A 116716-nucleotide genomic window follows, 5' to 3' on the forward strand; every position below is an offset into this window, starting at 1 on the left:
CCATTCTTCCTTTATCTGGGTAGGACTAGCGAGATCGTAGGATGCTTTGGCAACAACTGTTGCTAATATATGTTAACGTATCATATGAGTGATTAACTGAGACGCTTTTCTGTAATGGTAAGTAGGCGAATAAAAGCAGTTTTGATCGTAATGAAATCCACTAAAAAATAAACTGCACCAGAAAGGCCACGAACGCCCAACCGTACCGACAGGCCGCCCTGTCATCCTCAGCCCACAAGAGTCGCTGGATGCGAGTACGGAGGGGCATATGATCAGCATATGGCTCTATTGGTCGCGTGTCTGTTTATGAAGCCAATGAAGACCAGTGGGACATATAAATTATTTTGTTTGTCTTCGAGTTTGATATTAGTGGTATAGTAATTGAGTCACTTCCATAAATTCGGTTTGCAAGAGCAACACTATGAAATCAATAGCAGAGGAACCAAATGAACAATTATGATACATTAGGAAAATTCAGGGAACGAGTGATCCTCTGGGAAAGCAACTGTTTACAGTATTTGTGCGCGACCGGCTCCTGAGTGCTGTTCGTTTCTGCCACATAGAGTTTACGGACTACCGGTAGCTTCAGTCAGTAGCAGAATATTTTCTAGGTAGTGAGGGGTTTTGCACAGGGACAGTTGGAAGAGGGAAACGCTTCGTTCGCAAACTACAGTTGAGTACTGTAGGAGCAGTACTTTGAAGACGCTGTAAAACAATCCTGTACTTCAATCACATACCAGTATCTGTCATTTGCAGACTAGGTGAAAGAGATTAGTGCAAAGTCATGGATATAAGTCGATTTTTTCTGCACTGTAAAGGGTTATTGAATACAAATATGCAAATGTAACTGATAATGTACGTACATATTCAATACAGGAGCTTCAGTCTCAGTTCGTCAGCATGTAATCCTTGACGAAACTTGGGTCATCAGCAAAGCAAGAGACAGGAAAAAAGAACTTGCGGTAATATGACGACGTGTGCCCTTGTTGCGTAGGTACTTGCAGATATTCGGAATATTGACCTCTTTTGAAATTGCAGAGGGTTTCTGTACTGAGGCTCACCAGCATCCCCACATGGCACTTACTTTTGCGCAAGGAGTTTGGAGGAGCAGTTCCCTTAGCGTTCGTGTGAATTCTGAGAAAGAACGTTACGTCCGACATGAAATGCACTCCTTCACCGCCATTTAATTCAGCGAAAATTCTTAGCACATATATCAGAATTACGTAGTTCTCTAATTAGCACAAATTGTAAGGAGCAGACAGCTTCGTAAAATTCTGGACAGTGTGCAGGGACATCAGAAATGAAGAGATTCAGAGCCGTTGCATTAACACATAAAATCTGCGCCCTAGAAACGTATTATGAAAATTATAATATTTTACTTCGTGACTGCATGATATAACTCATATAATCGTTTTCGCTTTATCATTTCACATGGGAAAAAAATTCAATTTTATATTGTATAGTAACAAGTTTTGGCAGATTTCAAACAGTCAATAGCACTGTGAAAATCATGTAGCCCCCAAACCTGACATTACTGTTTAGTGGCTAATCTGAGCACTATACTTACTGTAGGGTGCTATGCAGTCCACCCACACGACTTTTGGTGCCGTTATTCTCGTTACGTCTAACTGTATTTTTCAAGAAAATGGGCAACAAATGCCTCTTCACAGCCAGTCATACGAAACATCGAGCACTCATTTGTCAAGCGGTGATGACACGTAATGTGCCTTCTACAGAGAAAGAGTATGTTATTACGGAAGACGTCCTTCGCAGCATAAGAACAGTGAATAACAGTTCTGTGGGTGTACTTATAGGAGCCAGTATTTATAATAAATGTGTATCAGTATTTTCCGCTGTGTGAGCCTAAGCCGACGTAGGAAAACCGGGAGGTGTATTTTAGCTGATGAGATGACGTCCTCAGATGAGTACCAACAGCTTAGGCTTTTCTTCAAATTTCCATTGACCCAACAGTAGCTCTTCAAGTTACCGAAAGAGACCCTCAGTGTGTGCTCTCACGCCGCGTGGCCCGCACAGCCGAAGAGGTGGGACAGGTGGAAGAGGTACGTCGGAGGCGTCAATGTCTCCGGTAAACGGGAATGCAGAGGCAGCTGTTCTTCGCATCTGCCTCTCGAATACAAAGGCTGCATACACTAGGCTACTCTAGAGCCAATGTACATTTTTAACATATGCTGGGTGTTAGAAGGACATGAATGTAATCAGTCGTTTCGCGATACCGTAAGTTCGCGTATGACGATTATTGGTGTAACACTTTGTCCTTCGGGTACTGGTATCGCATAAACAGCGGGAATTAGATTTGAAGTTGAATCTGACGCATATTTTACGCCAGTTTTATAAAGCGCGCCCGCTCAGTAACTTGTTCGAAGAATAAACACACATGTGTCTTAATTTATGAAAACTGCAGTTATTTATTTGAACATTTCAGTTGTTTTACAGGAATTAATTCGGTAGTTATGTAACTTAGACACTAAGCGTGAACTGCTGTGCATACGTGCGAAATTGCGTGTTTACGGCTTGCGCGACCATTTGTAGGCGTCAACTTGCAAAGGGTAACTATTAATGAGAAACGATAACCATTTTTGCTTACAGGGGGTTAACTGTTGTTGCAGACAAATAATACAAAATAGGTGTAGTGATGAAGGTTTAGGACGATTTTAATACTTTTTTTTACATTCCGTCCTGTCCAAAATGTAATTTAAAACGCCAGATACTGAGATTTCAGCAGTTCATCATAACACACTCACAAAACGAAATGAGATTAGAATTTCACATAAAATTGTATGTAACTCCAACAACATTTGTACGTGTTAATTTTGAACTCGTTTAGGGGAATCGTCGTTCCACCTGCACTCACTTTGGTACCATTGCAGCAATCATTCTCACCACGAACTGCGTAAAGGCAAGCATGCGGGGGACGCACAGAAACACGTCCTTTACTGACGCAATTACACACCAAACACACGGAAAATCTTGATGAAGACATAACGAATAGCATGGCCATCACGCAATACCACTGTCGGAAGAATAGTGTTTGTTTATTTATCACTTTGATTCTTATATTTTAGATGTCAGGAGATGCCTCATTGGGAAAGAAAGAAACAAGATTGGTGTCTATAAAGTCCCGTCGACGACAGATTGACAAAGAACTGAACAGGAACCTACCATCTCATTTTCAAAGGAACCACACTGAAGTTTGGCTTAGTCGATTCGGGGAAGCTACAGTGAATCCATCTCTGGATGGCCGGACGAGGATGTTGAACTCATGTCCTCTACGAATCATCCACAGCACCATCTGACTCGGTGCGAAATTGGAAAGCACCAACACCGTGGCGGCTGTGAACGACATTTCAGACGCAGCGCAGGCCGTGTGACAATAAATACACAATTTGTAAATACTTATGGTATGAGAAGTTTGTGAGCGAGCGTTCATGTGGTGCTGCAGAAATCCCACGCCACTTTTTGCAAATTTTCTCGGTATGGCTATTTTCGGGATATATCTAAGTAACTGTAGATACATAATTTTTTGGTATTTGTTTGGATTTAGCCACTCAGATTCTTTACAAATATCTATTATTAATACTTCTGAAATCTACGTAAATTTATAGATCTAGAGACAGATTTTTACAATACTGTCTTCTCCTTAAGGCAGAGGGAAAGCTTATCTGCTACTAATATAGACTCCAGACTGCTCCGACAAGCAGATGAAGAGCTTGATAAAAGAAATAGCTGTGTAGGGAGCGGGTCAGGTTTATGACATAACCCCAATATTATTCAAACTGCACACAGGGCACACAGTAAAAGAAACCAAAGAGAATTAGAGAGCAGGGAGAAGAAATAAAATTTCTTAGGCATGTCGATAATTCGATCAGAAACGGCAAAGGGCCTGGAGGATCAGCTGAACGGAATAGGTAGCATCTTTAAAACGCGCTATTCGTTGAATATCGACAAAAGTAAAACAACGACAAGGGAATGTTCCCAAATTAAATCAAATATTTAGCTGAGGAAACGTAACACTAAATCTAGTACATCAATTTTGCTATTTAGATACCAAAATAAAACTGGCCGGGGCAGAGAAGGTTTAAAATGTTAGATAATAGTATAAAGTAGTTTCTGAAGAAACGTTTTCAGAAGCAGTAGTGGAGATTGTACATTACGGAACCGAAAGAAACAACTACAATCACTTAGCTGTGGAAGGCATCAGAACACAACGAAGGGTTCATAGCGACTGAAGAAAAGAGCAAATCGTTTCTGTTTTCGTGAAGGGTCCTACGGCAGATTCACATAATTGTAGGCTTATATCGTTGACGTCAATCTGTTGTAGAATTATGGAAAGTGTTTTATGCTAATGAATAATGAGGTTTTTGGAGAACGAAAATCTTTTCTAGAAAAATCAACATTGATTCCACAAACGGTCAACTTCCGAAACTCAGCTTGCTGTGTTCCTCTATGAGGACCATAGCGCTGAAGCACCGGCGCTGCGGTGGATGCTGTTTTTGTTAACTTCAGGGAGGCATTTGACAGTGTCCCGCAATACATTTTAGTGAAAGAAAAGAGCTTACAGAGTGTGAGACTAGATTTGCGACTGGATTCGAGACTTCCTTGCAAATAGAACTCAACAAGGCGCTCGTAATTGAAGATAGTCGACAACGTCTACCTGATTTCGGGGATACCCCAAGAAAGTGTGGTACGACCGTTACTGTTTACACCGTATGAAAATAATGCAGTAGAATGCGTCGGAAGCTCTTTAAGACTGTTCGCAGGTAATTCGGCTGTCTATAAGGAGGTAACTACCCCTGAAGACAGCAAAGATTTGCCTACCGACCAACAATTGATTAAAGAATGGTGCACGAACTGACAGTTAAATCTGAATGAAAATAATTGTAATACACTGCGAAAACACAAGAAAAGAAATCTGTTACTTTACAACTGCACTCTTTTGACAAGCCGTTTGAAATACTAACCACCACAAAATAACTAGGAGTAGCCTATCCAATGAGACCTAGGTGGAATGACCACATAAAAGAAACAGCAGGAAAATCAGTTGCCACACTGAGATCCATATAAATTACCTTAAAGAAATGTACTTCTTCCATTAAAGAAGTAGCTTTGAAAGCGTTGGTTCGACAGTTTCTTGAGTACTGTTCATCAACTTCGGACAGTGATATCAAGTAGTACTGATAGAAGAGACACAGAATATCCAACGAAGAGCGGAGCGTTTCGTTACGGGATCGTTTAGTCAGCGCGAGAGCGTTACAGAGATATTAGTTTGTTCATCAAACTCGAGTGGTAGACGCTGCAAGGAAGGCTGTGTGGATCGCACAGAGATTTACCGTTGATATTTGGAGAGACAACTTCCTGGATAGATTTGGACAACGTTTTACTTCGCCCCACATACGTCTCGTGAAGTGACAACAACGAGAAAATTCGAGAAATTAGAGAAAATACAGAGCCTTACCGACAGTCTTCCGCCCACACGTCATTCATCGATGTAACAGCAAAGGCTGGGAACAGGTAGTGGTACCAGAAGTACCCTCCACCACACAACGTCAAGTTGATTGCGGAGCGTTGAAGTTGATGTAGAAATGTGGACCATGGGTAGTACATATCAGAAAAGAATAAAGGATTCTGAATTGCGGTGCTACAGAATAATGCTGAAGATTAGATGAGTGGATCGTGTAATTAACGAAAGGGTACTGAACTGAACAGGCAAGAAAAGAAGTATTGGCTCAACTAGACTAACACAACGGGTTGGTAGACAGGACACAAGCAGAGACAACGAAGCATCGTTCAGTTAGTAATGAAGGGCAGTTTGGGAAGGAAAACCGTTGAAGGAGACCAAAGGCTGACTACAGAACGCACCTTCAAGTGGCTGTATATTCCAGTAAATATGTAGAGATGAAGAATCTTGAACAGCATAGACCACCGTGGGGAGCTGTGAAAAATCAGTCCTCGGGCCTTAAATCACAACAACAACAGCAGCAAACCACAAAAAAAGCCACACAAAAAGCAAACACAGACACAAACACACACACGGCAGCTGATTTTCCGTCTCATATTACATTTTACATCACACCGCTCAAAATTCCGTAACGGAATCCTCACATAAGAGAGATTAATTGCTTAATGATACGTCAGAAGTATTATCGTAAGTTAATTACATCCTCATTTAGACATGTAGTGAGTAAAATAAACACCGATGATGGACGGTCGCCATCCGCCTCCTTCGCCAGAAAGCTTTCGAGGCCCTAAGAAAATTGACTGTACCAGCCACGCGATGTCTGTTGCATATGGGGTACGGCCCATAAAGCATCAAAGATGGTGTTTAGTTTCAATTTTGACTGATTTATACAGTATCAGATCGTTATAATCGTGATAAATTATAATTTTTATTTCTATAGTAATTGAAATGTCATAGAAGTGTTAAGTATTAAAATATTTAAGAATTGTCAAAGCCAATAACCTTACAATGAAGCGAAACATTTCAGGAGATGTACTATCTATAACGATAGTGTCCTTAGGCCGAAAAATACACTTATAACAGCTAGTGAGCTGGTGACCATTTCAAAGAATTTTATAGTTCATAGTAGTCTTGCTCTGATATAAAATGTGTTGACTGTGTACCATTTTTGTGATGTGTTGTGAGGATAGCATATCATTAATATCCAAAAATGATAAAAATAGTTTGCCATTAACATCCAAAAGCCTCCAGAGAGCAGCAATAACATTTGTAAAACGTCAGAACAAGACTGAGAGTGTAAAATTGAAAAAAAGTTTTTTAAACACAATTGGGCAATGACTGACTATCGCACAGTTATGACAAGATGACGTCACGTCAGTAGGTGGAGAGTTTAAGAAATATTGTCCGGTAACCGGAACGCTTTGAACTTTCTCACCAATGCGGCTCTGAGAAATTGAATTGCTGTTGTGATGTGCTGTAGTAGCTGCGTTTTGTAACACTTATTGTGATGTGGCGCATAGCGCTAAAGTGCCCATGTGTATGTATACAAAGAACGACGTAGATGGCACTGAGGTTACTGATAAAGCTGTGAGATGCCGTGCTACGGATACGAGAGAATTTAGTGCCCAACGTGCACCAAATAACGACTATCAATAGTAAGTGGATCTTTCTGATACAGGTACTGTAAAAAAACGGAAGAAATGGCTTACAGCTTCACAAAGTGAACCTGAACACTTCAGCTTTCCGTTTACCTGGGAGAGAGCAAAACGGCAACATTTTGAGGACACGTTTAGCGCACGGTGACCCACAATGGACTAGGATGGAAGGGAAATAACAATTGGGAGTGGGGGGGGGGGGGGGGGATGGGTGGCGTTGGTTGCACTACAGCGCCCCCTTTCCTTTTATTCTACATGACACGCTGCAGGGGCCCAACAGGCTCATAGGAAATAATGTTCAAAATTGATATGTAATATTTAAAATTTCGGCTTCTCATGAACAGACTTCATTCACAAAGCGTTACAATCGATCCCATTTTTTTGGGAGCGACGTCTAGTTTTTTGCTTTTACCGTGCCTGGCTACATAAAGTATTATATGCATTTTGCATTTTTTTCTTCATGGATGTAGTAGTTTTTGTTAACTGCTTGCTACTGGTCTTTTATAGCCTCTTTTGCACCGAGAGTTTTCCCATTATTTAACGGTCATCGTTAAAACCTCAAGCCTTGTATTTTCATTACTTTATTACTAGCTTGGCACGAATATGTTCAGAGCGTTATGGATGACAGAATGAAACTAGATCACGATTGTTCTATAGGAATCGAATTCGAGACAAGTTTACTCATTTTGTTTTGGAAATAATATGTCAGTAAATGTGATGACCACATTAAAAACCTCGTAGTCCTCTTGATAGATTGGCAATTAATATCGCAACATTGGTAGCTTGGACAACAAATCATGTAAGTCATGTCTCTTTCTCAACAGTTACTATACGATCTGTTGCCAGGAGACGTGCAATATTTCCATTCTGCGTGGGCTACCGGACTTGCTGTAACAGGTATTGAAGAGTAAGTTCACCACTACCTCGCAAGACTGTTGATACGGCCGGCTGTTAATGCCAAGTTCTCCGTCGAATATCCGGTAACTTATATTTATATCCTGCTATTATTACTTGAGCCCCATAACTTACTTCTGACGATATTAATATGTCTTTGATAGATTTTGTGCCAGTTGCAGATAAATCTTGAGTCTAATAAAAGTACCCACTTACTTATTTTCATCTACATTTCTCTGTTTCAAAACAGCTTACAAATTCGATTCTGCTTTCTAACAAGTATCCGTGTCTAGTTTAATTTCAATGCAACAAATTTCTGAAAGAGACCAAATGTGAAACTTGGATGGGAGCGGTTAGTCAGACAAACTCTTTAATCTCTATACATTCTTTTACTGTATATACTTTTCCTATGAGCCGTTCTGTATTTTGTTGGGGAACTCTTAAGCAGTTGCTTGAACGTCGATTAACCTACTAAAGAGCCAGCAAGGGTAATTCTGGCTATATAACAAGGAAAGACGCATCGTGAAAGGGACCAAGAGATGTCGGGTATAAGTTAGCACACTGGACTACAATTCGGGAGATTTCTGATGATATTGTACCTGGCTGCTACTTTCTGCTTCGTATTTAGGCAGTGCCTCTTATATGTTAATCCACGATCAAGGGCGACCCCTAAGTATTTGGGATACGTACAGTGTTCTAGTAGTGTTCCTTCCTAGGTGATATTGAGGCCTCTAATTGCCTATCGGTTTTTAAGTTGGGAAGTGCATGTCTGTGTTTTACCAGGATTTGGTTTCAACTGGTTTTCCTTGCAGTAAACTGAAAGTTCTCTCAATGATTTGGACAACTGTTTCTCTTCAACTGTTTCAAAGCAGCGGGCTTAGGCGGTGATAGCACAATCATCTGCATAGATGAAGCTCTGTGTTCATTCAGGTAGTGGTTGATCATATGTGTAAATGTTAAACAAATCTGGAGCAGGCACACTTCCCTGGGGTAACCCGTTTTTCTGTAATCTCAATGCTTTGGACAGATTTTCTTCAACTGTTTCAAAGCAGCGGGCTTAGGCGGTGATAGCACAATCATCTGCATAGATGAAGCTCTGTGTTCATTCAGGTAGTGGTTGAGCATATGTGTAAATGTTAAACAAATCTGGAGCAAGCACACTTCCCTGGGGTAATCCGTTTTTCTGTAATCTCCATCTGCTTCCCTTTACCTGCAATTCAACAAAAAATATTCTATTTTCAAGGAGATTCCTTATGAAATCGGTTAGTTGGTAGTCTCCACTGGCATTGTACAGGTTCATAAGAAGTCTTCTGTGATTAACTGTGTCATAAGCTGCTGTTAGATCTATAAATTCAGCTCCTGTGATCTCTTCCCTTTCAAAACCATCTTCGATGTTCTGTGTTAGTTTTAACACTTGAAATGTGTAGCTCTTTCCCTGTCTCAATCCAGCCTGTTGTCGAATGTATATTGTCTCTAGCTTCTCCGTTAGTTGGTGCAGGATGAGTCTTTCAAGAAGTTTACACATATGACATTGGAGACATATAGGGAGGCAGCTTTTAGGTTCATTTGGTCCTTGCCTGGTTTGCAGATAGCTATAACTTTGGTTTTCCTCCAGAGTTTAGGAATCTTGCAGGAGTGGACACAGTTGTTCATTAGGTCTCTCAGCCATGCTTTTGTTATCGGCCCGAAGTTCTTTATCTGCTCAACTCTTATATCATCATGGCCTGCCGCTTTCCCATTTTTGCACGTACTCAGAGCAAGATCCTCCTCAGTCTGGGTAAATGGTTGAATCAGAGTATTGGTTTCTCGGTCAGGTTGTCACTGACATGACTTCTTACCAGGCCTGGATCAATAAGGTGGTTTCCCATTTTGTAAGAGCTGGTATGTAATTTGATCAGCTCGGACATTCACATACACATTCGCCTGTGAAGGGTCACAGTCTTCCATCAGTTTCTCCTAGTGTGTTCTCTTTGTCTTGGAGTTTGAGGAGAGGACAGATCTAGATATTTGGGAGGTTTCTCACTGAATGGGTTTTCATTGTATTGGGTATAATACTCATCGAGCAATGTAGCTGTTTCTGAAGGTACGCCCTGTAAGTAGTTTGTCTTGCAGCCTCTCGGGATACATGCTAGCGAGCAGAATTTAACAAGTTCAACAAATTGTTCATACTATTCACGCACAGGTTTAATTGTATGAACTTTATCGTCCAGCATTTTAGAAAGTTTCGGCCAATCTGCCTTCCTGAAATTATACCTTCGTCTAAAACCAATTTCTCGGGGTCTTATGATGGGAAAACGTCGGTACATTATTATTCTATGCTGTGTGTTAGGTATGGGATGACACACTCAACTCAACACGACTGCAATTTTTACTTCACGCCTTGTAATACCCGGGACGACGTGTTTGCAGACATACTTGAAATCATGTGTGTGTTCTCAATAAGCCATATTTTCTTTGAGACGGACTGCCTAGTTGTTTCTTTGATGATGTCAACTTCTCGTCAATGTTAGGAACAGAAATTTGAATCCGACTTATAAAAATTTGAAATGAAGAACAGAAGTGTATTAAAATCTGTTTCCTTTTTCTTCTCATAACCGTCTTAATTTACAATTATTTATCTGATCGTTACAGCCATAACCCTTTTCTTATAATCTATACATTTCTAAGCGTTCAAACACATTGACATTGTGTTCACTACGCCTTACGATTTCCCATGTTAACTGCCTTAGTGGAGCATTGTTTCTCCAGCACAACTTATTACCTAACAAACTGATGAAACTCAATTCTATATGTTTTAAACATTTTCCGAGTAAGAATTACAGAAACATTTCGTCTAAACAAGCCTCTACTGAAAGTGGTTTAAATTTGGCCTCTCCTTAACTACACTGCATGCAACATTTGTTTGAGTTATTTAATCAGTATGTAGTTGATTGTTTAACGATGTGTTAGCTGTACTTCTCTGGTTGGTACAGACTGGTCGCTTCCACCGTGACTGACATTAATATCACACATCTTCTCTCTGTGTGCTTCTACTAAATAGTGTCTGGCATGTAGAAACATACACAATTATTTTACTCGGAAACTGTTCACGGTATTGTGCTATCTAATAGATCAGTGAGTTCACGGGCAAAACCTCATTCACACCCGTAAAAGTGGCACAGGACTAAACCCTCCAGTAACGTTTCCTGTTTCAATAAAATTTCCTCTGTTGAAGACATCGGCCTACTCTCCAGTCAAGACGACCAGAACCATGCTGGAACGCCTGTTTATAAATATTCAGGGTCAGAGTTTAGTCTGTGATCAGAAGAGGAACGTTACAGAAGATATAGGTGAGAGACCACCGAAACACATATAATCAACGAAAAGGAGATAAGATGGAAGAGAGAACTATTAAAGGCATTTAGTATTTCGGCTCTTAGTCTGTTATCCTCTGTTTCAGTACCATTTTGGTCACAGCCTGGGTGGCTGGCTAGAGGGATAAGAATATCTTGTAGAACAAAGTGGCAATTATATCAAAATGTTAGAAACAGTCAAAAACTAAATGCAGCAGCCCATTACAAACAGTATTGTAAGGTGCTTAAAATGTTATTAAGAAGGCAAAAAATGTGTGGTATGCAGATAGAATAGCTAAGTCTCAGGATAAAATTAAAACCATCTGGTCAGTCGTAAAGGAAGTGGCTGGTCTACAGAGACAGGTCGAGGATATAGAATCAGTACGTAGTGGGAATGTCTGTGTTACTGGTAAGTTTCATATATGTACAGTATTTAAGAATCACTTTCTGAATATAGCAGGTGAACTAAATAGAAACCTAGTCCCAACAAGGAATCATATAGCGCTCTTAGAAAAAAGTGTTCCGAGACTGTTACCTGAAATGCTCCTCCATGATACTGACAAGAGGGAGATTTAGCTAATAATTAAATCACTAAAGACCAACAACTCTCATGGATATGACGGGGTATCTAGCAGAACACTGAAGTATTGTTCTATGTATGTTAGCCCAGTACTTAGCCATATCTGTAACTTTTCTTTTAGGAGTGGTCGGTTTCCTGACCAGTTAAAGTACTCGGTAGTGAAGCCTCTTTATAAAAAGGGAGACATTGATAATGTTGACAATTTTAGACCTATTTCTACTCCATTGGTGTTTGCTAAAGTTATCGAGAAGGTTGCATATACAAGGTTACTGGAGCATTTAAATTCACATAATTTGCTGTCAAATGTTCATTTGGTTTTAGAAATGGTTTAATAACTGAAAAGGCTATAGTCTCTTTTCTCTGTGAGGTTTTGACGGATTAAATAAAAGGTTGCGAACGCTAGGTGTTTCCTTTGATTTAACGGAGGCTTCTGACTGTGTTGACCACAAAATATTACTGCCCAAGTTGAACCATTATGGAGTAAGGGGACTAGCTTACAATTGGTTCGCCTCTTACTTTAAAAACAGAAAGCAGAAGGTACTTCTCCGCAATATAGAGAGTGGTAGTTATGTTTAGTCCCAATGGGGTACTGTTAAGTGGGGTGTTCCCCAAGGGTCGGTGCTGGGGCCACTGCTGTTTCTTATTTATGTAAATGATATGCCTTCTAGTATTACAGGTGATTCAAAAATATTTCTGTTTGCTGATGACACCAGCTTGATAGTGAAGGATCTTGTGTATAATATTGAAACAATATCAAATAATGTAGTTCATGAAATAAGTTCGTGGCTTGCGGAAAATAATTTGATGCTAAATCACAGTAAGACTCGGTTTTTACAGTTTCTATCTCACAATTCCACAAGAACCGATATTTTGATCAGACAGAATGGGCGTATTATAAGCGAGATGGAACAGTTCAAGTTCCTAGGCGTTCGAATAGATAGTAAGCTGTTGTGGAAAGCCCATGTCCAGGAACTTGTTCAGAAACTAAATACTGCTTTATTTACCATTAGAACAGTATCTAAAGTAAGTGGCACTTCAACACGAAAAGTGGTCTACTTCACATATTTTCAATCGCTTATGTCTTATGGTATTATTTTTTGGGGTAATTCTTCTGATTCAAAAAGGGTATTTTTGGCTCAAAAACGGGCTGTTCGAGCTATATGTGGTGTAAGTTCGAGAACCTCTTGTCGACCCCTATTCAATAGTCTGGGAATTCTGACATTGCCATCACAGTATATATTTTCTATAATGCCATTTGGTGTTAGCAATCTTAGCCTATTCTCAACAGTTAGCAGCTTTCACTCAGTTCATACTAGGCAGAAATCCAATCTGCATGTGGAATGCACTTCCTTGACTCTTGTGCAGAAAGGAGTGCAGTATTCTGCTGCATCCATTTTCAATAAGTTAGCACAAGAACTCAAAAATCTTAGCAGTAGCCCAAACTCTGTTAAGTCTAAACTAAAGAGTTTCCTCGTGGCTCACTCCTTCTATTCTGTCGAGGAGCTCCTGGAAGAGCTAAAAAATTAAGCAAATTCCAGTGTTACATTATTGATTTTCTTTATTTAAACTTACGACTTGTTACCTGAATATGTTTTTTTGTATTTCATTTTATCGGTTTCTAATATCGTGTTATAATTTCATGTATTGACTCGTTCCATGGCCATGGAGACTTCTCCTTAATTTAGTGCGACGGAACAATAAATAAATAAAATAAATAGGACTGTCTTCACTGGAAAAGGTAACAGAGAAGCTCTATAGTAGCTGGCTCCTACAGGCCGCGTTTCTGACTCTTTTCAAACGATACAAGACGTCGGTTGCGCCGGCCGCCCAATAAAGCGTTTAATCGGCAGGGTGTGGAGTTTGTAGTCCTGGATGGAGGAGTTCTGTGACGTTTCGGTGATGTGTTCTTAACCTGAGATGGACTCACTCATTCAGGTTTCCATGGCCATAAACCATTCGCTACGTTCTCAGTGACCATGTGTTGCCCCACCATCTGCAACGTCGTTATAGGTATGCGGTTGACATTCCTGTTGCTCTAAACGGCAACAGCAGTGTTCACAGGGCTGGAAGCGTAAGTTCATGGTTTGGCGAACACTCACACACTCTATCGTATCTTGACTGGCTCGATGAATCAACCCATTGCATACAAAACGTCTCAGATATTTGGAAAAACGGGTGAAAAGTAGCAAGCAACATCGGCGGAAAGAATCGCAGAATCTGATAATCACTGACTGGTTTCAGCTAGATAGGGCATACCTGCAGAAATTCGTATGCATTCTTCCTCTCCGATATGAGATCACTATCAAAAATAGAGAAGTTGTTACTCTGCATTAGTGATATGTGTCCTGCGGTAACTAATTTTGTATGTGATGTGCTTCTCTTTAGATACTTCTAATATTTAACTACCAAGAATACTGTTGTGAAATCTATTTCCTATGATAGTACGAAACCGGCGCGGGATTATCAGAGGGGTCTGAGGCGCTGCAGTCATGGGTTGTGTGGCTAGTCCCGGCGGAGGTTCGAGTCCTCCCTTGGGCATGTGTGTGTGTGTTTGTCCTTAGGATAATTTAGGTTAAGTAGTGTGTAAGCTTAACGACTGATGATCGTAGCAGTTAAGTCCCATAAGATTTCACTCACATTTGAACATTATTGACAGTACGAAACGTTGTCGTAGATGTCTCGCAGGATCAACCGCTGCTGTACATTACCTGCGATAACGCAGTTTGAGGTATCTGCGTCTGAGGAGGGACTACGGCTGTCAGACAGTGCTGTTTCGCTACTGGGCCCTGGTGCGACACTGAGGCGGCTAATGGGTCTCTGGCAACCTCAAGATGGGGCCGTACTGAGCGTTTCCAGGGTGCTCGCCTCTATCACTTTGGGCTCCATCGCCTTCCCAGTGGTCTGCAGCATCCTCAAACTGTGCGTGGATCCTCCTCAGCCTCTGGAGGAAGTCACGCTTTGCGGCTTCGTTGCTTGCATGGATTTCGGATTTCTAATCAAGGTAAACATAAACCGATTTCTGATGTGAACCGCAATGGGGATAACATTCTATATCAGAACTTAAAGTTCAATGAATAATTTATTTAAGTTTGTTAACATCTTTGTGTTCTCCAGGAATCAGTACCGATTTAGAACAAAACCAGTTGAGTCAAACTACTTGATAGCAAAAGATACATGTGTGCAGGTAGATTCCGACTTCCCAGATTTCCGGAAGGTGTTCGACACCACATCACATTGTCAGATACTACTCAAGACACAAGTTCACGAAGTGCATTCTCAAGTAAGTTACCATCTGGAGGAATATCAGACCAGTAGAGCCTAGTAGGTTATACTAGTTGGTGAATGTTCCAAGCCAAGGAAGTCGAAATCGTACCACGGCTGCGTAATAGGAATTTTAATGTTATCAATATCCATACTGATCACAAAAGAACGTTAAACTTCAAAAACGTTCTTGCAAACGAAACCGTACAACTTATTTGCTTCAAATCCTAACCTCTTAACTGAGTATCAGTATAAGTTTTTTCTGTATATACGACGCTGTTTTGTTGTAGGTTGCCACCCACAGAAAACCCTAGCAGCCGTAGAGCTAAAGGCACATCAATCTGTCATTCAGTTATCAAAACGGGAGCTACTGAGCATTGTTCAACAGGCACTTTGCACACGCTTTCACCAGGAGACCTATTAGGGTCTCCAGTTATGCTTGATAAAAAAACAGTTTGCTGAGAAGGACTATGCTTACAACAGTAAAAGTCGTGGTCGGCCTTTTTTGTCGGAGCAAAATGTTGATCGCGTTCTACCAGCATTACAGGAAGGCCACAGGACTCAAATGATGAGTCTCAGATCCCCAAACAAACGTTTCCAAAGTTTCACATAGGTGATTGCGCATGAAATCCTAAAGACTGCAGTTAGTCAACGTACTTACGCCAGGAGATAAGGTTCCATCAAGATAATAACGAAAAGTCAGAAACATTAATTTTTAGTGATGACGGAATGCATCACACTATTGTGAATTAACGGGCAAAAATGTTCATTTCTCCATCGAATATGAGAGAGATTCAAAAAAGAATAATGCATTCTGCACATTGTCGATGAAGAACATTTGCGGCTCAATCTTTTTCACGTAGAAAGCAGTGACACAATTGCTACATTTCTTATTTGTAGCTTCTGCCTCAAATGACGAGTAGTGTAGATGGCTACCATGATCGCCAGACACAACCTCTTTTCGTCTCGACACTTGACGTGTGACACGAGGAGGACACATCGTGTCATTGTAGCTTGAAAATGAAAGTACTCCCAGAGACACCTTATTAACAGAATGAAATTTAGGACGAGTAAGTTGTACCATCTGCCGTATGAATTACTGGAAATGTAAAGTCATTTTGTGCACTGATGATATTGTTACGCACAACAACGTTCCGCCGTTGTGAAGTCTTAAGTAGCTACAATAAGTCTTGGCTAAAATTTCGAACTTCTGTAATGAATGACAGCATTTACTAAAGATAAAGGTTCCAATGGAACCTGAATACAAGATTAGTGGTGAACATCTTGAGCTCATGATGCCGCGTTAGTATTTAGGGATGATAATAAAAAGCAATATGAAATAGAGGAGAGAACACCTAAGAAAATTCCTTATTGAAGTAGACAGGGCAACAGAATAGTTTAGATTAGACTACATTAATATTTGTGACCACGGCAATTACTAATGATATGAAACGTGTCAGGTTAACAGAAGTTCCTGTTGTTGTTGTGATCTTCAGCCCAGAGACTGGTTTGACACAGCTCTCCATGCTACTCTATCATGTGCAAGCTTCTTTATCTCCCGGTACCTAGTGCAACCTACATCATTCTGATTCTGTTAAGCGTGCTCATCTCTTGGTCTGCTACTACGATTTATACCCTCCACACTGCCCTCAAATATTAAATTGGTCATCCCTTGATGCCTCAGAATATGTCCTACCAAGCGATCCCTTCTTCTAGTCAAGTTGTGCCACAAATTTCTCTTCACCCCAATTCTGTTCAATACCTCCTCATTAGTTACATGATCTACCCATCTAATTTTCAGCATTTCGAAAGCTTCTATTCTCTTCCTGTCTAAACTGTTTATCGTCCATGTTTCACTTCCATACATGACTACATTCCATACAAATACTTTCAGAAATGACTTCCTGACACTTAAATCTATACTCGATGCTAACAAATTTCTCTTCTTCAGAAACGCTTTCCGTGACATTGCCAGTCTACATTTTATATCCTCTCTACTTCGACCATCATCAGTTAATTTGCTCCCCAAATAGAGGAACTCATTTACTACTTTAAGAGTCACATTTCCTAATCGAATTCCCTCTGCATCACCCGATTTAATTCGACTACATTCCATTATCCTTGTTTTGTTTTTTGTTGATGTTCATCTTATATCCTCCTTTCAGGACACTGTCCATTCCGTTCAACTGCTCTTCCAAGTACTTTGCTGTCTCTGACTGAATTACAATGTCATTGCCAAACCTCAAAGTTTTTATATCCTCTCCAGGGATTTTAATCCCTACTCCGAATTTTTCTTTTGTTTCCTTTACTGCTTGCTCGATATACAGATTGAATAACATCGGGGATGGGCTACAACCTTCTCTCACTCCCTTAGTAACCACTGCTTCCCTTTCATGCCCCTCGACTCTTATAACTGCTATCGTTTCTATACATATTGTAATTCTACTATTTAATTAATTGTAGGATTCATGATTTATTTCTGAAAATTCATCGTTTGAGCAGAAGTAGTTGTCAATCAGAAATACTTTTAATTCGTTTTTAAATGCTGGTTGGCGATCTGTCAGTCTCTGATGCTATTTGGTAAATGGCCAGATACTTATGTTGTTGTTGTGGTCTTCAGTCCTGAGACTGGTTTGATGCAGCTCTCGATGCTACTCTATCCTGTGCAAGGTTCTTCATCTCCCAGTGCCTACCGCAACCTACATCCTTCTGAATCTGCTTAGTGTATTCATCTCTTGGTCTCCCTCTACGATTTTTACCCTCCACGCTGCCCTCCAGTACTAAATTGGTTATCCCTTGATGCCTCAGAACATGTCCTACCAACCGATCACTTCTTCTGGTCAAGTTGTACCACAAACTTCTCTTCTCCCCACCTAACGCACATTACCATACTGATAGATATCGTTCTGCGTGATTCGTCCCGACACCGCTAGTTGTGAATCGTTCAGTTTCGAACTGCACTGTTTCCCTAATAGTAACTAACGTGATGTTTCCACAATCCCATCCATAAAATAATAATAATAATAATAATAATAATAATAATGCTTTGAGATATGCACCAAACAGCATGTGGTTACCAGACTCATTGTTGAAAGGCATAATTAGTGTGACCATGGTGATAAGACATACAAACAGTAACCGAGTTTGGACATTATTCGCAAAGCATGTTGCTAGTCCTACTAGTAACATAAGGCCTTAACGAAATGTAATGAACCTGAACGAGGCCACAATAATATTTGGCCCTAATCTATGGGGGCCATTGGAAGTAGGTACAAAGAAAACAGGTTTTGCATCTAGTAGATGAATTGATGCGAATAAATTCACGACGACGACGTGGGAAGGGCTTCTTTCAAAGCTGACCATCTTCCATTTCTACGATTGTGGTATTATGTGCAAATGTTTCCTAGAGGACCCGCTGCAATCGGTGTTGACGATGAAGATGACTGATAATGTACCACCCGGACTACATTTACCAAATAAAAAACATATGCCTCAACCCAGAATCGAAACATCGACCTCCTGGCTGCTACCCCAAATCTCTATACACTGCACAGACTGTAGAGCACAACTAATATGCCCTGACAGAAATAGTTACAATAGATGTGGTTACAGTGTTGGCAGATTCCCACTCTTTAACGTCCCTCTCCTGCCGGATGTACTCGCCGGACAACGTTCTGTGACAGACAGTTTTTTAATCGCTGGCATGTGAGAAGTCGTGATGTGAAGCTCGAGTGCGAGAATTTTGCTACTCCCTGTATAGGCGTTGCCGACTTCAGCACCGTATTCCGCCTTTTTACATGCCTCCGTATTTGAATTCGCTTGCACTCCGTCTTCAGGCCACAAGTGGCCCATCGGGACCATCCGATCGCCGTGTCACCCTCAGAGAGGATGCGGATAGGAGGAGCGTGTGGTCAGCACACCGCTCTTCCAGTCGTTATGATGGTTTTCTTTAACCGGAGCCGCTACTATTCGGTCGAATAGCTCCTCAATTGTCATCACGAGGCTGAGTGCACCCCTAAAAATGGCAAGAGAGCACGATGGCGCAGATGGTCACCCATCCAAGTGCTGGCCACGCCCGACAGCGCTTAACTTTGGTGATCTGACGGGAATCGGTGTATCCACTGCGGCAAGGCCGTGAATTCGCATGCCTATACCAGTTTCTTTGGCGCTTCAGTGTCGTCTAGGTAATATATCCAAGTGATTATTATTGCAAGACAACAGGTTAATATAACAGCGAGGTAACCCATTGCGAATGAGAAACAGTTGTACGTTAATAACAGATGTAACCGCTAGACCATTGAAAGTAGGCATGCAAACGTGCATGCAATGTGTTATACGGCTGGCGGATATTAGTTTGTAGGATGGAGTTAACTGATTGTTGCACTTGTAAGTCAATACAGGGAGTTGTCATTCGGTGTTGTTCCACATGTCCTTGATTGGAGAAATGTCTGGTGATCGAAGTGGCCAAGGGAACATGTGTACAGTCTTCCGAGGATGTCAGGTTAAAACACTGGTATGTGGCGCGAGAGTTATCCTGTTGGTAAAAGCCGCCTGGTATGCTTTTCATGAATGACAGCACAACAAGACGAATCACCAGACTGACGTATAAATTTCCATTCAGATTTCGGCTGATAACCAGCAGAATGGGAATGCACTCATACGAAACCGCACCTCAGGCCATAGCTCCAGCTGTAGGACCAGTGCTGTCTAGCTTACAGACAGGTTGGGTTGCAGGCCCTCAACTGACCTCCCACTAGGCAACACACGGCCAGCATTGGCACGGAAGTAGAAACAACTTTCATCAGAAAACAGACTTCAACCCTTCCCTCTCGTTTGACACCACTGATGTCGCCAATGGCGGTTATTTGGGGTCTGTGCAATGGACGCAACAGCGCTACAGGACGTCTGCGCCGGAACAGTACTTGAAGTAATAAATATGTAACGCCATAACCCAGTTCCGGACACGATAGTCTCCTCTAGTCTTCTTGCAACCGCACATTCTGTTGACGGCCGCTGCCAGCAATTACGTACAGTGGCTACATTCCTAGCAAGCCTTTCCTTAACGTAGCGGAAGGCACATCCATCTTCTCACAGCTCGCTTACACGCCCTCGTACAACTTCAGTGAGATGTTCATAATGGTGCCTTGGTCTCCTTAAAGGCATCTTAACTAATATCAACCCATCATCTCCAGTCCTAAAGGTAACAAACGATCACAACCGTTTGAGCGTGTACTGAAAGCAAACCTGATTTGCATCCTCAGAGTTGCATTACTAGCACCAGTCTTAACTGGCATCACGCCAGACATCATCCTTCACATGGACAAACACGACTCCCAAGATTTTTTTCTGTCGCATAAATTCATCTTGGTGCTTCGATTTATTTCGTCAATTTCTATTAAGAACAATAAGGGACCCAATACTGAACCCTGTGTGATCCATTCTTGATACCTCCTCCACTTGAAGAATTTACTGATATCCACATTGAGTGAACCATTTCAACCTTCTGCACCACTTCCAGCTCAATGTGAATTAAAACATCTAAGCGCTCCCATTCATACCACAATACTTCAGGATATGTAGAATTCTGTGATATACACAATCAAAAGCATTTGACATTGCAAAAGATCCCAATAGGTGACGTCCAGTTATTCAGAACAATTAGTAGTTGATCAGTGAAAGCAAATGTAGCACTTTTCTGTTGAAAATCCGTTCTGAAAACCAAACTGACATTTTGTTAGTGTTTTAGTTTTATAGATATGTGAAGCTACTCTTGAATACATTACTTTTTCAAGAATTTTGGATAAAGCTGTGAAACGTGGGGTTGGACGTTAACTGCTGGCATCAAACAGATTTCCTTTCTTTTGCAATGGTTTAAAAATAACGTATTTCAGTCTACCAGAAAAAAATATCCTGTTTCAGTGAGGTATTATGCATGTGGCAGAGAATCCCATTGATCTGTTGGGAACTTAGCTTTTAGTGCTCTACTGGAAAATCCATCAATTTCTCTAACTAATTCTGGTATGTGCTGAATAGATCGTAAGCCGATCGATGTATATATCAGTAATCTTGGAGGAACTAAAATTGGAAATCTTGGAAGAAAACCATTGCAGTTTTCGTGAAACACCGTTGAGTATATTTAGAGACGCTGCGTTCAAGGAAGACTGTGTGACCATTATGGAGTCACGACCTCATATGTTGTGTGGTGATCTGAGACTAACATTCGAGAAATTAGGGTTCATGCACTAGCAAAAAACTACTAAATATGAAAAAATGTGTAATATTAGCATAATGTACCCTCAATTGCTCACAGTACAATTACCTGTGGAGTAAATCAATATAATCCATGCACAGTATATCTGTATAGATGTATTTCCATGATGTATCAACAGAAAGCAGCAAAAGAAACTAGAACTGAGTATGTAAACTACCAGCACATTATAGTTTTATTAGGCCTGCTAATTTCGAGTATCTTAAAGGAGGGGGTAACCTAGTAAAGATTCTAGGACTGAGCTAAAGAGCTGTTGGTACATTGAAGGAGCACATAATTGTGGTTTCTGGGTCAATGCGACTGCAGAATACAGATTCATATCTGTACTGCCCTAACAAACGGACGAACTTACTATCAGTTCTTTCTCCAGGGTATCAGTTACCACCATTACGAAATGGTTGCTGTGCATTGAGCTAAGAGTTAATTTGACACTAGCCAAACTTCCTCTCTCACCTGGCCACTACGGATATCCTTTCAGACGTTCCAGTTGAAGTTGGTAGCGGATGGTAAATGGCGTGAAGTAAAGACTGGAGATGGGTGTAGCATCTACTGTGGTAGTAATAGTATTTTAAGGGTACGACATCGGCCAAGAGTGTGGTAAATACCAAAGGTTTCCAGGGAACACCGAGTGACGGGAGATTTACACATATGATCATCCAAACCATTGCACTGTATTCCTGCAGCGGAGAAAATGTGCTCTCCTGTCGAGACAATGCCGTACTTAACACTTTGCACTATCCAATTTCCAAGTTCTTTATCTAGTAGCCACGTTGCCTTGCGTATTCTTCTCCCTACACCCCAATCCACTCCACACACGCACAATACCCTCACCACACACACACACACACACACACACACACACACACACACACACACACACATACGTACATAAACATACAATAAACATTTGTGGGGACGACACTTGATCTGGCCTGCGTAGCAGGCAACATACCTAGCAAATATGGGACAAAAGTGGAAACAGCATGAGACATCTTCTCCCAACGCTCTTTCTGGAGCGTTTATGGTCGTCTCTGCACACGACATTGGGACAGCATTTAACTACAGCAGGATGCAGAAGATATCAGTCACATAAAATCTGTTACTTTCGAATGGTGCGGCAATCACTTTAAAGAGTTAGTCGCTTTTATAATGTGTATGGAAAGCGTCTAGATTCAACTTTTCTGTGTACTACGTATTTCATTACAGGGGATAGTTGAATGTTGGCCTTTTCATAGTCTGTAGTGAATATCACTTTCAGCAGAACAGATGGAATAGATGGATGTCAAAACTTTACTAGCATCCCTACAATGTGGGAGATGGTTAAAGTAATAATCGGAAGTTCGTGTTTTCTCACTCCTGTACATATTCGCTACAGCTGTTTTAACTGCTTTTCGGTTTCGTTTCTTTTATTTATTGTTCAACAGTTTGAGTGGAGTGAAAATAAAGACCACGGATAAATTAAACAGTGGATTCTCGTCCGAATTTCATAGCCAAACTATAAGTGTGATATGCCCAATTTGGGTATCAAATTGCCCAGAGTGAGGTAGAGTTTTGTATATTTGTTTCACCGTAATGAGGGGAAGTAAGAAAAACTTTATTAGTGATTCAGACAAAACATTTGTTGAATTTTCGTGGCCAAACGTAGAATGGAAATAGACAAAATGGTTACCGAATTGACAAGCGTGAGATCTAGTTTTGCAGAGACCTACTTATTAAACCTTCCTGGCAGATTAAAACTCTGTACCAGATTAGGACTTGGACCTGGGAACCTGGCCTTTCATGTGGACAAGTGCTCCAGCGAATTCGCTATCAAAGCAAGACTTATGACCCATTCTTGCAACTTCAGCAGGCCGCTGTGACCGAGCGCTTCAGTCCGGAACGACGCGGCTGCTACGGTCGCAGGCTCAAATCCTTCCTCGGGCATGGATGTATGTGATATCCTTAGGTTATTTAAGTTCATGTAGTTCCAAGTCTTTGGGACTGATGACCTCAGATGTTAAGTCCCATAGTGCTTAGAGCCGTTTTTTGCAACTTTACTTCCAGTCAGAAATCAATATAATTGTGACACTGGATTCCTGCCTCATGTGCCTCTTTTCAGGGGTGCACTCAGTCGTGAATTCAGTATTATGAATGACCATGTTTTGCGATCACATCGAACTACACAGTTGGTGGAGGCGCTGCGGAGGCGAACATGCACTAACGATCACCCAGTGGTTGTCACCTGCTCTGCCGGGTGAAGAGACCGCTCTACCACGACAACTCGTTACATAACTTGCGGCCAGCACGGGAGCACGTTGCAGAGCTCACTCACCCCGTTAAGAAACATGTCTCGTCTTTTAGAATGTCCAGTAGACCATCGAAAATCAGAGTGACTTCAGTGTAAATATTGTCCTTGATCAAAGTATTTTATCCGTACGTACTTCTTTCAGTTACCTTCCGTGTTGTACTGTAGGTGTCCTTTCCATGTATGGTCTAAGTTTCATCGTGCAGCATTACTTGGCATTGAGCCAACATCCGCTACCTACTTCAGTTCTTAATTTTTGCTCAGCAGTGTATGTTACATTTTACGTTTTATGAAGAAGACCTGAAAAAAGACTAACACATACATTTTGTGAAATAATTTGTCTGAAGTAGATTAAAGAAACATTTCATTCTCCATCGAAAGATGCTTCAAATCCTGTTCAGCATATGGGATGTCGATTGAGAATTTAGAATCAAAGAATGTTAAAGTGTGCTGTGGGACATTTGTCTGTCGAGTCATGTAGACGACGCAGTCTGGTATTGTGCGGCCTTGACATATTTCTATTATCTATGCCAGAAAAGGTAAGAAAAGCTCCAGCAGTGTTACAGTCGGAAAAATGTTTCAGCACAAAACTTTCAAACATCAGGAGAGAGAATGCGAGTGGCGCAAGACGTAATGTGTAAATTACAAATGCTGTCGACGTCACTGATCTTGTTTTTCTGATAAAATAAGAACATATAATACAGAATGCATTGGAACCCTAGTTCAGAAAGCAGTTGCAGTTGAACTGCGAATTATATATAGTGCTCTTTCCACGTGGCAAATATATGAGTGTTCCAGCTGCTAAAGTTAATGAGTTCAGATTTAAATACTTGATTTTGCAAATCAATTTCAACCAAATGTTTCCTTCTGTGATCGAAAGTTAAATAATATTTCGATCATCAGGGGCGTCAGATGTTTCTGTAATATGTTTTATATTCCACCAGACAAAGAATTCCACCTAACATTTGACCTTTTTTCTGAGTTTCCTTTTTCCTTTCTTCGTACTCTTTGATCTAATTTTCGAGCGTTAGAGAAACAAGATTCCCAAGAAATGCCACAACCGATTTTCGATTTTTCTTCGAATTTTCATAGAAAAACTAATAGCGGGAAGTGGACAAATTGGGTCTCAAATGTGACAATGTGAGGTCTAACTTTTAAAAAAAGGATATAGTTATTTGAAAGTGATCACGGGATCACGGTAATTAATGAAAAATAATAAGTAACTTGTATGACATAATTGACATACTTCACGAAGAACTGCAGATACCCACGTAAATTGAGTGCAAAGAAGTTTATTTCTTCAAATCCTAACTGTTTTGCATATAAGAAGCTACATTTGTGTGACATACAACTACCAGTAAAATGTACTTGATTAAAAGAGACCTGAAAAACAACTAGCAATTGTTTTGTGAAATGATTTGCCTACATGCGAGAAACAAAATAGGTTAGAGAAATAATTGACGTACTTTTGAATACTGCTGAAAATCATCTACAGAAAATAACGTTCTTTCTATGTATGGTTCAATTTCCGTCGCGTTAGTTTGCAGTTACACATTATACGAATGTTGCTTTAGTCCCTAATGTTTGCACACCTACGTATAACACACTAAAGCGACAAATATTTGTGCACCTATTTTGGTGATGTTCAAAGGATTTTTTTTTCAGTAGAACGATGCTCACGAACATTATCCTGCATATGTTTTATAGGCAAGCCACAAGTAGCATTCACTTGTTTTATTGGCCAGTTTCGCTCTTAATTTTTATAAGAGAATCATCAGATTTTCTGGAATTTACAGTCCAAAATACAGTAATTCGCTTGTTACATTACTGTCTTGCGTTGGCTATGCTGCGACTTATGTCTGTGGCAAAAAATCTGATCTCAGCAGTCACTCTTTCCCTTGCATGCAATGCCTGCTCTCGATAAAATTGCCCTTTGTGTCAGTACTGATTCGGAAGTAAGAGAGAACATGAACTCATCCCACCAAACGGATTTGTAACTGCGTATCTATCTTAGTGGGAGTGAGTATTATTAAAGAAACATTAGAAGTTTTGGGATTGACCTGCTAGGTTAGCCGAGAGCGTTAATACGCTGCTCCTGGCCTCGGGTAGGCGCGCCGGCCCCGAATCGAATCTGCCCGGTGAATTAATGACGTGGGTCGGTATGCTGGTCAGCCTGGATGTGGTCTTTAGGTGGCTTTCCATATCCCCCTAGCATCTTCATAGCATATTATTGATAGAGTTACACTTACAAACCATCGACACTTCAACATAACGAAATATATTTTATGACGACTTTATGGTGGACTTTTACAGTGATCTGCCATAAGAAATAATGAAGGTTTATTGGATCTATTGAATTCAAGGCATCACTTATTGATAAGGTGCTTTATATGTAAATTATAATTTAACACTTGTAATTCGTTTGTGTCACTATTATTACTAGTGTTACCTGAGTTACTATCTGAGCTCTTGGGCCTCATATTTCGTGTACCTTTATATGATTTAGACAGTAAACATTACACAGTAAACATCATGGCCATTTCCGTGTATTTATTACCCTCGTAATCTGGTTCTACACGCTACATTTGCATTAAAAATCGATGGAACTTGAAAAATAAATACTTAGATCAACTAAAATGACAAAAACAGCTCTATCTCTGTACGTCCATACCCAATAAATTAGATAACTGTGGTAAACTTAGTTTCTGTTGAAATGGTCAAAGAAATGAACTGGTGTAAAAGTATGATTGATTTGCTAAAAGCTAGAAATATGCTACGATAACCGGAGAAAATATGGCTCCCTACTGTCAGTGGATGAGAAAACTATACTTTGAGACTATACCTTTGACTTCCAGTAACCAGTTAGCTGTAGAACGTGTACCTGAAGAGTTCCTCCTTGGTATACCAGACAGATCACTGTGTTTTTCTTTTTACAGTATATGCCCTGTCGTAATAAAATTTGCAGTATCATTATACTTTAATTTTTTTCTCTACTTCCGGACAGTTGCGATTATGAACTAAGTAGTCCGTATTCGAAAGAAACGTTTTGACTATGGGCAGTCATTCATTCTCATGTGGTGTAAAGATACTCCTATCAGCTCTATACATCGTGCCTGGAGTCACTATTTTGAATTGTCTGATTCCCTGAATAGCTCACCCAGAGCCGTGGACTAGAAACAATAGAATCGCCGTCCAACCTACATTTGCAATGTAGCTCATGCAACTCACGCTATTCTAGAGACGTCACTCCTAGCGTTACTTCGTCACCGCTAAACACGTTACGTGTTATCCTCTACCTCACATGTCTTCAATCGCGAACATTATCCCTAAGCATGTGATTTTGAAGTCCACAGACAGCTTTGAGCATGAACGCTGTAGGCTCGTTCCATGTCCTGCCTATTCATCCCGAAAGGCTCTCGAATACAACAAATTGCCCCAACAAGAGTGTCCGACGCCGAATATTGCTTTAATACTGCCACACTAATAAGACCAGCTTCTTTTATAGATATTTTTTCGGTCCTACAGGCTGCTCTCTTCATTAAACAAGGAGCCACGATGCATCAACTCGTCCGATTGTTATGGGAAACCAGAGGAAGATACAGTAATGGATTAAACAACGAGAAGAGTCGAGCCCGGTATGAGAAACTGGTGGGCCGTTTGTACGTTTACATGCAGGTACACGTCGCATGTTTACTATTTGTTGCGAGAAATGTTCTATGTCTGTGTTGCCTCTAAATTTGTAACACTGCAAATACGCAGTTTTTGTCAAAAGTTTAGGTGCTGCGAGAAATTTTCGTCTCATAAATAAAAAGGTTTTTGCTGTTTTCGATCAATTATTTGCTACTTGATAGGATTCAAGAAACAAATATAAAATAATACCTCTACAGAGATAGTTCTTAGCTGATCGAATCGAAATTAATGATTTATTTGTTACGAATGTCACTACATAAGTAGTTATTGCATCTAAATCTATATTACAATTGAGCAGTTGATATGTAAATACTACATGATCTGATCACCTTATTTTCAGGTACAGGTAATCTACGTTACGTTGATTTTAACGTGTCTTCTATCTGACAAAGGCTTTTGGTTTAAGATTGTACACAAAGGTAAAAAACAAAAATTTCAAATGCCCTAACTTACACAAATGTGTTTCTGGATGGACAGCTGTTTGTTTTAGAGTCATTTGAGGCAGTACACAGCAATGGCAAATTTCTCGATTACGCTTTTGTACACACTTTATGGAGATGAAAATAATAAACATTATACAGAATAAGATTTTCACTCTGCAGCGGAGTGTGAGCTGATATGAAACTTCCTGGGATATTAAAACTATGTGCCCAACCGAGACTCGACCTCGCGACCTTTGCCTTTCGCGGAGAAGTGCTCTACCATCTGAGCTACCGAAGCACGACTCACGGCCGGTACTCACAGCTTTACTTCAGCCAGTATCTCGTCTCCTACCTTCCAAACTTTACAGAAGCTCTCCTGCGAACCTTGCAGAACTAGCACTCCTGAAAGAAAGGATACTGCGGAGACATGGCTTAGCCACAGCCTGGGGGATGTTTCCAGAATGAGATTTACACTCTGCAATCGGAGTGTGCGCTGGTATGACAATTCCTGGCAGATTAAAACTGCGTGCCCGACCGCGACTCGAACTCGGGACCTTTGCCTTTCGCGGGCAAGTGCTCTACCATCTTTTTTTAAAATTAATCGAGCCTCCTTCCTCCCCTACAGCCCGTCCTTCCGCTCGCCATTTGTGCCTTCTTCGGCTTGCTTCTGTGCTATGTTGCTACTTTTGGTCCATAGGAGATAGTTGACTGACGAAGTAAATGTATACAAGTAAACAAAATCCCTTCGTTTGGGGAAAGCAAATAGGTCCGCTACATTCTTCCACCATTGTGCGGGAGCGATTTTTATAGGAGAGCCAGGCGAACTTCAGCCTGCTGGCGTCTCATGTGTGCGTCAGCAACCTATTAGTGCTGCTACACGAGGGCAAAGGGTAAACGAAATAGCCACCTCGTTGGCGTAAAATGAAAGAGAAACTTAATAAAGAATTTAAAAAAAAGGAATCCTGAGATTGAAAAAAATGTCTCTTGATCGTTCTTCAGCTCTGTCGGTATGACAATGTTAGGTTCAAGAAATTTGCGTAATTTTCTTGGTATTTCTTATTGTCGCTCGAGCTTTTGATGTTCTGTCATCAGGTACATCCCATAATCTGCTTCACTCTTCGTCATAGCCGTTGAGATGTAAAGGACTGGCACGTCATCAGGCAGAAGGACGTGTGTCGGTGTAATGGTGTTAGGTGCCGTGCGGAAAACATGTGCTAGTGTTTGCCGGAAGAGATTCCACGCGTCTTTCACAGCGTCACAGACGAAGCGATGTTCTTCAGTGTCGACGATATTGCAGTTGGAACAGTTTGGTGTGTGTGCCAGACGTATCGCGTGCAATTTTTATATCGACTGCGAGGTACCACGTCGATCGCACATTGGATGGTAGATGGGGGTCGGATATGTTGTCCCATATGTTTTTCCAGTTATAATGTCGAAACTTGTTTTATATTCGATTGCGCAATTTTCCTTCCAGCAAGGTGCTGTAAACCTCCTTAACCCGAAATATGTCCTTCTCCGGTATTCTATGGCGTTTATAGCTGTATTGCTCAAGAAAATGTTTATAGTGGTACAGCTCGTGGGAGATGTGATGCACATCGATTGGTGGATCTCTGCTGACTGGGGTGATTTCACGTAAGACATGAGCCACTAAGGTCCGCGGGGATCGTTGCCACTGTTAATAAGTTTTGCTAACGTATAGCGCTTGCGCGTGTCGGTAGCGTCAGGGTATCATATGAAACCTTAAATATCTGACCTATGCTGACAAAATAACAAAGCGCTGCTTGCATTTGGTGTGTTATGGTTCGTGGCAGAGGCAGTACTTGAGCAACGTAGTTGACATTGGAAGAGATGTATGTATTGGCCAGTTGCACTTTTTGTATTACGTTTAAATTACGCAAGCTGTGTTGTTTTATGCTTGCCCGTAATTTGGCAAGTAATTTTCTATAATTGAGAGCGGCCGTGCGGTGGATGTTACTCATATATTCTATTCGAAGGCATTTTATTTTTTCCACATTGTTGATACGCCCAGCGGCTCTGATCTCTATACCCCGACCAAGATTCATAATACCAGATTTATTGCGGTAGAGTTTAGCTCCTGACGCCAGTTCGTAGGTCGCACAACTTCATGTACTGTTTCCACCCCGCTTTCGTCTGTCACAAGTACCATTACATCGTCCGCGTAGGCTTGACATATGATCTTCTGTCCGTGTACATGTAGTCCACGGAGTTGCTGAGTCAGGGATACTAAGAGAGGTTCAAGCGCAATCGCGAAAAGCGTCGTGGAAATGGGGCAACCTAGTCTTACCGAACTCTGAATATTTATCGGGTGACTGAGTTGTCCGTTGACACTGATTCTGGACGTGCTATTCGTCAGTATGTTTTCCACTGAGGCTATAATTTTCTGGGGGTAGTGCATGGATGTCATACACCGGAGCAGGTACGAATGATTAACTTTATCAAAAACTTTTTCAAAGTTAAGCGACATTAGAGCACAGCGAATTTTGCAGGCTTCTGATACCGCTATAATGTCTCTGCAGTCACGTAAGGTCTGAAATATCGTTCTATCCTTTCCCACACTTGTCTGGTAAGCTCCTGTCACTGTACGAATAACTGAATTGAACCTTTGCATCATGATACGGGCGAAGATTTTATAATCACTATTGAGAAGTGTTATGGATAGAAGATTCTCCACGGTGTTTTGGGGACGAAGACCACTGTGCCTTCACAGAATTCCTTCGGAAGGTCAGTATCGGCATTTAGTATTTCATTGCAGACGAGTGTCAATTTAGCAATTATCTCTTCGCGAAAAGTATGATAAATTTCAGTGGGTAGCCCATCTGGTCCAGGTAATTTATTCTTTGGGCTCCTTGAGATGGCATCTCCGACGTCTTCATCCAGTTATTCTCGCTGTGAGCAGATCAGCTTCCTCTGGAGTGAGTCGCTCTGTCGTCCTAGTAGTGAGAGCTTGCTGCGCTGTTTCATCTGTCTGTGTGTTGGCCAGCAATTCACTAAAGTGTCGATGGATCTCGACTCGTATTGCAGCGTGATCTGTGAAGAGTCTCCCGTCTGAAGTTTTGAGTTCCGTTAGAACTTTCCGTTATTGTCTTTTGTTCTCTTGGAGGATGTGGTACATCGACGTTGTTTTTTCTCGTGTACCGTTCTGCAAACGCGTTCGTATTTTACAGCCTTCTAGATGGTGTCTCTGCAAGGTGAGCAATTTTGCTTTTATTCTGTTGATTTGCCCATAATGTCTTATGAAGAAAAAGTCAGATGTCGGCTTCCGCCAGGCGACTTTTTCACGGTAGTAAGTTCAAATGGTTCAAACGGCTCTGAGCACTATGGGACTTAACATCTATGGTCATCAGTCCCCTAGAACTTATAACTACTTAAACCTAACTAGCCTAAGGACATCACACAACATCACGAGGCAGAGAAAATCCCTGACCCCGCAATCGAATCCGGGAAGGGAGTAAGTTTTCATTGCCTTTATTATTGCGGGCTTCGCGCAGTTTAGCCACCAATTCAGCGCCATAGCGTACAAGTGGAACTTCCTTTCACATTCTGCCCAAGTGGTGTGGAAGGCGGCATGACATTCAGGATCCGAAAGGTGAGCAACGTTTAGCTTCCACTGACGTCTCCCCCTGTAAGTTCCTTGTTTCTCTAAATTTACCGTACATTTGTACGCGATGTGATCAGAGAAAATAGTGGGACATAGCTCGGACTGTAAAACGTATCTCATTAAATTGGAGTTCCGTAAATCCTGTCTATACGACTGGCAGAGTGGCTGGTGATATAGGTGATACCTAGCCTATCACCGTGTTTTAGTTCCCAAGTATCAAACAGATGGAAGTCTCTGACGATGTTCTCCAGCTCCAGAGATTTGTTAAAATTTGGCATCTGATCTTTGGGGCCGGCCGCGGTGGTCTCGCGGTTCTAAGCGCGCAGTCCGGAACCGTGGGACTGCTACGGTCGCAGGTTCGAATCCTGCCTCGGGCATGGATGTGTGTGATGTCCTTAGGTTAGTTAGGTTTAAGTAGTTCTAAGTTCTAGGGGACTGATGACCACAGCAGTTTAGTCCCATAGTGCTCAGAGCCATTTGAACCATTTTTGATCTTTGGGACTCAGCACGCAATTAAAGTCAGCCGCAAATATTATTTGTTCAAATCGCTCCGCGAAAAGGGGGGCGATGTCCTCCTTGAAAAATTCGGCCCTGCGGCGCTTGTTTCCGGTTCCTGACGGGGCATTTACAGGGTGGTACAAAAAGGTACGGCCAAACTTGAAGGAAACATTCCTCACACACAAAGAAAGAAACTATGTTATGTGGACATGTGTCCGGGAACGCTTACTTTCCATGTTAGAGCTCATTTTATTATTTATCTTCAAATCACATTAATCATGGAATAGAAACACACAGCAACAGAACATACCAGCGTGACTTCTAACACTTTGTTACAGGAGATGTTCAAAACGTCCTCCGTTAGCGAGGATACATGCATCCACCCTCCGTCACATGGAATGCCTGATGCGCTGATGCAGACCTGGATAATGGCGTATTGTATCACAGCCGTCCACAATACGAGCACGAAGAGTCTCTACATTTGGTACCGGCGTTGCGTAGACAAGAACTTTCAAATGCCACCATAACTGAAAGTCCATAGGGTTGAGGTCAGGAGAGCGTGGAGGCCATGGAATTGGTCCACCTCTACCAATCCATCGGTCACCGAACCTGTTGTTGAGAAACGTACGAACACGTCGACTGAAATGTGCAGTAGCTCCATCGTGCATGAACCACATGTTGTGTCGTACTTGTAAAGGCACATGTTCTAGCACCAGAGGTAGAGTATCCTGTATGAAATCATGATAACATGCTCCATTAACGTGCTCCATTGAGCATAGGTGGAAGAACAAACTAAAATGAGCTCTAACATGGAAATTAAGCGTTTCCGGACACAGGTCCACATAACATCTTTTCTTTATTTGTGTGTGAGGAATGTTTCCTGAAAGTTTGGCCGTACCTTTTTGTAACACCCTGTATGTTGATAACCCTAGTGTTGTTTATGGTGACATCGAGACCTCTACTGTTCGGCAGTTTCGTCACGTCTGTAAGTAGGAATCCCCTCTTTAGTCATAATCGCTGTGCCGAGACTATTGTCATTGCCAGGATTGATGACGGCGTTGTAGCCAGTGATGTCGTCCATACGGATAACCGTTACTTCTTGCAGCATTAAGATGTCAACATCAGCGGCGTGCAGAAAATCTTGGACATTTTTCAGATTGAGGGTGCTGCTAATTTTATTTATATTCAAGGTCGTAATTCTGATCGCCTGCAAGGACGTCATGTCGACTATACCGTGTCAGGTGGGATACTGTTTGCTCCACTTAGAAGAAGTCGGCATCATCATCTGCTGCAGGAGCGTCTTTGATGGTGGTTTGTTGCCGGGTGGACACATTTTGTCGACGGTCGGGTGCCGTCCGTCCTGAATGTTGTGGTATGTCAACCATCTCTGCATCATGGCTTTGCTCCTCCATGTCATCCGCCCAATCTCGCGTGCACGTAACTGCCCGCGTGTCCGTTTTTGGTACAGATGGAGGGTCCTCCAGACTAGCTGTACCGTCTGGAATGTGGATTCCACGGTCGGGACAGTGTCCTCATTTCGGGTCTTCTTTTTTGTTGTTCGATCTTCCAGAGGAGTTGCCTGTGTCGTCTCCGCCAGTTCTTGGCCTATCTGTTTCACCTTTTCACGCAGGATTGGCGCGATTTCTCCTGCTCCCTGACGGGCTATTCGACGTTTCTTCCGTTTCTTTGGTGAAACAGCTGTAGGCTGCTGGTCATTATCCTCCGACGTGGCAACAGTGTCCTCTTCGTGTTGTCCGACTTCTTCGAGTGATTTGCACATGCCTTCTTCTGCCGTCTTAGCCTGGTCTTGTTCTTCACGCCTGTCAGTTTCCTCGTCTTGAGAGAGTGCTGGACCTGTAGCTTCTGTGCTGCTAGTATCCTTGGCTACGTTACCATCGTGTCGGCCGCTGGTGGCCGAGCGGTTCTGGCGCTGCAGTCTGGAACCGCGCGACCGCTACGGTCGCAGGTTCGAATCCTGCCTCGGGCATGGATGTGTGTGATGTCCTTAGGTTGGTTAGGTTTAACTAGTTCTAAGTTCTAGGGGACTGATGACCTCAGCAGTTGAGTCCCATAGTGCTCAGAGCCATTTGAACCATTTTTTTGTTACAATCGCGAACGTCGGCATAAGCAACTACCGCCGTGTCGAAACACATGTCTGGGGCGACGTCACTGCAAATTGCGGCGGCGTACGTCACTGGAACCGTGACCATCTGACTAGGCGGGTCTCGCTCCCCAGTCGGCAGTTGCGTCACACGCCGTTGAACACACTGCGCGCAGACGTGTTGGGTCGAACCACAACCTGAGCAGGTTCTCTACTGCCCATCGTAAGTGATGATCGCTCGATATCCACCAATCCAGAGATACGATGGGATATCTTTCAGCATGTCAATCTCAACTTGTATGACTCCGTTTAATACTGGATACTTGTGCAAGGTAGACCATTTTTCGGCGACATTGCTGATAATGGCGCCATAGTCTCTCAGTTTGTTGTTAATCTCCTCGGGCGTTATTTCAAAGGGGAGCTCAAAGATTCGAACCCTTCTTATTCCCATTCCGGCACGCAAAACCGTGACCTGCTCTATGTGTCCGTCTGAATGTTTGAATTTTGCCACCCCACCACATACTTCTACAATTTGGTCGCACTTGTCAGAACTGGATAACTTAAGGAACACAGTCGGACTGGCAATGGACAGGTGAATTCCAATCATTTCAGCCACTTTGATCTGAAAAGTTTCTTCGATAAATGCCTCAACTTCGTAAGATTTCGGTCGGGCGTAGTTCCGATCGAAAAGCAGCTTCAAAGCATCGCGTCGCGTTGTCTGTTCCATTATGTCATTCTAGAAATGTGATCGTGGACTATGACTAACGCAGAAAGTGCGCACTCACCACACAGCGCCGGCCGCTGGCAGCAATGATGTAAACACCGTAACAGCCGCTCCGCACGTCCGCACAGCACGGCCGGCGGTGGCGGAATCGCCCATCTGAGCTACCGAAGCACGACTCACGCCCAGTACTCACAGCTTTACTTCTGCCAGTATCTCGTCTCCTACCTTCCAAACTTTACAGAAGCTCTCCTGCGAACCTTGCAGAACTAGTACTCCTGAAAGAAAGGATACTGCGGAGACACAGCTTTAATCTGCCTGGAAGTTTCAATATACATTCTGCTCAGGGATTAGGTTTCCATATACCCTCTATTCAAGAGTACCTCTACCTATTTGCAGATGAAGCAGAAGAAGACACAATACTGTTGTCATAATGAGACTAATAGCAGTACGGGGACCAGTGGGCACTCTTATCTAGGTTGTACTTATGCTGAAAACTGTATACAACTCGTGCCAAGATATTCTGGCGATATGCTCTGCGAGGTCACCTCATTGTCTCAAGATGAAAGGGACATCATTCCATCCACAATGATGGACCCAAGACACATACAAGTATGTATGAAAAATATGCTGCAGCCTCGGCATTGGCAGCGTTTATTAGAAACCTGGGTATTCTCACGAAAATATGTTATAGTAATGCTGTGACATATGTAGATGTAGAATACAATAAAAATCGATTGAAGCATTCAGTACTACATGTTAGTACAGTCACAAAAATAATGAACATGTAAGAACACTTCATTCATAATAGGGCTTGTCTGCCAAATACATTTTACGGCACAAAATTATTGTCTAACAGATGTTTCTCTCAAATTACTGAAGTGGTTGCATCCTAATTAGCTGGTCTTACAGGTGTGACCGATGTTGTGAGCACCCTTATCGTTCAGCTATTTCTTGTGGATAACTGTTATATTTATATTGTAGAGATCGAGTGCTCATTTTTAATGCTGAATATCGATAACGCTCCTGCCAAGTCTGCCTTCTAACGTCGATTTAATAATACTTTTCTATTTCACACTTCTTTCTCCAAGCGGCTTTGTTATATACATCAGTCATACGCAACAACTTCCAATTTATCTTTCAGTAAACACACGATGAGGTTTAACGTTTTACGAATATGATGGTCTGTAAACGCTGATTTTCTTTCAAATTTTCTATCCTGCCATTTAAAACATGTTTGGTTAAATTCATAGGCGGCATAGTCAACATAGACATACACATACACATACTTAACTATCTAGCAGTCTATCACCGTGATGTTTAATGAAACCACAATCAATAATACTTTTTGCTCTGACTTTCGCCTTTGAAAGTCGTTCAAGAGATTCAGTAACAGATTTGAATGCTTCTCTGATAGATTCTCCTATTTCTAAACACGCTATTCTTAACGGTCGCCATCTCTCCAAAATAGCCTTGCTTCTTCTAATCTAGTATCTCCACATTCTGCTTACTTAAAAACATTCTTTTCATTGGCTTTAACATCATATTCTCCGTCTTGATCTCTATTCTTGTTCTTCATCCCTTTTCTGAACAGCTATCCAAGTACCAAACTCTGTAGACGTTGAGGAATAGGCTGAGATGCTTTTTCCAGTACCGATTTGGACTGAGCTTGCCTTTCTTGAAGCAATGGCGGTTTATAGTGAACATTTAGTCGAGATCTCAACCAGGCGACATTTTTTGCATCCAATGTTAGACGCAGCGGATTAAGATCACCTCAGAATCAATACTCATTTTTAATAGAAGTACTGTAGTAACACGAATTTTCTACTTGCACATTACTGGTCTTCCTGAATGAAGATCAAACTATTACTGCTTTCCCAATTCTGCTATATGTTTTGCAATTTCTAATGTCGCCTCCACAAGGAAAATAGGCAGTAACGAACAGCATCTGATGGTGGCAGATGGTCACGCTATGCTCACTTGGCACAAAATGTAGTAAAATATGTCTATATTCGGTTACAGATACACTTCAAACGAAGTTGTAACAAAGTTTGTAAGTGTATAATACAATTGCAAAAACTCATTCTTGCTACAGCAAAGTTGTAGCAAAGTGACCCATGTTAAGGCATAACTGTAAGAAACTGCCCTATGCAAAACTTAAATTCTATCAAACTGAGGCATGTAGGGAAAAAATATAGGAAATTACCTCATGTTTTAGTGAAATTAAAACAAATTCACTAGTGTGAAAGCAACATTGAGCTCTATCAAAATTACAACAAACTGCTCATGTTACAGCTACATTGCAACAAACTGGTTACTGCTGTAGCAGAAAATATTTATTCTTCACAAGAATTTATTCTGGGAAAGTGTCTGCAAAAATACAACTGACATCGAATTGAACCTCCATTGTAAAATTGCGCGTCAAGTGTTGATCTCTGATCTCCGGTGGCTCATTACAGAGTAGTTATGTCATTCTAATGCTCATTTGACATCGCTATGGAGACTAGAACTTGCCAACAGGTGAAAATTTGTCCCAGACAACGACTCGAACCTGGATGTCACACTTAACACGAGTGGTACCCTTAACCGCAATGGCCATCAGCACATACCTCCCATCTAACCCAAATTCTGTTGCACACTAATAGTGTAGCATCAGCTAACCATGAATCCCTCGCTTTTCATTTTGGCTACCTGGAAGAGATCGGGCTTGATGTGCACCCTCACTGAAATAATGGATTCTTCCTCATTGCACCATTTACACCATCGACGGAGTGATGACATTCTGACATATGGCCTTAGGACGTTTATAGTGACGACACTGGTTAGTTGATACACTTGAAAATATAGGGAAAGTGATTAATTCAACACTGTCAATGCCCGACCACCCGTCGTATCGTTCCTTTATTTGGCGACTCTCTCGACCGTCAATACGGGTTGTATGTCTCTGCCCTGCTACCCCCTGGAGTTCGCTTTCGTCGCCTCCTTCAACACCTTGATTTTTCACTCCCTGCAACCTTTAGAGTGGGCGAGAGCCACACGCCACCTTGGCTCCAGGCTCAGGTTCGCGTTCTCATTGACCTCAGCTCGCTCCCAAAGGAGGTTACCCCGGTTCGGTATACCACTCCCGTTTTGTCGAACTTCGTTCGAAGTACATTAATATGACCTTCATTTATACAGATGGCTCTAAAACCAATGACGGGGTCGGGTGTTCTTTTATTGTCGGGGAACAAAGTTTCAAATACCGGCTACATGGCCATTGTTCGGTCTTCACAGCTGAGCTCTTTGCCCTCTACCAGGCTGTTCTTTACATCTGCCGCCACCGACATTCTGCTTATGGCATCTGCTCCGATTCTCTGAGCGCCATCCAGAGCCTCATTTATCCGTATCCGGTTCACCCTTTCGTGCACCGGATCCAGCGCTCTCTTCAGCAGCTGGTGGACGACGGTTCTCTGGTTAGCTTTATGTGGGTTCCTGGCCATGTCGGTATCCCCGAGAACGAAGCTGAAGATGCCGCGGCCAAGGCTGCGGTCCTCCAGCCTCGGACAGCTTCTTGTTGTGTCCCTTCATCAGATTGTAGCAGGGTCATTTGTCGGCTCATTTTATCGCTGTGGCATGCCGATTGGGCTGCACTTAGGGACAACAAGCTTCGGGCCTTGAAACCTCTTCCCGTAGCTTGGACGTCCTCCTCACGCCCTTCTCGGCGGGAGGAGTTCGTTTTGGCCCTGCTACGAATTGGACACTGCCGGTTCAGCCATCGCCATCTGCTGACGCCTGCGCCGGTGCCGTTCTGTCCATGTGGGCAATTGCTGACGGTCCGCCACATTTTAATGTCCTGTCCGGATTTTACTACACTGCGTCTTGATCATGGCCTGCCATGTACTCTGGATGCCATTTTAGCGGATGACCCAGGAGCTGCTGCTCGCGTTCTTCGTTTTATCAACTTGACAAACCTGTCTAAGGACGTTTGATTCTGCTGTTGTTTTTTTTTTTTTTTAATCCTATGCCTGTTAATACGTCTTTTATAGTGTTGTCCCTTTTAGTTGCTGTTTTAACCTTGTGTCTCGCCGTGCATTCCTAACTTAGTCCGGGCGCTAATGACTATTGTAGTTGTGCGCCCTAAAACCACAAAAAAACATAGAAGTGATAATGAATTTTTTTACTCCGTACAAGGTATGCAATTCTGCTACCAGTATATCCTATTACTAAGCATTTCATCAGCCATGTAATTTACTGTGTGTTTACTGGTTGAGAAAATTGTATGCAGAATTCAAGGCCACCAGTTACGGCTTATAAAACCATGTGGGAAAGATATCCCATTCTGGTTTCCAGTCTGGAGAGCAGCTTACAAATATCCTAGAAACATCTAGAAATTATATCTTCATCTTGGGGCGGGTGCTGCTCCATTGCCTATTGAAGGGGAGGTGGACAGCATTGTAAATTATGTCTGTGGGCCTATTGGCGCTGATAACCTAGCCATTGGGTACCCGTACACCATAAAAGCAACAGCAACTTCCAGCTTTCCACAGAGCAGAGCTGTGATCAGAGCAGCATGGCAGGAGAGCATTCGTGAGGTGAGAGAAGGATGCCACATAAGTGCATGCAGCCGGCCGTATGAACGAGCGGTTCTAGGCGCTTCAGCCCGGAACCGTGCTGCTGCTACGGCCGTAGGTTCGAATCCTGCCTCGGGAATGGATGTGCCTGATGTCCTTAGGTTAATTAGGTTTAACTGGTTCTATGTTCTAGGGGACTGATGACCTCAGACGATAAGTCCCATAGTGCTCAGAGCCATTTGAACCATTTGATAAATTCATGCAACCAGCAAGTGGCATCTCACACTAGCTTAGCCATGCTCCTAACTGCGAGACGTGTATAGTTAGCCATAAAGGCAAGTGGTGTGCACCAACATTGTCCGTCACATAGCGATTCATGTTTTTTTCGGATTCTATAACTGCCTTTGTAACTGTTAAAATGGTAAAACAAAGCAGTTCTGGAGCGACTTGACCGCTTGGCTGACTGAGCTATGTGCACTCGGCTGCGGGCCACTTCTTGTAGTGAACGGTGGTGGTGTGGACACTGACATGATTGTTTCAACGTTAAAACGTTGAAATAAGTATGTCAAAATGTTTAAATGTTTAAATGAATGCCGAAAACTTCTTTAATGCAGTAAATACACACAACCCTTTAAAAATAATAACAAGTGACCCGCCTTTGCTCTAAACTTAACATATTTCGGACTAGAGGATTTCCCGCTCCTTTTTAAGAACTTTCCCACCCTTTATAGGTAGGACTTGAAACCTATCATGGGATCTTACAACAGAGGGGTGGGGAAACCCTGTAGACCGAGAGAGGTGGCGCAGTGGTTAGCACACTGGACTCGCATTCGGGAGGACGACGGTTCAATCCGCGTCCAGCCATCCTGATCTAGGTTTTCCGTGATTTCCCTAAATCGCTCCAGGCAAATGCCGGCATGGTTCCCTTGAAAGGGCACGGCCGACTTCCTTGCCCATCCTTCCCTAATCCGATGAGACCGATGACCTCGCTGTTTGGTCTCTTCTCCGAAAGAATCCAATTCAAAACGCTGTAGAACACGTGGGCTAGGTCCTCTATCTTGGCTTGTGGTGCCATAGGGGCCACTATCTCAGATTTTGATTTTCCTCCCATTTTGATCCTAGCACGCCTGGAGGTGACATTGAGATTTCACTTGGGCTAGTTCCACCATAATGGATTGTCTGATGCCCCTTTGACCTTGACAGCTTGGGATGACCTTGTAGTGCATGTTGCCTTTGTGTCTAGCATCTGGTGTGGCTGAGCACAAATTGCTCTATATGTATAGAAGCACCAGAGGTTAGTAAATCTTGTGAAATTCATTATCTGTGGGGAGAGGAGGTGGAGGATGTGATCAATTTTGGGTCTGATCTAGGGGCAAGGGAAAGATGGAGTACAGTTTGCAATGTCAGTATAGGCTGAAGTAGAATGCACACTCATCCCTTACTTATGACATCACAGGCTGGTGATATGATGAGAGGAAAGGTGAAACCACATTTCGTTCCAATAAAATGTAACAAGTAAATAATTATATTTATTATTTGGAGCATAGGTCGTTTGTAACAGGACTTTCAGTACACAGTAATTGTAGAAAAATTCCAAACAAAACAGAACCAAAATCGTTCATACTAAGGTGACAAAAGTCATGAGATACCTCCTAGTATCGTGCGGGCCTTCGTTTTCCTGGTGTAGTGCAGCAACTCGACGTGGGATGGATTCAACGAGTCGCCGGAAGTCCCCTGCAGAAATATTGAGCCGTTGATAATTACCAAAGTGTATCCGGTGCAGGATTTTTGTGCGCTAACTAACCTTCCGACTACGTTTCATAAATGTTCGATTTTATTCATGTCGGGCGAAATGGGTGACCAAATCAATCGATGGAATTGTGTTGAATGTCCTTCAAGCCAATCGCGAACAAATGTGGTCCAGTGAAATGGGGCATTTTGTTCATAAAAGTTCCTTGTTTATTTTGGAAATGAAGTCCATGAAATGCTGCAGGTGGTCTTCAGGTAGCCGAATATAGGCATTTCCAATCAGTGATCGGTTAAGGTTGGCCAGTGAACCCGGACCACTGCAAGCCAACCTAGCCCACACCATTATGGAACCAGCACCAGCTTGCGAGTGCCTTCTTGACAACTTCGATCTACGGCTTCATCGGGTCTGCACCATACTCGATCCCTGCCATCAGCACTTACCTACAGACATTGGGTCTCACTTGATCAGGCTATGGTTTTCCAGTCGTCTAGGGTCCATCCGATATGATCATGAGTCCAAGAGATGCGCCGCAGGCGACGTCGTGCTGTTTGCAAAGGCACTAGCGTCGGTCGTCTGCTGCCATGGCCCATTAATGCCAAATTTTGAAGCACTTTCCCAACGGATACGTTCGTCGTACGACCAACTTTCATTTCTGCGATTATTTCATGCAGTTTTGTTTCTCTGTTACCAATGAAAACTCTACGCAAACCCCACATCCGTTGGTAGTTTAGGTCATTAGCCACTGCGTTGTGCGTGGTGAGAGAAAATGCCTGGAATTAGGTATTGTTGACATACTCTTTACTCCGTGGATACAGGATTACTGAATTCCTTAACGATTTCCGAAATTTAATGTCCAATGTGTCTAGCTCCAACTGTCATTCCGCGTTCAGAGTCTCTTATTTCCCGTTGTGCGGCCATAATCACACTGGAGATCTATTGACATTTATCACCTGAGTACACATGACAATTCCGCCAATGCACTGCCTTTTTATACCTTGTGTACGCGACACTACTATGGCTGTCTCACGACTTTTGACGTCTCAGTGCACACTAAAAAATTTAAACCATATCACTTTTGGGCTTAACTTCATACACCGATTTTAGTCATATAAATCTCCAATCACCTCTGATATTTCACTGCAGTAACTTACTAGTACGTAAAATTCCTAAGAATTTTGTTTCTGAGTGAATTAAATTATAATATCAAGGACTGTTGCGATATTGTCTGTTGTAAGAAGAGTTACTTGCTGTGGAAAGGAAAGCCCAGCCTGAAGGACGTTCTCACTCTTGAAATGATTTCATCTTATCCAAAACAGGAAATGTCTTTGCTACAGAATCTGCATAACTTAATATGGGTGTGGTTAACACAATCAAGTTGTAAGGTTCATGACAATGACTGCTCATTAATTGACACACTAGCATATGAATGTATTTGTTAATGAATTCTCTAAATGAATTTTCTAGTTGGAGGGTATTAGTGTTTAACGTCCCTTGGACAACGAGGTCATTAGAGATGGAGCACAAGCTCGGATTAGAGAATGATGGAGAAGGAAATCGGCCATGACCTTTCACAAGAACCATCTCGTCATTCGCCTGAAGAAATTTGGGGAAATCACGGAAAACCTAAATCAGGATGGCCGGACGCGGGTTTGAACCGTCGTCATCCCGAATGCAAGTCTAGAGTGCTAACCACTGCGCCACCTCACTCAGTTTCTAGTTGGACTAAACATACGGAGGGATCTTGTAATACTAACGCCGTTTTAATTAGATACAGATGAAACAAGGATCTGAGGAACGAGTTGATATTATCTCCATGTCGATTCAGGTTCTCCTTCAGCATCATCGTTTCATTACAGAGACAGAAGGGATATACTTGGAAGATGTTACCAGAAAACAGTTCTTTATTTATTATTGATAGCCGGTTTAAATGGGAACTGGGTAAATCGGTGACTTATAGTAGTCCACTGGCTAGCGATCGGTCGACTGGTACGTATCATCATGGATATCCACTACGCTTGTTTAAGCCTTTACAGGTTTCCATAAGTTGTAGTGGACAGTGGTAGTATACCCGCTGCCCAAGTCGCTTCGTTCACACGGCTTCTCATTTTACACGTCTTACTGTTAACGGTCTGATGTCACAAACACTATGCAGTTCGTGGGAACTGAAGTATTGGGGACGGCCCCAAAAAAATTTCGATAAAATATAGAGAAGGAAAGTAACTAAGGTATTTTCTTGGCGACTTCTTGTGGATCGTGGACGATTCTAAAGCATACCGTGTGTAATCTCCCTCCCACCAGATTTTTTATTCTTAACTGGAACAGTTTTCCTCGCAGCACTTGAACTTGGGTTAGGGATCATAAACAGATTGAACATGTTTCGTAGAAACCTGGCCGTATTGTCTGAAACGAAAACATGTTCATTTTCTGCACGAATGTTTAAGTCACCAGGTCCTGAATATAAGTAAAATAGGTAGCTTTGAAAGAGTAATATTTCGTTCCATTTTCTTCGTTATTGAATCATAAGTAAACCACTTACTAACAATTGTTACATCCAGTCATCCAGATACAAGCAATTAAATTTAGCTCCAGTTTCAAACTGAAGTTTGCCATTGCTGTATAGTTTTCTCAACTAACGTGTCACCCTACAGTAGTTCGCTATAGCTGCAATAACAGCTCTAAAATAATATAGCCCTTTAGCCCATCAATGATCCAGTGCAATTATGCGCAGTCTCCGCAAAGCTTCAAACTCATATTTTATAAATATCTGCCAACAGTTCGCTTTCGTTTTAGCGCGACTCCACTGCACGTGCCCGTTCCTCGCCAAATCTGATGAACGACTGCTGCTGCTTATCGTTAAAGTTTGTGCACCGTAGTGCTTGGAAGCTGTTGAGCGAAAAATGGAGAGTATCTCCCGCCGATAACGCGTACTAATTTCCGGATACTCCAGTAAATCAGCTTTGTGTTAGAGGTGTGATCGACTAAGTCCTACCACTAGCAGTATTATGATTTACGCGCGACTAGACGCCAATGGGGAAGGGGTACAATATGCTCCGCCAGGTTACTGCACTCTTCATTTTTTTATAGTTTTCTGGCGGAATAAGACACAATGTCCCCTACTTTCCAGTGTCCTCTAAAATATTAGAGCAGCTAGTTCTTTCGTTTGCTGTACTATACCGAGTTATTGCGCTCTGGTAGCACAGCCATACCTATAGAGACTGCTACTGAACTGGCGGTCCTCGTGTTGTCCAGGTGGTGGTGGTGCCGGCGCTGCTCTGCTGGGTCTCGTCGCCACTGCTGTCTCAGGTTTTCCTCACCTCCAGAGAGGACGCTCCAGACGGTTCCAGACAGCTTCCCGTGCACGTCTGGCTGCCGGCCGATGTGAATCGCTCGCCCACATATGAGATTCTGTACGTAGCGCAGTCGTTCAGCCTGATGGTGTTGTCTCAGGCCACTGTATGCATGGACGTTTTCTTTGTGCACCTCATGCTCATGGTTGCAGCTGAGCTGGAAGTCTTAAATGACAACATTTCAGCTATGGAACAAGGACAGCTGCAGCGTGGTAGATCCAGATATGATGGTACTATCATCACCGACGATCGAAACATTGATGAACCTGAATGTATCATGAGTGATCATCTCCAAGATGTTGCTCTAACGTCATCACTAGGTGCCGAGGATAAACATATGTACGCAGAACTCGTGAAGAACGTTCAACATCATCAGCAAGTTCTGAGGTTAGTGCTGCTGGCATCTCGTACACTATATACACAGTGATTCTAAAGTAACTGTACACACATCGTAGGTGTAATGTATGTATCAAAATAAGTGTAAAATATCAAGTAAGGTTTTGTCCGAAATTCCTTTGTTTCCGAGATATGCAGTAGAGTAGGGATCTGAACACGAAATTAAGTCTTCTGTGAAAGCCGTACCGCGCAGGATTAGCCGAGCGGTCTTGGGCGCTGCAGTTATGGAATGGGCGGCTGTTCCCGGCGGAGGTCCGAGTCCTCCCTCGGGCATGGGTATGTGTGTGTTTGTCCTTAGGATAATTTAGGTTAAGTAGTGTGTAAGTTTAGGGACTGATGACCTTAGCAGTTAAGTCCCATAAGATTTCACACACATTAAAAAATTTTTTGAACAGAAAGCCGTGACACGCAGGGATCCGAAATTCAATTCAGCTATGTACTGTTTATTTACCGCAAAACATGTTCAGAATAATGTCCATGTAAATGAAGACAGTGACATTCTCAATTTTATACGGCACTCGAAATGTTACCAGCCCTGTCATTTCATTCTGCATAGTTGCAGTATCATTTTCAGTTCGCTGCTATAGTTGAGCTACATTCTCACTTCAACACCATACTCGAGCTCACTGAGAGGGCCCCAGTGGTCAAAGCCGAGGTAGGTTAACAACCGAAGATCTTGTGGGCTATGAAACTGGTCCTGGACAACTGTCCACTTTCGGGATAGGCGAAATTGAGGTGCTCTCGTCCCTCCTGGCTGAAACATACGGGGACATTGTCGTGCCTAAAGCATAAGTAGTTTCGTCTAGCGAATGGGACATCAGGAAGTAAAACACCCAATTCATGTTCCAAAAAAACCATCGATACATGCCACCAATCAGGCGCTGTGGAGTAACATACGGTCCAGTTTACTGGTTGTCCACGATACCACGGCAAATATTCATTTCAAAACGATGCTAATATCCGCTTACTGTAGTTGTGCGAGGTTTCTCGTACAATCACCATGCATGTTGTGACCATTCAAGATACGTACACCGGCAAAGAGGCTCTCATCCATAAACAGCACCCGAAAATCAAACCATGTATGAGCAACATGGGCCTTGAGTAGTCACTTACAAAAATTTTCACTTCTAGGATAGTCTGCAGGTGTCAGCTCGCGTACCTTCTGCAGGTGAAAGGATGGAATTGCTCTCTCCATAGCAGGTGTCATACAGTTAAATAAGAAGCTTCCACAGCTGCACGTATATGGCTGATACTTATGATTCAATCTCCATCTACCAATTTCTGCGTGTTCTCAACACCTATGACGTAATGCCTACCAAAAATGAATACTGTGCATCATAACTCGGAAATAAAGCAATTTCAGACTAAACTTTATTTAACATTTTAGTTTCATTTGGAGGAATACATTAAACAAATAAAGTGTGCACGATTACTTTTGAATCATGCTGTGTGTGTGTATATGTATACATACAACTTAAGCATTTGGTAATTTGTGATGAGTTAAAATGCAGCTGTTAGAGTATGAAGACTTAATTCTTCACTGGAAATTTCGAAGGACAGACTGACGCAAGGCGCAATCGGACATCGAAATAATGCGATGATGAAAGTTAAAAACTTGCGGGAGACTCAGACCCAAACCCGGATCTCCTGCTTAATGCGAACAGTTGCCTTAAGGGCTTCGACTATTTGGTCCCACTGTGAGCAAGTAGGTGAATGGACGGTGAAGGCTAATAATATGTGACAAGTGGACAACTTGGGTGGGATGAGAACCACGTCCTGATGGCCGAGACCCTTGAGGCAACTGCTGGCATTAAGCAGGAGGTCCAAGTTTGGGTCTGAGTCTCCCGCAAGATGTGTTCTTCGAAATTTACAGTGAATGCTTACGTCCTCACCCTCTAACAGCAATATTTCAATGCATCAAAGACTACCAAATGCTTATATACGTACAACATATATACAGTGTGATTCATAAGTAACTGTGCACACTTCGGGTGTGTAATACATTCCTCAATATACATAAAAAACATTAAGTGAAATATCTCTCCAATTTATATTTATTACAGATATATAGCTGTTAAAATGTAACCCAACGAGGTAAACACAAAAGATGTTGAGTAAAGGAAAATGATTAAAATCATAACTTGTTTTCACAAATTCCACCTACGACAAGAATGAACTTTCAAATTCTGTCCATAACATCACTTGTAACTATTATGAGGGTCGTCTTGACGTTCTATATTGAGAGCATGAATATTCATAATGTGAACGATCAATCTCTAGCGTTTGCTTTTACTTTGCGGGCCTCAGCTTTAACCAGTTACACGCCCACAAATATAGAAAGGTAAGGTCCAGTCATTAAACTTTACCATTTCTGCCGATCCAGCTTACAGGGCGTGTTAGGCTTAGATGGTGTGTTACCTGATGGCTGGATTGTGGAGGGACTGCGTGATGCTGGAAGAACATAAGCATCCTTCTGCCCAAGAGAACTTCTTCCAATAAAACTGGAATCTCGTTTTCAACAAAGCCCTATAAGATGATGCTTAAACAATATCGTATACCTAGACGACAAATAACAAATGTAACAAAAAATTCTATTTTATGAGCTGAAGCACAACTTAAAAACTTTAACTTCTGAATAAAAATGACAATCTATAAATAAGCTCGTAACAAACAGAACACCAACATGCGAAATGAAAAGTTATCTTTGTAACCAGCTGTGTGTCTGCAACCAAGAAAAGTTTCACAGTTATGGTTGCTATGTGCTGCCTGCCTCTGAGGTAGCGGCGGAGCTAACTGCTACTGCGATTTCCACTGGGCTGGGACTGGTGACACTGGAGCTTACTTGGTGTGACAGACTGCAGCAGACACGATATAACTGGCCATCCGGTCCGAGGCAGCTATCTAAATAATGGCAGCCGCGAGGGCGTGGACGACTCGTTTCCTGTGAGTCTGTTTTTGTGTTTTTGGCCTTTGTCGATCTTTGTGCAACCTCTATGCAGCATGGTATGCCGGTGCAAGGTTATGTCAGCACACATGTTATGTGGAATGGAATGTTTTATTCTACTATCACTTCCTCCTGGGGCACTTGGCATAATGTGTCCCATTGGGTCTGGTGATGCCAACTTTCGTTTTAGAGTATTTTCACTTAGACGAATACTGTAAATAAATTTTCGCATTTTTATAGCAAAACTGACCGAGACAGACGGTATTTCCATTACACTGCATTCAAATGCCTCAGAAAGCAATAAACAACAAATCACGTACTGATCTTTTATCTCAAAGACGAATATTTTCTTTGAAGAATGCTTATAGGCTTCGTTGCGCCATTCAAACTTCTGCAAGAACCAAGCAAAAATTTAAATTATACATGTTTGTTATTCCCTAGTTTGTTGCCAGGTATACAAGACACTTACATCATTGCATCTGTTGTATTGGGAAATGCTCTCAGAAGCCTCATAGACTGTTATTAAAAAGGGCTGAGTCCCTCATCTCGGTGCTTTATAAAGTAACCCAGTGAAATTTTTTTCTCGCTCTATTAGGTAACCAAATTTTCCTTAGAGCTTGCTTCTTTACTGTTCATTAATGAGTGTACAAAGGAGGAATGAGATAGTGCCGTACTCATAGACTTCTTGCATTTTTGTCTAGGACTGTTTCCTTAGTGTGCATCTAGGACATGTTACAACTCCATAAATATGTTAGCAAAGGATAGATGTAGCGGGGCCAGTCTGCGATCGCGCTAGGAGCAGGTCTGTAACTTGATATGTTTCCTAAGTATTTTGAGACACAGTGGTCTTTAGCAACGATGTACTTGAAGGTATGTGACCGAGTTTCGTACTACAGATGAACCTGAGTTCCATCTGATGGATGATAATGCCCGACCACAAAGCCTGCCTCTTCGATGAAAAGAGTTAATTACAGTTGGCATTCATGGGACGTTCCGTAAAGTCTACATTGATGGATCCCAGCTTTTTTTTTTTTTTTTTTTTTTTTTTTTTTTTTTTTTTTTTTTTTACAGCCTCTAAGACACAGCGGTGGGTCTACAAAACACATGACCAGCATTGGGAATGTTAGCGTACGTCACAATGGAAGGGTCGTAATTCAGAGAGGGGAGCAATTTTGCATGTCTGTATTTGTTTCACACGCCGCGTTGGTATTCTGTAGGCCACTGGAGAAGCCACAGTATATACATTTATGGTGCAGCCACAGACTGTGCCCGTCCTTCTGACAGGTTTCGCATCTGTAAAAATGTGTAAAGTTCCTTATTATTACTTGGTCAGTTTATTTCAAATACCTTATATAATTACGTGGATATCTACGATTTGCTACAACGTAGTCATGAATGTAGCCTGATAGGCCTTAACGCATTGTGAAAACAATTACTAGATACACTATGTGATTAAAAGTATCTGGACACCCCCAAAGAAAATGTTTTTCATATTAGGTGCATTGTGCTGCCACTTACTGCCAGGTACTCCGTGTCAGCGGCTTCAGTAATCATTAGACATCATAGAGAGCAGAATGGGGCGCTCCGTGGAAATCACGGACTTCGAACGTGGTCAGGTGATTGGGTGTCCCTTGTGTCATACGTCTGTACGCGAGATATCCACACTCCTAAACATGCCTAGGTCCACTGTTTCCGGTGTGATAGTGAAGTGGAAACGTCAACAGACGTGTACAGCACAAAAGCACCTGGCCGACCTCTTCCGTTGACTGGTAGAGATAGCCGACAGTTGAAGAGGGTCGCAATGTGTAATAGGCAGATATCTATCCAGACCATCACACAGGAATTCCAAGCTGCATCAGGATCCACTGCAAGTACTATGACTTGGATTTCATGGTCGATCGGCTAGTCATAAGCCACAAATCACGCCGATAAATGCCAAACGACGACTCGCTTGGTGAAAGGAGCGTAAACATTGGACGACTGAACAGTAAAAAAACGTTGTGTGAAGTGGCGAATCAAGGTACGGAATTTGGTGATCCGATGGCAGGGTGTGGGTATGACGAATGCCCGGTGAACGTCATCTGCCAACGTGTGTAGTGACAACAGTAAAATTCGGAGGCGGTGGTGTTATGGTGAGGTCGTGTTTTTCGTGGAGGGGGCTTGCACCCCTTGTTGTTTTGCGTGGCACTGTCACAGCGCAGGCCTTCACTGATGTTTTAAGTTCTTGCTTCTCACTGTTGAAGTGCAATTCGGGGATGGCGACTGCATCTTGTAACACGATCGAGCACCTGTTCGTAATGCACGGCCTGTGGCGGAGTGGTTACACAGCAGTAAAATCCCTGTAATTAGTGTAAGATGCAGAGTCCTGACCTGAATCTTATAGAACACCTTTGAGATGTTTTGGAACGCTGAATTCGTGCCATGCCTCACCGACCGACATCGATACATGTCCTCAGTGCGACACTACGTGAAGAATGGTCTGCCATTCCCCAAAAAACCTTCCAGCACCTGACTGAACGTAGGCCTGCGAGTTTGGAGGCTGTCATCAAGGTTAAGGGTGGGCCAGTCCGCCCTCGGTAGTTGAGGGGTCAGGACGACAGAATGTCAATACTAAGAACCCAGGTTCGATTCGCGGGCCGGTGTGGCCGTGCGGTACTAGGCGCTTCAGTCTGGAACCGCGTGACCACTACGGTCGCAGGTTCGAATCCTGCCTCGGGCATGGATGCGTGTGATGTCCTTAGGTTAGTTCGATTTAAGTAGTTCTAAGTTCTAAGGGACTGATGACCTCAGAAGTTAAGTCCCATAGTGCTCAGAGCCATTTGAACCATTTTAGCCAGGTTCGATTCCTGGCTGGGTCGGAGAACCTCTCCGCTCAGGGACTGGGTGTTGTGTTGTCCTAATCATCATCATTTCATCCCCATGACGCGCAAGTCACCGAAGTGGCGTCAGATAAAAATACTTAAACCCGGCGAACGGTCTACCCGACAAGAGGCCCTAGTCACAAGACGTTTTTTTAGGGTGGGCCAACAGCATATTGAATTCCAGTGTTACCGATGGAGGACGCCACGAATTTTTAGTCATTTTCAGCAGGTGACCGGATACTTTTGATCACACAGTGTAGTGCGCTCGGATGCCTCATTGGATTGTCACTGCCTAAGACGCTGTCGTGTGGGCCCGAAGGTACGTCTAGGGCTAACAGCTAAGGGCCCGCGGCAGCAAACCACATAGGAACAGCAGGAAAATGTAGAATATAATCGAACTGTGGGAAAGATCCCACCTCTGACACCAGTTTGTACATGTCAGGATGGTCTCACGGGCTCAGGTGCGAATCCGGGATGTCTTTACTACACGTAAACTGAGAAATACAAGGATGCAAGCAAAAAACTGGTTTTATGCCCAAGAACTACCACTAAGGGAAACAATGTTCTTGAATACTGGCTACTGCAGCGAAATGAACCGTACTTGGTATGGGAAGAGAATTTTGCCCTCAGTATTAAGGACTGGTGGACACGTGCAGAGGGTAAGGAACGTGGCAGACAAGAACGTGACACGGTGTTGCGGCCGCTACCTCTCCGACCTTCTTGCGTGTGTCACGTGACGGCACTCGGGCCTCCCAGTGGCGGGTTTGCGGCAGAGGGTTGACGTCTGTCACTCAGCAGTACCATGGTGGCGTCCCTAGCTCACCATAATAGCGTGGGAGCCAGCCGTAAGTAATGCGGAGTCGTTTACGTAACTGCTCACGCCACTGCCTGAATGGAAGTAGAATACAATGAGATATTTTACCATTTTTACCAGTTACCATGTACAAACCATAGTAAGATAGGTATTTTCTATCACTTCGGTAGAAATGCTAAAGTTTTATGTTGATACAGAAAAATATTTGCTCTCCTATAAGATGGTAAGGAAAACAGTTCATGGTAGACTACATTTTTTCCTGTTTGGTGTTTATTTTCAGATCTGTCAGCCTCTTGCAGAAAGCAATGGATGCATCGATTTTCATTCTTCTTTTCATCAACATGGCTAACCTTTGTGGCACGGTGTTTGTGGCTGCTGTGGTGAGTACGTTTAGATCTTCTCTAATAGCTCAAAAAAAAAAATAGCCTACATGAAATAAATCCCGGCCCCTGGATGTTCTATTCTTATTTATGTTCCCCGGTAACACTTTATCCCCTCTCATGATGCCATGTCTAATTGGCAAAGAAACAATGATCCATCAAAATAGTGTGCCAATGTTACCGAAAAAAGCATACTGAGAAAAGTCTTTTCTTTTCTCTTGCTTTTCATTATATTTCTTGGAAACAAACTTAAAAGTATCTCTTGTGGCAGGTTCCTTGACTTCCACATTTATGAGTGTTGTATTCGCCAAATACACTTGGAGTCAAATGTAACACTGTGGCAGGAAGAGAGCCCCATACCACCGAAAGTAGTTGCTGTTATTTACGTCACTTTGGTTGCACGCAGCAACTACACAGACATCGCCGGGCGGTAATAGGCGCCGTGCCTCGGATTGCGTGGGCTCTCCCTCATGAAGCTCGAGTCCTCCCTTGGGCATGGGTGTGTGTGTTGTTCTTAGCATAAGTTAGTTTAAGTAGTATGCAAGTCTAGGAACCGATGACCTCAGGACTTTGGTCCCTTAGGAATTCACAGATAATTGAACATTTTTTACACAGCCCTGGCACTGGGCCAAATAGTTGTAGACAATCTACGGCAGAAATTATGTCAACACAGATTAAAAATAATTTACAGTAACTTAATAAATGAATATACACAATAGGGAACTTGAATGTGAAGATGATGCTTTGCAATATTGTTCAAAGTGCTCTTGAAGTCATCCATCTCTGGACACAGTCTATTCCTGAATCCTAGCATTGATTACATATAACTAGAGTAATTTCCTGTTGGACACTTATGGACCACAATGGTAGACATGTCCTGATCTGATCATGAGTTACAGTATGGAAGTAACTGTTGATACGCTTCATCGCCCCCTCTTTGGCCAAGCGGTTCTAGGCGCTTCAGTCCGGAACCGCGTGACTGCTACGGCCGCAGGTTCGAATTCTGCCTCGTAAATGGAAGTGTGTGATGTCCTTGGGTTAGTTAGGTTTAAGTAGTTGTAAGGGACTGATGACCTCAGATGTTAAGTCCCATAGTGCTCAGAGCCGTTTGAACCATTTGATACGCCTCGTACAAGTTGATCTTTGCTTCCGCTTGTAATCCCGCTTGGCGGATGAATATTCTTCGTGAACTATTTGTGTAATAGAAGGTGCAAATGTAAAGTAGTTCGCGTTGTGTGCACCCTCTGTGAAATCTAATCATACAGTAACTACATGAAATGCATTCGCAGTGGAGAATACGGACAATCTTCAGATGTATACTGGAATGACGACACAGCAAATTTGTGTCGGACCGGGACTCGAACCCGGGCTTCTCACTTATCGGCAGGGGTCGCCTTACGACTTGCACTATCTGAGCACGCTTAATGCCCAGACCAAAACGTCTATATGTCGTCATCCAAGTGTCTAAAACCTGCACTCGTACACTCATTATGTACATCCCGTACGCGATAGACATTTTAATTGAAAGTCGGACACCCGGTATCAATATGTAATTACAATATTGCAGCGCATGCATGTCTAAAGGGACTAGCAACGTTACGACTACAGCTCTCATAAAATACAAGAAATGTACTCGAAAATACGAACACGAACAATCAGCAGCTCGCATCGTTGTCGACTTTCTATTATAATATGGACTGGTAGGAGGACCACATCCGGTGGTGGCCGTCAGTCCAAAAGAACTGCCACAGGATGGGATACTGAAGGTAACGCCTCTTCTGTAGATCGCAAATCATTTGGCATCGAGAATGAAATGTCCTGGGACGTCTCCAGTTGACGTTTGAAACATAGAAAAAGTTCGCTGCATCATATTTCACGTCAGTACACACCAATGAGAGGGTATGAGCACATCGAAAACCACTGAGGTGATGCGTCTCGACTGCGAACACGACGCAGTTTAGGCTGTTTTTCTAAGTATTCTCTGTCCCTTGAAAGATGATTCCATTGGATATAGCTGGGCTCCTGCTGGGCATACCGACCTTTATTACTAGTGAAAGAGACATAAATCTATTTCTCGCTCATGTGAACACGTTTTCTCATCTTCACACACCGTCTGTTGACCTGTGCGTTCAGAGAGACGATTCACTGCCTCAGGGCGCTGAAGCTGTGCCAAAATTGTTCGCGGCACTTCACATACCTATCTGACCTCGCTCAGTTATCCATCTTAGCAAAAATAGGATGCCAGTGAGCGGCATTCGTGCACCTTGGAATCATATGTCAGCAGTCTCCTTGAATCGGATGAGCTGACCTAACCGTCTTGGCTCCTCGCCAGCGCTTCGGTGTCTCGTGAATTTCTTGGCACGTAGTTCATCAGTGTATATATTGCACTATCGTAGGTGCTCTATGTTTAAATTCATCTCCTTAGTTCATTTTAATTGCATTAAGTTTCTATTTCAGTTAAGATGTTGTTATCTGGACGAACGCATTTCTGTCATCAGAGACGTTGATGAGGATAACCTTGTTGTGTGAAGCGTCTGTGTTTCATAAAAGACAGCAAAAGTCAGACTCGTAATTTAAACACTTCTCTCGACTCCATAGCACTTGCCAATGGACTAAAAAGTACTGATAATGTGGCAAACGGGTCAATGACCTTAATCTGGAAGAGCACTTTTTTAATTATTAGACATGAAAAGTATCTTGTGGTGTTTCTCATTCTGAACCGTTATTTTCATTTCTACACTGGGACTCATTCGCTACTAAAATCAAAATGGGCCACTAGAACATCCATAGAACTTTGCTCACTAAAAAAGTGGTGAAAAGAGATGCTGTTAATACAAAGTCTCGCGAAGATATTACTTTTTAAAAATATGATAATGGCTACTCGGTAACTAAAACAAATCGTGAAGATAAATCAAACTGTAAATCTGAGGTGCTGTTTGTTTTCAAAATAGTACTGGATTATGAGCACTAAAAAGCGAATGTTTGTGTACCTATGTCATTGTTTGACGTGTGGCCGACTTCTTCACTTTAATGCGTTTTTCCACCACCTTCGAAACATGACAGAGTAGCTCTTCTCTATGTGAATTCTTCTCAAGGCCCTCCTTTTGTTCACTGTCACTCCGTGCAGTAAGAACTTTCAAATGTCCCAATTCGCACGAACTACCTCCGTAACATCTCTTACTATCAGTGCAAATAGCTGCTCCCATCGCCTACATCCAGATATCTCTAAATTACACTCAGTATACACAGAGCAGTCTCTAGAGCACAAACACTATTGTTCACTTCTTCATTAGCACACACGACTTTTTCTGCAAACAGATTTTTCGCGACCTTTGTGGCGCCCTCAGTTCCACGAACTCTTTCTCTTAGTGTATCACTACCTTTAATAAAATCCATAATTCATTGATCACAAGCGCTTTTCTTTTAATACCGCTCTCTCCCTCGCTAACTCAAATGCGCCTCTGCTTAATTATTTACTTAATTCTGTTTAATGTTTGCTGTACATCAATTTCAAAGAATAATTCTACTACTCCCTGTATCGTCATTACCTTTACTTTATGCCTGTTTAACACAAAATTCTGTCATTTTAGTTGTAGTAGATACACAACAATTACTTAAGCAGTTCTGACGAGTTCATCAACGTCTGAATTAATTTCATCGTTCACCAAGGAATGGCATTATTCCTCTTTCCAGCCAAATAGCATTTATGCGCATCTTCGTTCGTTCTTCACAACGTTCTACGTTTCTGTCCTAGGAAAGTTTTGCACGGATTTATCTCCTAACCTTACGCCGTTCTTCTCCTTGTCACTTGCATTGCTAACACTTTACTTCACATGTATTATAATTACTCAAGAAAAGTATTGTTTCTAGGATCATGATTTTCTCCACCCCGTGTAAATTCATTGTACGAATTTGGGTCATCTGTTCACTTGTGGCCTTCTGTAGTTTTATACGTCATCCTACAACTTTGACTGCTATATACAACTGCATCAGCCATGTGTGTATATCTTAGACCTTAAATTATGACAAGTCTACGAACAGTCTCAATGAACATTTCCTCCGTTTTCCTTCCAAAGAGAAACCATTCTTCTGGGAAGGGGAAATGTTCCCTAACTCGCAACAGAATTCAGACTCATTTATATTTTCATCAAAGCATGACGCCCGAACCATTCTTCGGCATTAACTGTGGAGTACGTAACTAACACTGTTCCCGGAATATCTGAAATGTTTCTTAATCCTGAACGGTGATATCTTGGTAAGGGGCTTAGTAATTGGCCTTAAATTCGGCGTATAATAATTCTTCCACACAAAATGCAGCAAGCCAGGGTCGTCGAGGTCTATAGCTTGCCACACGAAAACGACTTTGTGATTGTTGGTGATTTTCGCAGTGGAATATTGACGTCTGTTACGCTAGCGCGATCAGTTGCTGAGGCTGCAAATTTTGCGTACTTATTTGTACTTCATCAACTGATTAGACAATTTCGACTCTAGTTCTACACTCAGTTCCTGGTTATGTTATTCTAAATTAGCTTGGCAGCTTGCTTCCCTTTAGTGGAGAGTTAGGTATGCTTCATTACCCCTCATCTGCATCCCTTCACTCCACGAATGTTTTATTTTGTACATTCATCTTATCCTCAAAATCCTGCAGTTAGCAAAACAAACACTAGCTAAATCGGACAACTAACAACTAATACCAAAAAACACTCTACTTCATCTGGACCGCTCAACGAAAGAAAAACGACACACGTAACAACGTCAGTGCATGCCAAATGTGGGAGTCACACACATTTGAAATAAACTTAAAATTAAGTGTCGATTTTTCATGAAAATCAATGAATGTTAAAGAATAAATCAACGAAACTAAGTCAATTTTATGCTCTAATTTAGGCAGTGCTTAAATTTAAATGGGTGGAAAATAGTGCCAAATTAATAGTGCCCATCCTGTCTCCTCAGACATTAAAGATTCTTGGGTTCCTGACATTTGTAGGTAAACAAACAACGATCCCGTTTATAGAGTTGGAAACAGATTACATGTATATTGTTGGGCTAACAGTGAACCACAACAGTTAAAACAGTCAGACGCATTATTAATAATTTCAGTGCCTCAACAAAATAAAATACCTACGTATGGGAATTATAGGCTACTTACGTGTCATTAGAATTGAGCACAGAGATATGTTTGAAAATATATTTCTTTTAAGCGTTACAGATAATGGCAGAAGTGATAAGCCAAATTTGGAAGTCAGTCTAACTCAAATAAGAATCTATTTGCAGAATTAGTTAAAGTTGTTTTGTAACATTAAGTTAGCTTGGTCAAAAGAGGTGAAGAACATTAATAAATACTTAATAATAATACACATGTCATCATGTGAACAGCTGTTACAGAGAGACGGAAACATAACGAAAGCATTGAAGGAACTTATGCTGATACCCTGTGTCCTGTACGAAACTGGGATGTACTGCCTTTGCGGCCACATGATAATCAATCAGGTGAGTGTGAAGAAATGCAGCTAGTGTCTATTACTTGTGTTTTCTACTTCAGGATTCCATCCCCTACTATAAATCATCACTCTCTCTCTTCCTCTTCTACTGTGCTATTTTTCTCCCATCTTTCTTATCTTGTTGCCTCCTCTTCCCGCCATTGGCAAACTCAGTGTCGGCTGTTGTTGCGTGCTCGCACACACACACACGCACACACACACACACACACACACACACACACACACACACACACACACACACACACACACATCTTAACGATTTTCAACTAGTCACCACTGTCCACTGGTCAATGTTTGCAATTGGCAACATCAGTAGCTTACTTGAACAATAATTATGAACAACGGAACAGTCACTTAAAGTTTTCTTGAGTTTTACGATCACATGCAATTCCAAACAATTCTTAGCTGGCACAAAATAAGTCACAGTCTCTGTTATTCTTGATACCTTCCTTTTGTAGTTACATATTCGTACAGAAAATATAGTTTCTATTGACGAACCTGTGCTGTAGAAAGTCCTGGGGATTAGCACTTATCGATGATGAAATGTAAGAGGACAATGATTTTATGGCTACTCTGGCAAATGCAGGTTTCTTGGCATCTCTGCCGCCTAAACCCAGTTGTACGAAGATAGGAGAGAAAGCAGACTTGAGTGAATGTCCTAAGGTCGAGAAAACTCGGATGTTATCTCGGAATAAACATGTGTTTCCCTTCCGAAGGATTTATGGGGAAGAACTTACGATTTTTGTATTTAAGACAGGCCTCACACAACAAGAGAGAAATTACAATATAATATACAATTCTTCTCGTGATCCTTCATCGAGGCTTTTTGGTTATCACACTGGCCGCTTCAACTTACGAATTCAGTTTTATTGTAATTTCCTTATTTCTTGTGGAAGAAATGCTTGATTTCTTTAGTCAACAGATACTTGTCTGTGGCCACATGGTCAATGTATAATCGTATGAAGTTTCGCACTTTTACCTCAAGAGGCCTGGTAACTATAAGACAGAAGAAATTATAAAGCTACAGAAACTTCATTTGTTGTTTTAGCTATAAAATTCTCCGATAAACTGATGCTAAAATCACTAAAATTTCGCAGTCCAGAGCTGTTTAGTTTCAGACCCGCACTGCGTGCAGCACGGATGACAACCTTAAGCAGCGTAGGAGGAATGTGTGCACATGTTCCTCGGTAAGTTGTGTTGATACAACAGTAGATTTCCCAAGCAGTTAGATGTTTGCTGTTAGTTAATTCTCTCGGTTTACTACTCTGGCTTCGAACCTACCCCACTGTCGGTTTTTGCCTTCCACATTTAGATTCCTCTCGGTCTGTCCTCTCAGGTTTTGTGTACGCTTTGACGACACCCTCTCAGTCATTACGTCCACTCACTGTTTTCCCAGAAACAGCCTAGTGGCACTCCCACACTAGGATAGTGCGTTACCTAATCCTACTGATCAGAAAGGGTTAAAAAGAAGACTTATGTACGAGTGGATAATCTATTAGCAATCCGCCATCCATCTTCTCTGGAAAATAATGACATGTCAGTCAATGAACTGTACTGCACTGAAATATAAATTTAAAAAAAATGGGCTACTTGAAAGGTGGTTTTCGATAAGTGTCACTCTGCAGTGCATCTACATCTATATCAGCATTACATCTACATCTACATGGATACTCTGCAAACTTTACTAAAGGTTCTGACAGAGGGTTCATCGAAGCACCTTCACAAAAACTCTTTATTATTCCAGTCTCGAACAGCGTGCGGAAAGAACAGACACCAATATCTTTCAGTGCGAGCTCTGATTTCCCTTATTTTATTATAATGATCGCTTCTCTCTATGTAGGTATTCGAAGTAGAATGTTGAAATTTAGTGAGAAGATTACGCCGCAACGAAAAACACTTTGTTTTAATGAAGTACACACCAAAACCTATTACCATGTCAGTGACGCTCTCATCCCTATTTCTCGATAATACAAAGCTTTCTGCTCATCTTTGAACTTTCTCGATGTACTCTGTTAATCCAGTCTGGCAATAACAATACACCTTGCAACAGTACTCCAAAAGGGGACAAACAAACGTAGTGTAGGCAGTCTCTTGAGTAGATCTGTTGCATCTTCTATGTGTTCTACCAGTAAAACGCAGTCTCCGTTCGCCCTCCCCACAATGTTTTCTATGTGTTATCTCCAATTCAAGTTGTTCGAAACTGTAATTCCTTGGTATTTAGTTGAATTTGCGGCCTTTATATTTGACTGATTTATAGCGTGACTGAAGTTTAACGGATTGCTTATGGCATCATGCAAATAGTTTTTCTAAAACGCGTTGGTTTTCCTAGAAGATAAACGCAAGCATCATCTGCAAACAAGCTAAGACGGCTGCTCAGATAGTCTCCTATATCGTTTATATACACTCCTGGAAATTGAAATAAGAACACCGTGAATTCAATGTCCCAGGAAGGGGAAACATTATTGACACATTCCTGGGGTCAGATACATCACATGATCACACTGACAGAACCACAAGCACATAGACACAGGCAACAGAGCATGCACAATGTCGGCACTAGTACAGTGTATATCCACCTTTCGCAGCAATGCAGGCTGCTATTCTCCCATGGAGACGATCGTAGAGATGCTGGATGTAGTCCTGTGGAACGGCTTGCCATGCTATTTCCACCTGGCGCCTCAGTTGGACCAGCGTTCGTGCTGGACGTGCAGACCGCGTGAGACGACGCTTCATCCAGTCCCAAACATGCTCAATGGGGGACAGATCCGGAGATCTTGCTGGCCAGGTTAGTTGACTTACACCTTCTAGAGCACGTTGGGTGGCACGGGATACATGCGGACGTGCATTGTCCTGTTGGAACAGCAAGTTCCGTTGCCGGTCTAGGAATGGTAGAACGATGGGTTCGATGATGGTTTGGATGTACCGTGCACTATTCAGTGTCCCCTCGACGATCACCAGAGGTGTACGGCCAGTGTAGGAGATCGCTCCCCAGACCATGATGCCGGGTGTTGGCCCTGTGTGCCTCGGTCGTATACAGTCCTGATTGTGGCGCTCACCTGCACGGCGCCAAACACGCATACGACCATCATTGGCACCAAGGCAGAAGCGACTCTCTTCACTGAAGACGACACGTCTCCATTCGTCCCTCCATTCACGCCTGTCGCGACACCACTGGAGGCGGGCTGCACGATGTTGGGGCGTGAGCGGAAGACGGCCTAACGGTGTGCGGGACCGTAGCCCAGCTTCATGGAGACGGTTGCGAATGGTCCTCGCCGATACCCCAGGAGCAACAGTGTCCCTAATTTGCTGGGAAGCGGCGGTGCGGTCCCCTACGGCACTGCGTAGGATCCTACGGTCTTGGCGTGCATCCGTGCGTCGCTGCAGTCCGGTCCCAGGTCGACGGGCACGTGCTCCTTCCGCCGACCACTGGCGACAACATCGATGTACTGTGAAGACCTCACGCCCCACGTGTTGAGCAATTCGGCGGTACGTCCACCCGGCTTCCCGCATGCCCACTATACGCCCTCGCTCAAAGTCCGTCAACTGCACATACGGTTCACGTCCACGCTGTCGCGGCATGCTACCAGTGTTAAAGACTGCGATGGAGCTCCGTATGCCACGGCAAACTGGCTGACACTGACGGCGGCGATGCACAAATGCTGCGCAGCTAGCGCCATTCGACGGCCAACACCGCGGTTCCTGGTGTGTCCGCTGTGCCATGCGTGTGATCATTGCTTGTGCAGCCCTCTCGCAGTGTCCGGAGCAAGTATGGTGGGTCTGACACACCGGTGTCAATGTGTTCTTTTTTCCATTTCAAGGAGTGTAGGTAAAGAACAGCCGAGGGCCTATAACACTACCTTCGGGAACCCTAGGAATCACTTCTGTTTTATTCTATGACTTTCTGTCAACTGCTACGAATTGTGACCTCTCTGACAGAAAATCACGATTACAATCACTTGGTTAAGACAATATTCCATAAGCATGCAATTTGACTACAAGTCGCTTGTGAGGTACAGTGTGTAGACGTGGAACCTTAATACAGCTTTTATAGTAATTCGGTGAAACAATTCTCATTTCAAAAGAAGGAAGGAAGGAAGACTGGGTTAAATGTTTCGTCGATATCAAGGTCATTAGAGAAAGAACACAGGCTCGGAGTGTATCAAGGACGAGGAAGGAAATCGGCCGTGTCCTTTCAAAGGATCCATTCCGACATATGCCTGAAGTCATTTAGGGAAATCAGGGAAAAACTATGAACCGTCGTTCTCCCGAATAGGAATCCAGTGTACTAACTGCTGAGCCACCTCCCTCGGTACTATTCTCATTTCATTTCTTGTAATATGGTCATCGAGGCCTCACTGTTAGCTATACTTTCTGGAGTTCTATTTTTTATGGTACCAATGGGCGAATGACGTAACTCAAAGCTGTTTTATGACAATGGCGTTCTGCTCGAGATTTTTGAACAGTCCAGTCAGGAAATCCTGATGGTTTTCTTCAAACCAACATCCACAAGTCTTTTCATTGGGGTGGATGGACTTTTTACGATGAATTTACATTGACATAGTTAACAATTAACCTGTACACATTAAGCTCTTGTGAAAACTCTCAAGTAGCTGACGCCATATGTTTACACTTGCCGGCCTCGTCATGTAGTTTGTCACAATTTACCTCTTCTTCAGAAGTCTTTTGCATTCATTAGTCGATCAACTGGGGATTCTCCCTTCGTTGTAGACTGTCTGTATTCTGCTTGTAACGTACTCGCTAAGTATAATTGTAATGAATGGAACAAATAAGAGAATTTACTCTTACAGTAGCTATACCCTCAAGTGAATTTCCGAACAACGTATTAATCGATGGACATCAGTGTGTATAAAAGAGTAATTAAATGTTTAAACTGCGACGATGCAATTATCTGTGGGCGTTTAAACAATGAATACAGTAGTCACTTTTTAAAACAGAAACAGATTCCTTAGAATTACACAAACGGAAGTAAACCACGTGGTACCTAAGCACTACCTCAAAAAGCACTTCATAACTCAGGTTCACACACTGTGCGTAAACACAACAAGACTATCCGACGACAGGAAGGCGTGTGTTGCAGAGCGAGAAACTCGTCAGCTCTGCCTTCAGCTGTGGTTGGCCTGATTGCGACCGTCGTTTCAAACACAGCCTACTCATCTTCATGGTGGCAGCGATGCGTCCGCTCGAGATTACTGTGGGTAAGATGTGCAACCTGTCCAAGCAGATGCTGCTACAGGTCAGTAGAAATCAATGAAACAATCAGCAAAAAATGCTTTCCTTTCGTTCTGTTAAACAAGAATGATATGCGCATTGTCACGAATATTTGGATAGTTCACATGTTGCAGGGCGAAATTACACACAACCTTAAAGGGAGATGGATAAAAAGGAGCAACACAAGAGCTCAAGAAATAATGAAGCATTAAAAAGTTTTAAACTTGACTGACAATGAAAATAATTTTTCAATATGTAATTCATACGGCCAACAGGTGGTATAATTTTATTGTAAGAACCTTGACCAAGTTTAAATACCACTAAGGAAATTTTCTTCAGATGGGAAGTCCCCTATAACGTTTTAAACATAAAATACAATTCTAAAATACTTAAAGATTTGCTTGACTTAAATGGTGTAGTGCAACGGGAATAAAACGGTTACGTTCATAAATTATATGACGTTAAAATAGTAAACGTACACGACAGCATCAGACAAACCGATAAGCCTTTTAACATAGTACATAAGTAGCACATCCTAGGGAATAAGTGTACTAATTTTCGTAATTCTGCTTTCGTGGAGCGTTTATTGATAACGGGACACAATCGAAAAGCAGACGAAACCCTGCTAAATAAGTTCTTTACTCTCGGCACGTTCCTGTAATTAATCATTTTGTTCAGTTTATGCTTTATATTGTCATAGGTCTTTTTACAAAAATTTCGTTATTTCTTTTGTTTCTTATATATATCCTTTCTTTCATGCTACACAAAGCACATCTGTGAATAGATTTTTTGGTGCCGGCCGGTGTGGCCGAGCGGTTCTAGGCGCTTCAGTCTGGAGCCGCACGACCGCTACGGTCGCAGGTTAGAATCCTGCCTCGGGCATGGATGTGTGAGGTCCTTAGGTTAGTTAGGTTTAAGCAGTTCTAAGTTCTAGGGGACTGATGACCTCAGATGTTTAGTCCCATAATGCTCAGAGCCATTTTTGATTTTGTAAATTCAGAAATAGAACGGACAGAGAAATTCGTAGCCGTCACTTGCTGGACACAATCCGTTGTAACGTTCGTCGGTGGTCCTCGCAATGCTTGTAAGAAAAGCCAGAGTCTGACTTCCGACTGAGTTCGTTAGAGAAACTTGGCGAAACACACATAGTGTTTAAACATTTGTAGAATTTCATTATATTTATGTTGTGGTGCTAGGTAACTGATTTAGTTGAAACTTAAGCCGGATGTAGTGTGAATGATATCATCACAGCTCCACCTGTTAACACCGTCAGCCAATCATCGGTGCACTTATTTATAATACAGTTGATGAATGAATATGCATTTACTCGCAGTTTATTTCTCTCGTGTCGCATATACACTCTTCTCGCACACCAGCCCCTCTCTAAAATTACGTGGTGCAGTTTTAACTGAGATATTCATTGAATTAGACTTTCTGCACCGTGCACAACATGCTCAATACTCAGCGACTGTCCGCGCGGAGTGGCCGCATGGTTTGAGGCGCCATGTCACGAATTGCGGGGACCCTCCCGCTGTAGGTTCGAGTCCTCCCGTGGGTAAGGGTGTGTGTGTTGTTCTTACCATAAGTTAGTTTAAGTAGTGTGTAAGTGTAGGGACCGATGATCTCAGGAGTTTGGTCCCTTAGGAATTTACACACATTTGAATATCTGAACTCAGCGACACTACTTATAATATATACGTAATTTCTCATAGGCGTGCGACAGTGAGCTCAGATTTTCTACAGGGTAGGATATTTGTTCCGCACTCCAAACGCTTCATTACTAATAGGAACGAAGTGGTAGAACATGAGAACCGACTAATAGCTAACAATGCGCCTCCTGTCTCGTGGCGTCACTCTCCTTTTAGACTTTCTAAACCCACTCAGTCTCTGACAGAGCATACAAAAGATCGCCGTGACTGCATTTGTCGTGTCATTACAGGCGTAAGTCCAATTTACGCCTAGATGAGTAGGCAGAATTAAATTAACGCTACTGTTTTGGCGAGAATATCGGAGAATGTAGACATAAAATGTAGTAGTGACAGAGCAATATTTCACTTGTAGTTGGATGTGTGAAATTGATGTATATCACTTATGTATGTCTAGGCTACAGAAACATTTATTTGCTAGTATCGACAGAACTATGTTTCTTACTACTAACTAAAACATCAACGTAGTTTTGTTTAGAGAATGGTTATTTCCTGTGAACGTAAATTTCCACATCTTGGTGACTTTTGCACGGAGGACTTAGGCAGTGAATTGCTACCCATTAATCGAACTACTCGTATACCCGAATTGTTTTGGTACTATAAAGCCTATCTTTTTGCAATAATTTAGAGATATTGTACTTGTATTTCTATTAATGAAAACAGTGTTATGGTTACCTTCGCTTCTTTTTATGTTCCGCAGGTGCTCAACGGGTCATACGCACTACTGAACATGCTTTATCATTTCCACGGCACTCTGTGAAACATCAGTACTGTAAGGAATATGGAGTTGTCTCGAAATGTAATTATATGCTCTGATAATTGTGTGTCTGGTCGAACTAAACGTTCAGTGCAATTTAGATTCTAAATTTATTTGTGTATAAACAGGAGAGGCTATGAAATACAAAAATGGACTCCGCGGGTATAAACTTTATTTTGGCCTATCGCGACATTGTTTTGAACTCATGTTTGTTCGCGCTGGGGTTTCACATGAATGCAGAGTACATCTCTGGGCCATACAGACGGCAAGCATACTGATGGTCGAGGTGCTGCGGTACTGTGGGAGCATCACTGTCAAATGATATTATGTTCACACTAAACGTCCTCGTAACATCACAGCGCTTAGCTCTATACTGAACGGTGAAAGTAAGTGTATGGGAAACAGTCCCGCTTGCAGAAATGCTGAATATGGTAACGGCATTACGGAATAATAAATTGTATTAAAGTGTATGAAATACCAAAGCAAAATTGATTTTTAATGTTCTTGTCCGAGTTTTTATAATATACTTTTTTAACACTGATGAGCATTGAAAGAATAGCAAACGTGTGTTACATAAACTTCAAAGTATCAACACTTATTTGCTTGAGAAAATGTGTACACTGAGAAGCAACAAACAAAATTAAGAAAGTAGAGCATCTCGTATGTTTGTATCTGGCTTTATTTCTACGTGCTACATAAAGTGAAAATAAAACAAAACTTGGTTTTCCTTATTAAAGAGAGCTGACCTCTTCACGAAGAATATTTTCAAATAAATAAAACCTTTTTCATCTATTTATGTTGTAATTTATTCATAGTGTAGGTTGTTTCGTTTGGGTTATCTCTGTTCCAGATGTTTGGTCTCACAGGAAAAATGTTAAGTCCTGAACAAACTTTCGCAACGTATATCTAAAACAAAACACGCCAGAAACTAAAGATAAAGATAAGAGAAAAGTGAAGTTCCACTCTAAAGCATTAACGATAGTCGTCATTCTCACTTAAACATGATTATAAGCTGATTCAGTTGCCATTGTCGCATATTCGTAATAGAGTTAGGCTATAAATATTTATTAAAAGTAATTAATGTTTACTCTAAATATGTGTGGTTTGTTTCTTCGAAGCTTAAAAACTGATACTGAAGCTGAAAACGCACTTGAAAATACATGTAGCAGGAGTAAGTAGATTACATATGATTTACAAAACGACTGAAGAAAGGAACTTCACATTCATTTCAAGTTGCTAACGCAGAAACATACGTTTGATTAGTAGTTTTAATTTTCTTTTCTGAAAGTTTCAACTGTGTAGTACTGTATCATGTGGTGTAAGATATGGTAGGTCACTACAGTCACAAAAGGTGTGATAGATTTAATGTGATCCTTGACGAAAGAGTTCACGGGTGAACAGCCGAGTGTTAGTGTCCAACGAGCACAATATGTAGGCAAGCGACCACCACCATCAGGTGCAGTGAGAAGCTAACCTCGGAGGCGCCGACGCCGGGCTTACATCTCTTCCCCCCCCCCCCCCCCCCCCATTTCCAGGTGTTTCCCGCGCGGTCCGCGCCCACTAAGTTCTTAGTGGGATATCTTCTTTCTCCTTTAGTCAGATTCAAAGCGGATTTCCTTGCCTTACTAAGCCTGTAACCGCTATGTCGATTGATCAGCAGCTCCCTTATTCGATTCTCGAAAGATGCTTTAATGTCACAGTCCAAGTATTTGGATGTCACTGTCAGAACCCTCGTCTGGTCGTAATTAATTCTGTGTAATTCCGAGAGGCAATGTTCAAGAAGTGCCAACTTGTTAGGCTGCTGCAGTCTGGTGTGCCGTTCATGTTCTTGCCAACGATTTTTGATATTACACACCCTTCGACCTATGTAAGTCAAGCGACATTCGCTGGGGATCTGGTAGACTCCGGATTACCGTAGTCCTAGAACGTCTTTGACATTACTAAGTAGTGCCTGTGTCTCAGTTGGTGGGAGGAAGACAGTCTTCATTTGATTTGCTTGAAAAATTCGAACTAGCTTTCCTTATGAAGTGCCACAGAATGGAGTAAACGCTATGCCACCATCCCCCTGAGTTTCCTCTTCTGTTTCCTCTGGCTGTACAGTGAGTTTGAGACATAGAGCTCTCCGAATTTGCTTCTCAGTGTAGCCGTTTTTCCAGAAAACCGACATCAGATGTTCAAGTTCTTGGTTAAGACCCTCATTGTCAGACAGCGTACTCGGCCCTGTGAACCAATGTTTTGAGGACGCCGTTCCTCTACTCTGGAGGGTGACAGCTCTTTGCATTTAAGTAAAGCCCGGTGTGCGTCTTCTTGCGGTACACGCTGTGGCCCAATGTTCCTCTGCTCTTCTTTTAACTAGGACATCCAGAAAGTGGAGCACTCGAGCGACTGTAAGGAAATGAGATGTGTGAGGAAACCATTCAGCTTGTCTCTTGGGTGTCATCAAATGACAAAGGTGTCGACAACATAGTTGACGGAGCAGGTAGGTTTCCACTGCGCTGAATCCAGGGCTTCCTCCTGGATATGTTCCATGAACAATTTGGCGACGGCCAGTGAAAGTGAACTCCCCAAGGATCCTTCTTCCAGGACGTACCTAAAAGGGTTGGTCGTCTCTGTGTCAAATTTCTGACCAATAAGTTCCAAGGATTCCCACAAAGGCACCATCGTGAAGAAAGAGACAACATCAAAACTCACATAGATTTCCAAATCACGAAGTCTGAAGTTGTTAAGAAGCACTAAAAAATCCACTTGGTTGCGAACATGACGTTGACGTTTTCCGACGAAAGTGATAAGCATATCCTTCAGGTATTTTGCAACTGCTTCGGAGCACCGATGATACTGCCAATCGGGCGTCAAGGCACACCCTCTTTGTGTACCTTCGGGAGTCCGTAAAGTCTCGGTGGAACACACTCTCCGTCGTAGCTTCTTCACATCATCTGGTGAGCCGGATTCCCTGAACAAACCCATGGTCTTCCACTTCACTCTCTTCGTATAGCATCAGTGTTGACCTTCCGATAGGCGCTGCCTTCTAGCAAGCCCCACATTTTCCCAATATAATCCTGACGAGATATGATCACAGTTGCGTTGCGTTTGTCGGCTGGTAATACGACGATATCTGTATCTTCTCGTAGCTCCCGTATGGCCTCCCTCTCCCTCCTAGAGATATTTGGTTTCACAGGTTTACGTTGCGTGAGGGCACGACAGGTTTCGCGACGTGCTTATTCAGCTACTTTAAGTGGTAGTCGTGCAGTTCCCTTTCCATCGCACTGATGATATCCTTGATAGAAGCGGATTTAGGAGGTGGTGCAAAGTTGAGTCCTCTCTTAACAAGTGAGAGCGCGTCCTTATTCAATTTCCTGGCCGTGAGATTGATGATAGTCTTGCAGGGACCCACAGATGGTTGTCGTTCTGATAAATGCTCGAATTTTGATGTCTGACGTCCAGTGGCATTTCTTTGCGCAGACTCCGCTGGGGCCCATGTGAAGTCGAAGTGGCTGGAGTACTCCCCTTTCTGGATGTGCTAGTTAAAAGAAGAGCAGACGGAACATTGGGCCACAGCGTGTACCGCAAGAAGACGCACACCGAGCTTTACTTACATGGAAACAGCTGCCATCATCCAGCGTACAGGAACGGCGTCCTCAAAACATTGTTTCACAGGGCTCGAACCCTGCCTGACAATAAGAGCCTTAACCAAGAACTTGAACAGCTGAAGTCGGTTTTCGGGAAAAAGAGCAACGCTGAGAAGCAAGTTCGGAGAGCAATACTTCTCAAACCGACTGTACAGCCAGAGGAAACAGAATAGGAAACTCAGCAGGATGGGGCATAGCGTTTATTCCGTTCTGTGGCGCTTTATAGGTCGAATTCTTCAAACACATCAAGTGAAGACTGTCTTCCGCTCACCAGTTAAAACACAGACACTGCTTGGTAATGTGAAGGACGATCTAGGACTACGGCAATCCTGAGTCTACCAGATCCCCCGCGAATGTCGCTTGACTTAATAGGCCAAACGGTGGGTAATATTGAATATTGTGGCCAAGAACACCAACGGTACACCAGACTGCAGCCATCTAACATGTCGGCGGTTGCTGAACTTTGCATCTCGGAATTAAACAGACGAGGGTTCTGACAGAGATGCTGGCAATGTGGTCGCTTGCCGAAATACTGTGCCCGTTGAACACTAACACCCGGCTGTTCAACCGTGAACTCTTTCGTCATGAAGTACGCTGGCAGAAATTGAAGAATCACAGAGGCCGAGCGGTTCTAGGCGCTACAGTCTGGAACCGCGCGACCGCTACGGTCGCAGGTTTGAATTCTGCCTCGGGCATGGATGTGTGTGATGTCCTTAGGTTAGTTAGGTTTAAGTAGTTCTAAGTTTTAGGGGACTGGTTATTTTTAAGTAGTTCTAATTTCTAGGTGACTGATGACCCCAGATGTTAAGTCCCATAGTGCTCAGGGCCATTTCAACCATTTTTGACGACTCACAATATGATGCTTGTTTATATGGAAGATAACAGTCTTTTATCGATTGCGTACAGGTTCACATACAATGAAATTCAAAACCGACGATTCTGTTAGAATTAGTGCACAAAAGACCGTTGCTAAAAACGAGTTCACACCCATCTGGTCTAGCGAAATATTCAGAAATCATGTAGCTCCAGGGACAAACATATAAAACTATCCGCTCAAATGTATATTATATTCTGGTCTATAGCAGGAGGTTCCTATGCAGCAAAACTGCATGGAACGTAATAAAGATCGTTACGGCTCACTTTAAAAATCATACAAGAGAAGAGAAGCACAGATTTCTTGAAATGGCTGGGTTTTGGTGGAGTACACTGTTCTTTGATTGCCATGCAAGAAACAGTATATCGCAAAAAAAGTTGCTGCTACAGGCAACCAACGGGTTAGCCTTTGGATGAAGAGTTCAACATGGAAGATACAGTGGATAGTGGCAATGTACCTCACACTCATATCATGAATCTATATTTTATTAATAGAGGAGATTATTTCACATTTAAGTCTATGTTTATTCTTCTTTCACACGTCTATAGAAGGGAGAAAGATGAGAAAATTTCATCATTGACACTGCAAACAATTTCTGAAATACGTGACACACAACTGCTGACTTCAATTACATTTTTTCCTGATCTGTCTCGGCCCTAAACCCGGTTTTCTGTCAGCGTTTGTGTCTCTTGCATTTTATAAACTGTTTGCAAGATGATAACTGCCTTAACAAGGCGTTTAAAAAACCTGTTAAAGATCTCGTGAAGAGTAATCAGTTCGTATGTTTACATTTCTACAAGCATAATATTCCATTTCTCTCCGTAACTGTGAAAAATTACTGTACATTATGGAATTTCGTACATTATAGCACACTATCATCAAATATATCATCAATATCACATATTTCACCCTAAACATAAGAAAACATATCGGTAACTTTTGTAATATTACTTTCATAGAGAATTTAGACATGTAAACAGAGATGCCTCCAGCTCCAAGAACATACAATCATAAAAATAATCATACTCAGGGAAGGAAAGAGGTGATGGCCAGCAGCCAAGCGGTGGTAGCAGGCGTTGCCCATCATACTTCTTGTTAAGACCTATTGCATAAATCTATAAATTATTCAGCAGATGCTATCACTCTTGCCTGTGGTTACAGCGATAGGCCGTTAAAGGTAAAAAACGAATTTATTAATGGTAAAGTTCAGTGCCAAGAAGAATCATACAAAGATACACGTCAAATTGTACCAGAAAGTCTGTTGCTCTGCTACTAACATACTGTCCCTGTTTTCTGTGAATATCTGTCAACAGACAACTGATATATTTGATTTTAGTGTAAATAGGCTAATGTCTAAGTACAAATTTTAACACCAGGGTTATCACCTGTTAGCCACCTTCGTATCGTGATAAATAACCTGTTCTAGTGAAAACACGCGCCTTTTTTCTGCCTCCTAGATCAAGTAAAAGCTTCTGTGATTCAATTAATCCTTTATGTCAGGAAAGAGAGGTACGTGTACCGTGGCCAGAAACGTAACTCTGCTATTTTTAATTAATATATTGTAGTGGGCAAGGAAATCGTAACATTAGTTATGTATACGGGCCTTGTAAAAACCAGACGGACCGAGCGTGGTGGCGCAGTGGTTAGACACTGGACTCGCATTCGGGAGGACGACGGTTCAATCCTGCGTCCGGCCATCCTGATTTAGGTTTTCCGTGATTTCCCTAAATCACTCCAGGCAAATGCCGGGATGGTTCCTCTGAAAGGGCACGGCCGACTTCCTTCCCCATCCTTCCCTAATCCGATGAGACCGATGGTGCCCTTCCCCAAAACCAACCAACCAAAACCAGACGGATGCATCATCACTGTGGAAAATGGCAGTTGTCAGCACAAAGAATCAAACACGGATGTTGATTACGGGGAGTGATAACTATGAACAGAGTGCAGTTTGCCGAAATACAAGCCATCACATTGCTTTGCTACCTACGTGCCCATTTGTAATAAAACAGAATCAGCACTTTCGTTCCAGACCACAGCAGTCCTATCATTCTACAGGAGTGGTTTTGGTTTTTTTTTACAGGCTTTGACTGTCCCGTCTGATACCCCCACCTCCAGCTGTCGCCATTCTCGCCATTACTCGAGCTTCAGTCACAGCCTGTGACTGCCAGTCTATCTTACTAATCCCAGCTCTTAGGCTCAAAATTAAGTTGTTCACCCATTAGCATTGCAATTTTCAGTTATCATTCACATAACACAGTTATATCCCCCACGATAATGTGATGACACTACAGTTACTTTACGTTGTAAAAATTAAACGGTAGTAACATTAATACGTCAGTTGCATCAGTGAGCTCCCAGAGAACTGCAGTTGGAACAAGGCAACGTTCGTTACGTAAATCTACGAGTTCAAATACCTAGTACAGTGACTGGCCATTGTTTTTTGACAGGCTTCTGGAAAGACAGAAAATAATGACGTCTTATTTATTGTTTGTGCAAAGTACAACAGGGCGAATAAATCATTTAATTTGTATATTACTTGGAAGTATATGAAATTTAGTATCCAACGCTGCTACCTCTGGCAGCAACTACGTCTGTAGTCCAGCTGAATTTACAGGTGATCTGAGCTTACATGACCGATACGGGTACGTCATTCTATGGTGCTTCAATTCTATGACAGAGTTCGTTAGTCGTAGTGGTTGTCAAGTAGTGACGTGGCAGTACTTTGGCTACCAATGACCAAATGTTTTCATTGGGCGTGAGGTATGGTGAACGTACTCATCAGGTCAACAATGTAAGTCAAACAGCAGGGGCAACATGGGGCCTTCGTTTATCATGTTGATGGACGTTATAAAAACCTAATACGATAGAAACGTAATGGCTGCTATCCAAGTTACTTATTATATGAAGCAGATGTTATGGTGTTGTGTACCCAGTGACACACTATACCATGTCACCGTATGCTCGGTCCAGATGAGGAAAATGCTACCTGTCAACGTTCGTTCTGCTCGGGGGCTCCATATGCGAACACGTCCAGCTTCATGCTGTACATAGAACCAGGATTCGCCGACATCCGACAGGCCTCTCTCTTCTGCCACGCTAAGTGTTCCAGTGCTAAATCACGTGGTGCTCCAGACGTAGTCGCACAGTCCGTGTGGAGACGCCTTGCTGTAGACAAGCCCATTTTGTGACTCAACGTATTTGACGTTGTAGTACGGTCCTACAACGCCCAGCAAAGAATATGTTTTGCTCACGAGCACTTGTAGCACGGAGACGTTGAAATTCTCCATGAAACGATCGAAATTCACGCTACAGTCACTCGATACACACCACTGCAAACAGAAATATTGAGTGAGAATAAATCACTGTCTCCAAAGATCAAGACTCCACACCATCGAGAATTCTGTCACGTTTTGGTAGACGCCTGTCCTCATTGCACGAGATATAACAGTATTTTATAAGAAAAAAAATTCAAACACTGTTTCCGAATGGTTGGTTGGTTGGTTGGTATGAGGAAGGAGACCAGACAGCGAGGTCATCGGTCTCATCGGATTAGGGAAGGACTGGGAAGGAAGTCGGCTGTGCCCTTTGAAAGGAACCATTCCGGCATTTGCCTGGAGCGATTTAGGGAAATCACAGAAAACCTAAATCAGGATGGCCGGACGCGGGATTTAACCGTCGTCCTCCCGAATGCGAGTTTCCGAATGAAAAAGCCACTATGTCTTCTTTCGGTACATACAGCATGTATGTATGCTGAAGTTTGTTGTGTTGTTTCTCAGTGGTATTGCAACATTAGTCAACAGCAGTGTATAAGTCTGCAGTGGTATATAATCTCATCGGATGTTGTACAGTGCAGTCATCCGCCGACTTTGGAACAAGCAGGTAGTTTAATATTGCAATGGATCCTCATAGTTATCTGGGATGAGCTACTCCATACAAAAAAATTGCACGTGCAGAAGCTTGAGTTTCAAAGAAATAAAGGAGAACGAGCAGGTCAGGAAACGCGTTATAACTGAATTAAATGAAAATCTTAATGTCGATACTGTACCGTCTGTAATAAGGAACAAGAAGAGGATAGCAGAATCACTTTAGATATAATTTGCAACAGTACACATAGGTTGAACTTAGCAGAAAAATTATATGATATACTTTGCAGCATTCCAGACGTCTATTCGGAGATCGTGAGTAAAACGACTATGTGAATCATCGAAATATTGTGCGTAAAACGTTCCTAGAAATTCGAAAATGCTATGTAATTATGACAATAAGAAGTTGGAAAGTTGGAAGTTTAGAAAATAAATTGGTCTGATGTCTAAAACCTATTAAATAAAAGACTTCCACCGGGAAAGTGTTTTCATTATCTTACCAAAAGAGTCACGACTGATTAAAGTAATCTCGCTCCATTCTTAAATCCAAGAAGGTAGAAACACCCTGTCTCATGCATGACTTACTGTTCGAGAGGCCAGGAGCGGGGGAGTGAGGTGGAAGAAGTGTGGTTGCCGTGGGGGGGGGGGGGGGGGGGGGGAGAGCGGTATACCTGAGATCGTCTCTATGGACAGCAGCTTGATGTTGAGTAGTTCTAATGTATGTCACTGATACCTTAGAATTTGCTATGAATTTTGCAATGACTGTTGTACTAGCGCGATGGGCCTATACTGTGGTATCTGCTGATGTAGGTGCCAGGAGCGCCTAAGGTGATAGTGGGGTTTCACCTCATCCAGAAGGCTAGTTATCACCTGCATGCTTCCTTGGAGTTTGAAGCCATTTACCGTTGACAGGTAAAGACCTTTGACCAAACTGGTGGTCAGACAATGAGTGCTGGTAGTCTTAGTTCAGCCGTGACTCAAAACACTTGTCAAACACATTATCCTAAGGCAGGACGGTACTCATCCCTAGGGTCTGCAAAACATTCGTGTCCTCATCTGTTTTCAACGGTGGAAAGAAAGGGTGGTACTTTGAGGCTGCTGTTGATGATGGCAGATGAAATGAGTCAACTAAAGATAATTGGAAACCCCAGCCTCAGAAAGTGACACAGTCCCACTTTGGAAGACAGAGGAGATCCAATGGTGAAGTTAGAGTGTGGTAGAGGTTCCAAACAAAGTAGATCGGAATTTCGGAAGTGTATTATCCACAGAAGCTAAAGATAAGAGAATCAGATAGTTAGGAGAACTGTGGCACAATGACGTTGGCGGCTCATGCAGTTGTCGACGAAAATAACGTAAGTAAGAACGTAAAATGAAACTGAAGATTTTTTTTGAGCACTTTGAGTAGGCCTTGAGTCAAAGTAAAGGTACCAGAGGCAGCTATCGACTTATTCTTGACAATAGAAACAAGATGTACGAAACTTCAAGACAGTTTAATAAGATTTCTTGATGTTCAAAAAGTGTTTAATAACATGATGTGGTAAAATAAGTTTTGAATGTTTTAAAACAAGTATTGGTAGATTGGGGAAATACCAACGTATGGACGCTATCATCTTCTCAGCTGAGTACCGCTGTAGTCAGTGGAGGACGGTGTTGCATCATATCAGTCGATACCTGAAGTTGGATGCAAAGGTAATTCTTGCCAACGTCAGTTTTACTACCGAACTAAAAATCTATTTTCATTGAACACTGGTGCTACTTTTGGTTTATGGTTAAAGTGAAGTAAGGCTTTCAGTGCTTTTTCAACTATGACGTAGGTAGGTAGTATGTTTCGCAATTCGTGTTAAAGTAGTGCTTTCCTAACCTTTCGAGGGTTAGAATGTTCTTTAAAGCCAGGTCTCCTCTATCACGTCTGTGTGGAGTAATATTGAAGGACGAATATGTGTCAATGTGGACTGGGTGTCGATATTTCCCCAAGCTCTAAACTGCAGAGAAAAATTCGTTTGCACTTAAGTAAGGCCTTGTATTTAATTTCAGATGGTGAGAACAAGAAAAACAATATCAGAGAGGGCTAAAAGGATTCCAAGAATCCTTAAAGTATGATGTTCAGTGTAATCAGAGAGATTGTTGAACATCGTATTGTAATAGCTGGTGGATATGGGGTGCAGGGGGACACCATCAGCAACCTTGAAATTCTAAATTACGGTTCCCGCTCGTGGCTCAACAAAGGAAGCAGTATAGTGGCTCAGAGATCCAGCAGCATGCTTTGCATTGTCACCCTACAATGCTGACAGAGCGCAGCGGGCAGTGAGTGCAGACTCTGATTCAGGTGGCCTCAGCTAACATCGGCCGCTTGGGTGTGGCAAGACTCACGCACTCTGCGCTGTCCAGCAAGTGGTCCAGCAGGTGACGTAAAGGCAGTGACCACTGCCCTGAGTTGCTGGGTGGCAAGCTGCTTCCCAGGGCTGATGCTGGCCCGATGTGGTGACTGCTCCATATCTCGTGGTTTCATGGCAGACTGCCCTTAAACAGACTCGAACCTGTTGTCCATAAACAGCGTTGTTGATGGCACCCAAGCATCCCTTGGCGACAGAGCTGTGATACTACCAGAAGCGACTTTTCAGTAAAATTACAAGGCATTTAGACACTTCCGAGATGCGCCTGCTTCGGATTTTCTATACCTTCTGACCCAAGTACTCAACATTTCAGCGGCTGCTGGTGTGGAAAGTATTCAGTCCTCTTCCTCTTAGGTACTGCTGTCTCAAACGTTTCAACACCTCCCCAGTTTTCCTCGAAAAGCTGAAACAGCTACTGCAAACCGCCTCCAAATTTGCGTTTTTCTGACGAAATGTGGTTGTTGCGCTACATTTCCTTCCTCTTTAACAAGACCCAGTCCGTCAAGTCACGTTAAACTTACCCGTAAGCAAACTAGGATGACAATTTCCTAGGTAGTTGGCCTATTTGGCTCTAGTACGATCTTTAGACAAAACTGCTATCACTACGTTTCCTTGTGCACTATGTATCATAAGCTCCGTAAGTTCCTTTTTAACTTTACTTATATTACAGTTATCGTTCCTGTTACTGCGTGTTAGGCTCTGGCAATCCAGTCCACTGGGATCTGAATTCATCTGAATTTCATCTTGCGTTTTACTTCTTGTACATGTAAACAAGGACTACGCTAAGCAGAGTAAATGATGCTGTGGTAACTGGTATAGTCGAGACTGTTTCTCGCTGGTACTGGTTCTGCCTGTACTGATAACATACCACATCAGCATCTCCATGGAGTCTCACCCCATGCTCCTTAATGAGCTTGTCTATGAACTGAATTGTCTCAGATCCTAAAGCCTGCGACTACGCAGTAAGATTCTTGGCTGGTAACACTGCCATAGCTTTCTCTGGCCAGTACAAATGAGGCTGCGAAATCCTCAGATAGATTATTCCCGCAAAAGTGGCATGTAGACTGAAAGTAAGTACCATGTTTCGCATGGTTTCCCGTTTATTGGCAATTCACTTCTGTCTAGCTCTAGCCTTTGTGATGCCATGAGTTACCCCAGTTCGAAGCAACTGGTTACTACACTCCTGGAAATGGAAAAAAGAACACATTGACAACTGTGTGTCAGACCCACCATACTTGCTCCGGACACTGCGAGAGGGCTGTACAAGCAATGATCACAACGCACGGCACAGCGGACACACCAGGAACCGCGGTGTTGGCCGTCGAATGGCGCTACCTGCGCAGCATTTGTGCACCGCCGCCGTCAGTGTCAGCCAGTTTGCCGTGGCATACGGAGCTCCATCGCAGTCTTTAACACTGGTAGCATGCCGCGACAGCGTGGACGTGAACCGTATGTGCAGTTGACGGACTTTGAGCGAGGGCGTATAGTGGGCATGCGGGAGGCCGGGTGGACGTACCGCCGAATTCCTCAACACGTGGGGCGTGAGGTCTCCACAGTACATCGATGTTGTCGCCAGTGGTCGGCGGAAGGTGCACGTGCCCGTCGACCTGGGACCGGACCGCAGCGACGCACGGATGCACGCCAAGACCGTAGGATCCTACGCAGTGCCGTAGGGGACCGCACCGCCACTTCCCAGCAAATTAGCGACACTGTTGCTCCTGGGGTATCGGCGAGGACCATTCGCAACCGTCTCCATGAAGCTGGGCTATGGTCCCGCACACCGTTAGGCCGTCTTCCGCTCACGCCCCAACATCGTGCAGCCCGCCTCCAGTGGTGTCACGACAGGCGTGAATGGAGGGACGAATGGAGACGTGTCGTCTTCAGCGATGAGAGTCGCTTCTGCCTTGGTGCCAATGATGGTCGTATGCGTGTTTGGCGCCGTGCAGGTGAGCGCCACAATCAGGACTGCATACGACCGAGGCACACAGGGCCAACACCTGGCATCATGGTGTGGGGAGCGATCTCCTACACTGGCCGTACACCTTTGGTGATCGTCGAGGGGACACTGAATAGTTCACGGTATATCCAAACCGTCATCGAACCCATCGTTCTACCATTCCTAGACCGGCAAGGGAACTTTCTGTTGCAACAGGACAATGCACGTCCGCATGTATCCCGTGCCACCCAACGTGCTCTAGAAGGTGTAAGTCAACTACCCTGGCCAGCAAGATCTCCGGATCTGTCCCCCATTGAGCATGTTTGGGACTGGATGAAGCGTCGTCTCACGCGGTCAGCACGTCCAGCACGAACGCTGGTCCAACTGAGGCGCCAGGTGGAAATGGCATGGCAAGCCGTTCCACAGGACTACATCCAGCATCTCTACGATCGTCTCCATGGGAGAATAGCAGCCTGCATTGCTGTGAAAGGTGGATATACACTGTACTAGTGCCGACATTGTGCATGCTCTGTTGCCTGTGTCTATGTGCTTGTGGTTCTGTCAGTGTGTTCATGTGATGTATCTGACCCCAGGAATGTGTCAATAAAGTTTCCCCTTCCTGGGACAATGAATTCACGGTGTTCTTATTTCAATTTCCAGGAGTGTATTTTCAGTAATAGCGTCAGTGGGTTGCCAATACCTCCAAAATTTAATGAATAGTCCACGATAATTCGTGACTTCAAGAACTGCATTTCCTGCACTGAATCAGGTATCGCAAATTCAAGTACAGCTTTCCAATATTGGGCCCATCCTAGCCGCATTTTTACTAATTATGTGACAAACGTAAGCCACCACATCTAGTACAAAGTTACGCTAAGCTGCATGCAACGTGAAATTCGTGGTCCTGTGTCTCTGGAATACCATCCTTTCGAGTTATATGTGCTACTCCGTATCACTTGCAAAGACGATTGTATCACTACGATAAAGCCTGCACTGATGTGGTTTCAACCCTCTAAGAGTTCCGTGAAATTCATCCAATCCCAAAGATATCCTTCTGCGCTCATAATGTCCTCACGGCAGGGAAAATTATATTTTTAAAGACACTTTTAGCTGGCCGCAGCCAATCCTTAAGTACATCGTCAAAAAATACCTCTACTGGCGTAGATAGTATGTTTTCCGTAATGTTCGGCAAGGGTAGGCATCTTGGCATGCTAGTAACGACACCTATATTTCCGTGATCGATCCGCTGAATGTTTGGGTATGACGACAATTCCGGCTCCTTAATAATTCCATCCATCAGGTGCTGATCGATGAATTCCTCCAGAATCGGCTGCAAGTACCTTGGTACTCTGCATGATTTGTGGTAAACCAGTGATTCATTTTCCTACTTGGAAAAGCAAATTTCTAAACGCCAACATTAACTCTTCTATCCGTTGCTTATCACTTCCCTTTAGGTGCTTCACGTTTTCTCGTAATGCAGCTTCATCGTTATTTGGAGATTTTCACTGGCCAACACTAGTTGAGTTTCACTCTTCCTCATCCACGATCTCAACATTAGCGATCATCAGCCTCATTTGTAAATCTTAAATCATCGGTGCTCAAATTATACACAAAGACAGGTACTATTTTTCACCGTTTATTTGCACATAACACTTCTTTCCGCTAAGCATCCTGCCTGATGCAATACATCATTTACTTCAGGACGGCTCTACCATAAGCAACGTCCCTAATGTTAAACTAGAGTTAATATTAAACCAAAGTGATTTTCCGGTACCCTAATTTGCACAGTTGTATGATTTGAGTCTTCGTCTAATTTTTCGCGATTTAAACGGTTTGTGGTACTCGACAGACTAAACTCTCACACTGCTACACTGGTAGTCGTTTCGTCCAACTGAAATGTTTTCTCATCATGCTCGACCATGTGTTGCCGAAGGTCGATCTCGCCACAATGTTGATGCAAGAAATCCAAGCGAAGAATGATGTCGAAGCCCTCACTCACCTGTGACACAGTCTCTGCACACTGTGGGAACTGAACTGTACCCAGACAAAAATCAATGTCCACTGCTCCCAAATACGTGACATAGCTATCCCCCACTCTACGCATTATAAACGGTGGTTGGTTTCATTGCTTGTTTTCAACAAGATCCCCACTGGCAACTAACAAAGGTGCCTCTGTGTACAGCAATAACCTGGAATCCTTCTTCCTCATCATTCTTTCGATCGCACAGTCTACCTCTGCGTGCGATTTCGTGGCATCTAATTTTACTGGGAATGTCCGTAAGTGGCTCTCAGGTTAGCACTTAATACTTGCCTCATCTCTGGTACCCTACACTTTAAACCACCTGTACCTTTATACTGACATCTGCCTCTACCCCCACCTTCCTGTGCCTGGCGACACTGTTTCCGCACATCTCCCATCCGTCCACATGGGTAACACCTTATTTTGGCCGAAAACAGTGTCCGTATAACTTGCAGCCAAATTGGTACATCTGTTTTTTCGCAATCTGCTGACAGTCAACTCAATCGCTACTCCAGTTCACACTCTTCACGACATTTCTGATGGGAACTCTTTTAAAATGCGTCAACTGAAGTGTCCTTTGCCTTGCTTCCAGTAAAATTACTCCATTCACTCCAGAATTCTGCCCCAAGTAGTATGTACTACATTTATACGAGTAAGTTCCAGCTCCCTTGGCAGCCTACATATCATCCACTTAAGCTTCTGCTTCTCCAGTTTTATCCTCAAAATTTGTGCTTCGGAGCACTCTTCTATCTCTACCAAACGCCCGAGATCGTCCACAAACGCTTGCACATCTTCAGCTGATTTACCGGAGCAACTAAACTTGTCGGCTGACAATTGTATGTATCCCCGTGGGGACTTTACTTTTACTAGACCACGTAATTCTCAATTAATTGCTGTTAGCTGGTGCTGCTGCAACACACTTCCTTCTTTCTGCATTTCTTACCAAATACGATTGCAGCACTACAGTATAAAACGAGCTGTCAATACCAACACTTTATGATCGATTAAAATCGAATGCAGAGAAGACGCCTGCCTTGGGGGTAAGATCTGAACAAGAACATGAATTACTAGTCAACTATATGATTACTGGTACAACTGTTGTACGGCAGTACCCTCGGTTACTTGTGGAGAATTGTCAATGATCTAACTGAAAAGCTAGGCGTTAAGCACAATTTAAACAAATTTCCCAAAATAGCTGGATAAGACTATGTTTCTGGTATTAATAACAGGAATCTTAGAATAAGATTTAAAAACAAATAGCAACAAGTATCAACAGAGTTTTAGGTTTCAGCAAAGCTGTAGATGATTTATGTTTTTCTAAATTAGACAACCTTTTCGAAAAAGTTGTTACGTATATATGTTGATATAAGTTAAGACAATAAAATATGTTACTCCTTTAGAACAGAAATTTTGTTCTGTCTGAAAGGATGTCGACATTACGTACCTACTTGGGTAATACCGATAGGTTATAGATTAAAAACAATGTTATTGAAACCCTGTAGGTATTTTACAACGTTCTATTTTTTCTGGTAGAATTATGCGTCTGACATTCCTGGATCACACAGGATGCCTTGAATTTTTCCAAGGAATTGACGGATTTCAAAACAAAAAGAAAAATCTCTCAAGGTATTGGTCTTACCCCGTTCTCCCTTAGAGCGTTGAGAAAAACGGTGATAAATAATAAGTCGAATTTCAAGAAGTTGGAGTTCATGATCAAGAGAGTTAAGAATAGAGGTACGTGGAAGAAGTAATAAAGGAAGTGGGATAAGCTTCCAGAGCGAGAGGATATTAACTGTATGGACCACTCTGTAGGGCCTGGTGCACACGCACACGCACACGCTGTGGATAATTTACTCGTATAACTTTATTATATCTTCAATTCTACACGAGGCAGACACGCCTCTCCACGAGAGCTGTGTACGGCGCAGCTGGCGTCAGCTGCTACGGCTGCGCCCAGCGGTGCGTCGCCAGGACTTTGGCCCAGCGGTGAAGGCCAGGCCAATGCCAGTTGCCACAGCAGCACTTCCCTTCAGAGCTACACGCCAGGCGGTGGCGCCGCAGCCCTCCACTCTGCGGTCGTGGAAGAGGCCGTGCGAGGTTCTCGACCCGCATCTCTCGAATAGGCGGGGAATTGCAGCTGGCGTTGTGACGCCGTAACCATCCCTGGCCCGCAGCGTCGGCGGCAGCAGGCACGAACAGCGGGCCGGCGGGGCTGTGGCACCAACTCACGTGAAGGTTCCTGTGTGGCAGTGAATGCAGCCTGGGCTCCAACTGAAGGCAGCTGCTACCACTGCCCAGTTGCCTCGCGTTCCGGTGGTGCTCCGACGTCGTGGTGCCGCTGCTCAGCGATGACCAAGTCCTCGAATCGAACGACGTCCTGTTCTCAAATTCAGCCTCATTCGTACACCGTTATTGCCTATTTCTTTTTCGAAAACCTGGTGTCTTGTCACATCGCCCGTGACCCAAAGAGACTCATTCGAGTAGCAGTGACCCGCTTACTATATCGTTCTCTGCTGCGATGGCAGTTTATCGCTGCACTCAGCTATCCTCATTTCGCAACTCACTTGCACATCAGTTATTGTGCCCGACATGCCGACGTAGCACGGCTAACGGGCAGCACTGCTACAGCAATACGCGTGACAGCCTCCATTTTACTATCAGTCACTCACACTAAAGATTTAGTACTTTCACTTAAAATGGTAGGTAGTGCCACTACATAATGATACGATTTGTTTACGATATTGAAATCCTCTTTGAAAATGGGAAGAATTACCAGACCTTTTGAATGGAATTAACAGGCTGAGACAGATATCTATTTTTTAATATTTTGGTTGTGTGAAAACCAACAGCCATTGAGTATTTAAGGCAAAGCATTTTTAACCATTAGCTGTGTATTTTAAAAACCTGTAGGTTTACCAGTTTTAGTCACGGAACATCTTCGCAGACGTTCGTCTGTCTACATCGAAGCTGAAGACACATAATTTACACAAAAATAATATAACCTGAGAAGAATGTTGGATTAACGTACGTATATCTAATTATAATGTGGAGGAAACTAGATAAAACATATTTCATATTCGTTTTAGGCTGATACAACCGGCAGCTGTGTCCGAGCGGTTGTAGGCGCTTCAGTGTGTAACCGCGCCACCCCTACGGTTGCAGGTTCGAATCCTGCCTCGGGCATGGATGTGTGTGATGTCTTTAGGTTAGTCAGGCTTAAGTAGTTCTAAGTCTAGGCGACTGAAGACCTCAGATGTTAAGTCCCTTAGAGCTTGGAGCCATTTGGTACAACCTCAAAGGTGTCATTGTGAGACTCCACTATCAATAGTCAAACAAAGTATGTAAAGTTGTAACGAACACGCTTCACAGTGACTCTAAAACATGGAGGAAAATGAAACAATCAAAGACAGTCGTTCATAGGTAGCATCACAGATGGTAATGCCTTAATAGATCTGCTGTCAGTAATAGCATAACTACCAACAGAGAACTTAATATCACTTATAAAATGCTCATTAGAATATGTCTCTACTGACCATCTTTGCTAAAATAACTAGAGAAGTAGTGACAGTGAAAGTTATGAGTATTGATATCAATGCCTAACAGTAAGTTAAGAACCATCATAACAGTGGTACTTAATAACTCAAACTGGTGTGGCTATGCATACATAATATTCATAATGGAATAAGAGTGAAACACACAGTAGAAATACAGTACATCGCGTTCTAGGCAGTGCTTGAGCCACAATAAACAAATCTTATACTATAAACATAGCCAGGTTATGCTGGAAATAAATAATTATCTATATAATTTCATCTATGCCAGTATAGCATGGTTAAAGCAACTAGAACTATTTAGTCCATGGTTCTACGTAACATGTCATCGTTATTTGAAGGTACTCAGGCTTGCCAAGTGCAGGTAAGTGTTCATACAAGGTGAAAGAGGAGAGTATGTACAACAGTTCATAGGAGGCACTGCCTCGTAATATGAACGTCGTAATCGTGTCAACACAACATAATACTAGAGGAAAGTGTATTAACTTATAATGTTAGGTAACAATATAAACATATATGTAGACCTCAGGCTATACATCATCCTTTACTGGATACGAAAGTGCATAATTGTCAAATGCAAGTATTCCAAAAATCAGTATTATACTGACACAAATTAGTAACATAGGAAAGTATATTCCACAATTACTTTATACTATGTCAACACCTATGTACACCTCAGTCTACACATCATTCCCTACTGAATGTGTACGTACACATTTGCCAAAATGTGTAGGTACACATTTGTCTGCATACATCTGTGAATCAAAAACTTAGTTACCATAATGCTCGTATCGTTAAAAGTTAGCTTAATACATTAAAATGAGCCAGAATTAAACTGATATAGTAGGATGGAACTGCTTAAGTCCTCAGTATTACATAAAACTGCACCAAATCCGTTTCTTTCCAAAGGGTTGCCCATAGTGTCACACAATGTGGGATCCAAATATACCTAGCTACAATATAATAGTGGACAATACTGATGGTAAAAGTTATGAAAATCATTCAGGGCAACAAGTAGAGTGCAAATCTGTTCTATAAGTTACTTGTATACTAGTAACTATACAAAGTTCAGTATACAAGACGTGCTCACACAGTTATAACCTACAAAAGTAGTAAGTAAAGAAATAAGTATCACAGCATATTATTCCCATATTTCTGAGCATTGTTTTGAGCAACATATTGTCAAAAAACTTATTCTTAAAAATAAGTCAAGTGTAGTGGGCAAAAGTTACAGTCATGGAGCTGTATTCAGATAATTGTAATCATTACAAATGTAAGAGGACGAGATCACATAAACATGACAAAAATTACACTGGAAGGAAAGTGACAATTTGTGCACGATCATACGTGCAAGATCAAAGAGAGAAATACCGATATATATATATATAATTTTTATGATAAATATATAACTAGTGGGTAGTAGGTAATCATTTGTATGATAAAAATGTTTACATAAAGGTTATGTAGATCATAAGTTGTAAATACTGAAACCTTCCCGTCTAATATTGGATGAACGTTTGCTTGCTGACTGAACGCTGCGTCTCTTAAAATCTTTTAACTGCTGCTCTGTCAAGACTACCTGCTGATTATTACTACGAAACATAAAATGTGTTGTCGCCGTGGCCCTCAGTCGTTACCTGAAATTATTAAGACTGATTCTTACCTTTAATTATTTATACTGGATCGCCATCTGACTGCTACAGCAAACTGTGGAAGGAATATACTTACTTCTCTTTAACATAATTATAAGCTGCTGGTGGAGTTTCATAATACTTTGTGACTGGAATTCTTTAAGTTGAAGTTAATTTAGATTTGATAAAAGCTGAAGCTCAGTTTAGACTTTTCTTTTAAGATAACAATAAATTCCGTAAAGCATTTACGTGAATGATTTTGGGATAGAAAATTCTTAATGCATTTAATCTGGTAGAAGTTAACTATATTCTGAGAACGATCTTGACAAACAATTACAAGGGGTATAGTTCTTTACAAAAATTCTTAAAAAGTAGCGTTGCGCTACATACCTAATTTTCCATCAAAATTACATAACTATATTCTGAGAACGATCTTGACAAACAATTACAAGGGGCATAGTTCTTTACAAAAATTCTTAAAAACTAGCATTGCGCTACATATAGCAAGTGGCTGGAGAGCACACCGCTTCTTTCAAAGTGTTAATTCATACCTCGCTTACAGCGACCTCCTCTCATGTCTCGCTAGCTACGACTGCCTCGTCTCACATCTTACTCGCAACTGCTCGCTTCCAACGCTCAATGCTACAAAAGTGCGGTCTCGCCGCCAACAATGGTTTTTGGTGCAGACAATCCCTGCTACCATTACAGATGTATTACTGCGCGCTGTTTCCCGCTCTTTCTCAAAATGTATCTATGCGCGGTTTCCCGCTCTTTCTCAATAATACACAATGCAATTTAATTAACAAAACAATTTAAATAAGAAACAGTTCAGATAATTACATGCTAAAACAGTTTAAATACGCCTATTACATAATTACAATACCATTAGAAAACCCATGTATAAAATAGAAGCATATGTATACAACATTGTATGTATTTACATTATTAAAATATTGATATCTTAAGTTGCATATAAGAACAAGACATAAAGTGAAACTTCCTGGCAGATTAAAACTGTGTGCCCAACCGAGACTCGAACTCGGGACGTTTGCCTTTCGCGGGCAAGTGCTCTACCATCTGAGCTACCGAAGCACGACTCACGCCCGGTACTCACAGCTTTACTTCTGCCAGTATCTCGTCCCATTCAAGACATAAAGTAGTCCCTGGGTATGACACTGTGTTAATTGAACTTCAGGTTAACAGATTAAAATGATAGTAATAGAAAGAGACTGCATGGAGAGGAAAAGAAGAGAGGGGACTGAAAAAAAGACTGTTATGTACTTGATAAGTAACTATGAAATATCAGCAAATTTGTCCAAGAAATTCTTGTTTGTAAATCTTTTTATTCATTTAGCATGTTATGTGGATACTATTTAATGTTGCAAAAACTAATTACATCAAGCATACTTATCCTTAGATCTTTATTACTTTTTGGTAACAATAAATGGAAAGCACCAGTTCGCTTTTGTTCCAATATATTACGTTTATTGCTTTAACCGGTTTTTTGATATATGGCCATCTTCAGACATTTACTGAGTATTGCCGCCAAAGAAGTTACAATGTTTGCAGACACCATTGGAAGAGAAAAGCGGAAACATACGGTAAGTAACATCTTTAGCAGTGTGGTGGCATTGCAATGAAGAAATAATTAATTGAACAGTAAGTAAATAAAAATGGAGTAGACAGGAAAAACATTAACACAAAATAGATACAGCACACCTACATAAAAGTTTCTATAAATTAACAAAACTAATAAAATTAGTACTTGACAAGGCTACATCAGGAGGTATAAAACATGGAGTGTTATACACAAACCAATTAAAAGATGAAACAATTATCATTGTAACTACAGGATACATAAGAAACTTAAGCAATATCAATAAGATAGGCAGAAATAAATAAACGCCGGAAAATGGATGCGTTTGGGGGAACGTACAGTAAATACAGTCTTTGAGAGTGTGGTGGTACCGCACTTTAACATTAACATTTTTTTTCAAAAGTGTGGCTATGTAAGAGTTTGCATTAAATAAATAAACCAAGTAAAATATAAACCAATATTTGGTGAGACAACTACAAGAGGTGTTAAATATGGACCTCACTACAACTACCAGTTAAAAGAATGCCTTAATAATTGAAACTACAGTCTTCAGTATAACTTCAATGAAACAAAAGAACTTAATGAATACAGGAAAATGGTAATATGTAGGAACACACAGTGTGGGAATTAATGAACCACAGAGATGATTATATGAAGTTCAGGAGAGGGGTGGTGTTGAGCTGTGTCTGGTCATATAGGACTAGATCTGGACTGTAAGCAAGATGTTTGTTAATATCCAGGGCTTCCAGCATTATGAGTTTATGATCCTTGTTTGCTTAGTGAAGTACATGGGACACTGGCTGGTAGTTGTGAAACACGCTCAGCAAATGCAGAGTCAGAATTCTGCAACTTCCTGCTGCGTTCATGTTTAGCCAGCCTAGTTGCTGTATCTCTGCCTGGCTGATCGATGTAAAATTTGTCACAATCAGAACAGGTGATTTTGTATACCACACTGTTGGCTAATAACTGGATCTTATCTTTGATAACAACTTTATGTTATCCTCACTGTTAATTGATGAGTGTTTGGGAGATTTGAAGTGAACACCAGTTCTGAGACGTTGGACTAATGAGTACATTCTCTATCTTAGTTTCATACCGGTCTGAGCCATGTCAAATATATATGGTTTAAAATAATCAGCTGACAGTTAAAATGCATTTCAATCATGTACATTAGTCACCATTTTTATTCATACAGCAATCTCTCCACTAGTTCTCTATATACTAAGAAGCTTTATAATACTATAAATACTCGCTTTACTTTAAAATGTTTCATTTGTTTTGTTATTTTATAAATATAAATATACAACAAGAAATTGTTATCTACTACTGTTATACTAATGATATTAATTCGGTGTATATGTGTATACTTCTTTTATATTTCTGAATACTTTTGCCCATTAAGAAAAATATAATCTATATAAAATTATCATGAACATTCTGATTAACAATTTACTACGACAGCAGTTCATGGTGGGACTGAGCAGTGTAAATACTGCCGACAGTGGCGTGTGAAATTATCGGAGGAAAAGGCGGTGTAATTTGTAGAGAGACGTGTTTCTCGATAGCTAAGACTAAAAGGAATGATTTGAAAGAGTGATTGTGCAAGTTTCAAGCCTTAAATATTTCAAGGCAGGACTTGCACAAGTGGATGGATTAGCCGCAGTTGTATGGTGAATCGTTGGAGAGTGTAATAAAATTGTGGGCTATTTTATTTAAATTTAATCTCAATGGTGTTAGAGACAAGTTTCCGAACAATTACTGTGAAAGTAGTAAGAAACTTGCGATTTGTTATTCAAATATACTCTCAAGCAGTCGTCCTTGTGAAAACTGAAAATCTGTTTTTCCAGTACTGACCTGATGCAACCTCTCTCGCATCTTCTTAATTCAGCTGAAGCTAAGTTACTGGGTGCTTAACCATAAAACAATAAGCCGGAGCACCCGTCTACTTTATTTTATTTTAGGTTTGTAGCTTTCATTTATTAGCAAAATAGACGTCGCCATCTTGCTGAGATCCTGCAGTTTGTTAGAGTCAGTATCATCGCATCAACAGCAGAAGGTATCCAGCACACTGTAGTTCAATGGAGGTAGGAGCAGCTATGCTCACTGAACAGCTGTCAGCTGTCATCTCATAGTTGTGTCACACAGGAGCAAAATATCAACAACAGATGATTAGTAAATGTTACCAAGACGATATTAATTTATCAGAACTTCCAAATTTAAAAATAGAGTCTGCTGTGAAACAACAACAGTACACTACATTCAGCTGACACATACTTTACATTAAAGCTTAACCCAGAACCGTTATTATAAAACATTTGCTTTCAAGGACTGTTCAATATTACGAAGCACCTAACTCTAACTACACTCCAAATTGCTACGTGCTTCCGGTACACACATTATTTAACATGTGTTATTACAATTGATCTAAACTTGTACTACACAGAACTGTTAACACACGTCAGTAAAGCTATTGTGTTCATTATCGCTGGGAGTCATATTTACATACAGGTTTAAAAACGACAGGGAGGTGGTGTTCAGTGATATGGGCCTGAACCAGAATAAGTCTATTCAAATTTAAGCAAATCACTTTACTTACATAAAAGAATATCCCAAGATTGACACATGCCTACAAAATTTATAGTATCAGTTTACCAAGTGACATATACGCAAAATTCATCAAAGACTCAAAATCGCAGCTCAAAAACTTCCACATTAAGTAACACTGTCAGCCATATCTATTTTAATTTAAGAAAAAATACTGGTAATAGAATTGAAATAGCAAAACATTAATAGAACAACTTCTAACAAGTCTTCGGTTCTAACTCATAGAATGACGATGATGATGATGATGATTTATGGTGGAGAGCGCTAAACAGGTAGGTCATCAGTGCCCTTACATTAATCTTATACCAAAGAAGATTTTCACAATCTATGAAAGGAGATCAATAAATCGTAAAACTACGTTTGATCCCACCACATGAAACATAAAACAAGCCCAAGTAGGTGACGTTCATAAAAGCTCGTAATAGGAGTCCAGCGAGACACAGCTTGATAACTAAATAAAATCATGAGTAAAACACCTGTAGGGATGCTGTTAAAAAGGGAGAAGTAACCGTGGCTCGACGATAAGCTAGAAATAGTAGTTGACCCAGCCACTCTGTGACACCTTAAGATCTCATACCAAGTATTTTGGCAAGAATTCCGGACACCACATAATATTTTAAGATACGAAAAGCACTCGCCTCGTTATCAGTTAAAACAGAGGTAAGATCCTATGGGAAACCCTGTTCAACCCTCAGGTCGTCATATAAAACACACTCAGTTAAAAGATGTACTGACAGGTGTGTCCCACATCTGTGACATACTAGGGGCACCTCCCGACATAAAAGGAAGCCATGTGTCAATGAACAATGTCCAGCTCTAACTCAATGGAAGCTGTGGCCACAGAATTTACAATGACTGAATGAAACACCAGGTGACTTCCAGATTTACTATTACAATTTACAGCAAACGGCAAGTGGCAGGATTCAAACGAATAATCAACAGAATAACTAAAGGTGCAACTGCCCACCAGATTTAATATTATCGTTTACAGAAAGCCACTGGTGCCAGGATTTAAAGGAATAATTTGTGAAATAAGTAAAAGAGAAACTGCTCACCAAATTGAGTACTACAATATGCAAACAACAGCTGACGGCAGAATTTCAAAGAATAATCCAGTAAATTTAAAAAAAAAGGCTGCCAATCAGTCATTTAAAAGCAAAATAATTATGGTGAAAACGCAGTTTATTATAACACAGACAATTAAATTGTCAGCTAAATCTTATTCAGAGTCTACAGTTACCCAAAATGTCGGAGAAAATATATTTACTAGTACTAGTCCAGAACGACCTTACTTACGTAATGAAAAACAATCAGTACACACCTTCAGTTGCACAAAACCACATTCCAACTGGGATACTCAGGTGAAAATGGAACCAAAACCACGGCTGACTTAGGATCTGCAGACTAAACGGATGACAACGGTCTTATCGTAAGTGGTAACACCGATTCCCGTCAGGTCTCAGAAGTTTTGCATTGTCGGGGTTGGCTAACTCTGTCCGGTCTGCCGACAGCTGTTGGCAAGCGGGGTGCATTCAGCCCTTGTGAGGCCAATTGATGAGCTACTTGATGGGGAAGCAGCGGCTCCGGTCACGAACAGTAACAATGGCTGGGAGAGCGGTGTACTCACCACATGCCCCTCCATATCCACATCCAGTGACACCTGTCGGCTGAAGATGGCATGGCGATACGTCGGTACCGTTGAGGCTTCAAGGCTTTTTTCGGACGGAGCAGCGGCTCCGGTCACAAACAATAACAATGGCTGGGAGAGCGGTGTACTCACCACATGCCCCTCCATATCCACATCCAGTGACACCTGTGGCCTGAAGATGGCATGGCGATACGTTGGTACCGTTGAGGCTTCAAGGCTTTGTTCGGACGGAGCAGCGGCTCCAGTCACGAAAAGTAACAATGGCTGGGAGAGCGGTGTACTCACCACATGCCCCTCCATATCCAAATCCAGTGACACCTCTGGGCTGAAGATGGCATGGCGATATGTCGGTACCGTTGAGGCTTCAAGGCCTTGTTCGGACGGAGTTAAGTTTTTTTTGTTTATGGAAAGGCTGACCAGCCTAACTAGATTCTTCATATAGACTCCTCGGCGCTGCTTATGTATAACAAATATTTCAGTGGAAAGAGAATTATCTGTTTCAGTAGAGCCGTAGCTAACTACACGCTGGCTCCGGTTCCAGAATCCGTGAATACACATCATGAACAGACGGAATTACAAGATCACCTTCCTGTAAAGTGCGAGACACACATAAATCAATTTTATAAACTATACATACACATAACTGACCTCGTTGAGAGTAAAGGGCCTCCCGTTCACACAAAGTGCAACAGTATGTAAGGTCTTAACTACATCATCACAGACGTGAATTAAATTAAACACGGCTTAGCCATTTTGAACATGGCTCACAATTAATATGACTTCACTCGGTCTAGCGACTCCACTGAAGCGGTACGATTAATAACAAACCTTCCGTAGGAAAGGACTTTCAGCCTCTTTGACGTAACAATTCATTGACTTCAGCGTGTTTCTAACAAGTGTGTGGTAAACCATAATGGCGAGCACACAGATGAACAGATAAAAACAAAATGCTTTCTGTAATCTTTACACATCGTCGTGGGAAACAACAGGTCCAAACTGCTAGCTATCAGGCACTTACGCCGTCCAGCTGTCGTTCAGGAACCAGCAGACCGTAATCAACATTCAGCCCTTCGAACAACCATCGGAACTATGCTGACAGGTATCAAACTCGCCACCACAGCTGTCACAGGGTTCCTACTGAGATCCAAACTCGAAGCATAAATAATGGTTCAACCACCACATCAGAAAAAGTTTTCCATTCGGCAATATTCACTGCCCAAATGGCAACAATCGGCACATCAGGACAGGACAGACTCGCGTTTTGAAGCGTAACCGTTCCCCAAGTCTCACGCCTAGCCGGTCACAAACATCTAGTTGTTCCCTGCGGCTCACTGCCTTACTGAAGTACCTGACCACCGCGGCTACCCTTAAATCATGCGTCACAACCAGAGATGCCTCCAGCCTAAAGCACCAATCGATATAGTGAAAAAGAAAAGATACACAGATTGAGTTATCCGTGTGCATATCCACGTTCTACAGCTACCAGATTATTGAGATCTGTCATCAATACAGAAGTGGCAATAGTTTTTATGACTCTTATCTGCTTATAAGCTTCCCTCATTATATTGTTTTGTTAGAGCGACTGTCGATGTTTCTAGGCATTTCATTGACCAACAGCTGTGAAAAGATACCATAGGTGCGTTCGTCCAGTTCTGGGAACTGATTTGACTAACGAGAATGTCCCACCCACCAGGTTTACACATTCAGCTAGTGGTCGTGGTAGCATGTTTCGGTAACGAGATTATTGTGGTTGTTGCTGCATCTTGAGGGGCACTCAACATCGCGGTCATCAATGCCTGTACGCTGACTAGGTGCTGCAAATGGGACTACAGCACACAGAATGAGGATAGCCTAAAATACAACATAAGACCACATACGCTCCCTTGAACTCTGTTTTTTCCATAAACACACACGACAGGTAAGGAGCTGTTAAGTAGCCAGGACAGTATAGTGCACTATGGCAATCAGAAGTGTAAGTATAGACAGCGAGGACAGTGACTTTCCGTTAGTTGTAAACTACCATCGGATCTGCTGTGGAGCACGTCAACTATTCTCAGGGTCCATAATAGTGGAATAGCTTGTCGTAAACTATGTGGATACTGTAGTGTGAATTACAGCCAGGAGTTGGAGCTGTTTGGACCTTTTTAGTCAGCAAGAGTGGAATGTGGACTGATAGTGAAGTTTAGAGGTGTAGAAAAAACGACATTAGCAATAAAGTTAACAACAAAATTGGAACCCACATAGTACACAATGGTGAAGAACTCTGCGACCTTGGAGACAAAATAATGAATTATAGACGAACCAAGGAGAAGATAAGGAAAAGACTAACACTGATAACGACCACACTTCTCGTCAAAAGGAGCCTACCTGCGTTAAAGAAAGCCTTAGGTTGGGAGAGAAGTATCTGGCATTCTACGTTTGAGGCACAAAATTGTACAGAAGTGAATCATTGGCTGTACGGAAAGGAAGAGAGGAGAATCGGAATGACTGAGACGTAGTGACACACATTGACTATCAAATATGACGGGATGGTAAGACATTTGTCAAGGCAACAGGTAAAAGCTTAGATCGGACCACAAGGACTCATAGAGAGAAAAGTAGACAGAGATCTGAAGGTATGCTACATATAATTTAAGTCACTGGATGCAAGTTGACCAAATTGTCACAGGACAGAATATCGTGGTGAGCTGCATCAGTCTAGTCATAGGAGTGAGGATTAAAGAAAATAGATGTGTAGCACTGCGTCCCGCACTGGATTTGAGCGACGTTGACTTTATCAACAAGAGAACGTCTTTTTCGGTTAAAATGCCCATTATCGGGTGGAGCGAAATTTGGCGTTAGTAGGCTACAGTAGCAGACGACAGACGCGAGTGCCCTTGCTGACAGCGCCACATAGCCTGCAGCACTTCTCCTGAGCCTGTGATCATATCGAATGGACCCTGGTGAGTCCCGATTTAAGTTCGTAAAACCTGATGGTAGGATTAGAATGTGCCGCAGTCCCCACGAAGTCATGGATAAGGCACTGTCAAAGCTGATTGTGGTTCCCTTATGGTATGGGGTGTGTTTACATGGAATGAGCTGCGTCCTCTGGTTCAACAGAACCGATCATTGTCTGGAAATGAATATGTTCAGCTACTTGGAGACCGTCTGCAACCGTTCATAGACTTCAGATGCTAACAAAGATGGAATTTGTGTGTACCACAATGAGCTATGTCACGGTTCGGAATTGTTTGCGATTGGCTTGAAGACAATTCAGGACTATTCGAGTGAAGAGTGCCCGACATGAATTCCATCGAACTTTCGTGGGACATAATCGAGAGGTCAGTTCGTAAACAAACTCCTGCACCGGCAAAACGTTCTCAATTATGGACTGCTATAGAGGCACAATGGCTCAGTATTTTACTAGATGAGTTCTTGCCACGTCAGGTTGCTGCACTACGCCAGGCAGAAGAAGGTCCGATAAGATATCAGTAGGCGTCCTATGAGTTTGTTAACCTCAGTGTAGATTACTGTCAGTGGTTCTGTTTCTATTGACCAGAGTTCTGCTGTAACGTTTGGCAACGTGATCGACCGACATCGCTAGGGATGCTGAAAGACCCATCCGACGCCAGTGCCTCACCATAACTCCGGACACGCTTCACAGTGCTGTTCACAACATTATTCCTCGACTACAGCTCTTCTTGAGGAATGATGGTGGAAATATTGAGCGTTTCTTGTAAAGAACATCATCTTTGCTTTGTCTTACTTTGTTATGCTAATTATTGCTATTCTGAGCAGATGAAGCGCCATCTGTCGGAAATTTTTTGAACGTTTGTATTTTTTTGGTTGTAATTAAATCCCATGTCATTCCAAGCATGTGTGTCAATTTGTACCTCTCTATCTACATTATTCCGTGATTTATTCAGTTTTCAAATTTATACTGACTTTTTGATCACCCTGTATTGGCTACGTATTCAGTTTGTTTTATTTATTTATTTATTATTGTTTTACAGTTGGTGTAAACCCTACTCCTACTAGACTGTTTCTGTAAAAAGAGAAAAAAATTCATCACGTAGAACATCATATTAGCGACTTTTAGAAACGCAGTCTTTCCACTCTAAACAGATATTCTTCCTAAATTCTGGATTCACTTCGTATCTATGAGACGTAAGCGGGATTGCCACAAACACACAACACATACGCTCTGTCTCCCGGCCAGCTCAGAGTTTTTCCCCTTCTCGGGACTGGGTGATGTGTTTTCTTTCCTCTGTTTTCCTTCCTCTGTTGAGAGGGTTGTGTGAGCACCTACCGAAAGCCAATACATTTTTAAAAAAATCACAAGCAATATTTTACCCAATAAAACTGTAGAATCAACAAATGACTGTACACGCAAATAGATGCTTACATGTTAATGAAAAAGGTCCTCTTCCTCCAGCGGTGAAGTTTGTGATTTCCCCCTCTCTATGTGGGAGCTGGGATTGAGCATTTACTGCAGCATGCGACACAGCACCAGATCACGACCAAATCCACTACAGTTTGTTGCGGTACCTTACTAGGACTGCTAAGGATATCCTTTCAATTTTAATTTAAAATGGTAAGGACGCAATTTCAGTTCCTCTTTCTAAAACCGGCAAGACTGGGTAATGCCCTGGTTGCTGTCGTAGTGTTACCTTTGCAACGGAACTTTTTAGGTATTATCTAGTTTGTAACGAGACTATCAGAAAACATGCCTTGGGGATGAAATACAATCTCTAAATGGTGATTAGTTATTAAAATAAATCACAGAAATGAATGATATGCTACACAACTTGCGCTGTTAGCCCAAAAATGATGACAGAACTAGCGCGCTTTTTGTCGCAGGCCATAGGAATATTGTTGTTCTGTTCCCAATTTTCGTTTGACGCAGCACATATGTTTTCTCGTGGTGAAAGGATGAAAAACCAAGAATACAACCAGTTTGTTTCCCTTGAACGAAATTGGTATGTTTTTCCTTTTATTTATGAAGTGTGGTATATAGCGTGAAACTTGCTCCATATATCACACCTACTCTAGTGGAATACATTTACAGTTGTGCACTTTGCATCAACTTATTTTCCTTTTACATTCTCCAAGGTCTCATAAAATATAGATTCGTTAAAGGCCATCTAATGCCTCAATTTCGCCTTGGCATGTCTACTATACAGCAGCAAGGTTGTGTACTCATCTTCCGTACTATTTAATAAGTCCCGACTAGTCTTAACCCATGCATGCTTCAGCAAGGGGGAACGAGTCGATGAGTCTGAAGCTACCGCACCGCCACATTTCTCTATCTTATCACACACGCGCAACTACAGCTGGGACTAAGGAAGGCAGTTAGCATGAATGTAACAACGGCGCCTTCATTTGTGAAGTAAGCAAAACGGTCATTCGACTCGTACTCGCTGCTTTTCTAAACTTTATCGCCTTGTATAGATCTAGCCGGCCGGAGTGTCCGAGCGGTTCTAGGCGCTACAGTCTAGAACCGCGCGACCGCTACGGTCGCAGGTTCGAATCCTGCTTCTTGCTTGGATGTGTGTGATGTCCTTAGGTTAGTTGTCCAAGTAGTTCTAAGTACTAGGGACTGATGACCTCAGAAGTTAAGTCCCATAGTGGTCAGAGCCATTTGAATCATTTTTATTTTGTGTATAGATCTAATTCTGGATAGTCAGGCAGCAGTTAGAGTTGACGGTTGACGGTAAATTGAGTTCATGGTTCAGAGTAGTTTCAGGGGTAAGACAAGGCTGAAACCTGTCTCCACTGTTGTTCATATTATTTATGGATCATATGTTAAAAACAATAGACTGGATGGGTGAGATCAAGATCTGTGAACACAAAATAAGCAGTCTTGCATATGCGGATGACTTAGTAGTGATGGCAGATTTGATTGAAAGTTTGCAATGTAATATTTCAGAGCTAGATCAGAAATGTAAGGACTATGGTATGAAGAATAGCATCTCCAAAACGAAAGTAATGTCAGTGGGAAAGAAATATAAACGGATTGAGTGCCAAATAGGAGGAACAAAGTTAGAACAGGTGGACAGTTTCAAGTACTTAGGATGCATATTCTCACAGGATGGCAACATAGTGAAAGAACTGGAAGCGAGGTGTAGCAAAGCTAATGCAGTGAGCGCCCAGCTACGATCTACTCTCTTCTGCAAGAAGGAAGTCAGTACCAAGACTAAGTTATCCGTGCACCGTTAAATCTTTCGACCAACTTTGTTGTATGGGAGCGAAAGCTGGGTGGATTCATGTTACCTTATCAACAAGGTTGAGGTTATGGATATGAAAGTAGCTAGGATGACTGCAGGTACTAGTAGACGGGAACAATGGCAGGAGGGTGTCCACAATGAGGAAATCAAAGAAAAACTGGGAATGAGCTCTATAGATGTAGCAGTCAGGGCAAACAGGCTTAGATGGTGGGGTCATGTTACACGCATGGCAGAAGCAAGGTTACCCAAGAGACTCATGGGTTCAGCAGTAGAGGGTCGGAGGAGTCGGGGCAGACCAAGGTGAAGGTACCTGGATTCGGTTAAGAATGATTTTGAAGTAATAGGTTTAACATCAGAAGAGGCACCAATGTTAGCACTGAATAGGGGATCATTGAGGAATTTTATAAGGGGGCTATGCTCCAGACTGAACGTTGAAAGGCATAATCAGTCTTAAATGATGATGGTGATGATGATGATGATGATGATGAGATCTAATTCTCCAGAAAGCTCCTTTGTGGTTTACAGTGTGGAATCATGAGGATCCCTCCGCTGTTGATAAACATTGTCTGTAGCACACGAGTATAGAACAGATTTTCTTACGCATACATCATTTATTTAATGGATTTTCGACTTAGAGAATGGCTACGACACGATTTGGACGCATAATTTCCACAGACAAATCCACGCATAGGATTTCTGGAGACGTATTCTTGTTTTTGTTTTTTTTTACAAACTCCCTCTCCCCACGTTATTATTACAACTTAAGTTAGAGATGTTTCACTACATCATTTTCTACGAGATATTTGTGGCCCTTTAATATGGTTTTTAGTATGACATTCCGTCAGAATGATCTTCCTGTGTGGTTTCTAATCGTTCTCGTTCTCACTGCAATCTTCCAGAACTCACATTGAGGGATATCGCTTAAAATTTAAAAACTCAGTGACTTATAATTTCCTCTGCTTTTAATCAGAAACTTAGCTGCCACCACCTACGGACTTGAGAACTCGATTCCTCAAAGGCCCCAACATTTTAAAATTTGTGGCATACCGAGTACGAATTTCAGGTTTGGATTGTCTGCTGCAGTTTTATAGAACAATTGTACAATTCTGGCTTGATTATAGAGGGAAGTGTCTCCTACGACAACCATACCTTCAGGTCCTGTTAAAGTTCTGGTTGCAGTACACCATGAGAATATTAGGTAGGTCGTAGCTACAGTACGTCTAGAAGGAGTCCCATTCCCAGTTTCAGCGCGGAAGCTGGTGAGCCAGCATTGCATATCAAACGGCAGTTAGCCATGGTGCGACAAGCATTCAAAATGTACTCCATTCCTCAGGTACCTGCATACGACAACGTTCTGCCCCAACAGATGAGCGACTTTTCGATATTCGTCTACGAATGAGGCCATTTGGGATGCGGGCGAGCAGCTACCTTTCAGAAAGTTGTTTGACGAATGTTATTGTTTTGTGTCAAACACGAAATCATTCTGGCTTCTTCAGGAGTCTAGAAATTTGTTTTCTTTATTTCTTCAATTTCAAAAGAGGAAATACTGAGAATGTGATTTTAAGATACATCTTTGATAATATTTTAAATAAGCAATACAATTTTAAGATTTCATATACTGATGGTTTACAGCTGTTACTGATCTTGTCCTCAGGAGCCGCCCACTAGGTTTCTTTATCTACCATTGTGATCTGTACGGAGGCATTGTAGCAGATGAGACAAGATCAAGTTAACTTGTTTATTAACAACTCGCATTCCCTTAGGTCTCTACAGGCTTATCGACAAATGCATCCGGTAGGGCAATAAACTAAAGAGAATATGCGAGATGCTCTTCTCCCTCTGAAACGGCATGGAGAGTGGGTAAATTCTGTTGGGTACCCGGGCATATGGGAATAAAGGCAAACGAACAAGTTGACGTAGGCGTCAAAGACACCTACAGTGGTGAGAGAGGTGAACAATGTGGCATTTGTGGCCCGGCTGTGATCTCGTTGTTGAGGGAGGAGGTCATGCATCACTGGCGTTAAGAGTGGCTGAAGGTGAGGGACTAGAAGCTGCGGGAAGTCGAATCCACTGTGTTTTCATAGCCTTCCTCGTCTTGGCGATGCTGGTGAAATGACATCACACTCACTCAGCTCTGCATAGTACATCAGGCTATGCACACAATTTTTTTTGCTCCGGACAGAGGGTCCATCTATTCGTGATTACTCAGGAGTACACATTTCCTTACTTCACAAGTTATTGCGTTTATATGCTGGTAAGAGGGCGGCATCAGACTTAAATGGGGCTGCGATCACAATTCAGCGGATAAAGAAAAGAGCATGGTCTCCGTTTTAAAATTTTGTGAACTGTTTACACTCCAGCGTTTTAAATTCATCTTAACACACTTACATGTTTCTTTTAATCACACTCGGTTATTAAATATATTCGTAACGGCGGTAAGCATTCAGATGCCGTGCTAGCATTCACATATATTATTATCGTCACCTGTGTGTGTCACATTGAGGAAACACGCGGGTCAGTCAAGTACTTGCACGTCCCTCAAGGCTTCTGTGGCGAGAATTCAGTGTGTTGCTTATATTCCATTTGCTACCTTGGACATGTAGGGCTTAAGAGTAGGGTTTACTATGCTTGTCACATACTGAAAAAGTTGAAACAAATAAGTCGTTAGGTCCTGATAGAATTGCAGTGCGATTTTACACAAACTACTCTATGGCTTTTGCACTGCCAGAGTTCCACGCGACTGGGCTAAAAAAATTATGAAAAAAGGGGTGTTTCCTGTACATAAGAACCCACATAATTTCATACCAACGCCCTCAACAAGAGTTTTCTGCATAGTTCTTGAACATTTCTAGAGTTCGAAAATAATAAATATCCTTGAGACCGAATCAGCACGGTTTTAGGGAGTGTCACACGTGGGAAACAAAACTTCCCATTTCCTCACTTGATATACTGTGAACTATGAATGACTGGCTACAAGTACATCCCAAATTTCTATATTTTCGAAAATCATTTGACAAGGTTTCCGCTGCAGATTGTTTACCGAGGTACGAGCATATGCAATAGGGCCCAGATATGTGAGTGTCTGACACACTTTCTAAGTAATAGAACACAGTACCTTGTCTTCGATGGCGATTATTCATCAGAGATACGAGTATCATCAAGAGTACCCCAAGGAAGTGTGATAAGAAAGCTATTATTTTCTATACCCACCATGTGATCAAACGTATCCTGATACCCCCAAAAAACATACGTTTTTCATTTTAGGTGAACGTTTTTCATTTTAGGTGAATTCTGCTGCTACCTACTGCCACGTACTTCATATCAGTGACCTCAGTAGTCATTAGACATTGTGAGAGAGTAGAATGAGTCGCTCTGTGCAACTCACTGACTTCGAACATGGTCAAGTGATTGGGTGTCACTTGTCTCATACATTTGTACCCCTAAACATCCAAAGGTCCACTGTTTCCGATGTGATAGAGAAGTGGAAATGTGAAGGGACACGCACGGCACAAAAGCGTACAGGCCGACCTCGTCTGATGACTGACAGAGACCGGCGACAGTTGAACAGTTTCGTAATGTTGAATAGGCAGACATCTATCCTGACCATCATCGGAATTCCAAACTGCATCAGGACCCACTGCAGGTACAATGACAGTTAGGCGGGAGGTGAGAAAACTTAGATTTCATGGTCAAGCGGCTGCTCATAAGCCAGGTATCACAACGGTAAATGTCAAACGACGCCTCGCTTGGTGTAAGCAGCGTAAACATTGAACGATTGAACTGTGGAAAAACGTTGTGTGGAGTAACGAATCACAGTTGACAATGTGGTGATCCGAATGGCCGGTGAACGTCATCTGCCAGCGTGTGTGGTAAAAATTTGGAGGCGTGGTGGTGTTATGCTGTGGTCGTATTTTCCATGGAGGGGGCTTGCAACCCTTGTTGTTTTGCGTGGCACTATCACAGCACAGGCCTACATTGATGTTTTAAGCGCCTTCCTCCTTCCCACTGTTGAAGAGCAGTTCGGGGATGGCGACTGAATCTTTCAACACGATCGAGCACCTGTCCATACTGCACGGCCTGTGGCGGAGTGTTTACTCGACGATAACATCCCTGTAATGGACACGCCTGCACAGAGTACTTGAATCCTGTAGAACACCTTTGAGGTGTTTTGGAACGCCGACTTCGTGTCACGCCTCACCAACCGACATCCAGCACCTGATTGAACTTATGCCTACGAAAGTGGAAGCTGTCATCAAGGCTAATGGTGGGCCAACACCATATTCAATTCGAGCGTTACCGATGGAGGGAGCCACCAACTTGTAAGTCATTGTGAGCCAGGTGTCCGGATACTGTTGATGATATAGTGTACACAAATGATTTGGTGAACAGGATAGGCCGCAATCTGTGGCTGTCTCTTGATGAGGCTGTTGTGTATGGGAAGACGTCGTCGTTGAGAGACTGTGTGAGGATACAAGACGACTTAGACAGCCGGCCGGTGTGGCCGAGCGGTTCTAGGCGCTACAGACTGGAACCGCACGACCGCTACGGTCGCAGGTTCGAATCCTGACTCGGGCATGGATGTGTGTGATGTCCTTAGGTTAGTTAGGTGTAAGTAGTTCTGAGTTATAGGGGACTGATGACCGCAGAAGTGCCATAGTGCTCAGAGCCATTTGAACCACGACTTAAACAAAATATATAGTTTTGGTGATGAATGGCAGGTAGCTCTAAATGTAGAAAATTGTCAGTTAATGCAGATGATATAGGAAAAACAAAACCATAATGTTCGAATACAGCATCAGCAGTGCCCTGCTTTACATAGTCATATCGTTTAAGTACCTCGCTTAACGTTGCAAAGCGATATGAAACGGAATGTGTATGTTAGGATTGTGGTACAGTAGGTGAATGGTCGCCTTCGGTTTATTGGGAGAATTTAGGGAAAGTTGGATGAAGCATGGTGGGCCGCGTGAGCGTGACGCCGTAACAAAAGTATTTAAGAGGAGCAGACACAGACGGGGAATCACCCTAATGAAGGAACGGGATAGAAATGGGGAAATCCATTGAGATAAGCAACCAGTCTTAATAGTATTAGTTGAAAACAATCTTGGTTGCAGTTTTAGTTTCTTTTTTTTATTTACCAACTACGCGTTTCACCTTATTTAGGCATCTTCAGGCTGATCTTAATTTGGTATTTCTTAGGACGATCCTTTAGACAGTATAGCTAAAGGGCCGAGTACATCAGGCCAACATAGCCTTCGTGAACCTCAGTAAATACTTCCTAGATGGACGTGAGTTACTCCAAGACCTGCATAGCGGGTACACGTTCACAGGAGTAAATAATAGAATAAGACGCGGCGTAAGTAGTTAGCATAATGCACCGCAGCGTCGTGTCAACCAGATTTGCTTGTTGTGGCATTAGTTTACTGTCTTTATAATCTGAAAGACCACGTCCATACTTAAGAGCCAAAATCTCACCATTCCTGAGTTACTTTAATAGTATCCACAGATCTGCTATCTTTTAAACTTAATAGAGTTCCATCTTCATTACTCCAACTTGCGTTCGTTCTGTACCAGAAATCTAAAAACCTGTATCATCCTCTACCTACTATATTTTTGTTTGTTGTTTGGTTACAGACTGTCCTAAATATAACGTTATTACATGGTTTGTATTTAAAGAGTGGCAAAATGACAACTGTTTCACTATCACATAGAGTCTCTCTCAATACTTTTTAGATTTTTTATAAGCAAAGGTTCTCCTTGAACTCAGTTTTTCCTCAGATATCCCACGTTGTATAATACCTAAGAAGAGCCTAAGAATACGTTTAACCCATTAATGAGTAATTATGCTTGTAAATAATACTTTTCCTCGTTATATTATTTTTGCGAAGTATATTATACTGCCTCTGGTTTTTCCTTTATAAGTTCCTGTTCTCACAAATGACTGAAACTGAAATGAGTAGAGATGGATGTGCTGATCTCTTTACAGATTACTTAGTAACTGTTACTTCTGTTACAGGTGCGTTTCTCTCCTGCAGTCAGTAATGAGTGTGTCCATTTTCACCTCCTGTCCATTAACATGGCCAATTTATGTTTCATTATGTTTGCCGCAGTGGAAGTAAGTACAAGTGAAATAATTTATTTGCCGATATACAATAAATTGTAAAATCCATTAACATATATCGGTATTAATTGAAGCAAGGTGATTTTTTGCAAAAGAAATGACAGAGGTAATTCGAAGTTAGATTGTGGGATTGCAGGATTAGATGCTAACAATTGAAGTATTGGGCCGTGTATCATCATACCACTAAACTTGGATGGCATACATGTCAACTACATAACGTAACAGGTTTATCGAATAATAACTCATAATTTGAGTCTTGTTCCTAAATTTCTCCTTTAATATTGATTAGTGACAAAATAATTCGATGCTAGCATTTTATGCAGAAATACTTATTAATACCAACACTTTTGTTTGTTCAGCTTTTGCAGAGAGAAGGAAATATGTCTAAACCACTGAAGACTATATTCGTGATGCCTGCTCTTCTGTACCAGAATTGGATGTATTGCATTTTTAGCCAGATCATAACTGATCAGGTGTGTATTACATTGTACTTAGGCATTGGTTTCTTCTTCGAATCTTTATGCGTTTACATGGCTCCTCATGATTTGTCTAGTCATATTTCTAGCAGAAGACGATGAATATACAAGCGTAATCATGTAAGGGATATCAGCGACTCGTAGTATAACTACAGAAAATATTTATTAATCATCCAAATGGTGAATGCATGGGGCCATTTTCCACCATGACTGGCTATTTTCAGATCGGTATTTATAACTCAGTGTACTGTATGCTGATTCCTAAATGTCAGATAGATAGTAATTCCATTTTCCTGTAAGTTAAATAGACATTGGGAAGGAGGATTACGGGAGCTTCAGCCGCCTGTCTGACACACTTACATTGTAAGTTAATTAGATGTTCCAGAGATGGTTCTGATCGACAAATCACAATGATGTGGAAAGACTCATTTTACACTCACATCGCAAATTAACTCGAACATATGGTTAAATCCTTATCACTTCTAAGTTCTTCCTTTTCTTTTTCAAAAAGACAATATGAGTTAGTAATTTCTACCCGCTACCGTTTACACATTAGAATATCAGAAAATCTTCTGCGAAATAGGACTTGTCAACGAGAAACTTACTCGGTTTCTTTCCATATTTTGTTTTTCTCTCTGTCGGATATTTTATATCACTGGGTATATGATCAAAAACTTTCGTTGCTGCGCCATGCAACCCGTTTTCGAGTTTTAGAGGATTATTTGCGCCAAACTTCATAAGGAAATAAATTATCAAGCAGTAGCTACTATTCCCAAAACTTGTTTCCTTTAGGATGATAAAACTGTATCGTTCCGTTGTTTCCACAAGAATCGAAACTTCTCAAGGTTTCCATGTACGGCAACTGCCTTGGTTAGAATTTTCGTTCTGCGCAATAAGTTTCATCATGTCATTTCAAGCTATAGCATGCGCTATCCAAAATACAAGTGAAAAATAATGATGATTTATAATGTATCTACGTGTGTTGTGAACAACGATTCGTGGAGCTTTAGACTCCCAGTCAGACAAACAACTTTTCATCCCGTCACTTCACGTTCCAATATCTCACACGTTGCCACCGTGAAATAGTGAAGAAGAATTCGATAATTAGCGTCTCTTGTTGTGTAACTAACAACGATGAAATGTGCTGGTTCCACTCCTAGTCAAGCAACGATGAAATGTACGGGTTCTACTCCTAACTCAATTACAAACTTTTGGTCACATTATTTCCAGTTCAGACATGTCAACATGTTGCTTCTGGTAAACTATACCGGTATTTGACGTCTCTTCGTGGCTAGAAAACAACGGCGATATCTTCAGTGTTCTAAAACAGGTAATACAAAACTTCTTTGCTCATTTCAGTTTTAATCATTTCGCTACTAATGAGAAAATCTAGCTTTTGATTGTGTTTAATTAACAGTCGTTTAGGTGCTGGATTAAAATCCCTTATCAACACAAAACTTCATGCCACATCACTTTAAGTTGAAACATATATACACACTTTGTTACTGGTGAATGAAACTGTGAGTAAGACATTTCTTGGCTAGTTATGGTGGACTATATTTGCTATATAGGAGTCTCAGGTCATCACTGACGACGAATATTTTCGTCAAATAATCTGAAGCTGGAACTGACTTTTGGAAATATCGTTTGCTGTAACAAATTAAAAATTACAATCTTTAAAGACAGTGTCATTTTTAATAACGTTTTTGCTGATGTTTCCGCAATTGTTGTATTGATTTCCATCTGGGTTGATAGCCACTTAGAACAGTGTTCTCTAATAGCCTCTTGTAGTAACCGGTTTGTAAAGTCAAATGACTGTACGGAAAGGAGATTAGGGCTGCTCCAAGACACTGTGAGAGTTGCATACAAATCAGGCAGAACGGAATTCAGGTTATTCGGATAGTTTCGAGTGCGATAGTAGGTCCCGTGTTTCACAAGACGATTGCTCGAAAACTACAACCCATCCGAAACATGACATATATCAGTGGACAGAGCTTTTCTATAAGTTTCGATTCCGATAAGCGACTTTACGTAGATGCATCAGACAGCATGTAAGTGAGAATGTGTAGACAAATAACTTCCTGCGTATTTTCACATAGAGTTATTTGCAGTTCGCTTCTCTTTACGGGAATTAAAACTCGTTTAGCTAATAATCTTATTAATACGGATAGGGGTTATTCATCAAGCTAGGCGTGGAAATCTGCACGGGCCTGCCTCAATACTAGCCGTTCTTCGACTTATTTGGGATAAAATTTTGAACATTATTTGCTGCACAGATGTTTTAATTTGCCTTCACCACCGGCGGTGCTGCTTTCATGCACTACGGAAGCCCAATATTCACAGCATTTGACGAACGCGCTGAGAATTCTCTGTAGAGAGAAAAAGTGGCTTCTGCTGCTTCGTGGTATCAGCTCGGCAATGTTCAGCTGCAGCTTGTCACCCGAATACAATGGCCATTTAGACAGTCGAAATACAGTGTACCTGTGTACCTAGATTTGCAGACCCGACTGCAAATCCTAATTATTTCGCCCCGAAAGACAGTAATGTTAAATGCACGGGCTGGACAGATATATGGAATTCGCATTTTTGGCAATAATGTACGTTACAGAATACCCATAGGGTCCTAAGAATACCAAGAAATGGCTGCCCAGGTCATCAGCCCCACCATGTTTCGCTCTTGGGACGCAAACTCGGCCAGAAGTTGGAAACAGTGGACAACAGGAGTCATCAGACCGAAGAATTTTCTTCCTTTGGTTCATGGTCGAGATTTTATATCTTCGGTACCACGTTTCTTGCTGTTATGACCATTTCCAACACAATGGGTGGTCTTTGAATCCCAGGTCGCCCTGCAGTTCCCTGCTTGTGCCGTTCCAATTGTGTTAGTTTCGTGCTGAAAGGATTCACGAGTGCGATATTAAGTTCCGTATTGTGTTTTGCAGCCATTACACAAAATCGTCTTGAACCCCCGTCCGTCATGGACACTCAAACACTTGTTCGTCCACGTTCTGACTTAGCGAATTATGTATTTCCGCTTTTCCTACGTGCTGTATAAATCTTCCATAGCATGCCTCTTGAAATATGAAACACTTCGGCAACCTTGGTTTCGAAAGTGTCACCACACGAGCATCAAGCAACTCGCCCACGTTCGAATTCTCTTAGTTCCGGCGTAAGGCATTTACAACTACACAGAACACCTTTCTGACCGCACCTAGCTCTTGCCTTGTATTGCACAGTTCTGTTCGTCGGCATCACCTGCAGGCTTGGCTAACAGCTGCATTTGCGTCCACTCTGCTTAGTCTTTAGGACATCTACAGCGCCATATTTATTCCTAAATACCTCCACATTCTTGAGGATACAATGTGACTAAAGATAAGAGAAGAAAATATACGTCTTCAGGTGACAAGCTGTAGCTGAGTATCGCCGAGCTGATGCCACTCTGGAGCAGGTGCCATTTTTTCTCTCTACAGAGAATTCTCAGCGCGTTCGTCAAATTCTCTTTATATTGGGCTCCGCAGAGTATGGAAGCAGCACCGCCGGTGGTGAAGGCAAACTAAAACAACTTATCTGTGCCGCAAATATAATATACTGATCGCGAAGTATGAAACCAGTTGTATAGGAAATCTTATGTAGATTATTTGCATGTGATAATCAAATACAGATATGAACGACAGTAAGGTATGGAGCGGATACGCACATGTTCCAGAATGAGAAGTTGGTGGGCTCGGCCTTTGGATGCGGATGTACCGACACCAACTCTCGTTTCAAACGGAGTTTGGCGATCGTCATGATGGCGGCTACACGACCTCTCAAGATCAGAATAGGCAAGACGTGTGACCCATCCAAGGCACTTCTGCTTCAGGTGAGCTGGGAAATAATAAATCTACAATATAGTGCAGTACAATGTATATGGCGGTATCAAAGCATAACTTATGATGGTTGCTCATAAAGTAATGCACCACATTTATTTTCTTCAACATTTTTTGTTGAGCACAATGGGAATTACACACACGAAAAAATGGTGCTTCATCTAGACACCCTATTTTTCCATATCTCCATCCCGTTCTATGGCCTTCCTCCAGCGCGAACCAAGTGCGTGTATGCCCTGTCGGCACCAATCCCTGACCTGTGTCATTCACCATTCATCGTTCTCAAAATGTCTGCCACGAATGGCTTCCTGTAATGGCCCAAACAACTGTAAGTCCGAGGGGGCCAGGTCAGGTGTGTCAGGTATGACAGCCGTTGATGGTCTCCACGACCGTTGCAAATCGTGGAGCTCCGCCGAACTGCATTCTGATGACCTCACCCTCCGTGCCCAGCGACTAACTATACTTCCGTCGACAGCAGATGCTCCACAGACTTTCTCAAGAGATTGTGAATATTCCCCACAGTTTCTTTCTCTGCAGTGAAAAATTTAATGACGGCATGGTGCTTCTAACGTACGTCGCCCACAGACGCCATTTTGAAGCTGCCCTGCAGCCGCACTATCTGTCGAAAGTGTCGGAAACTTGGTGCTCTCTCTCAGGAGACTTCAAAAAATAAACACGTAACGCTTCGCGTTCGTAGCATTGTTTTCGGGTGAGAAATAAATGCGGTGCATTCCTTTCTGGGCAACCCACTCTGTGCGAATGACAAATGCTATTTCAACTGTTTCTCTCGGAAAAAAATACAGCTCTGTAGCAGCAACTTCAAAAAGTCAACATAAACTAAGCATCTCCCGGTATCCGTTATAATTTCTACAGATTATTAAATCTATGAATTTATGTAACTGATTAAGGTCGACAAACAAGTTGTGGTTTTATTGTAGTGATATTTGTTTTTTCGAATCGCTTTTAAGCTTATTGGGCATGCTTCACACATGTTAAACTGTAGTGTAAAATTGCAGTTTAAAAGATGGATGGTATCAGATACAGCATATAACGAAAACACAGAACTTATGTGAATGTAATAATCAAGCAGAGATGAATGTGATCATTGTAACTGAGAACAGGGAGTGTCCTTCAGTTTCTTTTAGATCACGTGATTAAGACTGGGAAGGTACTGAACTGGATCTGGTCATTTAGGAAAGGGTTTTAATGTTACTTATTTACTTCAGGTATTTCTATAAGGACAGTTCACAGATCAAATTTTGATGCAGTGTGAGACTGCAATAGTGTAGCCGTTAACATTAGCGCCAAGTGACTGTAATAGTCACCGATATTGAGGTATATCCCCGTAATACTGCTGATGTAGCAGGCTGTGGCGGGTACCTGCGAGGTGTGGCCGAGATGCTGGCAGTCGCGGAAGGAGAATATTTAGTGGGGCATGTCTCTCTGTCCTTGTCTGTGTGTACTCCCCTCTCTTTCTCATCCTTCCTTCCTCTTTGTCACGCTGAAAGCTCTGCAATGTCAAGACACATAACCTGCACTGTGAAACAATGGCACAATTCTTCCCTCTAGTTCGGAAGTTGATGCGCATACGTAGAAACACTCTACATATTTGTTGTCTGCTGGAATTCAGAAATGGGCAAACGAGTCAATCCGGAATTTCATGAATATGTTACTTACATCCACGGCCAGACCTATGCAGCGTAGTACATATAAAGGTTGCAGTCTGGAAAAGGACAATCTCAGTGCTACCCTTGTAGTAAGCGAAGATATGCAGCAGTTAACCACAACTATATAGTGTATTCTACGTAGTTTCTCAAGACTTGTAAACATTTCTGAGCAACATTGTTGGGTTACATTCCTGGCAGTCGCCATTTTTATGGTCCGTGTCAACTTACCATTGCATGTTTTCTCCTTTGTTGGTTATACCTTTGTGTCCAATTGTTCCCATGACCTCCCTCCTGAACATTTTCAACAAACATGAATTCTGCCTTTTCATCTGCAATTACGTTCATGTTCTCTCAGTTTGGCTGCTATAGCCTTGCCTGCTTAACCAATACACAAGTTGTTACCAGTGAGTACAATTGATTTTATAAGCACCGTTTTTACATGACATATTTCGTTTATCCTTGCTGCTGAGTAAGTTAAGAACCGCGTGAATCTTATATACACTACTGGCCATTAAAACTGCTACACCAAGAAGAAATGCAGATGATAAACGGGTATTCATTGGACAAATATATCATACTAGAACTGACATGTGATTACATTTTCACGCAATTTGGGCGCATAGATCCTGAGAAACCAGTGCCATGAAACACCACCTCTGGCAGTAATAACGGCCTTCATGCGCCTGGGCATTGAGTCAAACAGAGTTTGGATGCCGTGTACAGGTACAGCTGCCCATGCAACTTCAACACGATACCACAGTTCATCAAGAGTAGTGACTGGCGCATTGTGACGTGTCGGTTAAATTTCGCGTCTGTAGCACGTCATCTTCGTGTTGTAGAAATTTTGATGGCCAGTAGTGTAAAACAAAGATTGATAGATGCAAGGTTGGAGAATCTCAGCTATTTTTTGGATGACTTTCCTAAATATTGCATAGTATATCTACTTATTTTAGGTGTATCTGTCACTGGTTAGGGAGCATAAATGTAGGGCAACATGTTTCTTTTTGTTTCTTCAATAAAATGTTGTCGACTAGGTCAGGACTACAGCCATTGCTACATTCAGTAAATTTGAGTTTCTCTATTTCTATTTGCAATTCCTATTTTGATACCGGTACGGATCTGAGACGATGCACCATGGAATAGTAGTCAGCATGTTAATGTGCTGTTGGATATTTTAAACAAGACGATATTACAGTGTCCGTTGTTCTAGGCTTCCTTTGAATTTTAAAACAATGAGTATTTGTAGTGAAATCTATAGCAAAATATAAGAAGTTATTGAATACTTTAGCAAGCTCTATGGTGAAATGGTTTTGTGTTACGAATTTAGATGTTCCAGAAATGTGTTGAGCTGTCTGTTGGTTCCAGTTCACTGACATCGTCTACATGAAAACCGCTTCGAAGTAAACAACTATACAACAAAAATACTGTTTGTTATTCAACCTTAAATATCAAATTATTCTACCAAGAAGTAACGATAGAATACATAAGTTCAATTAAGTAACTGTACATATCACTTGTTTCATTTCTAAAGGGAGAGATCTCGCTTACAATGAAATGTGTTGAGACTTAGTCACACACATTGTTTCCCACTGTCATCAGGCAGGTGCTGAAACTGTTAATTCCATCCCAGTTCTTCCCAAATACAAACACTTTTGGCGTACATTCACATTCTTCTTCAGCAGACAAATGATTACGAAAATTTTTGACCGCCTAAAAAGAAATAAAAACGATTCTGCGTTCTATGATGGGCCTGAGAATATCTTGTATTTTTCAGAATCAGTGTGATTGTAGTAATAGCTACATGAGACAGTCTCCCAGGACTATTTCCAAAGTTGAACTGTGGCACATACTGTTCACAAATCTACTAAAACCAGTTGCACCCGAAAACAGCCTTTGGATTAGCGTAAAATACTTTCGAGGTTACACAGATTCCACCCTACCTGTTCATACCTAATTGTCAGCCGTTCAGAATTCTTGAATATAAGATGGTGCGTTAAGGTGAGCAGTACGCTTACAATCTGCAGTGCGCAAGCTGAGTAGAGGAGGGTACTTCTTTTAACAGAGTCAGACCCTTCCGTTTCTCTTTCCTATTCCATTCTTAGGTGGTGCGCAAGAGGAAATATCGTTTCTACCCTTCTACATGAGCAGAAATTGTTTAACTTTTTAATTCCATATGTATACACTAGGTGTACGTTGGAAAAGGTAGTACTCTTGTTAACTAACTTAAGATTATTACCTACTGGCATTTTTTGAGCTGCCTTCCTCGCTATGACAACGTTTCTTTTGCAACGCCCCACTACTTTTCGTTGAGTGATTTTTCCACTCTCTCTCCGAAATGACTACACAAACTCTTGACTAGTCATGCAGCGCTCCCTTCAATCCTCCTTATCTATTTTGTCAGTCAAACTTGTCATGAGTGTCTGGCACATGGACCCTATCCTAGGATTTCTCGAACAAGAGATTGTAAGTGATCGCTTTTATGCCCGGATTATGATCTCTCAGCAATCTTTCAAAAATTATAATGTCCAACCAACCTTCCCCACCACTAGATTTAGTTCCTCATTATCCTGATCCGGACAGAACACCTAGAGACTTCGTGGCTGATTACAGCTCTGACCGCCGAGAGCGTAGTCAATCTGTATCAGGTGGTTTCATGTATTTTTGATCTTTACATTACAATTATTTTAGTTTATGGTCAATTTTTGCAGCTGTCCACCACACTGCTATAAATACCACTGGTAGACCATAAATTGAGTCGAACGCTTTATTTTATTCACAAATAGGGTGCTTTATGGAACACACGAGACACCAACTGTTCCTACAAGTGGACTGCTATCTACAAATCAGTAAAGAAAACGATCTCTGATGCATATCGCCAATCTCTCTAGCCGTTATTGCCAGCAGATGAAACGAAATGATCGTATGGTAGTGGCGGCAGTGAATGTGAACCTGGGTAAATTCGGCCGCTGAGCTGCAAGTCTCCTCAGTTGACGCCACATTTGGCGAGTTGCGTGTGGGTAATGGTGAAGTGATGGTGAAGGCAACTGAACACCCAGTCCCTGAGCGGAGAAAATCGCCGATCCGGACGGAAATCGAACCCGGCTCCACTGCAGAGCTGCCAGATAGGGGTTGGACGCCAGTAGATGAGTCCTGATGGTACCGGTGATGGTAGTTTGGTTTCACGAGTCTCAGTGGACACCGCAGAAAAACTCTGAGGAGCTACAGGCAATGGAACCCTGGACTTTCCTCAATGTTAATGCCTCCAACATCTGTGTTTTCGCAAGAAACTTAAACACATCCATTAGTATATTTGTGAATGCGACCTGTTCGTCTCGTTAAAAACCTCTGGTATGTGAATTGGAGTTTCTGCAACCTCAATGGACCTTTGTGAATTTACATACATTCCTATATTGCATTTTCTTACCTGTAGTAACGTATACTAATCTGAGTTTGTTGGGAAAACCTTTTACAATCCAAACCAGGGGTACACAACCTTTTTTACCTACTACTTATTTCTGTGTTTCTGTTATTAGTAATGTAACAGTTCTGACATACTTCTGCTACTAAATGTAACTGGGTTTTCTCTTTTGATACTAGTCAGTTGCCAGCATGAGCATTGCTGCATTGGGCATTTAATTCTAAAGCATTATGTCAGGGTGAAAATTTTAAATAAATTAATTTTTCTCTCTTAACAACATGTGGGCGGGGTGGGTTCTTCCTTGGCTCGGGTATGAGGTAGAATGAAACAGCATTTTTACATAAGATAACTTTTATTGAAAGTTTTGTACAGCTGTATCTTACTGGATGTTCTGGCTCGGAGAGCGGCAGCTGTGTCGTTTGCGAAGCCTCCTGCTGCGGCAGCGGCGGCGTCTGATTACGCGTGGCTGTGTGTATCCCGTGTCGCCGTCTCGCCCAGTTGACTGGAGGCGCGCCTCGTGCGGTGGCTCGTTTAATTATTGAGAGCGAAGTCGTGCATCGGATGGTGATACCTCGGATGTGGCGTCCCAGTGTTTCTCTTCTCTAAGCGTCCGCGTGTGTTGTGCGTCGGCCAGCGGAGCGGCGCGGCGGGGGGAAGGCCAGTGTCCCAGACTCGAACAACGGACTCCCGTTTGCCAGTCCTCGGCTGTCAGATCTTCATCCCAGCTCACAGGTGGCTGCTGATGTGAGGCCGTCTCCTTCCCGTCCTCACGAGTCACCCGGGTACGTAAAAATCAGACATCAAATACCTTTTAACTTGTGTCTTCTGGCGCCGAGGCTGCTGCTGCTATTCCATTACAGTAAAATTTTCAAAGTACCCACTGGTTCCGTGGTAATAGTAATTTCAAAATAATGTTCAAATGTGTGTGAAATCTTATGGGACTTAACTGCTAAGGTCATCTGCCCCTAAGCTTACACACAACCTAAATTACCCAAGGACAAACACACCCATGCCCGAAGGAGGACTCGAACCTCCTCCTCGACCAGCCATGCAGTCTACGACTGCAGCGCCTCAGACGGCTCGGCTAATCGCGTGGTTAATAGTAATTGATTAGGTAGGGAAGTAACATTACGAAATTTATACAGCGGAGTTACGGCGACTTAAAAAATTAAGAATACTTACTTACCAAATACTTTATGGCAAAGTTTTACCTACCATCTACTACATAGCATTAAAATCAAACAGGTATTACTGTTTCTGCACCCGAGCTACGTCGTCTTTCCCATGGAGCCTCGTAGCAGACAATCTACATAGTATCTTTCTTTCCACTGGCGAACTGCAGAAACTGCCGCAGGACGCTAAGGTCGCTTTAAAATGGTCATCTCGATCCTTTAATGCAACGTCTTGCTATGTCCGTACAGGACACTTGCCATTAATGTGGATCTCTTCATTAAGGGGCACTAGAATATGCTACATCCCACATGATTTTGTAATGTGTCCGGAAGTTGAACGTATCCACTGTCTGAGTACAGATGTTAAACGTATTCAGTATCTTACTGAGTGATAGATTGGGAGAAATGAGGAAAATGCATCCAGGATAGCCAATATTTTCGAAGTATAGTGAGAAGCGTCAACTGATTTTACGAAAGCGATATCAGCTGCATTCTCTCAAGGTATAAGATAACATTTTCCGAATTGTGCCCTTTATAAAAACGGTTGACCCATCGAATTCATCAGACGCATAAATGTATGTAATTTTTGTCTTCACTCAGACATGTTATCCGCCATAAGTATTTTAATACATTCTTTTCTTATTTTACAGGTTCTGAACGGGACGGATGGGTTGCTGAATGTGCTCTCCAATTTTAGTACACCAGTCTAAGCTTGAACAAAACTTAAAGAAAGACATTTTTTCCTGATTACGTACATACAACTGTGTGGAATAGTGCAAGGAAATTATGCAGTTTTCTACGACGAAGAGCACACGTTGGTAATAGCTCCAGCATGCACATTTAAATTGAAGAATTCATGTAATTATGTATTCCTTTCTGTAGGAGTCCCACGCAAAAATAAAATTTTATAAAAATCATGAACAACACGCAAGTGATTTGTAAGTGTTTTTATCTTTGTTACTCACTATAAAACAAACAAATAATTACAGAATAATAAATAAAATAAAATATATTCCTATGGATTGCACTTTTCAAATCATTCGACGGCTGTATTTACAACAGTTTTGTGGCTTCTTCGGAAAAGCAGTTTATTAGTGTTTACTTGATTTTACACCTCATTCACTCACAAAAAATGGTTCAAATGGCTCTGAGCACTATGGGACTTAACATCTATGGTCATCAGTCCTCTAGAACTTAGAACTACTTAAACCTAACTAACTTAAGGACGTCACACAACACCCAGTCATCACGAGGCAGAGAAAATCACTGACCCCGCCCGGAATCGAACCTGGGAACCCGGGTAGCGAGAACGCTACCGCACGAGCACGAGCTGCGGGCTATTCACTCACACGTAAACACAAAAATCTAAGAGAGTCGACAACGATGACGGCGAATAATGAGACGCAGCCCATTTCGTTTTTCAGGGAATGTTTTTAGTTATTTATTTCATGTGGCCTGCCATAATCTACGACAGAACCTACGTAATCGTGACATTTCGTATCCTTGCAGATTATTATAATCCGGTATCCTTATGAGATGACCAAATACAGTTCTGACTTATCAGCCCTGATGTCATAGGATTTTTTCATTTTCTAAAGTGTATTTCAGAACATCGAAAGCTAGCTGACAATCTGTGCACCACTTTGAAGTATTATCAACATTTGAATTGATCTTTGTGAAGTTTTCTCTGGACTACTACTACTATACTTTAAAGGATCATAAATATCCAAAATGAACAGTACTGTTCCCAGTACAGTTCCCTGAGGCATACATAAAGTTACATGTACATCTCTGGATGACTCTCAGTCCTACATAAATTGCAGCCTCCTCTGTAGGGGAACAGACTCTTCTCTCTGCTCTTTGCAGATCTACGAAACAGGGAAGTGCATGGTCACAATCCGGAGACAAACTTCCCTCCCGTGTCCACCCTCAACACACCCTCTCACCCACCTTCCACCCTGCTGGAACCCCCAGAACAAAATTTACCCCTTAATAAGGCTCTACTGCACTTATATGAGGTACATACATTTAATACTCGTTCTTAACCCACTCCATTTAAGAATAAATATTACTTTTATAATACTAAAGCTGTTTTAGTAATATTAAATTTTTTCATTCCTTTCAACCGTTAGTCTTAGAGGAAACAATGAGTAGGACCTTAGTTGTAAAAAGTTAAAAAAAAAAAATTCGTTTCCCAAGAGAAAACATTTTCGCTGAAAGTCGGGGTTTTCTAGTTATTAAAGAAAAACGTAAAGAAGTGACACTGTAACGCCTGCCCTCCTCTCCCACACCCCATATTCCCGCCCTCCGTCCTCCTATTTGCCCCCCCCCTCCCCCCTGGAACCGCGCGACCACTACGGTCAAAGGTTCGAATCCTGCCTCGGGCAGGAATGTGTGTGATGTCCTTAGGTGGTTACATTTAAGTAGTTTTAAGTTCTAGGGGACTGGTGACTACAGATGTTAAGTGCCATAGTGCTCAGAGCCATTCCAACCATTTGTTACTATGTCTTCAGTTTTAAAAAATGGAGCAATGTGGTAAAGAATGAGACAGTAAAAATGAATCGGAAAAATGAGGAAAACACTGCAGAGGCAAATAATGAACTGATCACAGGTAATACTGAAATTACGCACGGCTTAAACAGACTTTATTTAGCGTCCTGAACACTTCCTTAGTGACTTAGTGAGTAAATTATTTTTCCAGTTAAAAACTCCTGTAAAAAAAGTTTCATAAAATTCTTTCTTTGCGCGAATAGGTCGACATACAGAACTGCTGCTAAACAAAGCAGTTCATTTCTCTTATGGTATACCCATGGAAAACGTGTGACGTTGACATATTCGGTCTGTTGCACATCATATCCATTAACGAATGCGCAAGTACATTTCCCACAGAGACTTCGTAAGAGACTGTGCAATTTACAGTACTCGAATGTTGTTGTGATCACCACATTTATTACAGTCAGGCTTTTCCAACGTATACTGTTTCAAAAAAGCCGTGACATAAAATCTGGAAGTCT

General features: G+C 42.1%; 1 protein-coding gene across 1 annotated transcript; it reads left to right on the forward strand.

Moving 5' to 3' along the window:
- The first annotated feature begins 14611 nt into the window (after positions 1–14611).
- LOC126357659 (uncharacterized) lies at positions 14612–65039 on the forward strand. Its single transcript, XM_050007480.1, has 7 exons — positions 14612–14938; positions 27276–27425; positions 44351–44835; positions 51744–51843; positions 57220–57333; positions 62443–62598; positions 64980–65039. The coding sequence occupies exons 1-7, from the start codon at positions 14612–14614 to the stop codon at positions 65037–65039; spliced, it is 1392 nt and encodes a 463-aa protein (XP_049863437.1).
- The last annotated feature ends 51677 nt before the right edge of the window (positions 65040–116716 follow it).

Source organism: Schistocerca gregaria, chromosome 1 (assembly GCF_023897955.1).
Source record: "Schistocerca gregaria isolate iqSchGreg1 chromosome 1, iqSchGreg1.2, whole genome shotgun sequence".
Lineage (NCBI taxonomy): Eukaryota > Metazoa > Arthropoda > Insecta > Orthoptera > Acrididae > Schistocerca > Schistocerca gregaria.

Excerpts from the sequence above, each read along its gene's own strand:
- LOC126357659 (XM_050007480.1), top strand. The coding sequence starts at position 14,612 with ATGTCTCGCAGGATCAACCGCTGCTGTACATTACCTGCGATAACGCAG. Across the intron at positions 27,426-44,350 it reads GTTTGTACGTTTACATGCAG|GTGGTGGTGGTGCCGGCGCT; the intron begins GTACACGTCGCA and ends CGTGTTGTCCAG. Across the intron at positions 44,836-51,743 it reads CATCATCAGCAAGTTCTGAG|ATCTGTCAGCCTCTTGCAGA; the intron begins GTTAGTGCTGCT and ends GTTTATTTTCAG.